The following is a 144,179-nucleotide window of genomic DNA, read 5'->3' on the forward strand; positions in this document are numbered from 1 at the left end:
TTATTGTTTTATATATGTATATCATACCAGCTATCAATCTTCAATGCAAACAGCCACAGTCTCAGAAATCTCTTCTTTCAAGCGGAGATCCTCATTCCAGGAACCATTCTTATAGGTGTAGAAAAAGATTATGTTTTCACATCTTTCCTGGATAGCACCAACCCAGCAACCGCAAACAACTATGCTACAATTAAAGCTAAATTGGTGACCGAGACTTGGAAATAGTGAGGACTGTTTGGAGGCGATAGTACAAAACTTCAGAAGGAACCAAGCAGGCTGGTAAAATGAAAGTGACACATATTTACGGTTTAGGTGAAAAACAAGGACACAACTTTGTCTCCTAAACTCCAATAAAAAATTGAAACAAAACAAAAATATATGTTCAAAGGTACTAGAACTTACTGCATATTTTAGAAATTTTTGCCTTCCAAATTGAAAAGTTGATCCATCTCGTGTGTGACATGTAACTCAATGAAACGTATCATCCTAGAAATTGCACTAAAATGGTTTCCTCCTCAATGTTAAATAAAACTTTCTTGTGTTATGCAAAGTACAGGAAGAAATTGAGGAACTTATTCCTGCTTACTCACTTTTGACACTGCTTGAAGGATGTCAGAAAGAATCCAGTAAAACTGTTAACTGTCAGAGCAAGAATAATCACTTAAGAGCCTGAAACACTAAAAGTAACTTATTGAGTGAATGATCAATGTTGTGATCAATACATCCCTTATTGAACTCTCCCAGGTGGTCTTTGACAACTCTTTCACATGCTGTAAGTGTTAATGTGGTTGAAGTCCCCTGTTAGGAAATTGTTCCAGCATGTTAAACCCGCTTCTCTAAAGTTAACAACACTGTTTAAAAAGTTTGAGAAGTCTAAGGCTTAGATAATGTAGTTCTTAGTGAAATTCGATAGATGGCAACTGATGAAATGAATCATGTGGACACACCGGGGACAGCAAAGTTATTCTGCCACACTGTATTAGCAGCGAGGATTTGATCTTGACCTTGACCATTTGTCTCTATGGTGTTTTCATGTTCTGCCTGTGACCATATTGATTTCCCCCGGGTGCAGGTGTTGACTCCCACATGCCAAAGATGTGTTGACAGATTAATTGGTTCCTGTATATTACCCATAATGTATGTAGGTGGCAGGAGAGTTGATGGGCATATGAGAGAGATTAGATGACAGGAACGTAAATGGAGAATGAGCTTGATGGGGATGGTCTGAGAGCTGCCATAGACCTAAAGGGCTGAATGTCATAAGAAAATCAGAAAACAAAATCGCTGCAATTTCAGTTACAATTTTCAGATATTGGGTGGCACAGTAGTGTAGTGGTTAGCACAGCACATTTCCCCCACTGTCTGTAAGGAGTTTGTATGTTCTCCCCGTGGCTGCATGGTTTCCTCCCACAGTTCAAAGACGTACCGGTTAGTAGGCTAACTGGTCATTATAAATTTTCCTGTGATTAGGTTAGAGATAAATAAGTGGTTTGCTGGGCAGTACGGCTCAAAGGGCCTATTATGTGCTGCATCTCAACAAATAAATAAATAAACATTTACACTGGTAACGGTAAGTGTATTATGAAACAGACCACTTAATGATTAGATTAAAAAGACTTATTCAACAGCGTTATCTGTTTAATCTTCATGGGTGTGATGGGAGCCTGAATTACCCCTATGAACTGTGCTCGTTTACCCCTATTAACTGGGCTTTTGAAAAATGAGAGAGAGAGTTATTTAACATCGATATCTTGTTTTGAAGAGAGAGAGAGAGAGATGAAGACTAACTGTTGGACTATCACTTTAAGGCACGAGGAAGAACTGGCTAACTTTTGGATTTCTGCTGAGTTGGAGAGAGAGATGGCACCGAGCAGCTCGTAAGTAGCTGCGGTGACCGAAGGCGGTGCTATTTGAGGGACACTCGATGTTATGATTTTCAGCAGCGTGTTGATACTTCCCAAGGACATGGCATGCTTGTACATTTCTTACACAGACAAAGGAAGGAGGAGTTATTTGAGTGTCAGTTGGTGCTCAGCACGGGAAGATAAAATAGTAGGTCAGATGATATAGACCTCAGACACATGTTTTGGACACTGAATGAGCGTTGTTGTGCCCGCAGAAAAAGTGGGTTTTGGAGGATCGATCAGGTGGATCGATCAGTCGCTCTTGCAGTGAAAAGGAGAGGGGTTGACTGGTGGGGAGTTGTCCATGTGTCCACCCTCGCCTGGGTGATAGATCCACCACAGAAAACCGGTCCCCTTTGTTAAAGTCACAGCTGGTGACTTTTAAAGAATTTTGACAACGAGAAGATCGACGGCATCAGCTCACCTGAAAACTCAAATCTCTCTCTCTGTCTCTGTCTCTGTCTCTGTCTCTCTCTCTCTCTCTCTCTCTCTCTCCAGCACTACTCAACTCAATACCACGAACTGAACTGAACTGAACTTTTCTCATCATCGTAAGACTGTATCTTTTTACCCCTAGACTTGAAGAAACTTGGTTTTCATATATATTTCCACACTTACTGATATACTCACTTATATATATATATATATAATCATTGCTAACCTGTTTGATTTATCTACATTTATATTACTGTATTGTGTAGTTACTAATAAATATTATTAGTTAATAACAATACTGGACTCCAAAGTTTTTTCTATTTCTGCTGGTTCTTTAACCCATCACGGGGTATGTGACAATCGGATACTTGAAGTTTACTGGTAATTATAAAATGTTCTCCTATAAAATTACATTATTGGACATTTAATCTGATGCAAAACTGTTGGGTCTCATGAACATTTCTTGCGCTTGGACATGTCTAATTCAGAAGTAAAACCTCAAAACTAGAAATTGGAGCAACACACGCACAATGCTGGAGGAAATCAGCAGGCCAGGCAGCATCTGTGGAAAAGAGTACAGTCAACTTTTCGCGCCAAAATCCTTCACCAGGACTGGAGAAAATTGGATTTTACATTGTTGTATAAAATGGGCAATAAGCTTTATTATAAATAGGCAATAGGCAATAAATGGAGAAGTGAAAGGTGAAATTGAGAGAAAAGTAGGAAATCCAAAAGAATAAAGGGCTAAATAGGACATTGTTGGGAAATGGGGCCTTTTATACGTAGGGGGGTTTCATCTCTTATGTTACTGCATTGGCTAATTAAAATGGCTTCTTTGTTATGTTATACTTGGGAATGCTTCTTTGTTATGTTAAACACTGAGAAAGTTTTTGCGCTAGCAGCTTGTTCTGGGTTAGGCGGTGATAAGAAGATGTTACGAACCAATTGGGATAGTTGTTATGATTTTGGTGTATCTGGAAGATTTGTATGTGTGGGGTTTTGGAGGGAGAAGGTGGGAGAGAGAGACAGAGGATGGACCAGGTGCTGTGATGTCCGCTAACTGGGTCGGACCCCGAGGAGGGCGTTCTGCGAGGAGATGGAGCATCGTGTGGAGCGTCTGGTCGACCACCGTTGTTGGTCCCAGGCGGCCGGTCGAGGTGGTCCGAGGGGTCGCAGGGTGAAGAAGAAGGGTCCTGAGCTCCAACTGTTTGTGCACGAAGAGATTGAACTTTGATAAGTGTGGCGCCTTTTAATTTCCTTTTATATTTTATTCTCTATTAATTATATAATTCCAGTAATATCTATAAACTGTGAATCATTTAATTGTATCTGGTGTATTGTCTGTTACATCACACAGCATCCACACAAACTAATTACTCAGTTTGGCGGGGCCGAGGGCTGTTTCCCTAGAAGACAGCAAGCCGAGCGACCCTGTGGTTGGCCAGGGGGGCTACATTGATTATGGGATGGCAGAATCAGACACTCAGCCATAATTAGACCACTGCCAGAAGACATCATTGGAATATTGAGTCATGTGTGTTTAGGGAGTTCTTCCTTCTTTCTTTCTGGCCTCATTGAACAAACTTTGCCTTCTTCAGCTTATCATATAAGATATCAATTGGGAGTTCCTCATCTGACATCCTAGCGACATGGCCTTTCTATAGAATCTGTGATCTCGTCAACCCACATGACAGCCTCGGTGTCTGAGACATTACAATTCCTTCTTATTCTCATCATTTTCCAGAGTGGTTTGGATTTGGAGTACAAGGTCTCTACGATGTCTTGGCTTTGCAAGCAGTTGCCAGTGCTAATAATGTAATGGGTTTATAAGCTTTCAGTTTTTTTGTTGCCTGATGTCTCTATTTTCTTTATGTTTGCAAAGGTTTGTTGAAGATGCTCTAAGGCAATTTGGCATTGATTTTATCATAGAGTGCCATATTTTTCCATGTAGATGTACAGTACATATACTGCCTTAGGGGTTTAGCCATTACTGCTGATGACAAGAATTGCACAAGGTTTTGCTGGTGCCTAACATTTGCATGCTCAATGTTGATTCACTCTTAAGCACACAGTTAAATGCTCTCTCTACAAGTTACTCCATGTTTCAGTAGCCACATTAAGCTGATGATACACAAGAGTGTCATGAATGGAGAGTGGATCTTGGACATGAAAACAAGCACCAAGTCTTTTCTTCACCCATAATGCAAATTAGACTTTTACAATGGTGGATTCTTATGCTTTTAATCCAAGGTTTTTTTTTGGTTAGGAACGAGGCACAAACTCGTTGCTTCATGATTGTTTTATTGAGCGCTAATAGAACAAAGAAAATTGAAAATGGACTAACAGAAGCAGAGACTGGTGAGTGAAGGGATGGAGAATCAAAAAGATGGCCTCATGGTCGGCTCCTTTTGTATCCCATAGATAGGAACATTCCATTCAGATAACCCCTATTTAAATAATGCAGCACAGGTGAGGGGTGTATGGAGTGTCTAGGGAGGGGCAGCACCTCTGATGGGGGGGCCTGCCATGCCCATTTTCAAGGCAGCTCATCTCCCTTTGGTCCCCACCTGGCGCTCAGCTCTCACCTGTGGCTCCAAGTAGCTGTAACACGCGCAGTGGCCACACTCCGGTAAACCGTCTCGGCAGACAGGCCAAACCAGGTGAGGGTAGCCGATGAATCTTCGACCCTCAGTGAGGTAGGGAATCTGCCTGTCCCAGCGTGTGAAATCTGGCCATGGCGGATTGAGCAGAGGAGACTGGTTAATGGTCAACTGTCAAGAAGGCAGGCCAGCAGCCATTTGTGGAACGTTAAGAGCACGACTAGGCACTTGGACATCCTGGTCATCCACTGGAAGAGGTGCTGATCTCTTTAAACTCACCTGGCAGAAGGTAATGGCAAACCACTGCTGTAACCTGCCACGAACATGATTTCCCAATACTCTATGTCAGAGCGGCGTGGAGGGAAATCGTCCACCAACTGGAAATTCCAGATGCGACCTAACGATGAGCACAGGTGAAGCTTCTTGAGCTTTCCAGAACGATACAAAGAACTGTAGCCACTAGGGGTCACACAGGCCAACCGCATATACATAATGTGGTCAGAAGGAAACATAGTTAACAGTTACTTATATATAAGTACTGTAGTTATAAAAGTCACTAGCAGATATAAATTGTTAAACTATAAAGAAAATAATTATTAAATGGTCTTGTTCAAAAATCCCCCCTTTGATCCTAAATCACGCACTTAGAATCATTACATCTGAAAATTCAGAGACAGAAAAACTTGTGATATCTATGTTAAATATAAAATAATCAAAAACTACCTATGTTGGGAAATATTAAAAGCTATGTTCATTAAAGTAATCATAGAATTATGTCATTATTAGGCAGATTAGAAGGCACACTTATGTTAGTTTCAACTGTATGTAAACTATGATAAAGCATATTGGTACAAATGTTAGTATTCATTGCAAGTACGGGAAATTGGCAAAAATATAACAATTAATATCAGAATAAACTTCATAATGTCCAGTAGTTATCAACTTTGTTCAAAGTCTTCTGGCTGGTTATTGATGTAGTTATAAAGAAGGTAAGATAGTAGCTATACTTTACTAGGAGTTTGAAGAGATCTGGCATGTCAACAAATCCACTCAAAAACTTCTATAGTTGTACTGTGGAGAGCATTCTGACAGGCTGCATCACTGTCTGGTATGGAGGGGCTACTGCACAGGACTGAAAGAAGCTGCAGGTGGTTGTAAATCTAGTCAGCTCCATCTTGGGAACTAGCCTACAAAGTACCCAGGACATCTTCAGGGAGCAGTGTCTCAGAAAGGCAGCGTCCATTATTAAGGACTTCCAGCACCCAGGTCATGCCCTTTTCTCACTGTTACCATCAGGTAGCAGGTACAGAAGCCTGAAGGCACACACTCAGCGATTTATGAACAGCTTCTTCCTCCCTGCCATCCAATTCCTTAGTGGACATTGAATCTTTGGACACTACCTCACTTTTTATTTAATATACATTATTTCTGTTTTTGCATGTTTTAAAAAATCTATTCAATATACGTATACCGTAATTGATTTACTTATTTATTATTATTATTATTTTAATTTTATTTATTATTTTTTTCTCTGCTAGATTATGTACTGCATTGAACTGCTGCAGCTAAGTTAACAAATTTCACGTCACATGCTGGTAATAGTAAACCTGATTCTGATTCTGATTTGCTCAGTGTAGGGACTGGATCAGAGGATACTAATACGTTAATCACAGAGCTTGATGTCCTTGTCGGGTATCACTTCAGCTCACTTGCTGAGGCTGGCATGTATCCAGTTACTTTTTCCATTTTCACTACCAGGTAAGTAGTTAACAGCACTTGATAAGGATCTTTCTGTTGAGCTTCCAGTGGTTCCTTATGTGGTTTCTTAATCAGGAGCCACTCACTAGGAATCAGGCTGTGTCCCTCCTTCTGTTGGGTCACTCCAAGTGGCAGAAACTTGTTGAGAAGCAGACTTGGGTTAATTTAACCAAACAGTTAATTAACTATCTGCTATAATGTGTATATCAGTCTCTCTGAGTTTGAGGGCTACTGGCAGGGACAAAAGAAACCCTGTTACCTCCTCACATGGACTTAAGTTAGTTTTCTTGTCTGGTGTTGCTCTGATGCTGTACAAGACCACAGGAAGAGCTGCAGGCATTGAAACTTAATCAGTTATTTGATGGTTCCATTTATTTGTTCGACTACTCCCAAGTGAAATGTGTTCTTTGGTCAGAGACGATGTGACATGGCAGTCCCCATCTAGGAATATAATCCTTGCTCACAGCTTTTGCTTCACCCATCTCAAAAACTTCTCCATTATCACCAGTATGTCTGAATATCCTGGACACTTTGCCAAAGAGATGTAAGTGTAAAAACGAGCCAGATGGGGTCAGAACATTTAATTGTGGTAGCTTTTCTGCTGCTCTAGGGTTTGTTTTCTGGCATACCATGCATCTTTCAAGCATTTGTTGAGCTTGTGCTCTTAATTTTGGATTCCACCTCCATTGGGAGAATCTGTCAATCATCTTTAGCACTCTAAAGTGTCCTAGAAATTGTATGTGCTGTGCCAGATAAGGAAGTAACGTCTTTGGAGCTACTAATCTATAACTAATTCCATATCTCCATACTCCATTGCAGTTTACCTTCGCACCATTCTCCATCCAGAACCACTTTTTCCAGTTAGAGCATCTCGAGTATCTTATACTGTATGTTTGTCTCTGATACAGAGTTTGACTTTGTTTCCATAATTCCACTTGGTAGGTTCACTACACATGTTCTTGATAATTTTATTTATTTTACTTCTCTTACCCCTTCCCATGCTGTCCTTTGTACAATTTCATTCACAAATGCATTTCCACAGCTTTCCATTGCAGTCATTTTGAAGTGGCTTTTAGATTTTAATACAGTAACTTCTGACTGCAGTTGTACTCTATTCATGAGTTCTTGTACTAGTTGGCCATTCTTTAATGGGGTTTCTGGTGTTACGTACCCCGTAACTGGGTTGCCAAACCAGCAGAAATGGATCACTCAGTTGGAGTCTGGAGTACTAGAACTAAGAAAGTTTTATTAAAGAAACAAGCAACACAGTAATCGAAAGGATAATAAATGCAACAGTTCAGCGATGATAAACACAAATGTGCACAGAATTAAGATAACAGCATCAATCAAGCTCTATCGTTGTCTAGGGGTAAATGACCAAATTTCAAAGTGACTCAAAGTTCAGTCCACTTAGTAGTTCAGTTTGCAGTAATCGTTGCCATGGCGATGGACAACGTGGGGGAAGAGAGAGATAGAACAGGAACAACTGATCATTCAGAACGGCTTCACTCACAGACCGGCGAGATTGCTCACAAGCAACTTTTGGGCGGGTCCTTGGTGATGTCACCTGAGGTCACCGACTGTGACCCCTCCTCCAGATGCAGTCGATCCTCTGCAGTGAACCCGGCACCCAGGCAAGGGCGGACACACACCGGGTTCCCGCTGATCGTACCTTTCCACCCTGGCCGTTGTCTGGTACTTCTCACCCACTCGTGAGAGGCGCACTGCTTCCAGGGTCTCATTACCTCGGGTGGCGTGTGTGTCTGTCTTAGCGAACTGGTCCCTTTTTATCCCCCTGCTGGGGTATCGCCTGTCCATCACTTCAAACAGTTCAAGGTTCAAAGGGGGGAGCCACCCCAGACAGCTCTCTCTCCCCCGTCCCTTCATTACACATCTCCAGACGCTGCTCCATTGTTCCTTATCTCTCCTTCCCCTGAGGGCAGGTGGCAGACCAACTGCTGATGCCACTGATGCTAACCCAGGCCAGCAAACATCTTAATTTTATGTGTATTCTCGTCACACTGGACTGATAAAAAAATTCCCTTTGTCTCTGCAACTTTTCTAAATCATAATCAACTCCAGAAGTGTGTGAAGAATCAGTGTAAATATTGGCTGATCTTCCTTCTGCCAACTTACAGGGCTCAATCAGAACTTTCAGTTATGCCTGCTGTGCCGAGCTACCAGGAGCCAATCAAATCTGTCTCTCAGTCATCACTGTAAAGACCTTTGGCAGAGTAATAACCAATAGGATGCTGTTGGTCTTCATGTTCTTGAATTAAAACAGAATAAATAGGGCGGGGGGGGAGTTACCTGTATCAAGGATTCTTAATTTTTAATGCAGAACACAATATCACCTAAAGTTTGAAATGCTTCCAGTTGTCCTTCAATAAAAGTCACAAGGTCATCTGAGCTCTTACTGCCTTTCAGCAGATTGTTGAGTGGTTTGGCACTAGTTGATGGATCATCACTGGAGGGGTTAGCTCATCAATAGCAATCTTTAGTCTTGCGTGCCTTCACTCCCTTGGTCTTTACTGGAGCAAGCTGTGACATAGCTATCAATCTTATTGTTTCATCGCTGTCATCCTTACTTGAGTCACTAGGGGCCGCTGTAGAGTCATGTCCTTGGAGTTCAGATCGTGACACTATCTCAGAGAACTGTCCGATGTAGGGGATTTTTTCCAAAGCAGAGCATCAGAAGCAGCTTCACTGGGACCATCACGGGAGGCGACTCTAGAAGCCTCACTAGCAGGACTGCCTTCTGGTCTGGCAGAACCACCTAACTGAGGTTTCTGCTCAGCTCTTTGAAATTGACTCAGTCCACTTTGAAATTCCATACATTGCACTTCAATTCGAATATCCTGTTTCTTTTCATTCATTCAGTTAATGCAGAGATTTTCTCTTTAGACATTTACTGTTTTTGTAGTTTATGAGTTTTACATTTCTTTCCCAATCAATTAGTAAAAGTCTTTACTTTCCCTGTCAGCACTTTCATTTGCTCATATATTCAACCAAGTTGCTCACATATTACATGGTTTTCCTTTCTCTCAGGCATTCTCCGGATCTAGTCACATGCCTCCTTAATAAACTCAACATTGTTGATATTTTACATACAGACATCTTCAATATTTTTTTCAAACTGAGATGTTTTATTCAGTTAAGAACTCATAGTAGGTTTCATGGCTTTGGACATTGTTTTAATTGTACGTATTTTTAATTACTTTGCATATAATCTCAAAGTACTAATAGACTGCAAATGAAATTTTAATAGGTTGTGCTACAGCCCAATGTTTTCTTACACACTCTAGCACATATAGTACCCCACCATTTGGACGTATTTAATTACTTTCATTCTCCACTGGCTTGCATTTGGCTCCACCACTTGCACATACTTAATTAATATGTCATTGACTTGCATATTTAATTAGTGCTCCACTGGCTTGCACATGGCTCCACAGGCTTGTGTACTTAATTTTTATAGAACAGTTGTTTCTAAATAGCAGCTTAGTAGTTCTCACTCCTACTTCTACCCAATGATGAATTGAAGCCAGAACTAGGTTTCTCTTAAACAATTTGAAATTAGAGAGGAAGCTCTTAACTCCCTTTTAGGTTAAGCAATGAGAATTTTCCACTTTAACTGTGCTTCTTTAAAGTCCTTGAATCTTTGTAACCATCCTGCTGACTATGCCAAATTGTTGGGCTCTGAAGTTTATAATTCAAAGTTCTGAAAGAACTTTGAGGGGCAAAACGAAGCCATGATAGCACTAAACAGCGACCCCTTTGCCTGCATCTTCGGAAACAGCTCTGTTTTTATCTTTGATATCTCTTTTTTTCCCTTTTCAAGATTCTTTTGAAGACCCTGACTGGAGTTGAACTCTGACTTCGGTTCTTTGTGGGAATGGGACCCATTCTCAGGGCCTCAAGCCCAGCCGCTTTTTGATGTCCCAAGAATGCGGCCTGGAAGACTGGCTGACTTCAGGGTTCTGGATTTTCATGGCTTTGGAGGTGTGCTGATTCTAGGCTGGCGCCCCTGACTGAAGCACCGTGGGAGAACACAGAAGTTTGGGAGCAGCGGGTTAGTGGCTGTGGGTTGTGTGTCCAAAGAGTTGCGCCTTTCTGGGGCTGACTCTCTGGACGCAGAGCTCAGAAAAAGCAACGCAACAGACTTCCAACATCGTAAATCATCGAGTTGTTTGTTATGCCTCCCCTCTCGCTGTGAAACGGGGATATTTCTTTTTCCTTTATTAGAGAGAGAGAGAGCCTGTGGTATGTTGAATTACCGGGTGAACGAGTAGTTTTTTGGATACTGCAAGTCTGTGTCTTTATTGATGCTTGAGTGCTCGGTGGGGGGAAGGGGGCGCTGATGCTTTTTGCTGGGGGGTGCTTTGGGGTTCTAATGTTTAACTGTCATTCATTCTTTGGGGCACTCCTCTGTTTTCGAGGATGTTTGTGAAGAAGAAGGATTTCAGGATATATATCGTATACATTTCTCTGACATTAAATATACCGATTGAAACCTACTGAGCATTCATGAGAGGCACAAAACTTGTTGCTGCATGACAGTAACAGGAGCAGAGACTAATGAGAGAAGGAAAGAGAATCTAAAAGTTGGTAGAGTCTTGTGGTCAAACCTTTTTATACCCCATAGAAAAAGCACATTCTATTCACATTCGTGGATAAGAGTTAACCAATCAGGTTGTCTCTATTCATGTGTTGCAGCACCAGAGCCTTCCAGAATGAAATTGGAGGTGTGTGTATTCAGGATAGATTTGGCTCCACTTTTAAGTCTTCTTTCAAATTTTAACCTGTGCTCTGACACAAACCCCCTTGTCTTTGAGATTTGAGTTTCAGTCTTACAGGCCCCACTCCACTCCATTTAGAGAAAATGCTCATTGCAAATTAGACATCTACCTGGACTGAGGTGTTAGTGAGCATAAAGCAGTGAAGATGTTGGGGAAGAAGAGACAGGAGACTTGAACCTTACACTTGATAACGCTTCATCATTCATCTTTGAAAGAGGAAAGTATTTTATAATTAATCATGTAGAAGAAATATCACTGGTAGGTATTCATCAGCAACACCCATTTTACACACAGTGAATGGATAAATTATCAGGCTGCATGTTCTGGAAGGAGGAATATTAACTGGGAACTTGCCTGACTTTCCTTGGTCTTTGTATTTATAAATCATTGTGAACTTCTAGTCTGGCCAATAGGACCTAATTTGAGGAAAACACCTCCAGTAGTGCTGTCCCTGGGACTGCTAAAAAGGATTGGTTGAATACTTGGTGCAGGTTTCAGTTTCTGGTGTTGCATGATGCTGGAATATGAATTAATTGCAAAGGAAACTTGCAAATACTACGCCACACAGAATCCGGGAATTATTCATTACTTCTTATTCCTAAGGGTCAGCTGCATCATGGCCTTTAACAATTTAAGTGTATCAAATTATATCTTTGTGTATCCAGAACTATTTCTGGAAGCACATTTACATTTATAAGTTATACATTTATAAGACAGCTAAGTTAAAAAGCGAAGTATTGAAGAAAAATATTTGAAGTTATTTTGGGCCTTTTTATCATTTAGCCAAGGTTAAAGTGATTTGTGATTGTGTAAGGTCATGCATGCTGCAAACATAAGTTGCATTGCTTTTAAAATGACGAATAGCAGCAATTGGTTTGGTAGTAGCTATCGATCAATGTCACTGAGCAAGCAGAATTGAACACAATCATTCTTCAGAATTGTTCAGCATAAAAATTGCATGGACTTTTTCTTTAATGACAGGCTATATTGCCAAAATATACTACTTTAAGATGAACTTTATATGTTCAAGAATCAGTAGGCTAGATTTTTACCGCAAGGTCAAGAATGTGGATTTGTGTTGCGCAGAATCTGAACCAAGTATGCAAAACAACGCAAAGGCTCAAAACCTTGATGGAGAAGTTACATTTTCAACTAATCCTTGAAACAAGGCTTCATGAGCCTATTTAAGAAAAAACTCAAAGCAATACAATTCCTCAAATTAATATTAGAGAACCCTCTCACACATTCAACTTCTAGCCAAATAAAGAATGTATCAACTCATATTTTTGCTGTCTGTTGCTTTCTACTGGGTTGTCACTTCCACCTCACGATTTATTGCACAAAATAGGTTGGGATAATTTGGAATGTAAACATATAATGTCCCTGCAACTACATCTCTTGTACAAAGTTTTATTTGTTCTAATGCAAGTACGTATTATTTTCCTTTCCAAATAATTAGCAAGATAATTTGAGAGAGAAAGAAATTAACATGGATATGACAGGTAATTATGGTTATCACTTGATAATAATGCCTCATTCATGAATGGACAATTGAAGCTTGGCATCACATCAATATCATTTTGTTACAATTTAATACCTAAATAAATTTAGTTTATACTATTTGATAAACCCCTAATGCTTTTTCATTTACTATAATTATGCTTTTTGTCACAAGATCAAACAATTTAAAGTTTGATGGTTTTAATGACTTTTAGTAAAGCTTTTAAATATTGACTGGAAGCAATTTCCACTGTCTGCCACATCAATGCAAACTCACACAGTTTTCAGATAAATAAATAGAGGCAGATATTATACTAATAATATTAAGTATTGCCTGTCTGTAGCAATGTGTTAACCAAATTTGTTTCTGCTAACTCTCCTTTCCTTCCTTTAAGTTCAAGCTACTCTTCCTCTCGTGGTTCTTCCTCCTGTTCCTGCTGACAAGCACATCTCAGAATCACAATCAGGCTTAATATCGCTGGCCTATGTCATGAAATTTGCTGCTTTGCCATAATACATAAAAGTGCAATTCATTAAAAAAAACTATAAATTACGATGAGAAATAAATATAGTATATATACATATATATCACAGTTACAGATCTCACAACCCACCTGGGTCAAAGCAACACTCACAACACGCTGGAGGAACTCAGCGGGTCGGGCAGCATCCGTGGAAACGATCAGTCAACGCTTTGGGCCAGAACCCTTCGTCAGGACTGTAGAGGGAAGGGGCAGAAGCCCTATAAAGAAGGTGGGGGGAGGGTGGGAAGGAGAAGGCTGGTAGGTTCCAGGTGGAAAAACCAGTAAGAGGAAAGATAAAGGGGTGGGGGAGGGGAAGCGGGGAGGCGATAGGCAGGAAAGGTGAAGAAGGAATGGGGAAAACACAATGGGTAGTAGAAGGAGGCGGAACCATGAGGGAGGTGATAGGCAGCTGGGGGAGGAGGCAGAGTGAAATAGGGATAGGGGAAGGGAGTTTGTGAGAATTACCGGAAGTTGGAGAATTCTATGTTCATACCAAGGGGCTGGAGACTACTGAGACGGAATATGAGGTGTTGCTCCTCCAACCTGAGTTTAGCCTCATCATGGCAGTAGAGGAGGCCATGCATGGACATATCGGAATGGGAATGTGAAGCAGAGTTGAAGTGGGTGGCAACCGTGAGATCCTGTCTGTTGTGGCAGACGGAGCGGAGGTGCTCGACGAGGCCGTCCCCCAGTCTGTGTCGGGTCTCACCGATGTAGAGGAGGGAGCACCGGATGCAATAGATGACCCCAACAGACTCACAAGTGAAGTATTCTCTCACCTGGAAGGACTGTTTGGGGCCCTGAATGGTGGCAAGAGAGGAGGTGTAGGGACAGGTGTAGCACTTACGATTACAGGGATAAGTGCCGGGTTGGAGATCCGTGGGGAGGGACATGTGGATCAGGGAGTAGCGGAGGAACCGATCCCTGCGGAAAGCAGAGAGGGGTGGAGAGGGAAAGAAGTGCTTAGTGGTGGGGTCCTGTTGAAGGTGGCGGAAGTTGCAGAGGATAATGTGCTGGATCTGGAGGCTGGTGGGGTGTTAGGTGAGGACAAAGGGAACTCTGTCCCTGTTGTGGTGACGGGAGGATGGGGTGAGGGCCGAAGTGCGGGAAATGGAGGAGATGCGGGTGAGGGCATCATGGATGATGGCAGAAGGGAAACCACGATCCTTAAAGAAAGCGGACTTTTGAGATGTCCTGGAACAGAAAGCCTCATCCTGGGAGCAGATGTGGTGGAGACGGAGGAACTGGGAATAGGGAATGGCATTTTTGCATGTGGCAAGGTGGGAAGAGGTATAGTCGAGGTAGTTATGAGAGTCGATGGGCTTATAGAAGATGTCAGTGGACAGTCTGTCTCCAGATATGGAGACCGAGAGATCGAGAAAGGGGAGAGAAGTGTCCGAGAGAGACCAAGTGAATTTGAGGGCTGGGTGAAAGTTTGAAATAAAGTCGATGAAATTGATGAGCTCAGCATGGATGCAGGAAGCAGCACCAATGTAGTCGTCAATGTAGCGAAGGAAAAGTTGGGGAGCAGTACCAGAATAGATTTGGAGCACAGACTGTTCCACATAACCAACGAAGAGGCAGGCATAGCTGGAGCCCATACACCCTTGGTTTGAAGAAAGTGGGAAGAGCCAAAAGAGAAGTTATTAAGTGTAAGAACCAGTTCCGCCAACTAGAGGAGGGTAGTGGTGGTGGGGAACTGGTGAGGTCTGGTGTCCATAAAGTAGCAGAGGACTTTGAGGCCTTCTTGATGGGGAATGGAGGTGTATAAGGATTGGACATCCATAGTGAACATGAAGCAGTCGGGACCGGGGAGCTGGAATTTATTGAAGAGGTGGAGAGCATGGGATGTAGTTCACAACAGAGGGATGGGAACCAGTGCAGAGAGACAGAGGGGTGTAAAGTGAGGGTAGAAGCAAAAAGTACAAAGGAGAAAAGTAAAAGTGGCAGGCCGACAAATCCAGGGCAAGCATTAAAAAGGGCCACTTTTCAACATAATTGTATAAGGGCTAAGAGAGTTGTAAAAGAGCGCCTGAAGGCTTTATGTGTCAATGCAAGGAGCATTCGTAATAAGGTGGATGAATTGAAAGTGCAGATTGTTATTAATGATTATGATATAGTTGGGATCACAGAGACATGGCTCCAGGGTGACCAGGGATGGGAGCTCAACGTTCAGGGATATTCAATATTCAGGAGGGATAGACATGAAGGAAGGGCAGGTGGGGTGGCGTTGCTGGTTAAAGAAGAGATTAACGCAATAGAAAGGAAAGACATAAGCCGGGAAGATGTGGAATCGATATGGGTAGAGCTGCGTAACACTAAGGGGCAGAAGACGCTGGTGGGAGTTGTGTACAGGCCACCTAACAGTAGTAGTGAGGTCGGAGATGGTATTAAACAGGAAATTAGAAATGTGTGCAATAAAGGAACAGCAGTTATAATGGATGACTTCAATCTACATGTAGACTGGGTGAACCAAATTGGTAAAGATGCTGAGGAAGAGGATTTCTTGGAATGTATGCGGGATGGTTTTTCAAACCAACGTGTCGAGGAACCAACTAGAGAGCAGGCTATTCTGGACTGGGTTTTGAGCAATGAGGAAGGGTTAATTAGCGATCTTGTCGTGAGAGGCCCCTTGGGTAAGAGTGACCATAATATGGTGGAATTCTTCATTAAGATGGAGAGTGACATAGTTAATTCAGAAACAAAGGTTCTGAACTTAAAGAGGGGTAACCTTGAAGGTATGAGACGTGAATTAGCTAAGATAGACTGGCAAATGACACTTAAAGGATTGACGGTGGATATGCAATGGCAAGCATTTAAAGGTTGCATGGATGAACTACAACAATTGTTCATCCCAGTTTGGCAAAAGAATAAATCAAGGAAGGTAGTGCACCCGTGGCTGACAAGAGAAATTAGGGATAGTATCAATTCCAAAGAAGTAGCATACAAATTAGCCAGAGAAAGTGGCTCACCTGAGGACTGGGAGAAATTCAGAATTCAGCAGAGGAGGACAAAGGGCTTAATTAGGAAGGGGAAAAAAGATTATGAGAGAAAACTGGCAGGGAACATAAAAACGGACTGTAAAAGCTTTTATAGATATGTAAAAAGGAAAAGACTGGTAAAGACAAATGTAGGTCCCCTGCAGACAGAAACAGGTGAATTGATTATGGGGAGCAAGGACATGGCAGACCAATTGAATAATTACTTTGGTTCTGTCTTCACTAAGGAGGACATAAATAATCTTCCAGAAATAGTAGGGGACAGAGGGTCCAGTGAGATGGAGGAACTGAGCGAAATACATGTTAGTAGGGAAGTGGTGTTAGGTAAATTGAAGGGATTGAAGGCAGATAAATCCCCAGGGCCAGATGGTCTGCATCCTAGAGTGCTTAAGGAAGCAGCCCAAGAAATAGTGGATGCATTAGTGATAATTCTTCAAAACTCGTTAGATTCTGGACTAGTTCCTGAGGATTGGAGGGTGGCTAATGTAACCCCACTTTTTAAAAAAGGAGGGAGAGAGAAACCGGGGAATTATAGACCGGTTAGCCTAACGTCAGTGGTGGGGAAACTGCTGGAGTCAGTTATCAAGGATGTGATAACAGCACATTTGGAAAGCGGTGAAATGATCGGACAAAGTCAGCATGGATTTGTGAAAGGAAAATCATGTCTGACGAATCTCATAGAATTTTTTGAGGATGTAACTAGTAGAGTGGATAGGGGAGAACCAGTGGATGTGGTATATTTGGATTTTCAAAAGGCTTTTGACAAGGTCCCACACAGGAGATTAGTGTGCAAACTTAAAGCACACGGTATTGAGGGTAAGGTATTGGTGTGGGTGGAGAATTGGTTAGCAGACAGGAAGCAAAGAGTGGGAATAAACGGGACCTTTTCAGAATGGCAGGCGGTGACTAGCGGGGTACCGCAAGGCTCAGTGCTGGGACCCCAGTTGTTTACAATATATATTAATGACTTGGATGAGGGAATTAAATGCAGCATCTCCAAGTTTGCGGATGACACGAAGCTGGGTGGCAGTGTTAGCAGTGAGGAGGATGCTAAGAGGATGCAGGGTGACTTGGATAGGTTGGGTGAGTGGGTAAATTCATGGCAGATGCAATTTAATATGGATAAATGTGAAGTTATCCACTTTGGTGGCAAAAATAGGAAAACAGATTATTATCTGAATGGTGGCCGATTAGGAAAAGGGGAGGTGCAACGAGACCTGGGTGTCATTATACACCAGTCATTGAAAGTGGGCATACAGGTACAGCAGGCGGTGAAAAAGGCGAATGGTATGCTGGCATTTATAGCGAGAGAATTCGAGTACAGGAGCAGGGAGGTACTACTGCAGTTGTACAAGGCCTTGGTGAGACCACACCTGGAGTATTGTGTGCAGTTTTGGTCCCCTAATCTGAGGAAAGACATCTTTGCCAGAGAGGGAGTACAAAGAAGGTTCACCAGATTGATTCCTGGGATGGCAGGACTTTCATATGAAGAAAGACTGGATGAACTGGGCTTGTACTCGTTGGAATTTAGAAGATTGAGGGGGGATCTGATTGAAACGTATAAGATCCTAAAGGGATTGGACAGGCTAGATGCAGGAAGATTGTTCCCGATGTTGGGGAAGTCCAGAACGAGAGGTCACAGTTTGAGGATAGAGGGTAAGCCTTTTAGGACCGAGATTAGGAAAAACTGCTTCACACAGAGAGTGGTGAATCTGTGGAATTCTCTGCCACAGGAAACTGTTGAGGCCAGTTCATTGGCTATATTTAAGAGGGAGTTAGATATGGCCCTTGTGGCTACGGGGGTCAGGGGGTATGGAGGGAAGGCTGGGGCGGGGTTCTGAGTTGGATGATCAGCCATGATCATAATAAATGGCGGTGCAGGCTCGAAGGGCCGAATGGCCTACTCCTGCACCTGTTTTCTATGTAATGTTGATGTCGGTGGGGAGGGACTGAACTATGGGTGACAAAATGGAGTCCAGGTAGGCAGATACAAGTTCGGTTGGACAGGAGCAGGCAGAAACTATGGGTCTACCGGGACAGTCAGGCTTGTGGATCTTGGAGAGGAGGTAAAACCGAGTGGTACTGGGTGTGGGAATTATGAGTTTAGCAGCTGAGGATGGAAGGTCTCCGGAGTTTTTAAGGGCAGTGATGGTACAGGAGACAATGGTTTGATGTTTTTTGGTGGGGTCCTGTTCCAGGAGTAAGTAAGAGGAGTTGTCAGAGAGCTGCCGTTTGGCCTCAGTGAGGTAGAGGTCCGTCTGCCAGACTACTACGGCACCACCTTTTTCTGCCGTAGTTGGTGGGTCAAAGGGATGCTGTACAGATGAGCACTGCATCAGTTGCCTCTATCTCTCACGGTTTTATATATATATACACACACACACAGCACATAAAATAGAATACTTCCACAAATAAGTTAGTAATTCATTAGTCTCACAACATGAGCAAGAAGCTGTCACTCATTCTGTCAGTTCTAGTCCTAATACTCCTGTACTTCCTTCTTGACGATATTGGGTCAACAAGATTGTGGGATGGGTTGCAGGTATCCTCAACAACGCTTTGGGCCCTTTCGTATAGAATGCTCTCAATGACCATCACAGCGGAGGGAGGGAGACCCTGGTGATCCTCTTGGTGGCTCCGTAGGATCTTGTGGTCCAGTGTCTTGCAGTATCACACAATGATACAGCCAAACAGGACAGTTTTGATGGTGCTCCTGTAGAAAGCTATTAGAACGTGGGCAGGGTGTCTTGCATGTCTCAATCTCCTTCGAAAGTGTAGGCGCTGCTGTTCCTTCTTAACAAATAAGGAGGTGTTTGTGGGTCTGTTACGTGTACACCAAGGAACTTTATGCTCTTCACTCTTTCCACAGCAGAGCCACTGATGTGCAATGGGGAGTGGTTGATCTGCATCTTCCTGAAACACCGTCTCTCATTGATTCTACTGTGTTTCGTAGATTTACTGTGTCTGCCCGAAACAAAATCTCAGGTTTGTATATCGTGACATACATGTACTTAGACAATAAGTTAACTTTGAACTTTGAAGTCCACAATCTTCTCTTTTGTCTTGTCCACGTTGAGACTCAGTTGTTGTTCTCACACCATTTTACAAGCCTCTCTACCTCTCTGTACGCCGACTCATCATTTTTGCCAATGAGTCCAACCATTGTTGAATCATCAGCAAACTTGATGATGCAGTTTGAGCTGGAGTTGGCAGTGTAGTCATGAGTCAGCGTCGTGAGCAGTATTGTGACGCGAACAAATTCACTGGAGAAACACTGAAGCTAATGGATATGGTGGTTGTCTCTCGGGGTCCGAAGAATACTAAACATTGTGCAGTCATCTGTGGATATGCATGTGGCTTTGGAGGCTGAAGGCCGAAGCACACACGCGGTTGCAGGTTGGACATGGAATGGCGGTTGTTAGAACAGGTGCATACACAGTTTTGTGGTGTCGGTCTTGTGCTGCTGCAAGGCGCTGATTTCGGTCATCCTCAAAGTCAGATGCAGCTATTTTGCTCAGGGCACGCCACGCAACCCTGTCGGCTGCGAACTCCTCAAGTTGTCGAGGCTGGAGGTCTGCCCATTTGATGTACGATTTCAGATTGTCTTTGAATCTTTTTTTTGGGGCGGCCCTGGTTGCGACTGCTCACTGTAGAGCAGCTGCCTGGGGATTCTTGTTTCACCCATGTGGATTACATGGCCAGTCCAGTGTAGCTGGGCCTGGAGGATCCTTGCCTCAATGCTTGATGGAGTTGAGCAGCTTCGAGTTGTTGATGTTGGCGAAGCGTGGCACCTATCCCACCACAGGTCGCGCATCTTGTGAATTGCCCGTTGGGCATGGGCCTGAAGGGACCTGAACCGCTGTTTTTTGGGAATAGAGCTTGGGTCGTTTTGCCACTCCATGAATGCTTTGTTCTTCCTGGCCAGGAGATCTTTGACGGCACTGTCATTCTCGTTGAACCAATCTTGGTGGATCCGGTCCTTGGGGCCGAGGACTGATTTTGCTGTCTCTGTCACCATCTCTCTAAACTGATTCCACTTCTGGGTTGGCCCACCAGTTAGTGGTCTGTTGGCAGACAGCTTCTCATCAAGGGTGGTCTGGAACTTTTGAAGATACAGCAGCTCTTGGAGTCTGGCAGTGTTAAAAGCTGTTCTGATGAATTTAGGGCGCTTGGGTTGGTGGGGAGCAATACGTAGCCTCAATGTGGTGCGGACAAGCCTGTGGTCAGTCCAGCACCCTGCTCCTCGCATGACTCTGGTGATGAGGACTTCCCGGATGTCTCGGCGATGTACTATAATGTAGTCGATCATGTGCCAATGTTTGGATCTTGGGTGTATCCATGTTGTCTTGTACTTGTTTGCCCCCCTGAACACTGTGCTTGTGATGAGGAGATCATATTCTGCACATTTGCTAAGGAGCAAGAGGCCATTGCTGTTCATATTGCCAATACCATGTCTGCCTAGAACCCCTTCCCAGCGATTGTGATCGCAGCCTACACGGGCATTGAAGTCACCGAGCAGGATTAGTTTGTCGCTGGCAGGGATTGAGCACAGAACAGAGCTAAGGTCAGCGTGGGACTGTTCAATGGTCTCGTATTTGCTGGTCATGGTGGGGGCATAAGCGCTGATGACTGTTGCGTGACGTTTGTGGCCGATGGGCAGACGTAGCCACATAAGCCTTTTGTTGATTCCCACGGGCAGGTCGGAGAGTTGTTTCAGGAAGCTGGACTTGACTGCAAATCCAACTCCATGAATCCTCTCTCCATCTTGTGCATTTCCTTTTCAAAAGAAAGTGTAGCTGCTGGTGGTTTCAGTCAGCGATCCTTCCTCCACGAGCCTGGTTTCACTTAGGGCTGCGATGTTGATTTTGTAGCGTGGAAGTTCTTGGCAACAAGGGCTGTTCTTCTTTGGGGTCTTGCTGAGTTCTCTCTGTCCATGAGTGTGCGGACATTCCATGATCCTAACAGAAGTTTCTTTCTTCTCCTTTGAGTGTAACCGCATTGGCGGATGAACTACCAGCCGTGGCAAGCTGGCCAGTTGTCTGTCTGTAGGGTAGGCAATGTTTAGGCCACCCTTTCTAGGCCCCTCCCTATCAAAGGATGAGCAGTGCTGTCCTGAAAAGGGCTGCTCAGTCACCTTTGGTGCTGTCGGACTCCTCTGCTGCCCTGGGTACAGAGAAGAACGACCACTTGTCCAAAGGCCGCCTACGTGCGGGTTTGTGACTACAACTCCCAGTGATCACCTCCACCTGTTGCTTCGCCACTCCTCCATCGCCGTAGGACTTGTAGAAGACTAGCAGGAATTGAAAGTTGGGAGATGAATGTTGCAAAATGTAACCAGTGTGTGAAAGATATTAAAGTGGAAAAACCTTGCACAGAGATTATCCCACTCTCTCGGCCTCAGAAGTCAGGATCCAGTGGCACGAAGAATTGTTACATCTGGCAACTTCCTTGGCTGCGTTGGATGGCCGTGTCTTCTTAAGTGCTCTGTCATGCTCTACGCACTCCACAATGCGCTGCTGCTACACCTTCTCAGCCGTCGAACCCCCGGGGTTTCCTCCGCCCGTTCCACCGAAGCAGTCTTTGCATGTTGGAATGAGCAAATTCCTATCTCACCAAGGGTTTTGGACCTATTGGCTACCCTCACCTGGTTTAGCTGGCCTGTTGAAGCCATTGCCCGGGGTATGGCTGCTGTCGCATGCAAACAGCTACGAGGAGCCACAGGTGAGAGCTGGGCGTTGGTGGGGACCAATAGATGACGAGCCACTCCAAAGAGTGCGACAAGCCCCCCATCTAGAGGTGCTACCCCTCCCATGCACCCCATATACTGGATATACAAGTGTTTTATTCAGCAAAAACAAGCAACATGCATCATATTGAGACACTCGTGGAAGAAGAGGCCTGACTGACCCAATATTATATGAAATTTTTATATGTTAGAGATCGAAGGCAACAGCAGGACAATTCTATGGTTACAATGTATCTATAATGCTCCCTTTTAATACATACAGTTTTCAAACATCTCCTTCGCACGCACACTCCACACACCCAGGATTAATGTTAATTCCCACTGACTCCGGGCTGTATTCATGCATATGCAGGCTTCTTGTGTCAGATGGAAGGCCATTGTTCAGAGGTGCATTTTAAATTCAATCTACAATCCACATTCGGGTCTGAAGACTGGCTGCTGTTAAAATTGGTATTTGCTACATACCATAACTCTAGAATCTGCTCTAACAGTCACTCCTCTTGGCCTTCCTGGACAAAAACAAACTTGTTCCAGGAAAGGCCAAACTTTAAAGAAGATCTATTCAAATAGGACAGCAAAAATGCCTTATACTTTGGACCCCCTTCTCCAACGACCTATTGTATCCCTATGTGCATCTACCTCTATGCTATCATCCCCAATAGCTATCTATAGGACTCTAAGCAGAGGTTGTTCCAGATATTTGACAAACAGTCTTTCAAATGCAGTTTTTTCATCTGTATGCCTGTCGCCTCTTTCCCTGCTGGCTAATTGCAGTTTAGTCACACTCTTTATCTTTACCTCTTCATTCTCATAGCTAAAACACAGCAGTGGTTCTCTGGTCAGGGGCACCAGCAAGATAAATGTACTAGTCTCACAGGCAACAGGTCACACCCCATGATTTTCAGAATCTTGACGACGAGTCTCTCAGACCCACTCATCGATGTACAGGAGGGGTTGGGATCATCTCTACTTGAATGACTGCAAGCACCTCACCCCAGTGGCACCCCTTCTGGACTGTCCATTCGATTGCCGGTTTGACAACTGAAAGGGCTGGAGTGATTGCTGTTACGTACCCTGTAACTGGGTTGCCAAACCAGCAGAAATGGATCACTCAGTTGGAGTCTGGATTACTAGAACTAAGAAAGTTTTATTAAAGAAACAAGCAACACAGTACTCTAATCAAAAGGATAATGAATGCAACAGTTCAGTAATGATAAACATACATGTACACAGAATTAAGATAACAGGATCAATCAAGCTCTATCGTTGTCTAGGGGTAAATGACCAGTTTCAAAGTGACGCAAAGTTCAGTTCAATTTAGTTCAGTTCAGAGTACTCGCTGCCGTGGGAGATGGACAGTGGGGGGAAGGAGAGAGAGAGCAAAAACGAATGAATATTCAAGGCTTCCACACAGACCTTCGCAGTCAGCTTTCGGGCGAGTCCTTTGTGATGTCATCTGAGGTCACCGACCGTGACCCCTCCGTTTCCAGATGCGATCGTTTCTCTATGGTGAACCCAGCACCCAGGCTAGGGTGGTCACACACCAGGTTCCCGCCGATCGTGCCTTTCCACCCTGTGCATCTATGGCCCGGCACTTCCCACCGACTTGTGAGAGGCGCCCTGCTTCCAGGGTCTTGTTACCTCGGGTGTCGTGTGTGTGTCCTGCCTTAGCGAGCCTGTCCCTTTTTATCCCCCTGCTGGGGTATCGCCTGTCCATCACTTCAAACAGTTCAGGGTTCAAATGGGGAGCCGATCTTGACAGCTCTCCTTCCCCTTCATTAACATCTCCAAGTGCTGCTCCGTTGTTTTCCTTATCTCTCTCTCTCCTGAAGACAGGTGGCAGACCAACTGCTGATTCCACTGGTGTCAGCACAGGACAGCTACATCATAATCTATGTGTATTCTTCTCACACTGCCTTCAGATGATGTGTGTATTTTCTTTTTTCTCGGTCTGCCACAACATTGTACCTAATGTTTCTACTGTAACTTGGATCCCTTCCCATCTATATAATTCCCAATAATTTTCCTACTCTGGGCTATATAACTAATCATCTACCTTCAGCAACCAGCCTTCGTTACAAAGTTCAGTCACCGTTATACTTTACCATGCTATTCACGGCTTGCTGTCACACTCTGTTGGCGTCCTCTCCCTTTGTGTTTGCTCCGTCTCTGCTTCCATCAGGTGGGGTCAGGCCTAATACAGCCGGCTGATGTTCATCACTTGGGATCTCTGCAGTGACACTGTTACTGGGTACACTTGATCTCCCACTCTGTTTGTGGAGGCAACAAGAAGGGCACGTTGTCCCCTTTAACCTGAGTCCAATGTTTCCACTGGCTACTTAGCCCAGTCTGCTCACACACGCAAGTGTCATTTATCTGGAGCTCCACCTATGGTTCTATCCGCCTGGGAGTGAAACCTGCCTTTTCACCCAGCTCAGTTACCATGACCTGGTCACCTGGCCGTGGTCGCTATGGCTATATTCTCTCTCTGTGATCCACAATATGTTACTGCAGCTTAGCTCAATCCTTCAGTGTGTTACTCTGGTTACAGTGGTCCTTCACATCTCCATGTAAACTTATTAAATTGGCAGTTATAATTTATCCTTGTACGCTTGTTTCTGTTTCCTTTTCTTTGGCCACGCTCCTCACACTGATATCTGCCCACTCGTTCCCTCTCTGCTCCTTACAATTCCCTTTCTGGTGAACCTTTACTTTAATCCCTGCTTCCTCCTCAGGCAGCTGCACTATTTCCAACAGCTCCCGACTGTGCTTGGCTCCAACCCTTGGGACGTCCTGACATGATTCCCCCATATCACCCCGTCTCTCCTCCCTGCTTGGGGCTGCTGTCTCTCTGTGGGCCATGTTAGCTACACTGTGGGTCACACATGTTCGCTGTTCCTGTCTTGTCCATGTTATTTCTCCTTTTCCTGAGTCTATGATAGCACCTGCTTTACTCAGCATGTCTATCCCCAGTACCTTCATTGCTTGGGCACACTCAAAAACCTACAGATGCTGCACTCCCTCAAACTCAAGTATCTGGGGCTGACATGTCTCTGACCTCATTGTTTCACCTCCTGCACTGGTAACGTAAATCACCTCTCCCTGTAATGGGCAAGCGTAGATTAGTTATTGATACTGACAACCCGTGTCCACATTACCGGCCCCCTAGTAAACTTCTTGTGTAAATCCCTGGATGACCTCCACTAGCCATCAGCCGTTTGTTTGACCTCATCAGCTCTATAATATGGTCAGCAGTCAAATCAGGAAGAGAGAGCAATGCTGTGGATTCTGCCTGCTTTGGTGAATGATTCTCACACCCTCCTCTCTTTTCAGGACACTGTCTCCAACCTACTGCTGCCAGGCCAACCACTGAAGGTGCCTAGCTAGACTACTCTGGCCTTAGGACCATATCTGGCTGTCCACCCAAGACCTGCCCTTGTGCTTCCTGCAAGCTCTAGCGTCATTTCATTGGTCCCTTCAAGATTACATATTACATCAGTCCAGTCTCCAGTGGCCATCGTCCCTCAGGATCATACCTACCTTCCACGTGCCCTACCTCAAGCCCATTGTTCATGGTCCACTCAACTCACCTGAGCCTGCATCCCCGCAACCAAAGATGGTGGAAGGGTGTCCAGTGTACATGGTTCTCCAGCTGATGAATTCAGGTCACTGTGCATGGGGTGTGCAGCACCTGGTTGCTTGGCAGGGATACGGCCCAGAGGAGAGGTCTTGGGAACGATCAAGTTTCATCTCAGATCCATCACTCATCAAAGAGTTCCACCAGATTAATCTGGTACGTTCTGGGCTGCGCGGTGCCGGCTGTAGGAGGGGGGTTTCTGTCAGGCCTGTAAGGACAGGTACCCTCCAGACTCCACCCAGTTTTCAGGAATTACCTGCCACTCATTTCCAACACATCATCTGAAGCCTATTTAAACCCAGGCTTCATCCACAGTTCTTGTTCACCCATTGAACCAGTCAGCCTCATCCAGTTGCTTCCAGGCTTCAGTTACCATATTGCCTGTTGCGATAAGTATCTGTTCCCTCTTGTTTTGTGGCTCCTCATGGCTAGTTATTTTGTAGTCTATTACTAAATTTATCATTCATTGTTGAATTGTCTCCACTTGTCTCTGCTTTTGGATCAAGCCTCCTCTACATTTCCTGGCAGAAGTAACTCTGATGTCCTGTCCTAAACATATTTTTCTATCAACATTGAAAATTGATTTGTGATGGAAAATAGACAGTCAATACTTCCATCTGAGACCCTACATTTCCTTCCATAGATACTGCTTGACCCTTTATGTTCTTTCAGCAGTTTGTTGTTTTACTCCAGATTTTAGCATTCACAGTCTAAAATCTGTGCCTCTAGAAAATCAATTTAGCTGATCACTATTAAATTTCTGTTTAAAAGGATTTGCTTTGTGCAAATTTGCTACTTCTCCTACATTGCAAAAGCGATTCAGTTTAAAAGCATTTATTGGCCACAGTGCATCATGACAACGTTAAATAATAGAAGTTACTACACAAATAAGTCTTTCATTGCCATACTTTGTTTTTTTTACAATACTGAAGCAAGAAAAGATGCTCGAAAAGGTTTTTACAGTTTTTTTCCCCCTCAGGTAATATTTTACAAGAAATAAAGGAGTACGTACATTAGAGACATTATTTTATCCCAGTAAAGTAGAATATTACAAAAGCAGACAGCAAAATATGACAAATTTCATATCTCAGAATAATAGATGCTGTGAAAATGCAATTTGATTCTCAGAATGAGTATTTAATTTTCGTCCAATCTTTCTGCAGAGTAAACAAAAAGTAATTTGAAGTCAGCCATACTGCAAGCATGCAAAGTCTAAAATAAAAAGTCATATTGATTATTAAATGTTACTCACTGCAATTAATGTAAAACAAAGTCACAAATATTAAACTGCATTGTTTGGTTACATTTATTACTAATCTATTTTGATAATCATTGTTGCTCTTTTGGTCCGGGATGAACTTATATGGAATCAATGCACCAGATGAATAACTAAAATTCAATAACACCTCTGTTCCTATCAATAATAAAATTGGGAAAGGTGCTAGACAGCTTTCATTAAATTTGTCAGCCTCCCTTCTTTTTGTGAACTGATCAGTGACTTAAATGTTATATGCATGAAGTGTAGTGCTGAATTTGTACTTCAAACTAATGCAAGTTCCTCTTTTTAGCCACTGATTCTATTCCTCCTCTGGCCAATGTTTGTGGTTGAATCACCTACTCACTTCTTAATGCTCTATTTCACATGAGCTCTCTTGTTCATATCCTGAAAAGAAAAACTACCATGAACATTTTTTGTTTCTGTCTTTCCCCATCCATACCTTAACCTTGTGCTAATATCCAAGTTCATGCTGATCAAGTGCTAAGGCTTCGTTCTTTATATCTGGAGTTGGTCAGGGTATGGCTGATCCCTATTCAGAGGATTTACATTGATTTACTCGCATAAATATCAGCATAAATTGCAGGGAATATTGATTAATATTGTGAGCGATTAACTTAGAGTGGACCTACCTGAGATACTTTCTCAGAACTAAACTGGACCTACTTGGGCAAGTTTCCATTAATTTATACATAACTAGACTGAGAAGGCACAATAGATGCTCACTTCTACAGGATGACCTGTGGACAGTGTGAACCGTTCCAACAAGAATGGAAATCCCAGAGGTCACTTTTGGACATTGCTCCAAGGACAGGGCAAGTCGCACATTGGAACATATGGAGGCAAACAAGAACAAAAACTGTCGTCTCCATAAAGCAATCTCTGAATTTTTACACAGATTTTATATTTTATAGAAATTGAATCACATGCACACGCGAGGGGTGATTGATAAGTTTGTGGCCTAAGGTAGATGGAGTCAATTTTAGAAAACCTAGCACATTTATTTTTCAACATAGTCCCCTTCTACATGTACACACTTAGTCCAGTGGTCATGGAGCATACAGATCTCTTCTTTGTAGAAGAGGTCCACAGCAGGGGTGATTGATAAGTTTGTGGCCTAAAGTAGAAGGAAATGAGTTATTAACTTCAAACTTTCTGCATTATCACTCAGAGTTGAACTGCACGTGCATGTAACGAGAGCGTCTTGGACCTCCAGGTGGTCCACAGCAGGGGTGATTGATAAGTTCGTGGCCTAAGGTAGAAGGAGATGAGTTATACAGCTCTCATTACATGCACATGCAGTTCAACTCTGAGTGAAAGTGCAGAAAGTTTGAAGTTAATAACTCATCTTCTTCCATCTTAGGCCATAAACTTATCAATCACCCCTGCTGTGGACCACTTTCTGGAGGTCCAAGACGCCGATTCCTACAAAGAAGGGATCCGTATGCTCCACGACTGCTGGACTAAGTGTATAAATGTGCTAGGTTTTCTAAAATTAGCTCCTTCTGCCTTGGGCCACAAACTTATCAATCACCCCTCGTATATACCAATGTGATACTGAACATTTTAATTGCTTTCCAGTGATGCATTGAAACAATAAAATAGGTATAGATCCTGCTTTGTGAATGGGATGAAGTAGGAGGGAAATAAGACAGTCAATATGTTACACGGATGGACTCACAGGAGTTAGTAACATCTGTTTGGAGCAGCTTCAGAATGTAATTGAATAGATCCCATTTTGGCGAGAGCTCATCTATTGGGTGATCAAGAGGTGACAGTTGACTGACTTCCAGAAAAAACTAACATACTTTTGCAGAATGAATGGTTAAATTTGAAGTGAATACTTAACTGGATGAGTTTTGAAAATGAGTGGAAAATGAAAATAAAATAATAAAGTCATCTTTTATTTTCTGAAGAACAGGCAATTTCAGTGATACCGTGATTCAGGTATTAATTATAGATATGGATTCGCTAACACTAATTCTGATCAATACTTCAGGTTTATTAGCACGTACCATTTCGTCCTGGAATTGACAATCTTAAACATCATTGCGCAGTTTCTATTTTATAACCATAGTCTGTTATTTTTAAAAAATATACATTTTAAAAATAAATTGAAAGAAAACTTGGCTTTGCAACAAATACAAAGAAAAAAAATGAAATTGTTTTGCAATTCTTTAGCAATGTCATAGTGGCATAACACAAGGTCTTTCCCATTCGCTATTACAAGTGAAGTAATAAAGGTATTTCAAAACAGTGTTACCATATCAATGGAAATAGTATTTTTCCCACAATATTCCTAATATATCATCAGAACAGTTATGTTCTTTTGCACAGTGATTACTTAGAATAAAATAACTGTTGCCGGATAATTTTGTCTTTAATATTTATTGGTATTTTATTTCATATTTATAATTTAGTTAGGGTTTTATTTCTTTTATTTATGAGATTTTGTCATTGTGACCTCTTCAAAAAGTTTATGCAATATTTTTAAGGACTGCAAGTCTTAAATAGATGCATATGATATTTTGCACCAGTAAAATTCTATAAGCAGCCAGGCCTTCTATTTTGTAAGTATTGAGTGGAAATGTTGGCGAAGTTCTCTGCTCTTTAAATGCACCATGCTACTGCAAATTCTTACAATCACTTATTGATTGCATTTCTATTCGGAAGAGTTAGATTGATTGTGAGTAGGTTAAAAGGTTAGCACAACATCTGGGCTGAGGGTCCGTAGTGTGCTGTACTGTTCTATATTCTATGTTCTTGTCAACTTCTCTTCGGCCAGAATTGCATTCTTAACTTTGATGGACTAGATAGATTTTTTACTAGAATCAGGGCGTGTTCCAGCTATTTAAAACTCATTCTTCAAATGGCAGATTCTTGTGATGAGTTTGTTCTAAATGCCATCCATACATAATATGTGCATGCTTTAATGGAATTGTCAGCAAGTATACAAAGGAGAAATACAGCAACAAACTGAATTGTTCTATGTTATTGCAAATGGAATTAAAATTGACCACAGTAACAATTATCATCCATGTATGACCCTCTGAGTGAAGGAGCTTCCCCTCATGTTCCCCTTAAACTTTTCACCTTTTACCCTTAGCCCAAGACCTCTGGTTACTGTCTCACCCAACCTCAGTGGAAAAAGTCTGCTTGCATTACCATACTTATACTGCTCATAATTTTGTTTACCTCTCTCAAATCTTCCCTCAAATTTCAATGTTCTAAGGAATAAAGTCCTAATCTATTCAACCTTTCCCTATAAAGTTCACAGTTTAAAGTACAAATATATATCTTTTACAGCCTTGAGATTTGCCCCCTTACAGGCAGACACATAACAAAGAAACCCAACAGAACCCATTTAAAAAAGACTGCAAACACGTAATATGCAGAGAAAAAAAACAAATCATACAATAAAAGTAAGTAAATAACATTCAGAACTGAAGTTCACTAAAGTGAGTCCATAGACATGAAGCCAGGCATCACTGCAGCCGATTCAGAAGCCCATTAGTTGCAAGCCACAGCCTCAGTTCAGCATAGAGATGAGAAAATTTCATGAAGCAGTGAGCTGACCTACCCAGTTCCTCTCTGCTGAATCCAACAGCTTCAGGTTGTTCCTTGCCCTTGGGACCTGGGCCTGGATACTTCGAAATGCTCTCGGGCCCGATTTGGTCCATACCTGACCTTTCAATTCGGTCCAGTGCTTAAATCGATCAAACCTCGGGTCCTTCCTTGCTCTCGGGCCTGAGCACCTCCTCGACCCTGTTTTACCTCTGCACACCTTACTCGGTTCTGTCACATGAAATCACCTACGTCTGCTCTAGCAATGGCTCGTTTCCCACTCCTGGTCCTGGACCCCACTGCCTCGATTCAGCCTGTGCACGCCATACTGCAACTGCCCTGCACCTTTGAGACTTCAGTTCACACCACAAAAAAAAATGCCAGGTCGTACAGGCAGTTCAAAAGATCAACTCCGAAAGGGAAGATAAAGGTTATTGTTTGCACTGATCAGTGTAATTAATAAAGTAGTTAGCAATTTTCTTTGGTTTTTCTTTGCCTCCGGCAAGAAGTCACTGAGCTTCACCAGTCCCATCTTAAACCAGAACTCAGGTCTTCAAGTCCTGCCAACATCCTTGTAAATTTTCTCTGCTCTTTTGCAATTTTATTGGTATCTTTCCTGTAGTTAGGTGACCAGAACTGGACACAATACTCTAGGCCTCACTGACATCTTATTCAACTTCAACATAACACGCCAGCTGCTGTAGTCAATACTTTGATTTATGAAGCCCAATGTGCCAAAAGCTTTCTTTAAGGCCCTATCTACCTGTGACACCACTTTCAAGAACTTATGGATCTGTATTCCCAGATCCCACTCTTCTGACGCACTCATCAGTGCCCTACCACTCACTGTATAAGACTTACCAATGTTTGTCCCCCCAAAGTAAAATACCTCACACTTGTCTGCATTAAATTCCATCTGAGAAACGTTCTGCCTTCAGCATGGGCCTTGTCTTTGTTCGGCTTCATGGACACACCATCGAGTTCCACGCCTGCTGTTTTCCCATTGTCTCAGTCTCCAAGCCCACGAGAAATACAGCACTAAACTGAATTGTTCTGTGTAATTGCAAATGGCATTAAAGTTAACTAAAGCATCAAATATCACCCATGTATGAAGCTTAAGCTGTTGTCTATTATAACTTTTGACTGATGGAGTCATAGAGTACTGCAGCACAGAAATATGCCCTTCGGCCCATCTAGGTCATGCCAAACTATTAATCTGCCTCATCCCATCAAACTTCACCTGGGCCATAGCCCCTTAAAATCCCTCCCATCCATGAGCCTATCCGAATTTCTGCTAAATGTTAAATCAAATCTGGATTCAACACTTCTGCTGGCATCTTTTCCACACACTCACCACTCCCACACCAATGACAGTTTTCCCATCTCCTACCTTCTCCTCTCTGACACCTGCTCTACTTTTCTGCCTGCTCTGGATCTTTTTATTTCTAGTTACCAATGAGACATCAACTGTCCTGACTTCAGCACTCCTCACTCGTCTTTGAACCTTAATTCTTCTGAACACACTGCCCTCCTTTCTCTCTGCACCAATCCCAAATCAAAGCCGTAGACAAAGAGGGTGCTTTTGTAGTCTGGCAGACTGACCTTTACTTTGCTGATGTCTGGTGGCAACTTTGACATCTCCTCTTACTTACCCCTTGAAGAGGACTCCACTCAGGAACATCAAGAAATTTTTCTGGAGATCTCCCATCCACGCCACCAACCTCAGAGTTCCCTTACCTCACATTACTCTTTTCCACCCTTTATCCAAAATCCACAAACCTAATTGTCTGGGAAGGTCCATTGTTCCTGCCTGTTCCTGCCCCACTGAGCTCGTGTCCACATACCTTGACTCTAGTTTATTCCCCTTGGTTCAGTTCCTTAACAATTTTCAATTCCCTGGCTCTGATCATCTCATTTTGACCATGGATGTCTAGTTCCTATACTTTTCTATAACCCATCAAGAAGGCCTTAAAGCTCTCTTTTACTTTCTTGGCAACAGACTTGACTGTTTCCCATTACCATCACTCTCTTCCTTCTGGTGGAACTGGTCCTCAAACTCAACAATTTTTCTTTCAGTTCTTCCCACTTTCTCCAAACTCAAGGTGTACCCCTTCTCAAGAGCCTGCCAGGACTTCAGCTTGACCATCAGCCTGAAGAAAACCAATATGTTGGGCCAAGGCGTTGAGCACCCTCCTGCCATTACCATTAACAACTACGAGCTGGAGGTAGTTCACGAGTTTACATACCTTGGCTCCACCATCACGGACAGCATCTCCCTAGACCCCGAGATCAACAGATGGATTGGACGAACAGCCTCAACATTGGCCAGGCTGACAAAGGGAGTCTGGGAGAACAGAAAACTGACGACACACACCAAAGTTGCAGTCTACAGGGCCTGCGTCCTCAGCACACTGCTTTACGGCAGCGAGACCTGGAGCCTCTACTACAGACAAGAGCGGCGTCTCAACGCCTTCCACCTTCACAGCCTGAGACGCATCCTAGACATCATGTGGACTGACCGAGTCACCAACAATGAGGTCCTGGCCCATGCCCAGATACCCAGCCTCTTCACCCTGCTCCAACAATGCTGTCTCTGCCGGCTGGGCCACGTACACCGCATGTCAGGTGGGAGGATCCCGAAAGACCTGCTGTATGGGGAACTGGCCTCCGGCAAGAGAGCACAATGGGCGTCCCCATCTTCTTTTCAAAGACGTTTGCAAGAGAGTCATGAAGTGGAGGCTTTAAACTAGATTTTCAGGGGGAGGGGAACCAAAGTGCCAGAGCTGACAGTGTGGCTGGGGTGAAAATAAATGATGTTAAAAGTTCAAGCAAAGCCGCTAATAGAAAGGTTGTGAGTGGTGGTCACAATCTTCTCAGGTGTATATATTTCAATGCTAGGAATATTGTGGGGAAGGCAGACGAGTTGAGGGAGTGGATTGACACGTGGAATTATGACGTTATAGCAATTAGTGAAACTTAGCTACAGGAGGGGCAGGACTGGCAGCTTAATATTCCAGGGTTCCGATGTTTCGGATGTGATCGAGGCAGAGGAATGAAAGGTGGGGGAGTAGCATTGCTTGTTAGAGAAAATATTACAGCAGTGCTCAGGCAGGACAAATTAGAGGCCTTGTCTACTGAGTCCTTATGGGTGGAGCTGAGAAACAGGAAAGGTATGGCCCCATTAGTGGGATTGTATTACAGACCACCCAATAGTCAACGAGACTTGGAAGAGCAAATCTGCAGAGAGATAGCAGGCAACTGCAGGAAACATAAAGTTGTGGTGGTAGGGGATTTTAATTTTCCATATATTGATTGGGACTCCCATACTGTTAGGGGTCTAGATGGTTTAGAGTTTGTAAAATGTGTTCAGGAAAGTTTTCTATGTTTGTAAATCAATATATAGAGTTACCAACTAGAGGGGATGCAATATTGGATCTCCTGTTAGGAAATGAGTTAGGACAAGTGATGGAAGTGTGTGTAGGGGAGCACTTTGGTTCCAGTGATCATAACACCATTAGTTTCAACTTGATCATGGACAAGGATAGATCTGGTCCTAGGGTTGAGGTTCTGAACTGGAAGAAGGCCAAATTTGAAGAAATGAGAAAGGATCTAAAAAGCGTGGATTGGGACAGGTTGTTCTCTGGCAAGGATGTGATCGGTAAGTGGGAAGCCTTCAAAAGAGAAATATTGAGAGTGCAGAGCATGTATGTTCCTGTCAGGATTAAAGGCAAAGTGAATAGGAATAAGGAACCTTGGTTCTCAAGGGATATTGCAACTCTGATAAAGAAGGAGAGGGAGTTGTATGACATGTGTAGTAAACAGGGAGTAAATAAGGTGCTTGAGGAGTATAAAAAGTGCAAGAAAATATTTAAGAAGGATATCAGGAGGGCTAAAAGAAGACATGAGGTTGCCTTGGCAGTCAAAGTGAAGGATAATCCAAAGAGCTTTTACAGGTATATTAAGAGTAAAAGGATTGTAAGGGATAAAATTGGTCCTCTTGAAGATCAGAGTGGTCGGCTATGTGCGGAACCGAGAGAAATGGGGGAAATCTTAAATGGGTTTTTTCCATCTGTATTTACTAGGGAAACTGGCATGAAATCTATGGAATTAAGGGAAACAAGTAGTGAGATCATGGAAACTGTACAGATTGAAAAGGAGGAGGTGCTTGCTATCTTGAGGCAAATTAAAGTGGATAAATCCCCAGGACCTGACAGGGTATTCCCTCGGACCTTGAAGGAGACTATGTTGAAATTGCAGGGGCCCTGGCAGGTATATTTGAAATGTTGGTGTCTACGGGTGAGGTGCTGAAGGATTGGAGAATGGCTCATATTGTTCCGTTGTTTAAAAAAGGATCGAAAAGTAATCCGGGAAATTATGGGCCGGTAAGTTATTGGAGGGAGTACTAAGAGACAGAATCTACAAGCATTTGGATAGACAGGGTCTTATTAGGGAGAGTCAACATGGCTTTGTGCGTGGTAGGTCATGTTTGACCAATCTATTGGAGTTTTTCGAGGAGGTTACCAGGAAAGTGAATGAAGGGAAGGCAGTGGATGTTGTTTACATGGGCTTCAGTAAGGCCTTTGACAAGGTCCTGCATGGGAAGTTAGTTAGGAAAATTCAGTTGCTAGGTATACAAGGAGAGGTGGTAAATTGGATTAGACATTGGCTCAATGGAAGAAGCCAAAGAGTGGTAGTAAAGAATTGTTTCTCAGAGTGGAGGCCTGTGACTAGTGGTGTGCCACAGGGATCAGTGCTGGGTCCATTGTTATTTGTCATCTATATCAATGATCTGGATGATAATGTGGTAAATTGGATCAGCAAATTTGCTGATGATACAAAGATTGGAGGTGTAGTGGACAATGAGGAAGGTTTTCAAAGCTTGCAGAGGGACTTGGATCAGCTGGAAAAATGGGCTGAAAAATGGCAAATGGAGTTTAATACAGACAAGTGTGAGGTATTGCACTTTGGAAGGACATACCGAGGTAGAACATACAGGGTAAATGATAAGGCACTGAGGAGTGCAGTAGAACAGAGGGATCTGGGAATACAGATACAAAATTCCCTAAAAGTGGCATCACAGGTAGATAGGGTCGTAAAGAGAGCTTTTGGTACATTGGTCTTTATTAATCAAAGTATTGAGTATAAGAGCTGGAATGTTATGATGAGGTTGTATAAGGCATTGGTGAGGCCGAATCTTGAGAATTGTGTTCAGTTTTGGTCACCAAATTACAGGAAGGATATTAATAAGGTTGAGAGTGCAGAGAAGGTTTACAAGGATGTTGCCGGGACTTGAGAAACTCAGTTACAGAGAAAGGTTGAATAAGTTAGGACTTTATTCTCTGGAGCATAGAAGAATGAAGGGAGATTTGATAGAGGTATATAAAATTATGATGGGTATAGATAGAGTGAATGCAAGCAGGCTTTTTCCACTGAGGCAAGGGGAGAAAAAAAACCAGAGGACATGGGTTAAGGGTGAGGGGGGAAAAGTTTAAAGGGAACATTAGGCGGGGGCTTCTTCACACAGAGAATGGTGGGAGTATGGAATGAGCTGCCAGATGAGGTGGTAAATGCGGGTTCTTTATTAACATTTAAGAATAAATTGGACAGAGACATGGATGGGAGGTGTATGGAGTGAAATGGTCCGTGTGCAGTCAGTGGGACTAGGCAGAAAATGGTTCGGCACAGCCAAGAAGGGCCAAAAGGCCTGATTCTGTGCTGTAGTTTTTCTATGGTTTTCTAAGTCACTGAAAATGAACGTTGAGAGGTGGGAGGACATCGCAAGCGATCGCTCTCACTGGAGGCTGGAACTACGCAGTGGTCTAAAAAGAGAAGAAGAGAAGCTGAGGCTTGCTGCTGAAGAAGAGCGCATTCGTCAGAAAAACAGCACCAAGACAACACTGGAGGACAGCGCCTTCATGTGCAGTCGCTGCAGCCGAGACCATCACTCCCGTGTGGGCCTCTACAGCCACAACAGATGCTGCTCTACCAACACAGACTGAAGCAAGACTTTCCAGGCGCAGATCCATGGTCTCACAAGACTAATGGATGCCATCACCACCACGCCTGGGCATCCACATAGACCCCAGAGAGCTGCATGGAACAGTCCATGTTCTGAGCATTCACTAGAGGGCATTACCAGTGAAGGCTTGGGACAAGGACTGCATGTTCTACATTGATGACTACATTGGTGCTTCTTCATCAACTTTGCCTCCAACTTCCATTCTGTCCTAAAGTTCACTTGGTCCATTTCTGACACCTCTCTCCCCTTTCTTCATCTCTCAGTCTCTATCTCTGGCGATAAATTGTCTACCAATATCTTTTATAAATCTACCAACTCCCTCAGCTATCTTGACTATACCTCTTTCCAACCCGTCTCCTTTAAAAATACTGTTCCCTCATCTCAGTTCCTTTTCCTCCTCTCCATCGGTTCCCAAATGAGGCTTTCCTTTCCTGGACATTAGAGATGTCCTCCTTCTTAAAAGAATGAGTTTTCCCCTTCCTCCACAATTGTTGCTACCCTCACCTGCATCTCCTCCATTCCCCAGACATCTTCCCACCATCTTAACAGGGATAGAGTTACTCTTGTCCTCAGCAACCAAACCATGAGCCTCGACATCCAGCCCATCATTCTCCGCAATCTCCACCATCTTCAACAGGACCCTACCACCAAACACATCCTTACCTCACTCCAACTCTGCTTTTCACAGGGACCACTCCCTCTGTAATTCCCTTGTCCATTCCACTTGTTCATAGTGCCTCTGCACTAATCTCCCTTCTGGCACTTATCCCTGCAAGCAGAAAAAGTGCCACACCTACCCATTCACCTCTTTCCTCACCTATATCCAAGACCCTAAATTAGTCCTTTCAGGTGAGGCAACACTTCAACTCTATCTGGTGCTCACGGTGTGGCCTCCTCTACACTGGTGAGACCTGTCGTAGATTAGGGACCGTTTTATCAAGCTCCATCTGCAAAAAGCAGATTTCCCGGGGGCTAGCTGTTTTAATTCCTATCTGCATTCCCATTCCAACATGTCAGTCCATAGCCTCCTCTACTGCCACAATGAGGCCACTCTCTGGTTGGTGGGGCAACAACTCACATTCTGTCTGGGTGGCCTCCAACCTGATGGCCAATTTAAGACCAGAAGAACACAAGACATAGGAACCAAATTAGGCCATTTGGCCCATCAAGTCTGCCCCACCTTCTGGTAATTAACACTGTAATTTTTCCTCCCCCTCTTCTTCTTCAATTCCCCACTTACCACTTCTATTCTCCTCAGCTGCCCATCACCTCCCCCAGTGACCTTGCACCTTCCCCCCAACTTAGTCCACTCTCCTCTCCCATCAGATTCCTTCTTCTCCAGCCCTTTAACTTTTCACCTATCATCTTACTGCTTCTCACTTCATCCCCCTCCACCACCCACCTGGCTTCACCTGTCACCTTCTATCCTGTACTCTTTCCCTTTACATCACCTTCTTATTCTGGCTTCTTCTCCAATCCTTTCCAGTCCTGATGAATGGTTTCGGCCTGAAACATCAACCGTTTTTTCATTCCCATAGATCTGCCTGACCTGCTGAGTTCTTCCGATGTTTGCTGTGTGTGTTGCACAAGTTACTCATGACACTGAAAAAGTGAGTTCAGACAACGTATTACTTTTTATTTGCAACTGCCAGTAAAAATGAGTTGCTCATTTATAATTAAAGCTAATGAATATATTAAAAGCAAGTTGCTGCAAGGCAAATAGACAATGGAAATCATGTGCCATGCTTTCAGCTAAGTTAATTGGCTTTCAAATGCGACATTAAGCATTGGCATCTCTATTGTTCATAAACTTTGCCTTCTTAATTTGTGCACTGATACACAATAGGGAAGCTGTAAAAGGAGAGGGATTGTATGGCTATATTGCTGTTTTACTAAAAAACAAATCAAGTGGCTTAGAATTAGTAGTTTATAACACTGCATTTAAAACTAATCACAGTTCTTTTATTGCCTCTTACAGCTTAACACAATAAAGCTAATTAATGGCAATACACAAGACACAGTCTAGCCTATCCAATTGAATTCTGCAGGACAAAAGGAGTGAACTTCAGACTCACTTCTCTTATTCAAAACCAGGAAGGCCTTATTGGATAATCAATACAGAATGTTAGAATGAAAAATGGCTGTACTTACAAGTAAGAAGGGATTTTCTTTAAAAACTAACTTTTTGTGCTAATTGAATCTACCTAATGGAAAATCCATATTGTCCTTACCTTCCTGAAACGAAATGGATCCAAAAGTACCTGAACAAGCTGTAATACTGTAGTTTGATTCTGTTCAAACAGCAAGGTTCATTCACCTTGATTAGTCAGAAAGGTAAAGGAACCATCTGTTTATGTTCTGAAAATAATCCACATTACTGACTTTCAACGTGTCCCTTCCAGGTACTTGCATTTATCACCCTCATTATGACAACAGTATCTATGTCATTTAGTTCAACTCAAATAATATTTAATGTCTGAAAACTACTAGGGTGTTTCAAGGTTGTATGTATAGTAGTCAGCTCAAAGTAAACAAAAATAAATCAAATTCACTTTTGTGACTTCTTCAAACTACCTATGTTGTTTTACCAAAATCAGGTGTAGGTACTGATGTAAGCCCGTAACATCAACTCTTAATTCCTCTCCATTGATGCTACCTGACCTGCTAAGTTCCTCCAGCATTTTGTGTGTTAGTCAGGTATAAATAGAATATGACTAGTCACTGGCAGCCACCCAAAAGAAGGCTTCCTTTATTACCACACTTGGCCTCCTGTCAACCAGCTAATGCTTTATCCAAGCCGGTATCTTTCCTGTAATATCATGGGATCTGATCTTGTTAAGCAGCCTCATTTGCAGTGCATTGTCAAAGGCCTTCTGAAAATCCAAGTAGCCAACATTTCACCATTTCTACTTTGTCTATTCTGCTTGTTAATTCCTCATAAAATTCTAACAGATCTGTCAGGCAAGATTTTCCTTTAAGGAAACCAAGTTGACTTTGGCCTATTTTATCATGTGACTCCAAGTACCCTGAAACTACATCCTTAACAATTTGACTCCATCATCTTCCCAACTGCTGAGGTCAGGCTAACTGGCTTATAATTCCCTTTCTTTTGCCTCCCTCCCTTCTTGAAGAGTGGAGTGATATTTGCAATTTTCCAGACCTCCGGAATCATTCCAGAATCTAGATTCTTGAAAGATCAATGCTAATGCTTCAGCTATATCTTTAAGAACCCTGGAGTGTAGTCCATCTGGTTTTGATGGCTTATCTACCTTCAGACTTTTCATTTTTCCAAGTACTGTCACCCAAGTAATGGTAACTGCACTCACCTCTGCCCCCTGACATTCTTGAACTTCCAGAATACTGCTAATGTCTTCCACAGTGAAATCTGATGCAGAATACTTATTCAGTTTGTTACCTGTCCCATGAGTATCTCGTGAATATGATGTAATTGTCTTATGCTACTGGAATGATGTAATGGTCTCGTGCCATTGGAATGATGTAATTGTCTTGTGATAGTGGGATGATGTGATGTCACGTGATGGCATGTTCCAACTGGTATATAAGGGGAAACCGCAGTTGTTGCATAGTTCATTTTGTTGGGAGTCCACCATTGGTAGTTACGCCATCGGAGAAGAAGAAAGAGTGAGAGTGAAGAATCCCCAGCTCCGAACGAACCCCTAAAGGATTGGGGTTAACCAGCAGCATTCGATGCTTTATGGGTGTGACTGACATCTGGAACCGTCCGTACGTGGAACGCACGTTTTGTTAACCCTGACATGGTTTGGGTTGAGCAATCATCACTTTGTTGAAAGGTCAGTTACTTTGAGAAATTGTATTCTGCGTCATAACTTCGGAAAAGGCATTTCGGCTGGGAGCTGCATCGGCAGTAACGGCTTTACTTCGGGGACTGTTCCAAAACTGGTTTGAGAGGTCTCTCCTCTCGAATATTTCAGGAATCATCTGAACTTATTAAATACCACCTTAAGACTGTGCTTTAACAAGATCTGTTAAGAATTGTCCTTAAGTTCGACTGTTTGATAACTATAGAAGCACACCACTGTTAAAAACCATTTAAGTTAATCGTTCGTTTATTGTTCCATGATTATTTGAGTAGAGGTTAATAAATGTCATTGTTTATTTTATAAAAACTCGACTCAAATTCATCCCTGTTGTGCAACACACACAAAATGCTGGTGGAACGCAGCAGGCCAGACAGCATCCATTGGAAGAAGCACAGTCGACGTTTCAGGCCGAGATCCTTCGTCAGGACCTGCTGATAAGGGGGGCACTGTTGTTGTCTGGCATATTGACCTCTACCTATTTGCGGCACAGTGACACCTCACTGATACCTCCTCTTATTTACCCCTCGATCATGACCCCACCATTTAAATCATCTCTGTTGCTGCTGGTTTATAACAAGTTTATCTGCCATTTCCTTGTCCTGCATTATTACCTTTCCAGCATAATTTTACAGCGGTCCAATTCTCTTTTCTCTTTATATATCTGAAAAAATGTTTGATATCCTCTTTGATCTTGTTGGCTAGCTTACCTCCATATTTCATATTTTTGCCCTTTGTGACTTCTGTAGTTGCTTTCTGTTGGTTTTTAAATGTTTCTCAATCCTCCAGTTATCCACCTTGCTCCTTTATATGCCCTCTCTTTTGCTTTTATATTGGCTTTAACTTCCCTTGTCAGCCATGATTGTGTCATCCTGCCTTTAGAATACTTCTACTCCTTTGGGATGTTCCAACAATGGCCACTCCACTTGCCACTGTCTTATTTTTATTTGCCCGTTCTAATGTATGAGGCCTCCTGTGCTAATTCCACTGCAAGTGCACTGCCAAAAAAGGCAGAAATCCCATGAAAGCTCCTGTATTTAAATTTCTTGCTCTCTGACCTGCATGAGGCCCCCTGCACCGATTCAACTGTAATCGTGTCACCATAAAAAGCCCAGTAATTTCAACAGATATGTAAAATTGTATGAGTTGTATAATCTGCAGTCCATGAATATTATTATTAATGATAAAATTTGAATTTCTGAAAGCAAATTTCTCTTTTCAAGACGCTTGAAGTAGGCAGTGCCAGAACCACTTCTGTACTGGGTCCCGACACAGAATTTAACATATTGTTAATGCACTTCTTTTATTAAGTACAGCTGAAACCTTCAAAGCAGGATTACGCAGTGGCCTGTTACAAACAATATTTTGCTCTGTTTCCGAATTTACCATGGAAAATGAATTTCACAGCACCTAGATGATGGTAGCCTGCTTGCCAATCCTCAGACTGAGTTTTGTTAAGGACACCTGATTTCCAGCCTTATCAGAGCCTTGTTCCAAATATGTAACAAGGAGATGGATTCCAGCAGGGAACTGAAAGTAACTGTCCGTGTCATCAAGGCAACATTTAACCAACGATGATATTAAGGATCTAGTACAACTAATGTGAATCTGAATGAAAATAAAATATCCAGTGTTTAGAATTGTACCTCCATTAGAGAAGATGTTTGTGCTGCTGAAGGTCACATATCGCTGCCACAGGACATTAATGCAGATTTTCATGTCAGTGCCTGAGGCTCAACTATCTTCAGGTGATTGGCAACATGGTACTGTAGTAGATAGCACAATTGCTTTACAGCAACTGCAATCCAAGAATTGTGGTTCGATTCCCATCGGTGCCTGTAAGGAGTTTGTACGTTCTCACAGTGACTGTATGGGTTTCCTCTGGGTGCTCCGGTTTCCACCCATATTCCAAAGATGTATGGTGAGGATGAGCACAGTAAGGAGTTGGAATGCTACGTTGGCATCCGAAGCTTGACAACACTTGCAGGCTGCCCCCAGCATAATCTCTGCTGACAACACACACAAAACGCTGGAGGAACTCAGCAGGCCAGGCATCATCTATAGACAAGAGTACAGTCGATATTTCAGCCCGAAACCCTAGAGCAGGAAATGCCGAGTTCCTCCAGCATTTTGTGTGCATTGCTTGGAATTCCAGAATCTGCAGGTTTTCTCTTGTTTGTGACTGGATAATCTTTGCTGATCTGATTTGACGCAAATGACAAATGTGCGTTTCGTTGTTTAGGCATGCACACAAAACTAATCTATCTAGTTGTTTCATCAATGAGCTTCATTTAATGTCAGGCCACTTTCTGGTGATTGCACCATGTTCAATTCCATTAGCAACTGCTCAGTAAATACATGCAGCAAGGCTCACCTAGTACCTATGTAGATGTATTGGTAGGCACAGTGATAGGACAGGTAATGGTGCTGCCTTACTGTGCTGTGACCTGGGGCAATGTCAATCTCCAGTTCTGTCTGGGTGGAGTTTGCAAATTCTCTCTGTGACACTGTGGGTTTCGCCTGGAGCTCTTGTTTCCCTTCACATCCTTGAGATGTGCTGATTTGTCAGTTAACTGGTTGTTATAATCTACCCTTAGTGTAGTTGGGAGAATCAAAGTGATGGGTATGTGGCAGAAAATAGGTTAAATGGGAATATGAGGAAATCAGAGAAATGGGTCATAATGGGATCAATGGCCTCTTTCTATTGTATTAAAAGGCTATATTTCACTATATTTTAGTGGCAATATTTCATTAGGAGCTTGTGGAGACTTGGTATGTCACCAAAGACTCTGGCAAATTTCTACAGGTGTGCAGAGGAGAGCATTCTAACTGGTCACATAACTGTCTAATATAGAAGGGTTACTGCACAGGAATGGAAAAGCTGCAGAAAGTTGCAAACTTAGCTTCCCCAGCATTGAGGACATCTTCAAAAGCTGATTCCTCAAAAAGGTGGCATCCATTGTTAGGGGCCCCCATCAATGAAGACATTGCTAGCACCAAGGAGGAGGTACAGGAGCCTGAAGACACACACTGAATGTTTCAGAAACAACTTCTCACCCTCTGGCATCAGTTTCCTGAATGGACAATGAACACGTGTATACCACCTCACTTTTTTTCTTCTTTTTTTTGTTCTCTTTTTGCATGCTCATTTAATTTATTTATATGCAGTTCTTATTGTAACTTATAGGTTATTATTCATCTGTATTGCATTGTACTGCTGCCACAATATTCTGTTTCTGAGCTATGAAGAAAATAAAAACTGCTAAGTGGTAAGTGACAGACACTGAACAACTCCAACAAGTATCTAACCACTTGCCCTTGACATTCAATGGCATCACCATTCACATCCTAAATTATTATTAGCTAGAGACTCAACTTGACCAGCCACATTAGTACAGTGGCTCCACAGTAAATCAGAGATTAGGTAATCTAGCAGCATCTGATTTGCCTCCTAATATTGCACAGCTTTTGCACGATTTGAATGCCACATCAGATGTCCTGGGGAACAGTTCACTTGCCTGACAAGTGTACCTCCAACCAAGTGTAAGAGAATCTGCATCAATAAGGACAAAGGAGCCCTTCTGATTGATACCTTATCCACATTCTTAATGCTCATTCCCTCCACTAGAGTTGAACCAAGGCTTCAGTGAGATCAACAGAATATGCTCGAAGGGCCGAATGGCCTACTCCTGCACCTATTTTCTATGTTTCTATGTTTCTATGCTGCAGATACTTGCCTGTAGCATCACCCAAACCTGTGACTTCCAGAAGAAGGACAAGGGCAATGCTTTTGTGCATAATTAAATACGTCTGAATTTTGAAAAGTGTTTGCATTACTTATCGTACTTGTCTCTTCTTGCTATTCTTCAAGTTATGTAGAATTAAATTAAGGAAAATATTATACATTTTGTATGGACATTTAATTTGAATGTTGAAGCATATACTTCTAGTAATGGAATACAAACCTCACATTGATACAAACCTCATTGGACTCAATTCCATTAGTAGCAAGTACAAATATGTTTAGTTTGCACTAATTTAAAAGTGACTGACATGCTTTCACTCAGCCAGAAGTTTAAAAAGAAATAAATATGTGGCAGCGATATTCATATTGATTTTTAAATTACTAATTTTAAATTCTGATTTTGAAGACTGCCAAATGGTAGCAGACGAAGACATGCTGCAAATTTATTTTAAAGTTGCCCATATTCAGTCACCCCTTTCCAACCTCACAATTGTCTTAATTTGGCTCTTGTTTATAAAATTAGTTTTGGTTGATGAGCTAGATTGCAAATATTCAAACTCAATACATACTACTGAGAGGTTTGAAAAGGCTGGTCTTCAGCAGCAATGATTTCTGTTATGGAAGGGTTTGAAGTTCATAACCTTGAAAAGGAGAAGTGGGTGGGGTGGTTGATGGTAGAAGATTCATGAGCAGACCGCGTAAAAGATGCAGCTAGTTAAAGTGAGTTTGAAAAAGCAGGTGCATATAATTCCCAGCCTTGTTGCCCAAGAGGTCGGCCATAATTTATTGACCCATTGGCATGTCAAGAACACCACAGTAATTCACTATCCAGCACCACTGTTGGACATCAATGTCTGTCGTAATTGGAGAAGCCCTATATATATACACACACAAATATCCGATATTACCCTTTATCTCCATCATTGCACATGTATTTTTACATCTCTTTAGATTAAAGTTGGCTCAAAGTTCATTCCTGGTAGTCAGCATTAAGCACGTTATATTGCAACACACACAAAATGCTGGAGGAGCTCAGCAGGTTAGGCAGCATCTATGGAAGAGAGTGAACAGTTGCCATTTCGACAAAATATCGATAGTCTACTCTTTTCCATAGATGCTGCTTGACCTGCTGTGTTCCTCCAGCATTTTGAGTGTATTGCTTTGAATTCCAGTATCTGCAGATTTTCTCCTGTTTGTGATTCAACAGTTTTTATGATTTTCTTCTGAAGTAGAACTATGCTATGGAAGCTGCAAAAATCAGCTTGGCTACTACATGTTTAAAAATAACACTCCTCAATAGGGCTGAATTTCTGCTTCAAGAATTGAAGGCACCTTCAGGGTTAGGGACCTTTAGCGCTCTTTCCTTCTTTCTCATTTTAAAAGGTCAAGTGTCTGGTATGATGGAGTTTGCAACATTTCTTAGCTGATGATAAACCAAAATATTGGAGTTGCTGGAAAAGTAAAATAATGTAAATATTTAATGAAACAGGTCGCATATCAACATATCAGTTGTGGAACCAGGGGAGCCAACACACGTGACCACAGTTACACCACTGTCTAGGACTTTTACTGTGCCATCCCACACCTGCACTTTGGAAAGTCCGATCACCTGGCTGTACTTCTACTCCTGCAGCAGAAGTGGTGAGGATCAGAAGGTGTGGTCAAGGCAGGCGGAGGAGCGCCTATAGGACTTCTTTGAGCCAGTGGACGAACAATATTCAGGGATTTGTCTTTGGTTCTGAATGAACATGCTGCAGTTGTCACCGACTTTATTAAGAACTCAATGGAAGAGTGTTTGCCTTTGAGAACATACCGGACATACCCAAATCAAAAGCCATGGATGAACCAAGAGATTTGTAGTCTGCTGCGAGTTAAGTTTGTGGCATTCAAGGCCAGTGATCCAAAATGATGCAAGGAATCAAGGTATGAGCTATGGAGGGCGAGTTTAAGAAAAAAAAAATGTTTTTGACTGAAATCGGATACATGTCAACTCTAGCAGGGTCTGCAGGCCATCACTTTCTACAAGGTGAAATCTAGCGTCATGAATGTCTGTGATGTTTCACTCCCAGATGAGTTCAACACCTATTATGCACGCTTTGAAAGTGAGTATAAAGCTACACCTGTGCAAATCCCTGCAACATCTGTTGACCCTGTGATCTCTGTCTTGGAGGCTGACGTCAGTAAATCTTTGAAGAGGGTGAACACTCACAAGGTGTCAGGACCTGATGGTGTACCTGGCAGGGCATTGAAAACCTGTGCCAACCAACTGATGGGAGTGTTCAAGGACATCTTCAACCTCTCACTGCTGCAGTTAGAGATTTCCACCTGCTTCAAAAGGATGGCAATTATACTACAAGAACACAGTGAACTGATTAACAACTGTCTCAGAGTCATAGAAAAATGCAGCACAGGAAAAGACTATTCAACCCACCTAGGCCATGCTGAACCATTTAAACTGCCCACTCCCATTGACCTGATCCCGGACCATAGCCCTCCATACCACTATTATCCATGCACCTATCCAAACTTTTCTTAAACGTTGAAATCAAGCTCACATGCATCACTTGTTCAGGCAGTTCATTCCACACTCTCACTATCCTCTGAAAGAAGAAATTTCCTCTCATGTTCCCCTTAAATTTTCACTTTTCGCCCTTAATCCATGACCTCTGGTTGTAGTCCCACCCAACCTCAGTGGAAAAAGTCTACTTGTACTTGCCCTGTCTATAACCCTCATAATTTTGTATACTGCTATCAAATTTCATATCAGTCTTCTACGTTCCAAGGAATAAAGTCTTAACCTATTCAGTCGTTTCTTATAACTTAGGTCCTCCTGTCTCAGCAACATCTTTGTAAATTTTCTCTGTACTCTTTCAAACTTATTCACATCTTTCCAGTAGGTAGGTGGCCAAAACTGCACACAATATTTCAAATTAGGCCTCACTAATACAACTTCAACATAACATCCCACCTACTGTACTCAATACTTTGATTTAAGAAAGTGAATGTGCCGAGAACTTTCTTTACAACTTTGTCTACCTGTGTTATCACTTTCAATTAACTATGGACCTGTATTCCTAGATCGCTTTGTTCAACCACACTCCTCAGTGCTTTGTCTAAGACCTACCTCGTACTTATCTTTGTTAAATTCCACCTGCCACTTTTCCATCTGGTTCGAGATCCCGCTGCAATCTCTGACAGTCTTCCTTGCTCTCCACAACACCCCCAATCTTGTTGTTGTCTGCAAATTTATAATCCAGTTAACTACATTTTCAACCAGATCATTGATATAGATGGCAAACAGCAACACTGATTACTGTGGCAATCCATTAGTCACAGGCCTCCAGAGAGGTAACCATTTACTCTCTGGCTTCTCCCACAAAGCCAATATCTACTCTAATTTACTACCGCATCTTGAGAGCTGAGCGACTGAATATTCTTGATCATTCTCCCATGTAGGACTTGTCAAATGCCTTGCTGTCATCAAATTTCCAGGTAACTTCCCTGAGGAAAGCTCCATAAGCTTGGTTGAACGTGAGCTACCAGGCACAAAGCCATGCTGAGTATCCCTAATCAGACCCTGTCCATCCAAATACTCATATATCTGGCGTCTTAGACTGCCTTCCAATACTTTTCCTACCACTGATGTCAGACTCAATGGCCTGTAATTTCCTGGTTTAGTCTTAGAGCCTTTCTTAAACAGTGGAACAACATTAGCTAACCTCCAATCCTCACCTCCAATCACACCTCTTGCTAAGGATGATTTAAATGTCTCTGCTAGGGCAACTGCTATTTCTGCACTTGCCTCCCAGATGTCTGAGGAAACACCTTGTCGGGGCCTTGGGATTTATCCACCCTAATCTGTCTCAAGACAGGAAAAACCTCCTCCTCTGTAATTATTTTAGGTCTATCACCTTGCCGCAGCTTTGCCTCACTTCTATAGACTCTGTCTGTCTCCTGAATATATATAGATGCAAAAATTCCATTTAGGATCTCTCCCATCTGTTTTGGGTCCATGCATTTGTATCCATTCTGATCTTCCGGAGGACCAATTTGGTCCTTTTCAGTCCTTTTGTTCTTAACGTATCTATAGAGGCTGTTAGGATCCTTCAACTTGTGCTAGTGCAATTTCATACCTTCTTTTAGCCTTTGTTATTTCTTTCTTAAATGTTCTCTTGTTTTTCTTATGCTACATAATTACCTCATTTATTCCTATCTCCTATACCAGCTATGCACCTCTTTTAGTTTCCTTAACTAGGACTTCAATACCTCATGAAAATCAAGGTTTCCTAAGCCTGTTATCTTTACCTTTTATTCTGACAGGCATTAACAAACTTTGTACTCTCAAAATTTCACTTTTGAAGACTCCCACCTAGCAGGTATAACTTTGCCAGAAGACAGCCTGTTTCAATCCCCACTGACCAAATCCTTTCTGATACCATCAAAATTGGCCTTTCTCCAATTTAGGATATCAACTTGCAGACCAGACCTAACTTTTTATATATTTACTTTGAAACAAATGGCATTATGATGACTAGCTGCAAAGTGTTCCCCTACACAAACTTGTCATCAGCCCTGTCTCATTTCCTAACAGTAGATCAAGTATCTCACACTCTCTCATTGAGGCTTCTATGTACTGATTAAGGAAACTTTCCTGAACATATTTGATGAACTCTGTCCCAACTAGTTCTTTTACAGCATGGGAATCCCTGTCAATATGTGGAAGGTTGAAATCACCTCATATTTCTGGCAAAAGTCTGTGATCTCTACAAATTTGTTCCTCTAAATTCCACGGATGCTTGAGTGGTCCATAAAATAGCCGTATTAACATTATCATACCTTTCTCATTCCTCAGTTGCACCTATAAAGCCTCATTGGACAAGTTCTCCAATCTGTCCTGACTAAGCAGTGCCGTGACATTTTCCCTACTAGTATTGCCATCCCTTCCTCCTTTAATCCCTCCTATTCGGACAGTTCTAAAACTGTGAAACCCCGGAATATTGATCTGCCAGCCATGCCTTTCCTGTCATCTCACTAATGGCTACAGTATCACAATTTTAAGTGTGTTTATCCATGCCCTGAGCGCAAACACCTTTCCTACAATACTTCTTGCATTGAAATATAAGCAGCTCAGGATGTTAGTTGCACAATGCTCAGTTTTTGATTCCTGATTTTGACTGAGGTCTTAATAACATCTGCCTCCATAACATTTCCACTTTCTGTTCTGGCACTCTGATTCCCATCTTCCTGTAACTCTAGTTTAAACCCCCCCCCCCCCCCCGTGCACCATTAGCAATTTTCCCACTAGGATATTCATCCCCTCAGGTTCAGGCACAAACTATCTCTTCTGTACAGGCCCTATCTTCCCTGGAAGAGAGCCCAATGATCCAAAAATCTTATGTCCTCCCTTCTACACCAACTCCTAAGCCATGTGTTAAACTATATGTCCTTCTTATTTCAGGCCTCATTAGCACATGGAATGTGTCACAATCCTGAGATCACAACCCTAGAGGTCCTGTCCTTTAGTTTAGCACCTAACTCCTTGACAAGAGAAAATCTGCAGATGCTGGAAATCAAGGTAATTCACACAAAATGCTGGAGAAACTCAGCAGGCCAGACAAGATATATGGAAAAGAGTAAACTGTCATCAGGACAGGAAAAAAAGAGGTTAGAGGTCAGATTAAGAGGGTGGGGGAAGGGAAGGAAGAAGTACAAGGTAGTCGGATAGGAAGGGGGTGAGTGGTGAAGTAAAGACATGGGAGGTCGATTCGTGAAAGGGTTAAAGGGCTGGAGAAGGGGCAATCTGATAGGAGAGAACAGAAGTCTATGAAAGAAAGGGAAGTGGGGTGAGTACCAAAGAGAGGTGATGGGCAGGTAAGGAGATATGGTGACAGGGGGAAATGGGAATGGGGAATGGAGTGGTCAATTACTGGAAGTTTGAGGAATCGATGTTCATATCATCAGGTTGAAGGCCATCCAGACGGAATATAAGGTGTTGCTCCTACAACTTGAGTGTGGCTTCATCACCGCAGTAGAGGAGGCCAGAGCCTGTCATGTTGGAGTGGGAATGGGAAATAGAATAGTGACCATGGGGAGATCTCGCTTTTTTGGCAGATGGAGCATAGGTGCTCGATGAAGCGATCTCCCCTCTCTGTCGGGACTCATCGATATACAGGAGGCTACAGCAGGAGCACTAGATATAATAGATGACCCCAAAAGACTCACAGCTGAAGAGATGGGGGTGAAGGCAGCGTTGACTGGTCTACTTTTAACACCTCACGTGGCCACCCACTTCAATTTTACTTCCTATTCCCATTCCGACACATCAGACCATGGCCTCCTCTTCTGCCGCAATGAGGCCACACACAGGTTGGAGGAGCAACACCTTATACTCCGTCTGGATAGCCTCCAACCTGAAGACATGAACACTGATTTCTTGAATTTCCAGTAATTGATCCCGTCTATCTCCTTTCTCCTTTGCCATTCCCCATTCTATTTCCCTCTCTCACCATAATCTCTCTCCTTAGCTGCTCATCACCTCTCTCTAGTGCTTCTACCCTTTCCCTTTCTTCCATGGCCCTCTGTCCTCTCCTATCAAACTCCCCCTTCTCTAGCCTATCATCTCTTTCACCAATCGACTTGCCACCTCTTTACTTCACCGCTCCTCCTCTCCCAGTTTCACCTATCACCTAGCACATCTTACTTCTTCCCTCTCTCTCCCCACCCTCTTACTCTGACTTCTCATCTCTTTTTTCCCAGTGCTGATGAAGGTTCTCAGCCCGAAATGTCACTGCTGTTTACTCTTTTCCATATATGCTGCCTGGTCTGCTGAGTTCCTTTAGCATTTTGTATGTGTTACCTAACTCCCTGAAGTCCCTTTGCAGAACCTCATCACTGTTCCTACCTATCATTGGTATGTACATGAAATATATCTTCTGGCTGCTTACCCTCCCACTTAAGAATGCTGAGGACTCGATCAGAGATGTCCTGGACCCTGTCACCCGGGAGTCTCGCTTTGATCCTTTCTGCTTCCCTAATGAATGAATCCCTGATCACCACAGCTCTTCTCTTCTCCCCCTTTCCCTTCTAAATCACAGAGTCAGATTCAGTTCCAGAGACCTGACCGCTGTGACTTTCCTCTGTTAGATCAACATCCCCCCCACAACAATATTCAAAGTGGTATACCTGTTGTTGGGGGTGGATGGCCACAGGGCTACGCTCACTGGCTGTTTAATCCCTTTTCCCTTCCTGATTGTCATGCAGTCTCCCGTGTCCTACAACCTGGGTGCACTACCTCTATATATGTCCTATCTATCATCCCCTCAGCCTCCTTAATGATCTGCATTTCATCCAGTTCCAGCTCCAACTCCTTAATGCTGAGTGTTAGAATCTGCAGCTGGATGCACTTCTTGTAGGTGAAATCATCAGGGACACTGGAGTTCTTCCTGTATTCCCACATCCTGCAAGAGGAGCATTCAACTATCCTATTTGGCATTCCTACTGCTCTAACTGTGCAAATATAAAGAAAGAAAGCAATAAATAAACTGGGGTAAGAAATCTACCTGCAGTTTTTTTGCCTTCCCTCACTCAAGCCTCAAAATCCCCACTCTAACACTACCCACTCCAACAATGGCCGCTTAGTTTGCCCTGGCCTTATTTTAATTCACACTTAACAATAAATCTTGATCACTGATTGGCCAGTGTATGTCTTCAAAACACCAAACAGCCAGGAATCAATGTCTCATGTACTCAGTCATTGTACCTGAAAGAGCTATGACCTCTCTAACTTCAGATCATTAAATGGCTGCTTCTCAAAACTATTGCCCATTCAAACTCACATCTACCGTGATGAAGTGTTTTGAGAGGGTGGTCATGGCCAGCCTCAACTGCTGCCTAAGCAAGCACCTGGAAAACTGCAATTTGCCTATCACCACGATAGGCCTATAATGAATACTCACTGGCTCTCCACTTGGCTTTGAATCACCTGGACAATAGTAATACCTATGTCAGGCTGCTGGTTATTGATTAGAGCTCAGCGTTAGACTCCATCATAGCCTCAGTATTAATCAATAAGCTTCAAAGCCTTTGTTCCTCTCTCTGTAACTGGATCCTTGACTTTCTCACCAGGAAACCACAGTCAATGTGGAATGGACAGAATCAGGATGAATATCACTGGCATTTGTAGTGAAATTTGTTGTTAGGTGGCAGCAGTACATGGCAATGCATAATAATAAAAACTATGAATTACTATATATATATAAAATCAAGTTACATTAAGTAAGTAGTGCAAAAAAAAGCATTGAGTTTGTGTTCATAGGTTCAATGTCCATTCAGAAATCTATTGGCAAAGGTGAAGAAGCTGTGCCTGAATCAATGAATGTGTGCCTTCAGGCTTCTGTATCTCCTCCTGATGGTAGCAATGAGAAGAGGGCATACGCTGGGTGATGGGGGTTCTTAATGATGGATGCTGCCTTTTTGAGGCATTGCTCCTTGAAGATGTCCTAGATGCTGGGACAACCAATACTGGTGCACCTCAAGGATGTGTGCTTCACACATTGCTCTTGTCTCTCTGCACCCAGGACTGTGTGACTAGGCACAGCCCAAATGGCATTTCTAAATTCGCTAATGGCACAACTATTATTGGTAGAATTTCAGATGATGAAGAGGAGTGTCTAGTGTCTAGGAGATGTACAGGACTGAGATATATCAGCTGATTGAATGATATTTCAAGAACAATCTTGAACTCAACATCAGTAAGTTCATTGAATTGACTGTGGACTTCAGAATTGGAAGCTGAGGGAACACACCACCAGTTCTCACTGAGTGATCAGCAGTGGTAAGGATGAGCAGTTTCAAGTTCCTAAGTATCAACGTCTCTGAAGATCTATCCTTGGCACAACATATTGATGCAATTGCCAAAGAAAGCGTGAAAGCAGCTATATTTTATTTGGAGTTTAAGGAGATTTGGTACATCACCAAAGAGTGTTAGAGTGTTAGAGTCCTAGAGTAATAGAAAACTACAGCTCAGAAACAAGACCTTTGGCCCATCTAGTCCATGCCAACCCATTTAAACTGCCTACTCCTATCAACCTGCACCTGGACAGAATCCCCCTTACCCATTCCATCCATATACCTATCCAAACTTCCCTTAAATATTAAAATCAAAACCGCATCTTCCTCTTCCATTGGCACCTCATTCCACAATCTCATCACCCTTTGAGTGAAGAAGTTTCCCTTCATGTTTCATTTAAACTTTTCACCTTTCACTCTTAACCCATGACTTCTAGTTGTAGTCCCACTCAACCTCTGTGGAAACCCCTACTTGCATTTACCTATCTATACTCCTTATACTTTTGTATACCTCTATTAAATTTTCCTCAGTCTTGTACCTTCTAAGGAATAATGTCCAACCTAGTCAATCTTTCCCTACACTCAGGTCCTTCAGTCCCGGCAACATCTTTGTAAATTTTCTCAATACTCTTTCAATCTTGTTTCCATCATTTCTGAGCAAAACTGCGCACAATACTTCAGATTAGGCATCAGAAATGTCTTATACAACTTCAATATAACATCCCATCTCCTGTACTCAGTACTTTGATTTATGAAGGCCGATGTGACAAAAGCTTTCTTTACAGCCCTATTTAACTGTGACAACGGTTTCAATGAATTATGGACCTATATTTTGGAACCTGTTGTTCTACTGCAATCCTCAGCGCCCTGTCACTCACCGTGCAAGATCTACCCTGTCTTCCCAAAGTGTAACACTTCGCACTTGTCTGCATTAAATTCATTCTGCCATTTTCAGCCCATTTTCCAGCTGGTCCGGATCCTGTTGCAAGCTTTGATAGTCTTCTTCATTGTACCCCAATCTTGTGTCAGCAACAAATTTGCTGATCCAGTTAACCACATTATCATCCAGATCATTGATATCAATGACAAACAACAATGGACCCAGCACTGATCACTGCAGCACCACTAATCACAGGTCTCCAGTCAGAGACAACCATCTACTCCCACACACTGGCTTCTCCCACAAGGCCAATGTCTTAACTAATTTACTGCCTCATCTTGAATGCCCAGCAACCGAACCTTATTGATCAATCCTCCCATGTGCATGTGTGACCATTCTTAAGGCCTTGCTAAAATCCATGCAGACAACAACCACTACCTTGCCTTCATCAACTTTCCTGGTAACTTCCTCAAAAAACTCTATAAGATTGGTCAGATATGACCTACCACTCACAAAACCATGCTGAATATCCCTAATCAGTCCCTGTCTATCCAGATACTTTTGTATCTTGTCCCTTAGAATACCTTCCAACAGCATTCTCACTCCTGGTTTCAGGCTCATTGGCCTATAATTTCCTGGTTTATACTTGGAGGTTTTCTTAAACAATGGAACGACATTAACTATCCTCCATTCCTCCAATACCTCACCTATCAATTAGGATAATTTAGATAGGGCCCCTACAATTTCTACACTTGCCTCCTGAAGAGTCAAATGGAACACCTTGTCAGGCCCTGGGGATTTGTCCACCATAATTTACCTCAAGACAGCAAACATCTCCTGCTCTGTAATCTGTATAGGGTTCCTGATCTTGCTGCTGCATTGCCTCGCGTCTATAGACTCTGTGTCCATCTCCTGAGTAAATACAATGGCCAAAATCCATTTAAAATCTCCTCCATCTCTATTTGCTCCATGCATAGATTACCATTCTTATCTTCTAGAGGACCAATTTTGTCCCTTGTAATCATTTTGCTCTTAACATATCTGTAGAAGCCCTTGGGATTTTCCTTCACCTTGTCTGCTAGGGCAACCGTATGACATATTTTAGCCTTCTTGATTTCTTTCTAAAGTTTTCTCTTTAATTTCATGTACCCCATACGCACCTCCATCATTCCTACCTGCCTATACCTGCTTTTTTTTCTCTTAACCAGGGCCTCAATATCTCTGAAAAACCAAGGTTCCATAACCCTGTTATCCTTGCCTTTTATTCTGACAGGCACATGCAATCTTTGTACTCTCAAAATTTCACTTCTCCAAGAGGTCTGAAATATAGGTCCATAATTCATTTTAAGTGGCATCACTGGTGGATAGGGTAATTAAAACAGATTCTCACAAAATTCTGCAAATGTACTGCGGAGATCATTCTAACGGGTTGCATCATCATCTTGTATGGAATGAGTTATGTATTTAATATTTCAGTAATATTTAAGTAATCTTGTAAATATATTGTTTGTTTAAGCATTCTTGCTCATTTAAATAATTCATTACAGGTTAAAAATAAATGAATTGCATACGTCATGATACTACCACTTGATACTTGTGCACCTTACTTTAAGTAAACACAAAGTTAGACTCATATTTCAGACTCCCATCTTTTTAACATTTTGGAGTTACAAAACACAACAGTGGCACTGAAGTATTTTTAAAATGAATCTGAGTTGACTTCCTACCTGTTGAAATGCAATGAGATGTCCATGTTAAAAAAAAAAGTACAGTGAGAAATGTTCGAATAAATAAAGGACGCAGCACATGCTCCTTAAGAAAAGGAGTCAGGAAAGTTTGAATTAAAAGTAGGCAGAAAGCAGACACATTCATGGGTTCATAGTCAATGAGGACCAGGCAATAATAGTCATAAAAAAAAAGAGAAGAAATCCTGACTACATCGAGAAGATTGACACGTATGATTACACAGTGGATAACTGGCTCATGGATACCAGCGAATTGAGCAGTATTTTGAAGCAAACGAAATAGCAAATGAGAAGCAAGTGCTAGTTTTGCTTAGCGCATTAGGTTTAAAGGCATACAAGCTGGCTTCGAAGTCTGACTGCTCCAACCAAACCAGCAGAATTGAGCTTTGCTGATATTGCAAAAGTAATATAGGAACATTTAGAACCAAAATCATTGTTCTTTGCAGAATGCTTCAGGTTTCATAGGTGGAATTAAAAACGTAGGAGAGTCCATTTCAGTGTACGTGGCTGAATTGAAGAGATTGTCTGAGAATTGTCAGTTCAATAATGGACTTAATGATGCATTAAAAGATTGTTTAGTTTATGGAGTCTTACAAGAAAGCAGTCAAAGATGTCTCGTAACTGAAGCACAACTTACATTTAAAGGAACAGTTGAAATAACCGTATTGATGAGAACAGCAGACAGAGACACTATTGAGGCACAGTCCGGAATGAAAATGAATGTGAGCAAAACTGCAATGAGTAAACAAAAACCAGCATAGCCAAACAAATTGTGTACTGTTCTGGCAGGGGTTCACACACACCAGACCAATGCAAATTTAAAGGCATAGCTTGCAGAAAATGCAACAAAGTAGGACACATACAAAGAACATGTCAGGCAAACACAAATAAATGGTCTGTACAGGGAAGACAAAAAGATAAAAAGTCAAATTGCAGTTTCAAAGAAAGCACTAATCTGCATGCCATTGATGAAAAATCTGATAATGATGAGAGTGACACAGGACTAGGTAAACTTGAGATTTACAATGTGAAAACTCACAATAGACAACAATATGGCTTACACCTGAAGGGAATGGCAAATTATTTAAAATGGAATAGGACACTGGCTTAACTGTTACAATTATTCCACAAAATGAATTTAATGGCACCTCAAAGATACTGAACTGAAGTCTTACAGATAGCTAGCTAAGAACTTATGTGGAGAATTATTCCTGAAGGAATGATGTTTATATCAGTGAAATACAACAACCAACAACCATATTGAGGTTGTATGTGGTAAAAAAAAACAGTAAGACCAGCATTGTGGGGTCACGATTGGCTAAGAAAGCTACAACTTGATTGGCGATCCATCAAGTATTTGCATGTCAAATCCCTGTAAAGGAGTCAAAAGAAAGCAAACTAAGAAAGGTACCAGATAATGCCACAACAGGAAGGCACTGGAAAACTCAAACATATCAAGGGTAAAATAGTGTTAAATGAAAATGCCATACCAAGTTTTACACAGCTCATCCAGTTCCTTATACCATCTATGATAAAATAGCCAGTGAGGTAGATCACTTGAAGGCTGAAGGAATTCTTTTCAAGGTTGAGTGAAGCCCACTGACATCACCAGTGGTCTCAGTAGCCAAAAAGAATTGTTCTGTCAGAATCTGTGGTAATTTGAAGGTCACCATCAATCCAGTACTGAAAGTAGATCTAAGCCCTCTGCCCAAGATAGAGGAAGTCCTTGTAAACCTTTCTGGAGGGTAGCATTTCAGCAAAGTGGACTTAGCTGAGGCCTACCTACAGATAGAGATAGAAGAAGAGTCAAAAGTGTTTCTCACCATAAACACTCACAAAGGGCTTTATCTCAATCATAGGCTTATTTTTGGAGTAGCATCTCCACCTGTACTCTGGCAGAAAGTTGTGGACCACATGCTGTAAAGCTGCCCAGGCACTCTGTGTTACCCGGATGACATCATTGCTATTGGAAAGAATGATAAGAAACATCTCTAAAACCTCAAGATGGTATAAAAAATTTAGAAGATTATGGGCTCTGAGCACAATGCAGCAGGTGTGAATTCTTTAAGCCAAGCATCACTTACAGTCGTCACACCGTCAATGCAAAACGATTACATAAATGTGCCGAAAAATTTCAAGCAGTGGTGGATTCCTCAAGGGCAAAGGACATGTCAAAGTTATAGTTCTTTTTAGGATTTGTCAATTAGTCTAACAAGTTTCTGCTAAACCTGGCTCTCGTGCTTCACCCCTTAAACTCTACTACGGATCGTGAAGAAATGGCAATACACAAAGCAGTGTGAGCTGGCTTTGCAAAAGGTAAATGAAATGGTAATGTCAGACACTGTACTTACACAAGCAGGGAGCAGTGCTGTGTATTTAATATATAATATTTCAGTAATATTTGAGTAATCTTGTAAATACATTGTTTGAGTAAGCATTCTTGTTATTTTAAATAATTAATTATGAGGTATAAGTAAAATTAAGTAAATTCCATACGTGTAGGCTCTTCACTTAAAGTAAACACAAACCACCCCACCAGCCTCCGGGTCCAACATATTATTCTCCGTAACTTCCGCCACCTCCAACGGGATCCCACCACTAAGCATATCTTTCCCTCCCCGCCTCTCTCTGCATTCCGCAGGGATCGCTCCCTACACAACTCCCTTGTCCATTCGTCCCCCCCATCCCTCCCCACTGATCTCCCTCCTGGCACTTATCCGTGTAAGCGGAACAAGTGCTACACATGCCCTTACACTTCCTCCCTTACCACCATTCAGGGCCCCAAACAGTCCTTCCAGGTGAGGCATCACTTCACCTGTGAGTCGACTGGGGTGATATACTGCGTCCGGTGCTCCCGATGTGGCCTTTTATATATTGGTGAGACCCGACGCAGACTGGGAGACCGTTTTGCTGAACATCTACGCTCTGTCCGCCAGAGAAAGCAGGATCTCCCAGTGGCCACACATTTTAATTCCACATCCCATTCCCATTCTGACATGTCTATCCACGGCCTCCTCTACTGTAAAGATGAAGCCACACTCAGGTTGGAGGAACAACACCTTATATTCCGTCTGGGTAGCCTCCAACCTGATGGCATGAACATTGACTTCTCTAACTTCCGCTAGGCCCCACCTCCCCCTCGTACCCCATCTGTTACTCTTTTTAATGCACACATTCTTTCTCTCACTCTCCTTTTTCTCCCTCTGTCCCTCTGAATATACCTCTTGCCCATCCTCTGGGTCACCCCCCCCCGTCTTTCTTCCCGGACCTCCTGTCCCATGATCCTCTCGTATCCCCTTCTGCCTATCACCTGTCCAGCTCTCGGCTCCATCCCTCCCCCTCCTGCCTTCTCCTATCATTTTGCATCTCCCCCTCCCCCTCCAGCTTTCAAATCCCTTACTCACTCTTCCTTCAGTTAGTCCTGACGAAGGGTCTCGGCCTGAAACGTCGACTGCGCCTCTTCCTATAGATGCTGCCTGGCCTGCTGCGTTCACCAGCAACTTTGATGTATGTTGCACAAAATTAGACTCACACTTTGGACTTCTGTCTTTTCCTTTCATTAGTTTAATGTTTCGAAGTTGCAAAACATAACAGTGGGTCCACTGCATGGGATCAGAAAAACCTGCAGAAAGTTGTAAACTCAGCCAGCTCCATCACGGCCACTGGCCTCCCCTGCATTGAGGACAACTTGAAAAGGCAATGCCTCAAAAAGGTGGCATCCATCATGAAGGACCCTCACCCAGGACATGTCCCCTCCTCATTGCTACCATTAAGGAAGAGGTATGGGAGCCCGAAACACACAATCAATGTTTTAGGGACAGCTTCTCTCCTCCACTTTCAGATTTCTGAATGCGCAATGAACCCATGTACATTACCTCATTTTTTTTCTTTTTTGACTCTCTTTTTGAACTATTTAACCATATAACCATATAACAATTACAGCACGGAAATAGGTATTTATTTAATTTAATTATATACTGTACATATATTTATGATTACTTATTGCACTGTAATGCAAAATCAAAAATTCACAGCATATTAAACTTGATTCTGATTCATTTGTGGAGAGAGAAGTAGAGCAGATGGACCTGATCCAAGTCTTTTGGTTGTCCTTACTCTATCCCTGTGTAACACTTGCCTTCTGTGCTGCACTCCTCCTGCAGACAGTGGCGCAGCTGATTCAAAAAGCAGAATGCCCAAAGGCAAGTACAACTGAAGACATCTCCATTCAGTCACTTAAAACTTTAACTCAACATCCAATTCCCACTCTAATCTAGCTGTATTTGACCTCCTTTGTTGCTTGAAAAAAGCCCAGAATGTGCTTGAGGAAGCAGCAACTTATCCTCTTTCTAAGCATTTTGTTGCCTTCAGGACAACATTTGAACAGTTTCAAAGAGTCAGCCTTTCCCTTTTGTGCCTTTCTATAACTGCCTTCATTCATCTTCCTCTATTTACATTCCTCCAGAGAGATTAGTCTCTTATTAGTTAGCCTTGTATCCCTTTCTTAGAAGACATTGAAAGCTTTGCATCACTGGGACAATCATATTCTCCACATTATCACTGATATCTTCTTGGTTCTTTCCACCCCTCCTCTTCACTACCAACTCCAAAACACGTGTTTTCTCTATGTTCAATTGAAGGGCCATTACCCTGAAACATTAACTCTGTCTTTAATCAAGTACTGCCTGACATGCTCAGTATCACGAGCATTTTCTGTAACTTTTAAAATTTTTATCACCTTCTCTGGGAACACTACAGTGCTAGCAATCCAGGTTCCCATCATTACAGTATATAATTGAATTCCCATCTCCGTCTGTCAGGAGATTGTTCATTCTCGCTGCGACTCCTTCAGTTTCCCCTGGGTACTCTGGATTCTCACTACATTCCAAAGACGCATGGGCTAGTAGGTTAATTGTCCACGTGAGTGTAATTGAATGGCGCAGGCACATTGCGCCAGGGGTGCCTGTAACCAAGTTGTAGCTCTAAATAAATAAATAAATTAACCAATAAATCACCATACACTGACTGCTTTCTGCAAAATCCTGGGAGATGGGCTCCTCATTTTAAAGGCGTACTTTCCTATAATCTCCAGTGTGCATTCAGTTGACCCATTTCTTATTCGTCTTAAGATAGAGAATGGTGGATCTGTGCAACTCATTGTCACAGATATCTGCAGAGGCCAAGTCATTGGGTATATTTAAAGCAGGGGTTGATGGGTTTTTGATTGTTAAGGACATCAAGCGGTGTGAGTAGAATGCAAAAGAAATGGGGTTGTGGGGGAAAATAAATCAGCCATGATCAGATGGTTGGGCAGACTTGACAGTCAAATGGCCTAATTCTGCTCCTCTGTCAATAGTCTTATAACGGAGACTGCGTCGCATGATTTTATAATAATGAAAATGAGAGGTATCTCCAGTTTTGTTTGTATCCCATGGAAATATGGAATTGTTAATGTTTACCATTGCAGTTCTGCTGAGGTCCAGCATCATGACTCTGGGTGTACTATGTTCCACTGCTGCAGCCTGCACAAATTGATCTACTCTACTGCATTTACTTTATCTGGCTACACCTTAGAAGGTGTCCTTTCTTTTTTATCCATCCATATGAAAAACAGCCTCTGTAGTTAATTTTGCTCTTAAATAGAAACAGACTTTGTGTTAGTTAGATATTATCAATGTGAAATACTGTGTTTTGGAGTTTCTTTTTTTCACATGTGTCAAGAGGACAATATAGCAGTGTGGAATCAATGAAAATGTATCAGAGGACCATGTCCTTTGCTAGAAAGAAAAGTGTGATAAGTCAAGTTGTATTTGTTCAGACAATAAATTGTCCAACATACTGGACAAGTACATGAAAGAATGAGCTATAAAGACATATATACAAAAATCACAGCACAACGAATGAGTTAAGCAATGTGTGAACACACAGAGATCCTCATAATGAAGAAATAACATCCAAATATACAGTCCAATCTATGGCTCACATTCTTTAGAATAGTAAAATCAGGGAATATTCACTATTTTAATGACATTTATTTTTCAATTGTCTCTACTTACTATTTGTGAGCTAGCCTCCTTGCTCTTAAGTAATATTTATTTCCTTTTAGATCATTCTTCTAATTCAGAGAATAAGATGCTGTAAATGGCCAGAACTGTTAAGGGAGTTTGTCAATTTTGAAGAAACAAGCAAAGAAACTTGGTAAGACGGACAGAGACAAGTTCTATAAATATATTAAAGACAACATAATAACCAAGAAAATGTAGCACAGTGCTCATTAGAGACAATGGGTTTGAGGGCATTCGATGTAGCAGAATCTTTGAAAGGAGCCTAATGACATAGACAAGGCCCTAAATATATCTGTTTTTTGGTCTTCATAAAGGAAAAATATAAACTGGTTGGAGAATTCAATTAAAGTATAGGTGAAAGTCTACCGAAGCTCTCCATAAAGAAAAAAAATCATTGGTGCTATAAAGATGGATAAATCTTCAGGACCAGATAGGATTTATTCCAGGCTGTTAAGGAAGACAAGGGAAGAGATTGCTCAGGTTCTGGTTGAGAATTATAGATTTTTGCTGGACACAAGTGAGGAATGAGATGACCAGAGGACTGCAATCATGGGCCCCCTTTTCAAGATGGTCAGCAGGGAAACCTGGTAATTACAGACCTGCGAGCTTAACATCAGTTTAGCGAAGATATTGAAAAACAATCTGATGGACAGGATTATTGATCACCCAGGAAGGAAGGGACTTTGTCAAAGGCAGATCTTTTCCGACTGATTTGATTTAAAGACTGGTTCAAAAGGTTTGGGCCCATGGGATCAATGGAAAATAGGCAAACTGAATCAAAATAGGAGACAAAGATAGTTTTCAGGCTGAAACCTAGAATACTTTGCCTGATGAGGATATTGAATGCAAGTAGTCCCATAAAATTAAAAAAGTATTTAGATGAACACTTGAAGCATCATGGCATGGTAATGGCAATGAGCCAAAAGCTGCAAAATAGGATTTGTATAGATAGGTACTTGATGCCTGGCATGGATATGGTGGGCTGAAGAGATTGCTTCTGTGTTAGCATAGTACATGTTCTTTGGCCACAATATAGAGCCAAACCTTAATCTACTTGAAGATCAATCTAACACTTCCCTCCCACATAGAACTCAATTTTTCTCTCATCCATGTGCCTATCTAAAAGGCTCTTAAATATCCCCAATGTATCTGCCTCTGCTACCACCCCAGGCACTTCCCACTCTTGGTGTAAAACACCTACCTCTGACATCCATTCCATACTTCCCTCCGATCATCTTAAAATTATACCCTCTTGTATTAGTCATTGGCCCCCTGGGAAAAGGTGTTGGCTGTCCACTCTATTCATCCCTCTTTTCATTTTAATTATTTAGTTACCTATTTAGAGATGCAGCAGAGTAACAGAATCTTCTGACACAACAAGCCCAAGCCATCCAATTATACCCATGTGGCCATTTAATCTACTAACCCGTACAGTTTTGGAATTGGGAGGAAACCCAGTCGCTCATGGGGAGCATGTGCAAACTCCTTACGGACAGTGCTGGAATTGAACCTAGGTTGCTGCCACTGTAGTAGTGTTATGCTAGTTGCTATGATACCATGCTGCCATCTCATAAACTTCTTTCTTTTCAAATCTTTTCATTGTTATATTATGCAAAAGAAATAACACGAGTACATTGAAGTAACAACGCTTACAATGTCTCAAAAAAGACATTATCTTAAAGATTGAAAAAAAACGTGATATCAAAAAAAACCCACTAAGTAGAAAAAGTAAGGGACAAAAAAGGAACCCATTAGGTGTACAACCCCGGAGCCATGCTTCATACAAAAAGCTTCTGAAAATAAACATCAAACTGCCAGCAAGAAAAGAAAATATACCAAAAAATTTACAATTAGATCATGGAAAAAAATCTATCAATTAGCTCAAATGATAGTAACGAGCAAATGAGCCCCATCTTTTCTCAAAATCAAATAAAGGTTCAAAGGTTCAACTTCTAATTTTCTCCAAACTAAGGCATAGCATCACTTGAGAGAACCATTGTGACAAAGTGGGAGCTGATGTATCCTTCCACTTCAACAAGTTGTCCCTCCTAGCTATCAATGTAACAAATGCAATAACATGTTGGTCAGACACAGAAATACCATGAATATTTTGAGGAATTATTCCAAAACGCACAGTTAATTTATTAGGTTCTCTTTCATGCTCACACTTTCTGCAATACCTTCAAGTTAGGCATTTTTTACAAAAACATTTAAGTAATTTTCCTTGCATATTGGAGGCTGACCTGTTAGATACTATTATGAGTATGAATCCTTCGATCAAGGGTTCTATTGGAAGAATTTATAATTTATTATTACAATGGGATAAGCGTCCTTTATCTAAGATTAAGCAGGATTGGGAAAAGGAACTCAATTTGACTTTTATGACAGAGGATTGGATGCGGATTTTGAAGTTGGTTAACTCTTCTTCAATTTGTGCTAGCCATTCATTGATTCAATTTAAAATTATACATCATTGTCATTTGACGAAGGAGAGACATTCTAAAATCTTTTCTAATGTTGATAGTCATTGTGATAGATGTAAAACTGAGATAGCTACACTGACACATATGTTTTGGTCTTGTTCTATATTGGAACAGTTCTGGAAGTCGGTTTTTTCAACAATTTTAAAGCACTTAAAATTAATCTACATCTCATAAACTTCTATCAAGTCATCTTTCATCCTCGTTTACTCTAAAGAGAAAAGCTCTAGCTTGCTCAGCCTTTCCTCATAAAACATGCTCTCTAATCCAGGCATCCTGGTAAATCTCCTCTGCACCCTCTCTAAACCTTCCACATCCTTCTTACAATAAGGCATCCAGACCTGAACACAATATTCTAAGGATGATCTAACCAAGAGTTCTATAGCTGCAATATTATCTCATAGCTCTTGAACAAAATCTACCAACTGATGAAGGTCAACATGCAGTATGCCTTTGTAACCACCCTATCAATGAGCTTCTCATTGACCTTGTAAACCACCTTCAAATTCAACTTTCCAAACTTTATCACTTCACATGCCTCTGGACTGAACTCCATCTGTCACTTGTCAGCCCAACTCTGAACCTGTCTATATCCAGTAATATCCTATGACAACCTTATACATGATGCACAACACTACAACATTTGTGTCTTCAGCAAACTTACTAATCCACCCTTCCACCTCCTCATCTAAAATATTTATAGAAATCACAAACAGTAGGCCTTCCAGAACAGATCCCTGTGGAAAACCACAAGTCATCAACCTCCAGGCACAATACTGTCATCCTATTAGCACCCCCTGCCTTCTGTGGGCAAGCCAATTCCAAATCCATGTAGCTACGTTTCTCTGGATCCCATGCCTCTGACATTCTGAATAAGCCTATTATGAGGAACCTGTTCAACTGCCTTACTAAAATCCATAACCACCGCTCTACCTTTATCAGTTCATTCTGTCGCTTAGAAAAGCTTAGAAAAATAAAGGTATGGGTAACCCTAGATAACTTCTAAGGTAAGGACATGTTCGGCACAGCTTTGTGCCTGTACTACTGTAGGATTTCTATGTTTCTATATCCCTATGTTTCTTCGAAGAAATCAGTCATGCTCCTGAGGCACGACATGCCCCTTGCAAAGCTGTCCCTAATCAGACTATGCTTTTCCAAATGCTCGTATACCCTGTCTCTAAGAATCCTCTCTAATAAGACTCACTGGTCTATAATTTCCAGGAATATCTCTATTACCTTTCCTGAACAATGCCTTAACGTTTTTCCACCTTCCCATCAACTTTACATTCTCACCGGCCACAGGTACTAATCTTGTCGCCAGTCAGAATGTAAAGATTATTGCCAATGATGCAGTAATATTTTCCCTCACTTCCTATGGTAACCTAAGGAATATCCTGCATGTCCCCAGGAATTTATCTAGCCAAATGTTTTTCAAAAGATCCACCACATCTTTTTTAAACTTCACATGTTCCAGCATCTTAGTCTGTTTTTTGCTGACCTCACATTTATCAAGGTCATTCTCACTGGTGAATACTGAAACAAAACATTTATTAAGGACCTCCACTACCTCCTCTGACTCCAGACACATTAGTCCTACCCTTGTTCTAGTCACTATTATGTTCTTTACATTTGTGTAGAATGTCTTGGGGTTATCCTTGATCCTACTCCCCAAGGCCTGCTCTTGTCCCCTTCTAGCTTTCCTAAGAGCCTTCTTAAACTTTTTCCTGACTACGTTATAACTCTCAAGAGCCCTGTCTGATCCTAGTTTTTTGTCTTAAGTTTGCTTCCTTCAAAAATCTTAAATATTAAATCTTAAGTATGTGTATTCATTTCCATAGATGCTGTCTGACCTGCTGAGTTACTCCTGCATTTTGTGTGTGTTGTGTTTACGTTTCTTCCTTCCCCTTGACTAGATGTTCCACTTCTCTTGTCAACCACTCTTCTCTCACCTTACCATCCTTTCCTTGCCTCAATGATACAAACCTATCCAGAACCCCATGCTTCCTCAACAATCTCCAGATTTCTGATGTACATTTTCATTAGAACATCTATTCCCAATTTACCCTCCCAAATTCCTGTCTAATGCTCTCGCCCAATTCAATGCTTTCCCATACTCTTCCATGTTCAACGCTCTGCTAAAGTTGAGGGAATTGTGGTCACTGTCTCAGAAATGCTCACCCATTGAGAGATTTGTCATCTAACCAGCTTCTTTTGCCTAGTACTAGTCTGGTTTTTCCTCTATTCAGTCTGTCCACATATTGTGTAAGGAATATTTCCTGGATACAAATTCTGCCCCATCTAAACCTTTTGCACTATAGAGCAGCCATTCAATTTTAGGGAAGTTGAAGTCATCAATGGCAACAAAGTTATTATTTTTGTACCTTTCAAAATCTGCTAACCAATCTGCTCCTTAGTGTCTCTGTTGCAATGGGGGTGGGGAGGGGTTGCTATAGAATACTTCAATTTGTTTCTGACTTTCACCTACGGAAGACAATCCTTTCATGATATCCTCCCTCTTTGCAGCTATGACACTATCCCTGTTTTGCAATGCCTCTCTCCTTCCTCTTTTACCTACCTCCCTTTAGATGTTTTGAAACATCTAAACCCCAGAACATCCAACAGCTATTCCTGACTTTATGACAGCCTAGTCTCTGTAAAGGTCTCATTACAGAGACTAGGCTATGATAAAGTCAGGAATAGTGTTGTGGTTCTATATACTGATACTTCTCACATTAAAGTAGACATATTTCAACCCACCCAACTGACTGTATTTATGTCCTATCCACTGCCTATCCTTCCTTACAGTCTCTACACACATTGCTTCTATCTCTACACCAATTGTCCCATCATCTGACCTATCTCCTCTCTTTCCCATCTCCCTACCGACCCAGTTTAAACCCTCTCCAATGGGTCTAGCAAATCCGCCCTTAAAGTTCAGGAGTAACCCATCTCTTTGGTCCAGGTCATATCTTCCCCAGAGGAGATCCCAATGATCTGAAACCCTGTCTCCTGCATCAGTTCTTCAGCTGTCATATCATCCAATTTTTACCCTCAACGGCATGTGGCTCCAGGCAGCAATCCAGAGATTTCAACCCTTGAGGTTCTGCTTTCAGTTTTTACCTAACTCCCGATATTCTCTCTTCAGGACCTCATCCTTTTTCCTATCTACATTGATGGTACCAATATGTACCATGGCCTTCTGGCTGCTCATCCACCCCCTTATGAATACTGAGGCATCCTTGAAGCATCAGTGAAGCAATATACCACCTGGGAGTCTCTTTGATATCCATCCATGGAATCGCCTGTCTGCTCCCGTAACAACTGATTCCCCTATCAGCACTGCTCTCCCTTTTCTCCTCCTCCCTTCTGAGTCACAAAGTTAGACTCAATGCCTGAGACATGGTCACTGTGGTTCTCCCCTGATAGGACTCTCCCTCCCCAACAGCATCAAAAGTGGTGTACCTGTTAATAAGGGGAACAGCGACAAGGGTATCTGCACTTTCTGTCTATACCTTTCCCTCTCTTGACAGCCACTCAGCTACCTGCCTTTTGCCACTTAGGTGTGACTACCTTCCTGTAGCTCTTTTCCATCAATCTCTCATTCTCCTGAATGATGCATGGGTCATCCAGATCCAACACGGTCTGTAAGGAGCTGCAGCTGGATGCACTTTTTTTTCAGGTGTAATCATCAGGGACACTGGAGATCTTCCCACATTGTGCAAGAGGAGCACATCATTTGCCCCATGATCCATTCTCACTGCTCTACCCACGCAATACTTAAGAAAGAAAGAGAAACTTGACAGAAACCTCAACGTGGCTTCTGACTCTTCTCGCCGGTTTCTTGAACCAAAGCCTCAGCTTCCCACTCTAATGTTGTCCACTCACACTACGGCTGCTCTGCTTAAAGCTAACTTCTTTATTCTCGCCCTTGCCAATTGCCATTACAGAAAGCTCCTACAGACTCTGCTTTTTAAATCTTCAGCTTTTTGCAACAAGTAAAGGCTCCTGCTCCTGCTACTTAAAACTGAACAGAAAGAGCGAACAGGCTTTTTTAAAAATCCATGTTGTGTGAATCTGGTTGATACCTTCCTCAATGCCATTGACATGTTCCTTGCAGGAAATCAATGGGGACTGAAATTTAGGGCTAGGGTAAATGTGTACATAATGTAAATATGTGAATCTCCTTTTTAAAATAATGAGGCAGTGTGTGAAAATATTGTGGAAGAACAGATTAACAAATGAAGTAGTGTCAGGAGAAGCCAGAATAAGAAGAGAGCTGATATTATCAATCCGGAAATGGCAGCTGGAATTTCTGGGACATGTAGGACAGGAGAGAGAAGCACAAACAACTTGCAATGATGGAAAATTTGATGGAAGAAAAAGTTGCGGTTGACAGCACATGACATTCATGATTTACATCAAGGGATGGGCAGATAAAAGTTTTGAAGAGCTTATTAGAACTTCTCAAATTAAAGACAGACGGAAGACTATGATCACTCGCATCACACGATACGACGTATAATGAATGACTGTAAATGGAGGTGTTGTAGGATTTATGTAAATTGGCATGCCAGATTTGATCAAACTGTTTCCATGTTAAATGATTCCATGATACTATGATTCTTTTCTACGTGTAATTGTTCACAGTTGTTTCACGTAAATGAGGGTGAGGGTCAAATCTGAAGTCTGGAAGCTGAGGTCCATTGGTCAGAAGCTGGGTATCTCCAGGCCAAAGTCTATATCCACTGGAGGCTGGAGCCTGGCCTGGGGTTAAAGGATTGTGTATATGTATTGGTGGGAAGGAGGAACAAGGCTTCTTTTTATTGTATCTTCATCTGCATCTGCAGATTTCCTCGTGTTTTCTTTTTACTGCTGTTGTTTTGTTGCTTGCTGTGTTGTGGGTTGTTTTTGCCAAGCATTGTGAGCATGCTATGTTGGCACTGGAACGCATTGCGACACTTGTGAGCTGCCCCTAGGTGTGCTGGTTGTCAACACAAATGACATATTTTACTGTATGCTTTGATGTATATAGAATCATAAAGAAGTACATAGAAACGGCCCATCGGCCCATCTAGTCCATGCCAAAACCACTTAAGCTGCCTATTCCCATCGACCTACACCGGGGACATAGCCCTCCATACCCTACCGTCCACATACCTATCCAAACTTCTCTTAAACATTGAAATCGAGCTCATATGTACCACTTGTGCTGGCAGCACTTTCTACGTACATAAGAGTGAATAAGTACTCCCTATGTTCCCCTTAAACATTTCACCCTTAACCCATGGCCTCTAGTTTAGTCTCACACAAAATCAGTGGAAAAAGCCTGCTTGCATTTACCCTATCTATAACCCTCATAATTTTGCATACCTCTATCAAACCTCCCCTCAGTCCTCCACATTCCAAGTGATAAAGTTCTAACCTATTCAATCTTTCATTATAGCTCAGGTCTTCCAGACCCAGTCACATCCCTGTAAATTTTCTCTGTACTCTTTCAACATTATTTATATCATTCCTGTGGGTAGGTAACCAAAACTGCACATGATACTCGAAATTATGCTTCACCAACATGTTGCAAATAAACTAAAATCTTGAATCTTGAACACATCTGAAGTACAGAGATGCAGCAAGTGAGAGAATAAACTAGTTGCATTTGCTTTGTAGTTCTTGTATTCCTTGATGTTTCTCAGTTTCTACAGCAAGACGTTCATGAATCACAGCTTGGAGGTTTGAAATTGTCATTCAATATCTGTCCAAGTACCAGCAAGTCACCTTGCACTGGTTTTAGATGAAAGTTCTGGCCAAATGCAGGGAACTTTGTGCCCAAAGCATTGCCAGTTATCAGCAACAAAAACTCTTTGCACTCAAAGCCCTAGAAGGTCACTTCACTTCATAAGTGAAGTGGAATTAGTGGCCCTTTTCTAAAACAAGGTATTTTAGTTTGATGGTGAGCTGAGAAATGAAATTGAAGCGAAGATTGAGTTTGGCATTGAATTTATCACCTGAATTAAATTTGGCATTGAGTCTGCAGTGTAGTTTGACAGCAGCTTATGTTCTCAAATTGTTAGTGTGTGATTGATGTAGAAGTTGACTGAATGGTTTCAATGTTCTTTAATGTTAGATTATGGGACTGGTGAAGAAAGTAACCAGGTCAACCAATGCAGAATGACTTTATTTGGTTATCAAACCATTGAGTTAATTTAGTTACCAGAGTCATTTTGCAGTTAATTTCTCTTTGGCATTATCTGCCATCAGAGTGATCTTCATCCTCCTGCTTCATCAAGAATGTCATTGTACCTGTGACATTTATTGTCAGTAAAGCACCAGCAATTAAGACAAAGAAGCCAAAACTGGTAATTGGTAATGTCAATGTGGAAAGCTATGTTTAACCCTGACAAATAGGACATTGGATATCTACTTAATGTGCTGCAGATTTTATGTCTGAACATTTCAGTTTGGGCTGGAGATTGTTCTGAAGAAGAATCACCTAACGTCAGCTCTGCATGTGGTGGGTCTTTCACGCCTCTGGCTGTAGTTAGTACATGAGCTCTTGCTGCCGATGGGCAGTGGTGGGTGGTGGACTGTGGACTTGCTTAGGAACATTGGTTAGAGCTTGTGTCCCTGGACAGAAAGTTCTCAGAATCAGTTTACTGAGAAGAATCTGAGGTGTAAGAATGGAAGATTTGGCTGAGGATATCTGGGGCAAATTGGATGCAGGCAGTGACAAGGGATTTAGAAGTATAACCATGGTCCATTCATTCTGCCGGTAGCAGGCCATGTTGTAGAAGAGACGGGGCTTGTCAAAGAGATCCAAGAAACTGCCTTTTACTGTGCATTTACCTCCTGTTGAGAACAACTTTCTATTAGCAGCTCCTCTCCCATTGCCTGTTGTTCTCTAATTGTTTCCACTGCTTGTTGCAGTCCTACTCCTGTTGCTTTTCTTCAGGCTCCTGCTGTCACTCCATCCAAATGGAGTTGTTAGTAGCTGCACCACCATGAATTCCCTTTGGACTTACTGGAAGGCAACAGCAGGACATTAATTAGCTGGGAATTTGAGCAGAACAGTGGCGTGTTGGAAGACAATACATTTTTGGGAGGTCAAATTCTGGAAGGACATATTAGGTAAAAAAAGTGGGAACTTAGAAGTGCAGAAGGTTCATTGAAGATCTCATAGCCAGGGTAGCTATTGTTATAAGCTCATACTACCTATTTAATGCTCTTAATGGTGTGCATCTCAAATAGCCTTTGATGACCAAGTCCAAATCCTGGCCTTCACATGTGGCATAGCTACTAAGCCTGGTGGAATCATTTCAACTGGCAGAAGAAGGAGCAAAGGCCTTAAAAACCAGTCGCTTTGGGCAGATGGGGCCTATCAGCCCTAGTTGGCAGATTATCTAGGAGATCAAACCTCTGCTACCTTGCGGACATACCCACACATGGGGGAGGCTTCGGAAATAAACCCCAACGAAGAATCCAGAGCTGAAGTCCCTAAGGCAGTCCCATGTTGAGTTCAATGCTGACTGGCAATTCCTGTGACACTGCTGGAGCTGAATTGTGTTGGTTTCTGCTGTCCCTGTGGATTCATCAGCTGTGTACTGCCCCGGTTTGCTAGGACAGCTAGGATGCATGATCCATGTTCGACCTGGCCATGGAGGGCCTCAGAGCTGTTGATGCATTGAAAGACCTAGGGGGATAAATCCATGGCTCCCTGAAACTGGTAACAAAGGTAAATAGGGTAATGAAAAAAACCTTTTGAGTATGCTTGCCTTCTTAGGCTGAAGCATTGCATGTAAGAACTATAATTGGATAAAACAATGATTAGATTGCACTTAGAGTATTTTGTACAATTTAGCTACCATATTACAAGAACAATTTGGTAGCAAATAGAGTGTGTATAAGGGAATTTACCAGGTTATTACCTAGAATAGAAGCTGTATTTAATAGAAGAGATTGGATCGGCTGCAATTATTCCCAATGTAAGATAAAAGGCTGAGGGGTGACCTTGTAGAGGTTTATAAAATTATGAGGGACATAGATAGGGTAGATATTAGAATTTCTATTTTCCAGGGCTGGGAGCATAGAACATGTGTGCATAGGCTTAAGTTGAGGAAGAAAGGTTCTTACACAGACAATGGAGAATATTTGGAACAAGTTTCCAAAATTGGTGGAAGAGGCAGATACAATGGCAACATTTCAGAAGTATTTGGGCAGGCACTTGGGTCAGCATTATATCAGTACAGATGAGGTGGGCTGTAAGGGCTGTTTTCTGTGCTGTATGTTTCTATGATCCAAAACAAATCCAGAAAGAGGCAAGCTTGCAACTGGAACTTCGACTGTATTTTTGTACAATGAGGATCTCATTCTCCACTTACTACAGATGAGTGCTTCAGTGGTTCTGAGATTACTCTGGAAGGTTACTGTCAGGGCTGGGTTTTGCCTGATACTTTGATGGTTTCATATTAATATCATGGTAGAGCTCTGGCTACATCAGGTGGTCTATATCTGCAAGGATTTGTAAAGCCACCTTGAATCAGGCATCAGAAAATGGAACAGTGAATATTCTTGCAGTGATTTTAAAAGCTCACTTGCCTATGTACTGCCAGGTGTATGTTGTTTAAACCTGTCAACAGTCCTAGGAATGATTTATGATATGTTACCGAATTGAAGGACCTCATCCTTCGATATAGTTTATTCCACCCCTGCGCCACCTAGGTTTGTGATATGATGACAATATTCTAATAAACTATTTGTTTATTTGTTATGATATTTGGTTTACTGCTCAATTTTAACATTTTTGCGCATTAAATTGAATTATCTTACATTGCCTGCTGGGAGTAATAGAACATAGAACATAGAATAGTACAGCACATTACAGGCCCTTCGGCCCACAATGTTGTGCCGACCCTCAAACCCTGCCTCCCATATAACCCCCCACCTTAAATTCCTCCATGTACCTGCCTCGTAGTCTCTTAAACTTCTCTAGTGTATCTGCCTCCACCACTGACTCAGGCAGTGGATTCCACGCACCAACCGCTCATTGAGTAAAAAACCTTCCTCTAATATCCCCCTTGAACTTCCCACCCCTTACCTTAAAGCCACGTCCTCTCGTATTGAGCAGTGGTGCCCTGGGGAACGGGCGCTGGCTATCCACTCTATCCCTCTTAATATCTTGTACACCTCTATCATGTCTCCTCTCATCCTCCTTCTCTCCAAAGATTAAAGCCCTAGCTCCCATAATCTCTGATCATAATGCATACTCTCTCAACCAGGCAGCATCCTGGTAAATCTCCTCTGTACCCTTTCCAATGCTTCCACATCCTTCCTATAGTGTGGTGATCAGAACTGGGCACGGTACTCCAAGTGTGGCCTAACCAGAGTTTTATAGAGCTGCATCATTACATCGCGACTCTTAAACTCTATCCCTCGACTTATGAAAGCTAACACCCCATAAGCTTTCTTAACTACCCTATCCACCTGTGAGGCAACTTTCAGGGATATACTGATAATACTGATATATACTCTGTCAAAGCTATTATCATTCATCTGAAGATGAAGAAAACCACCATACTCTGGTCCAGACAGAAAGGAATATTCAAAATTAATGCTTCTCAACAAATAACTATCTGCTTTGCAATGATCTGAAAATTAGGCTCTGTGAATATTGCTGTACAATTATTAGTTTCAGATACACCTATTTTGATGGATATTTGATTAACTCATCAAAATTCTGCACATAAAGTTTGCAGAGAAATATTGGACACTTCGCATATTCGTGATTTCGTTAAATTCAACACAGGAAACCATGATCATAATAGTTTGCACTTTCATTGACTGGCAAGCTTGTCAAACTTATTGAATTCCTCTGTCGAAGCAGTTTTTCATTCTGGAACGTGTCCCCAGTTATTATCTTCTATTGAGAGGCATTTCCCAAATGGTTGTGCAGTGTAGGATAAATACCAATTTCAAATTTGATTACCAGCTAAAGTTACACTAGTTTAACTGAATATCAAGGAGACTGGATATCTCTGAATTTTGCAAAGATTCAAAAACTCTATTTAGTAGCCATTTCTTCTACTCAAAAAACATTGGAGCTTAAATAAGACCTTGATTGGCAACCAACTAATTGAATGTGCCAAAATGTTATCTTCACTTGTGAGTTCTGAATATCCACCAGTTATGTAGGTGAAAACCAGAAATTGTGATTGGAGCAGCAAATTTTTAATTGAAAGACTTGGGTGAGCATCAACATACTCTCAATTGGTCAAGCAAGTGTTTAATCAATACTTGTTTCTTGAAGAGTGATAGAGTGCTAGACCAATACAACAGAGAAACTGAATCACAAATAGGTTATCTCCAAGTCTTTAAAACAAAAAGATTTGAATAATTTGCTTAAAAACCTGCAGATGTTGGAAATCTGAAACAAAAACAGAAAATAAAGGAAATACCCAACAGGTCAGGCTGCTTCTGTTGAGAGAGTAATGGAGTTAATGATTCAGGTCAAGGACTCTTCATGTCAAGTGGGAAGGTGAGAGATGGAGTGTGTTTTAAGCTACAGAGAGAGAGAGGTAGAGTGAGTAGAGTGATCATGTAGGCAAAAGTTGTCAAGGTGTCAATTATTTTAATTATTATTTTAAAACTTGCAGCTGGTGACAGAAAAGGGGAAAAGTGAATGAAACAGGAAGATTTGGCCATGTCTGTGGACAGGACGAGGAGATTATCTGAAATGTTAAATACACTGTTATATCACAAGAAATGTGAAGCACTCAGACAGAAGACAAGCTATTCCTTAAACTTATAATAGGCATCACTGGAGCAATGTAGAAGGCTGAAGGTAGAGCGGTCAGAATAGGAATAGGACAGAGAATGAAAATAACAAGCGATTTAAAGCTCAGGGTCATTCTTGTGGGCCAGACAGACATATTCTTTAAAGTGGTTACCCAATCTGTGTTTATTTCTCAAATGTAGATGAGATCATCTTGTCAGCACTGACTGCAAGAAGCTAGATTGGAAGAAGTGCAAGTTAATTTATGCTTCATCTGGAAGGAGTGTTTGGGTTACTCAAAAGCCTGAAGAACTGAGGCAAAAGGGTGAGTTTTGTGCTTCCACAGGATAATGCTTTGAGAAATGGAGGTCATAGAAGAGAGGGATGAGAATGAATAAATAATACATACTGGATAAAGAAATCACTAAGTATAGCTTCCATCCAAAAGTCCAGACACCTTTGGGCTTGATTCCTGGCTCATTTAACTGATCTTACCTGTCAAATAGTTGAAAGCTTTCACATAAGGTTTGGTTCAAAGAAATGAAAGATAAAACAAAGGTTCAGCTCCAAGCTTGAAAATAGAATCCTATTTGCAAACAAAAATAGACACCTCAGGAGACATTTTTAAGGACGGTGCCTGAAAATATGTGGAAGGATAGGTTGGGATATTTTTCATGCCATGTGCATTTCGTATTAAATCTGGCTTTGACAACTCGGTTTCCCAAGAATAAAGAGTGAGTCATCAGTGGGATTGAAAGGGTAGGTTTTTAACCAGCTAAACCTCTTATGACCATAATCTTCGGAGGGCTTTCTGGCATTCATCCACCAAAGCATCTTGCTGTACTGTTGTTCTCCCCACAGAGCTCTGGGGTCAGTGGGAATTTTCAGATTGCTCTCTCTACCAGTGACCCATGCAGTGTCAACACCAAGTTAGCTCACCTAGTCTGCTGAAAGGTGGGAAATATTGTCATACTTTGTGAAGTACAAGCAAAGCTACTTGCTGCAGCCCTCCTGACTTCCAGCCTATTCTTAGCCATCTCCTCCAGGCCCAACAAATGGTGAGGACCCGCTTCCCCAGGTGATCTGATCTTAAAATCTTGGCAGGCTGGAATTAGTATAAGTCAATTTGGTAACATGAGCATGGAGAAGAAATTGACGTAGAGAGATAGAGCTTGGAAATGAGCCCTTCAGCCCATCATATGCATACTATCACTACCACATCTTTAAGGGTGCAGAGGATTAAAAGTACATTTACTATCAAAGTATGTATACATCATACAGCCCTTGAGATTCGTATTCCCCTCAGACAGCCTCAAAACAAAGTTGAAACATGGAGCCCGTTTGAAGAAAAACATCAAACTCTCTCTTCCCCGCATAAAATTTTTAAAAAATTCTGCAAACAGCAACAAAAAAGTGAAAACACAGAATTCAGAACACAGAATCAAAAGGCATATTTCACTTCAGCTCAGTGTTCATGATCTGCCCTAATTTAAAAATCGCTGCAAAATAGCAAACAAAAGGAGCAAACAGAAACAGAACACATCACAATGCGAATTGGAGTCCAATCCACAAACTATGGCAATTACACCTTACTCTGGCACCATCCTCCAATAGCAGTGAGGGAGAGAAAGAGATCTTTCAAACACAAGGACCATCTCTCAGGAGCAGTGAGCACGAGGGAGAGAGAGAATACTACATGAAGACACCCTTCTCCGGCAGCAGTGAATGAGAGGTTGGTAGACAGCACGGAACACTCACTTGCTTGCCAGACCCGCCTCAATAATTTCCATCTTCCTCGGTGCTTTAATCAATGAGATTGGTGAGAAATGGAGTTGATCATGGCGTGCGGCCCATCTCCAGGCTTCCTGGACTCCAGCCTCATGAAACTCTCTTGAAGACAGTGAAGCGCCAGTTTGCCCGACAGGCCCGAAAGCACACTGCCAAAATGTAGGTCACAGGCTCCAACAGTACCACAGCCACAACTGAAATAAAAAGAAGATGTAAAGGAAGTGAAAGGAGTTGCTTCATGAACTGTCATGAGGATGTCACCTTGGTAGCATTGTTCGCGGGTTACGTTGACACTTTCCTTGCCAAAGTTAGCCTCCTTTCGTTCCCATCAACACCTTCCATAATCTACCACTCATCTACACACTTGGAGTATTTTATAGTGTTCAGTTAATCTACCAACATGTAATTTTTGAGATGTGGGAGGAATTTGGAACACTCTGGGGAGTCACAAGTGGCCTCAGTGAGAATGTGCAAACACCACACAGATTGAAAGTCAGGGTTGAACCTGGATAGGTGTGGCTATGGGGTGGCAACTAGCCATTATCGCTAAATTCTGGTGCATGGTTCCTAACTTTACTGAAAAACTTTTGATTCCATCAACAGAAGGTCTTTTTATGGTACTTGGGGAGGTATTGGGATCCGAACACAAATCTCCAACATTGTGTTTACAGATACAAAAACATATAGAAATATTTTCCTCATTTTACTTTCAATATGGAAGTCAGCCATTTTGCCATCGAGCCTATAATGATTCTTAGTGCATTCTCATCATCCTCATACCCCACTTATTTCCAATAAAATTCAGACTCAGAATCAGGGAGGAGGTATAATGTACAAGAGGTAAAATATACAATTCGCGGGGCCAAAGCTGAAGAAATTTTAGAGAAGGGTCTGAAGGTGCAGGGGTATGAATTGAGGAAGAGTAACTTCTGTAACGCAGGGAACTTTGGCTTTGGGATCCAGGAGCACATTGATCTGGGCATCAAATATGATCCTAGCATCAGAATTTATGGTTCGGACTTCTATGTGGTCATGGGACGACCTGGCTATAGTATTTAAGATAAGAAGATCAAAAGAGGATGCTTTGGTTCAAATCATAAAATTACCAAAGAAGGATCAATGAGGTGGTTTCAGTAGAAGTACGATGGTATCTTCCTGCCTGGAAAATAATTTGAAGAGCGAGTGAAACGTGCAATAAAGACAAACTATCTGTAAAAAAAACCTATCTATACTAATCCTATTTTGCAGCATTTGGCTCATTGATTACCATGCCATGATGCTTCAAGTGTTCATCTAAATACTTTTTAAATTTTATGAGACTACTTGCATTCAACATTCTCATCAGACAAAGTATTCTAGGTTTCAGCCTGAAAACTATCTCTGTCTCCTATTTTGATTCAGTTTGCCTATTTTACATTGATCCCATGGGCTCAAATCTTTTGAAACAGTCTTTAAATCAAATTGGTCAGATAAGATCTGCCTTTAACAAAGTCCCAGTGATCAATAATCCCGTGCATCTGATTGTTTTTCAATACCTTCTCTAAACTGATGTTAAGCCCGCAGGTCTGTAGTTATCAGGTTTCCCTGCAGACCATCTTCAAAAGGGGGCCCATGATTGCTGTCCTCTAGGCATCTCATTTCTCACTTGTGTCCAGCAAAAATCTATAGTTCTCAACCGGACCCTGAGCAATCTCTTCCCTTGCCTTTCTTAACAGCCTGGAATAAATCCTATCTGGTCCTGAAAATTCATCCACCTTTAAGGCCACTAATGTATTTCTTTCTTAATGGAGAGCTTCAGTAGACTTTCTCCTATACATTCACTGAACTTGCCAACCAGTTTATCCTTTTCCTCTGTGAAGACCAAAGAAAATATATATTTAGGGCCTTGCCTATGTCATTTGGCTCTTTTCAAAGATTCTGCTACACACACTGCCCCCAACCCCATTGTCTCTAATGAGCACTGGTTATTATGTTGTCCTTAATATGCTTATAGAACTCATCTCTGTCCATCTTACCAAGTTTCTTTGCTTATTTCTTCAAAATTCCAAACTCCCTTAATAGATCTGGCCATTTATCTTATCTTCTGATTTAGAAGGATGACCTAAAAGGAAATAAATAATACTTCAGAACAAGAAAGCTCACAAATACAAGTAGAGACAATTGAAAAATAAATGTCATTAAAATAGTGGAAATCTCTGATTTTACAATTCCAAAGAATGTGAGTCATGGATTGGATGTTATTTCTTCATTTTGAGGATTTGTGTGTGTTCATGCATTACTTAACTCATTCGTGGTGCTGTGCCATTTGTATATTTGTTTCTATAGCTCACTTTTTCATGTAGTTGTTTAGTGCAGTATGTTGAACAGCATATTGCCTGAACAAATACAACTTAACTTATCACTCTTTTCTTTTCAGAGAAGGACATGGTCATCTGATAAGTCTTCATTGATCTCACACTGCCATATTGTCTTCTTGACACATGGAAAAGAACAAACAATTCCAAAACCCAATACAGTGCCTATAAAAAGTATTTCCCTCCTCCCCTGGAAGTTTCCATGTTTTATTGTTTGACAACATTGAAGCACAATGGATTTAATTTGGCTTTTTTGACACTGATCAACAGAAAACTACTCTTCTGTGTCAAAGTGAAAGCAGATCTCTACAAAGTGATCTAATTTAATTACAAACATAAAACACAAAATAATTGATTTCTTAAATATTCTAATGTCCCCTTTTAATGTGACACACCAAATCATCACTGGGGCAGCCAATTGTTTTGAGAAGTCAGATCTGTTTTTGGAGACCTGTGTGCATTCAAGGTCTTTCAATTGATTCTTGTGAAAATACAACCAGATCTGGAAAGTCCAACGGCAGGTGAGTCAGTATCCTGGCAAAAACGTCACCATGAAGACAAAAGAACAGTAAAAGCAACTCCTCGAAAAGGTTATTGAAGATCACAAATCAGGAGATGGATACAAGAACAATTCCGATTCAATAAATATCCTTTGGAGTACAGTTAGGTCCATTATCAAGAAATGGAAAGAATATGGCACAGCTGTAAATCTGCCTAGAGCAGACTGTGCTCAAAAACTGAGGGACCATGCAAGAAGGGGACCAGTGAGGAAGGCCACTAAGAGATCCATGACAACTCTGAAGGAGTTACAAGTTTCAGTGACTGAGATGGGAGAGACTGTGCACACAACAACTGTTGCCTTGATGCTTCACCAGTCACAGCTTTATGGGAGAGTGGCTGAAAGAATACTCACATGAAATCTTGGATAAATTTTGTCAGAAGGCATGTGAGAGAGTCTAAAGTCAGCTGGAAGAAGTTTCCATGGTCCGATGAAACCAAAATTGAGTATTTTGGCCATCAGTCTAAACATTATGTTTGGAGTAAGCCAAGCACCGCACAACATCAAAAACACACCATCTCTACCATGAAGTTTGGTGGTGGTTGCAGCTGGCCCTGGAAAGCTTGTGAAGGTAGAGGGTAAAATGAATGCAGTGAAATACAGGGAAATCCTGGAGGAAAACCTGATGCAGTCTGCAAGAGAACTGTGACTTGGGAGAAGTTTTATTTTCCAGCAAGACAATGACCCCAAGCATAAAGCCAAAGCTACACAGGAATGGCTTTAAAACGACAAAGTTAATCTTCTGGAGTGGCCAAGTCAGAGTCCAGACCTCAATCCTATTGAGAATTTGTGGCTGGACTTGAGGGGGATGTTCACTTATGATCCCCATGCAATCTGACAGAGCTTTAACAGTTTTGCAAAGCAGAATGGGGAAAAACTACAGTGGTCAAAAGTGCAACACATAGACTCAAGGGTGTAATTGCTGCCAAAAGTGCAACTACTAAATACTGACTTGAAAGGGGGTGAATGCCTATGCAATCAATTATTTTGTGTTTTGTATTTGTAATTAATTTTGATCACTTTGTAGAGATTTGTTTTCATTTTGACACAAGAGAGTCTTTTTCTGTTGATCAGTGTCAAAAAAACCAAATTACATCCACTGTGATTCAATGTTGTAAAACAATAAAACATGAAACCGTGCATGGGTGGGTGAATGCTTTTTACAGTCACTGTATCTGTGATGATAAATCCGATTCTGATTCTGAAAAATGGCACTTTACAGATCACAGTTGATCACCAGCACGCCTTTAGATTGTGGGTGGACACCAGAGCACCTGGTGGAAACCCATACAGTCAGAGGGCAGATGGACAAACTAAGCACACACAGCACTTGTGGGTAGAATCAAGCTTGTGTCATTGGAGTTGTGTGCCTCCAACTTTAATGCTAAAGGCACATTGACATATATTTCCTTTATGAAATGGAAAATTCCATAAAATAAGAACAACTGGCTGCTTTAATTAAATCCCTCATCTGCCTATCTGGGCACTTGCTGAGAAATTGGACAATGCTGAGTGGATTGTCAGACAAATTCCAAGAGGATTTGCTGGGTTGGATTTAGCCTAAGGAGGCTACCACTGAAATGAAATTATATTTTTCTGCCCTCCATTCTTCACCAATGTTCCTCAGCAGGGTAGAGTCCTGAGGCCAGTTCTGCAGAGAGCACATTACTGGGTTCTGAGTGAGAGCACAGTGCTGGATCCAATCGATATGAGAGTACATTCCTGGCACCATTCCCACTGAAGAAAATTTATTCCCATAAGGGCAACTTGACTTGTTAGTTTAGTTAAATGAGGCCTGAGGCTTAAATTCGAAGGTGCCTAAGGCCACTCTTTTGTATTGAGGTCATGCTTTATCATTATCCCCTGAAACTTGTGCAGTTAACTATTTAGCCATGTGATCTCTATTCACTAATTATTTGGAGATGAATTTTCACTTGCTACTCAGATGTGAGGTTAGCCTTGCAAATTGTCAGCCTCTTACACGGAAAAATGAAGAGTTTTTATTGATCAGAATAAGTAACGTGTAAACTTGATGGTTAGTGGGAAGTTGCAAAATTTATTGCTTTGAGTGGAAAGATATTGGCTGAGAGTATAATGAGGCCTGTTTATTACCTTTCACAGTCGTAGGATTCCTTAATCCTCAGTATTTTTTTTATTGCAGGGGAATTAAGGGTTATTGGGAAAGGGCAGGTAGGTGGAGATGAGTTCATGGCCAGATCAGACATGATCTTATTGAGTAATGAAGCAGGCTTGACAGGCCAGGTGGCCTACTCCTGCTCCTATTCCTTATATTCTTATTTCAGCTTCAGGTGAGGCATTGTCACTTTTGAGAGGTACCAACATTTTGTAGGTTCAAAGGTATTGGAACCAGTGAATATAAATGTTCCCAGTGAAGAAGTGATGCAGAAGGGTGGAAACTAGCAAAATAAAAGGCTGAGTCATAATTTATATAATTGTATAAAAATGGATAATTATATGTTGTTCCATTCTTATATCTAATTTTATGCAGCACTGCACATCCTATTGAAAACTATTTCCATAAAATTTGTACATAGCTGCACATATCTGAATAGGTAGTATTGTGTTTCCTCTTCCTGGTCTCCTGTCAAGTTAATGTCCTGCTCTTCTGGTCACAATATAGAACACTGTGATTATAATAAAAAGACTGAAAGACTTGGTGAGGGTTATCTTATTCAAGTTGCCTTGTGCAGAAAGTCCATAACACAAATCTATTGTTATAATGTTCTATTAGTCCAGATGGATTGCACTAGTGCGTGTATGACAATATTTTGTAGATTGCACGGTGAAAGAGTAGCTGGGCTGGTTGCAGTAATGACTACCTTTCAGACGTAATCATTGTGAAGGACAAAAATGACATAGCATTATGCTTTTGGCCAATTATTCCAAGGTGTCTATTTTAAGTGCAACCATGCAACAAAAATCAGAGCAGAAATATAATTATGCTTAATTGCAAATGGGAAAGAATCATTGTAACTGTGAATGTCATGACAATTACAGAGGATTCTGGTTAATTGGGACACACTGGGATCAGTACATTTTAGCCCAATTAGCTGAAGTTTCATGAAAATACTTAAAAACGGTATAAAAAGGACAAACTACAATTTAACAGAGCAACAAGTTATGTATCTAAGTGAAATATAGTACAAAGTAGAACATTGTCAGTACAACCACAGTACTATAAAACTGTGTTTTAGTTCCTGATAGTTATCAAAGGAGAATTAATACAGCGTTCACTGCCGTATTCTTTTGATTGGCTGTTAATGAAGAAAATCAGCGCAGACAACTACTGTAGATAATGAACTGCCTTTATACAATCCTTTCGTTGATTACATCTTCCAAATCTTCGTTAACATTGTAACATTCAAGATGATTGTCAATACCTTCAAATTATCTGTAGTTGCCAACTTGTTGAAGTAGCAAAATTGTTTCATTTTCTCTCCCAGCTGTTTCTGGCATCTCCTAGCCTGAATGCTTGAAACTGCAGTGGGCAAAACAGTTCTGAATTGCCTAACTTCTTATTTCTTGCCCAGTATCAGTGACAAAAATCACTGCTTTTTGAACACAAACACACAACTGACACTCTTTTTTTCCTCTAAGCAGTGTACAGTGTCTAACGGTCACACAAGTGCACGCGACTGACGCTAGTTAGAAACTGTTTGGCAAATCCCCACCCCAATTAAGCAGCAGTGTCCCAAATAAGCGAAGGGAATCCTGACTATTTTCTCGATTAGTGTTTGTTCTTTAAGAGTTAGCCTAAATAAATGGCTGCCTCCATTTACCGATGGCCCAATTAACCAGAATCTTTTGTATGTAGGAACTCTATTTATTTGCTTTTCTCCTCCTTTGCTAGGAACGTACATTAAAATGAATATATGGTATATAGTTCTCTATACTTTATATCTTCATTTATTCTTAATTTTTCTTCCTTGATATAAATTGACATTAACTATCTCTCTTCATCCTGTATTTTAGATTACAGTCACATAGAAGGCACATAAGTATGGCAGATTTCTTTACCGGAAGAACATTGGTGAACCAAATGGGTCTTCATTACACACTTATCTTTCCTGATTGATTATTTTAATTTGAATTCTTCACCTACCATGGTGGGAATTAACAGGCATTTTTGATTTATTTGTGCTGTTCTGTAATGAGGGATGTGCAACATAAAAAGGTGCTGTAAAGCAATATTTTTGCATTTTGCTGCTTGTAATCTGTATATAGTGTTACGTGTCCACAGTTTCGTTTTCCTGGAAGTCCATAGTTTCATTTACAGTGGGCATCATGTGTCCCCAGTTTCATTTTACTTTGAATCCACGGTTTCGTTTCTGTGAGCGTTACTTAATGACGTATGCTTACAGTATGAAAGAAATGTGGACATTTTGCTGAGAAGGAGTCAAAGGAAAGAGAGAGAGGGAGTGAAGATCGCAGACATCGAGCTATCCGGGAACTGCTCATGAACGGGAGGGGTAAGGTCTAATGCTTACCCAGACCCAACGGATTGGGTTAATCAGTGGCACACTGTGCATTGTGGAGATGTGTCTGTCCTTCTTATGATCCATGGGTGTAGATTTCGTGACAGTGTCATGGTCCGGTCCGAAGTCCACATTCCGGTTCACAGTCCGGACTGTGGACTCCGGACTCTGGGTCTTCTGGCTGTTCCTTGTTTTGGTTGGACTTAATCATAAGCACCTGATTCTCATCTTGGGGCTGGAAATGTAAGTGGCCGTGGGATCGAGTGTGGTTGCTGGGTCATCTCGTCAGTCTCCCCTTGGAGCAACCCAACAGTGGAAGGCTAGTGCAGTCATCGAGATATGGATTTGGCTGTTCCATAGCCTGCCGAGGTTATCGGCCGCCTTGAGTCTTGGAGCCACCCCGAACCTAGCTCCCTTCCTGTCCCTTGCCTCCATCGTGTAAGCCAGGCTGTTTGCTGTTACCCTGCAGTTGGCTCCGTCCCTTCCTGTTCTTTGCCTCTGTCAAGTAAGCCAGGCCTTTTGCCGTTACCCTGCTGTTGGGTTTATTCCTCTCTGTCCTTGCCTCCGTGGGGTGGAATCCCGTGTCCTGTCCAGGAGTCCCGCATCCTGCCCAGGAGTTGCCTCGAAGTACCCTTGACCCGTCATGTCCTCATCTAGTCTCCAGGAACCCAAGCCTCGTCACGTCTTCGACTGGTCTCCAGGAACCCAAGCCTTGTCACGTCTTCACCTGGTCCCCAGGAAACCGAACCTCGTCACATCTTCGCCTGGTCTCCAGGAACCCAAGCCTCATCACGTCTTCGCCCAGTTTTGGGGTCCGAGCCCGAGTCAAGACCCAGGTTCTGGGTCCTTATCTAGTCTCTGGCTCCATGCCCAGGCTCCCTGTTTCCAGTCCCTCGTCCTGGTCTTGCTTCCCTAGCCTAGTCTGTGTTCCTGTCCCCACTCCTAGTCTGTGTCCTGTCCCATCATTTAGTTTTGTCCGTTCCTGTTCCCAGTACTTCAGTGTCTGTGTCTTGCATTTGGGTCCGTTCCTAGCGTGCCCCCCCCCACCCCCCTATGACAGAATGTCCCAGCCATTCAGCCATTTATCGACCCAGCAATGCAGACACTAACTCCAGTCATCCTGGGTTCCCTCCTGATTGAGTACCCACCCCCTCCCCACCCGCCCGAGTCGTCCTTAGTCCTGGAGAGCCTCTTTGGTCACCCGGAGGCTCCCATAGAAGGTGATGGTCCAGTCTGAAGTCCGCATTCCGGTACACGGTCCAGTCCGTGGACTCTGGTCTCCGGGTCTTCTGGCTGTCCCTTGTTTCGGTTGGACTTAATCATAAGCACCTGATGCTCACCTTGGGGCTGGGAATATAAATGTCCCTGGGATCGAGTGTGGTTGCTGGGTTGTTTCGTCAGTCTCCCCTTGGAGCAACCCACCGGTGGAAGGTGAGTGCAGTCATCGAGATATGGATTTGTCTGTTCCATAGCCCGATGAGGTTACTGGCCATTTCGAGTCTTGGAGCCACCCCGGAACTAGCTCCCTTCCTGTCCCCTGCCTCCGTTGGGTAAGCCAGGCTGTTTGCCATTACCCTGCGGTTGGGTATATCCCTCCCTGTCCTTGCCTCCGTGGGGTGGAGTCCCGTGTCCTGCCCAGGAGTTGCCTTGAAGTACCCTTGCCACATCATGTCCTCGTCTAGTCTCCTAGAACCCGAGCCTCCAAGAACCCAAGCCTCGACACGTCTTCGCCCGGTCCCCAGGATCCCAAGCCTCGTCACGTCTTTGCCTGGTTTTGGGGTCTGAGCCCGAGTCAAGACCCAGGTTCTAGGTCCTTGTCCAGTCTCTGGCTCAGAGTCCATGCCCAGGCTCCTTGTTCCCAGTCCCTAGTCCTGGTCCTGCTTCCCTAGCCTTGCCTGTGTTCCTGTCCCTACTAGTCTGCGTCCAGTCCATTCATTTAGTTTTGTCCATTCCTGTTCCTAGTACTTCAGTGTCTGTGTCTTGCATTTGGGTTTGTTCCCAGAGCCGCCCCCCACCCCCACCCCCTGTATGACAGACAGTTACTTTGTGAAAATGCTCTTCGTGGACTTCGGAACAGGATTCCTCGGCTGGGATCTTCAGTAACTGTTTCTTCATTCACTAGCCGTGGAATCTTTGGAATTCATTGTGATCGCCTTGTCGCTGCACTGTGAATCCACAAGTCTCTCTTCTCACCTATTTCGTGAATTGCTGAGACTCTGAACTGCCATGTTACAAATGTGCTTGAGTAAGATTTGTTAGGAACGGGTTCTAAGTTTGACTGTAAGGGAGCTATAGACGCATAACACTGTTAACTTCTGTTTAAGAAAATAGTTTATTTAATTTTCTATATTTTTGAGTAGATGTAAATAAATATAGTGGTTTTAATATTAAAACCTGACTCAATTTGTCAGCTCTTTCTTCTGGTATGTTATGAAATCATAACAAATTGGGGGCTCATCCGCGAAATGAACAAAATTGGAGCTTATTGATTGATTATCAATCTCATTGGCTACTACATGTTTGATTGACTTGTGTGGGGAAACCAGCAGCAATGGATATTGGGGAACTTCTGACATCGCCAACCCCTAAGGCATTGGGGGATGCCAGAAAGGACTACTTGTTAGATATTGCTAAGGAGCTGGGACTTACTGCAGTAAAACGGCATATGAAAAAGGTACAGATTCAGAGGTTAATAGCTGAGCACTATATTTCTTTGAGGAAGTTGAAGAGGGGGTGTTAGAAAGGTTTCCCAGAAGTAAACCAAGTGATCTTGAGCTCCAGTACAAGTTGGAAAAATTAAAGATGGAGGCTGAGGATAGGCGAAGACTGCAACAGCTCGAGTTTGAGTAATGACAAAAACAGCTTGATGCTGAGGAAGCAGAAAAACAGAGGCAGTATGCAGCTGAAGAAGCAGAGGAAAAAAAAGGAGGTTTGAGCTAGAGAAGGAAAAAGAAAGAGACAGACAAAGGCAGTTTGAGATAGAGGTAGTGAGGTTAAGGCTTGAGAGGCAAACTTCTGGCTCTAGGGAGCTGGTTGCACCATTTGTGGACAGTCAGGAAGTTAAACTGGTCAGTCCATTTGATGAGGCTGAGGTTGATAAATACTTCCAGCATTTTGAGAATGTTGCTCAGAGCCTAAAGTGGCTGAAAGAAAGTTGGCCTCTTTTGTTAGAGTGTATTTAATGGTAAGGCTCAGCAGGCTTAATCTGCCCTATCGATTGAAGATGCAGTGAAGTATGAGATTGTGAAACAGGCTGTGCTTAAAGCCTATGAACTGGTTCCAGAAGCCTATACGCAAATGTTTAGGAATTTGAAGAAATCTGTGAATCAGACTCATGTGGAATTTGCTAATGAGAAATCTGTGTGTTTTGAACGATGGTGCACATCTAAAAATGTGGGTGGTGATTTCGACAAATTGAAAGAGTTGGTTTTAATTAAAGAATTTAAGAGGTGCGTCCCTAATGACATAAAGGTATATTTAAATGAAAAAGTTGCTGCCACTTTACAAGAATCTGCTAAATTAGCAGATGAGTTTACCTTAACCCACAAGTTTAAGTTTACCCCGAGTAAGACCATCCAAAGAGTAGCATGGGTAGTCAGGGTAAACCAGAAATCAAATCTGGGTCTAGTGACAAAGCTAAGGATAAGGGGAAGCAAGTGAAGGAGAAATATTCTGGTCTTACTTGTCACTATTGTAGGAAATCTAGTCATGTTATGGCTAACTGTTTCCTTCTGAAAAAAAAGAAGGAAAAGGAGGCAGTTCCAGATACCTGTGTTCAAAATGTTGGAACACCTGTGAACCCACGCGGCACTGCACATTCTGATAAAGCTCTGTCAAAGGCTAAAACGTCTGGTCAGGTTAGGAAAGAATACGTCAGATGGGTTTGTTTCAGTAAAGGAAGGGTCAACCCTTGTACCGATGAAAATTCTTCGAAATACTGCGGCTTCTCAGTCACTTATGTTAGACAGTGTACTAATGTTTGGTCATGAGACTGCCACTGGTGAGGTAAATCTTATTTGAGGTATTGGGTGCGACATTGTTCCTGTACCTCTGCATAAGGCAATTTTGAAGTCAAAGTTAGTCTCAGGACTTGTTAAAATTGGAATAAGACCCAGTTTACCGGGTTAGGGAATGGCCTAGCAGGTGGTAAAGTTGTTCCTGCAGTGCAGCTGACAACTAAGCCAATCAATGATGATTCAAAGATAAACCCTAACATTTATCCCTCGTGTGCAGTAACTTGAGCTAGGGCCAAGGAACTTGCCAATGCAGATGGTCCTGTGCAGCATGATTCAGCTACTCATGATGGCCTAAATCGGGAATCAGATTTTGATGACTTATCAGGGACTTTTCTGCCTTCATTGGTTCACCAGGATCCAGGTATTAAATCTGATAATAAAAATTTATCTCTGTCTAGGAAGGAGTTTATAGCAGAACAGAGCAGAGACCCTGAGATTGAAGCTTTAAGAGAAAAAAGCCCTCTCAGGTGAGGAGATTGATAAAGTGCCAGTAGGGTTTTATTTCAAAGATGGAGTGTTACTAAGGAAGTGGAGATGACCTGATGTTCCTGCAAGTGAGGAATGGGCAATTGTTCACCAGGTTGTAGTTCCTAAAGCCTATAGGAATGAGATTTTAACTTTGGCCCATAGTAAACCCTTGGGTGGCCATCTAGGTGTGAAGAAAACTGTGAACAAAGTTTTAAAACAATTCTTCTGGCCTAGTTTGAAGAAAGATGTTGCAACATTTTGCAGGACTTGTCACACTTGTCAGGTTATGGGTAAACCTAATCAGGTCACCCCAGTGGCCCCACTGCAGTCTATTCCTGCATTTGGTGAACCCTTTTCTAAAGTTATTGTGGATTGTGTTGGCCCATGGCCAAAGACTAAAGCTGGTCATCAGTATTTGCTAACTATCATGTGTATAGCATCTAGATTTCCAGAGGCAATACCTCTCACAAATATAAAAGCCAAAATTATGTTGAAGTCGCTTGTAAATTTTTTTTTACTTTATTTGGTTTGCCTAAAGAAATTCGGTCTGATCAAGGGAGTAATTTTATGTCAGGATTATTCCAGCAGGTAGTTTACAAACTGGGAGCCAAACAGATTATGTCATCAGCATATCATCCAGAATCCCAAGGGGCTTTAAAGAGATTCCATTCTACCCTCAAAACCATGATGTGTCCACAGTTTCATTTTCCTGGGAGTCCATATTTTTGTTTACTGTGGGCGTCATGTGTCCCCAGTTTCGTTTTACTTTGAGTCCACAGTTTTGTTTCTGTGAGCGTTACCTTATAACATATGCCAACAGTATAAAAGAAATGTGGACATTTTGCTGTGAAGGAGTCGAAGGAAAGAGAGAGAGAGAGTGAAGATCTCAGACATTGAGCTATCCGGGAACAGCTCACGATCGAGAAGGGTAAAGTCTAATGCTTATCCAGACCCAAAGGATTGGGTTAATCAGCGGCACACTGAGCATTGTGGAGATATGTCTGTCCTTTGTATGATCCATGGGTGTGGATTTTGTGATAGTCACTTTGTGAAACATAAATCGCTCTTTGTGGACTTCCGAACAGGATTCCTCGGCTGGGATCTTCGGTAATTGTTTTTTCATTCGCTAGCCGTGGAATCTTTGGAATTCATCGTGATCACCTCGTCGCTGCACTGTGAATCCACAAGTCTCTCCTCTCACCTATTTTGTGAATTACTAGGACACTCTGAACTGCCACTTTATGACTGTGCTTGAGTAAGATTTGTTAAGAACGGGTTCTAAGTTTGACTGTAAGGGAGCTATAGACGCATAACACTGTTAACTTCTGTTTAAGAAAGTAGTTCATTTAATTTTCTATATTTTTGAGTAGATGGAAATAAATATAGTGGTTTTAATTTTAAAACATGACTCAATTTGTCATCGTCTTGCTGCTGGTATGTTACAAAATCATAACAATACCATCTTTGTATTATAAAGATGAACATATATAACCAGTATGACACATAGGCCCTGACAATTTTGTCAAAAAGCAGATGAGAAATTTCATGTCTCCATTTTCAATGATCAAAGAAAATGTAGCACGTCCAATCTACAGTGCTTGCTACCATGTAAGTAATAACTTGTGAAATCTACAAAGAAGCACCTTTAGTTCTCTCCCATGTATTCTTTATTTTCTTCTTCAATACAAGTGAGAGAACAGATCCATGAGTGATTGTGATTAGACTTCACTATAAACATATGTAGATCAGTACAATGCAGGAAGAAGCTGTTTGGCCCACAATGCTGTGCCAGACTAATGAAAATAGTAATTAGGTGCCTAAATAACCAATCAATCTTGCTGACACCATGTCCATATCCCCCATTTCCTGTACATTCATATGCTTATTAGAAAACCTCTTCAACATTTCTATTGTATTTGCCTCCATTACCACACCTGACAACAAATTCCATATACCCAACTTTCTGTGTAAAATAAAAACTTGTCTTCTACATCTCCTTTGAACTTACCTCCTTTTCCCCCTCACCTGCATGCACTCTCGAAGAAGGGAGGAAGACAAAAGAGAGGAAATTATAGGCCAGTTAGCTTAACCTCAGTGGTTGGGAAACAGTTGCTGTCGATTATTAAGTATGAGGTTTCGGGGTACTTGGAGACTAATGATAAGATAAGTCAAAGTCAACACGGTTTCTGTCAAGGGAAATCTTGCCTGACAAATCTTTTAGAATTCTTCAAGGAATTAACAAGCAGGGTGGACAAAGTAGAGGTAGTGGATGTCATTTACTTAGACTTTCAGAAGGCATTTGATAAGATGTTTCACATGAGGCTGCTTAACAAGATAAAAATCCTATGGTGTTACAGGAAGTATACTGACATGGATAGAGAAAAGGCTGACGGGCAGGAGGCAATGAGTAGTAATTAAAGGGGCTTTTGCTGGTTGGCTGTCAGTGACCAGTGGTGTTCCATAGGGTCAGTATTGGGACAACTACTTTTCACATTGTTTGTCAATAATTTAGATAGTGGAATTGATGGCTTTTGTGGCAAAGTTTGTGGATGATATGAGAATAGGTGGAGGGGTAGGTAGTGCTGAGGAAATAACGCAGGACTTAGACAAATTGAAAGAATGGGCAAAAAAGTGGTAGATGGAATACGGTGCTGGGAAATATATGATAATTCATTTTTGAAAAAGGAACAATAGTGCAAACCATTATCTAAATGGGGAGAAAATTCAAACATTAGAGCTACAAAGGGACTTAGAAGTCCTTGTACACGACTTCCAGAATGTTAATTTACGGGTTGAGTCTGTGGTAAAGAAGGCAAATGCAATGTTGCCATTTATTTTGAGGGGAACAGAATATAAAAGCAAGGAGATAATGCTGAAGCTTTATAAGATACTTGTCAGGCTGCACTTGGGTATTGTCAGCAGTTTTCGGCTCCTTATCTCAGAAAGGATGTATGGTGATTGGAGAGAGTTCAGAGGAGGTTAATAAGGATGATTCTGGGAATGAAGGGGTTAACATATGAAGAGCATTTGGCAGCTCTGGGCCTGTACTTAATGGAATTTAGAAAAATGCGTGGGGATCTTATTTAAATCCTACCGAACGATGAAAGGACAAGATAAGGTGGATATGGAGAGGATGTTTTCTCTGGTAGTGGTATCTAGAACTAGAGAGCACAGCTTCAAAACTGAGGGGTGATCTTTTAGAACAGAAGTAAGGTAAGAAGTAAGGTAACAGAAGTAGCTAAAGAGTGGTGAATCTGTGGAATGTTCTGCCACAGTCTGCAGTGAAAGTCAGGTCTATGGGTGTATTCAAAGTGGAAGTTGATAGATTCCTGATTGTTCGGGGCACTAAGGAGAGGGCAGGTGTATGGTGTTGAATGGGATCTGGGATCAGCCATGATGAAATGACGGAGTGGACTCAATGGGCTGAATGGCCTAATTCTGCTATGTCTTATGGTTTTTGATATTTCAACCCTGGAAAAAGATACTAGCTCTCTACACTATCTCTCTTATAAATCTTTTTCAGATCTCTCCTCAGCCTCTGTCACCTCGGAGAAGATGTAAGGAAGTGTAAGAAATGGATGAATCAGTGCTCTTGAAGGTGATTGGATCTGAGGAATTATACGATGGAATAGCTTGATCAAGACAGAGTTAAAGTTGAGGGTGGCATTGTGAACTATGCAATGTGGTGTTTGAGTCACAGTTCTGAACAGTCCTGACTTTGTTAGATCATCAAGGAACTGAACTCAGAGTGCTGCAACACTACATCAATAGTGCACTTTGGCCACCTCCTGTCTTCCATTGCAGTGTAGGGGATCTTTCCTTACTGAAATGAATATCATTTGATGAGACATTACATTGGGATGTAGCACTGGGCCATTCAAAATCTAGCTAGGTCACTCCCTGTCTTAACTTAAGCTTCAAGATCGACCAAATTCCATCCTCACCTTGGCCCATGAAGTACCTGAGCTGAGGCCAAGCTCGCTGTTCTGTATTCTGTGCCAAAAATAAAAGTTAATATCTGATAGAACACCTTGATTAAAATGCTAAATAATGGATGAACGAAACGTTCTCCTTGGTTTCATTCCTGTTATTGGACTCTCCTTCCATCCCCCTTTTGCTGTTCTGAAACATTGCTAAGGTACCATTGGCCTACAAGTCAGTGAATGCATGGTGACTTGCAATCATTTCAGACTGGTCTTTTAAGTCTGATGTTCAACCTCTGGGAAAATACCAACTGGATGAGATGGATTGGATTATTCACAGTCATTTCTCCCCAACTCATATGCATCTCAGGGAAAATAAAAATAATACCTCATTGCGAAGGAAATAAAAAAGCAATACGTTGTTCATGATATGGACTGGAACCATCTTGGGGACTTTAATTAGAGAAGGGAAGGCTACGAGTGGCAAGGGAGATCTTAAAAATTATGAAGCAGTTTTTAATCAAGTGGTGGAAAAAATGGATTTCTTTTCATGGGAATCCAAAAGTTAGATTATAAACATAAACTGGTTTCCAATTAATCCAGTAAGGAATTTAGAATGTGTTTTTTGTACAGTAAGAGGATCAGTTAAGGTAAATAGCATACAGTAGGTGCACTTATAAGAAAGTTATAGAAGTACCTGAGGGAGAAAAAGAATTGAATTGTTTGTTAGCTGAATTCAGTAAAGGAAGGTAGGAATCATGAACACTAGCAGTCTGATGAACTAGTGTTTATACTTCATACCAAATGACAGGTTGGGCTGAAGGGCTTGTTTCTTCGTTGTACGGTTTCGTGGCTCTATGACCTTTGTTCTGAATCTTTGTTATTTCTTGCAATATTTAATGAACTCTGCTTGTGACTAAGCCAGAATTGTTTATTTTTGCAGCAATATTTCCCTTTTATCTCTGCTGCAGCCCTGGAGGACTTGATTCATTGTTCAACAATAATTCTGTGGCTACTCTTCTACCATTTTCATTTCTTCACTTGTGAATGTTAATATTGAGAATTGGCAATCTTTTTGCATCCCCCCCCCCTTCCCCCAGGGAGGTGAGGAGAGTATTAAAGCTAAACATTAAGGAAGTTCATTTCCTAGATTGAAATATTCTCAAGAATGTATCTTAGACTTATCTATCCTTTCACCCATCATTTAAAACTCACAATGAGTTACTACTTCCTTCTGCAAGCCTCTTAGCTTGCATTAGTTTGAAATGCTGTTTCAAGTCCATATTACCTTTGAGCCCACTTCCTAGATCCCTCAGTCCTTCATTAGATGTAGAACAGGAGTTTAATCTTCTTTCCCAGGTATGATCAATCATTGCTATTTGTTTAAACCTTCATGTTAATTGCCACCACCTCTGTGGGTGGGTTGGTATTGTTGCCATAATTTAGTTTCTGCTCTGTGGTTAGAAATTGTTCAATGTTTCATTCTGCAGCAATGCAAGTCCATCCTGTCACTAGGAACAGTAGCAGGATTAATTCCATTCACAGATTGTGATTCTGAAAGTTGCGACAGTCCCTTTTAAAGATCTACTAAACCTTCCGTCACAACCCAGCAATGACTAACACCAAGTTTGTATTAGTACGAGGGATTCCTACAAATGGTTCATTGAAGTTGATTGGCTCAAACCAGGGACTTTCTCATTTCTATGCCCTGTTAGTGAAAGTTATTGTAAGGCTCCACAATGGGGTGGAAATCTAAAGATAAAAGCTTTCAGTGTTAACTCTCTTCAATAAAATCTGTGAATTGGTATGCATAAGTATGAGGGAGAAGAAAATTACATAGAAGACTCCTGACCTTCTTTGCAACACACACAAAATGCAGGAGGAACTCAGCAGGTCAGGCAGCATCCACGGAAAAGGCAAACTGCCAACATTTCAGGATGAGACCTTTCATCAGGACTGGAGAAAAAATATGAGAAGTCAGAGGAAGAAGGTGAAGGGGGGGGGGGAGGAGAGGAAGAAATACAAGGTAGTGGTGATATATGAAACTGGGAGAGGGGGTGGGGTGAAGTAAAGAGCTGGGAAGTTGATTGGTGAAAGAGATAAAGAGCTGGAGAAGGGGGGATCTGATAGATCTCCTGGCCTGCTGAGTTCCTCCAACATTTTGTGTGTGTTGCTTGCACTTCCAGTATCTGAAGGTTCTCTCTTTTTTGTCCTGACCTTCGATGACATCTGACACCAAATTTCAAACTACCTCTAAAACTATTTTCCCTGTTCCTGACATTGATTTGGTTCTAATACCAGCAGTAGTTCATTTCTGCGACCAGCAAGATTGATGTAATCAATTATAATTATCAACCAGTCATATTGAACAATTCTCAAAGACAGAAATGAGGAAAGGAAGAGCTATAATTTTTAACCAATGTTTTAGATATTTTATGGAGACTAAAATAAAGGTTGAATTATAGACTTATATTAGTTACATTGGACAGCATTTTTTATATGTTGTTTCCTCAGGGATTTTATGTGATTTTGTTAGTCTGCTTGAAGCTGAAAAGAAATCTAATTTCAGACTTCATGTATCAAGTAGGAACTTGGAGAAACAAGAACTTAACTGTTATTGAATATAATGCGTTTAATTGCATAATAGTGCTGAAGCTTTGCAATAGTTCAACTAAGCTAAAAATGTTCTGTTGATGATTTTCATTTGTACTCTTTCATGTCTGAGGTTTCTTGCTAAGTGCCCAACAATAATCAACCAGCTTTGATGGATTCCAGTTGCGCTGATACTGTTTTTCCATATGACAATGTCAGGGTGAAACCTTTCAGCATGCTTGTCACTGACGGCACCAAGATTTGCAGGGAATAGATCTAAATGACAATACAGGAAATGAATCCTTAATAACATGTTGCACTTCATTGTTTTGTATGCTGAAGCATCTTGTCTACCAAATGCATGTGATCGACAACAAAATTTTCAACAACATCATTGAATGCCTTCCCATCAATTTTCTCTGGTCCTACTAGAAGTTCTTCAAATTGCTTGTCATTGATAACCTGTTTGATTTGAGGACCACCAGAAGTGCCTTCCTTAGTCTTGGCATCAGTAATTCTGGGAAATATTTGTCTCAGGTATCATAATGCCTCACAGAAAATTTTGTGTCTGGTGTCAGCAGATTCTACCCTTGCAGTCTGGAACCCAGTAATTCTCCTTTTGCCTTTGACAAACTCAGGTCCCTGACCAAGTCATTTAACTCAGATTGAGTTATCAAATGAGGATCATTCAACATAAAGGGGTCAAAATCTGTATCAGTATCAGTGTCATTTGCTATTTCTGGCTTGTGCATTATGGTATCTTCGTCTGCCTCTTCTAGACTCCATGTCTCTGGTGGCTTTGGTACTGGAAGACTATTGTCATGTGGCACAGGTCTTATATATTAATAATAATAATAATAATGGCTTCGTATGTCTAAGTAGACAATGGATGTGCTCAGTTCCGTGGCGCAGACCTGGGTGATGAAAATGGAGATCCTGGGCTTCCCAGACATCAAGATCCCCCGTCTCGGCCTCGCAGATGTGGTCCAAAGGAATGTGAAGCAGTACATTTGGCATCAGCTTGGCTGCAGGAGCTGCCGGGAGGTAACGTGATATGTCATCCGACCGCCTTAGGGGCTCCACTCCGGATTTGTGTAGGGTTTACTCCTTAGCCTTCTCTTCTCCCGAAGATACCCACAAAGCAGTGGGATCCGTAACCCTGGATAGGGGCCCATACTGGGTACTATCAGCCGGAGCCAGCTGAGTCCGGGACTTGTGTAAGGCAGGGTCGTCACGCCCTGTAGTAGTGACATATGGAGCCACTACCCACTACCTATACCTATACAGGTCTTATAGCTGATAGAAGAATGGGATATTTAATGGATATCTTGTTTTTGGCAGAGAAATCAGGTACACTGGTCAGACTGTCACGTGATCCTTCTGCTCTTGCCATATCATCCGGACAGCGAACAGCATTGACCTCGAGCACCTCTGAGCCAAGCTCCAAGATTGACAGTGTATGTTGTGCAACCAATGTGAGGAACACAGACTGCCTTGGTTGCCAATTTTACACCCAAAGTAGATCTCATAGGCTTTCTTAATAAGAGCAGTCATACTCTGTATTTGAGATTTAAGCGTATACTCACCACAAATATAATAGAAAGTATTGCAGCTGTGGCAACATTGGTGAGACATTTTGCTATCACAAGTATACCTAAAAGTACAATTACTTTATTATAATAAGCACACACAATATGCTATGCACATAGAGAGTCACAAACTTATATACATGCACAGAATGGTGAGTACGTGATGCTTTTACAGCCTTTCTAAAACCTGTCTTGTCATGCAGTATCCGCCCTGCCCAAATATGCCCAGGCATGTCTGGACAAGATAGAAAACCTTTTAAGCTAACATTGTAGGCAACATTTTAATTGACTTGAATTATGAATTGAAATAACAAGTTAAGGCAATTTTTAAAAACTGGTGAGCAATAGGGAATTTTCATGTTGATTTTCATGATCAGCACCTCAAAATCCATAAGATATACCCAAAAGTCTTCAGGAAGCAAAATCTTCTTTGTCAAGTGTTATTAGCAAAATATCATAAATAATGACTGTTTATTCCCGTTTATAGATGCTGCCTGACTTGCTGAGTTCTAGCATTTTGTGAGTGTTGTCCACAAACTCAGTAAATATTATCAAAGTAACATGCATAGCTTTTCAGGGCCAAGAAGATGTTCAATACTAATTATATGTAGGAAATCTAGTTAAAACTCAGTAATGCCTCATTTATTATTACGTAATTTTTCAAAGGTCTTTTAAACAAATAATTGTGTGGAAAATGTTAAAGTTTTCATTGATACAATCATTTTGAAAAGTTTTCCATAGGCAATCCCTTGAAGAGTGTTACAGGTGGAGGAGCAACATATCACTCACAGTAGACTTTGGCTCACTCGGCCCGAAACGTCAACTGTACCTCTTCCTAGAGATGCTGCCTGGCCTGCTGCGTTCACTAGCAACTTTGATGTGTGTTGCTTGAATTTCCAGCATCTGCAGAATTCATCGTGTTTGAGACTTTGGATTTTGGTGCTTATCAGTATGTGCAGATTCCAGATATTGCTGATATTTTTGTCAAAAATTATTCGTGGTTTCATTGTCACACTCAAAATCCAAGACCTCGAATTTTGTTGCAAAGTTATTTTGTTTGTTTCCATCTTTATTAATGCATTATATCCCGGCTATCATTCAAAAAAATCTTGATTTCACCTTTTAGCTCTGACTTCCTAATTAGTAAGTTACATTCACGAGCTTTTTGTGGCCTTCACTGTAGTGGCTTTTTTGTGATATACTAAATGAATATAAGGATTGAAAAGGTTAGAGTGATTCACTTGCTACAAAACTGTTTGTTACCTCTTTCAATCTGCCACAATGACGTTCACTGATGTTTAGGGTGAAAAAACAGTTACAATGAAGTTTAATTGAATGGTGATGTTTGGGAAAGACTTGAAATTCTGATTTGAAGTAATTCTCTATTTCTCCTTCCAGCAGTAGCTTTGACTGCTTTTTTTTTGTTGATTCCCTTTGAATGATATGTCATTGAATGCACCTTCTAAGTGTTTTAGTTCAGCTTCAGCTGCTGGACTAAAACAAATCCAGAATCTGGAGTAACTCACATCAAAGTTGCTGGTGAACGCAGCAGGCCAGGCAGCATCTCTAGCAAGAGGTACAGTCGACGTTTCAGGTGAGACCCTTCTCAGGAATGTCGACTGTACCTCTTCTTTGAGATGATGCCTGGCCTGCTGCGTTCACCAGCAACTTTGATGTGTGTTGCTTGAATTTCCAGCATCCGCAGAATTCCTCATGTTTCCAGAATCTGGAGTGGTTACTTAGGCTGGGAAATCACACAAGTCACCATACATAATGATAGTATCTGGAAATGCAAAGCTGTGCAGTAATAGTCATCAAAGTTGCTGGTGAACGCAGCGGGCCAGGGAGCATCTCTAGGAAGAGGTACAGTCGATGTTTCAGGCCGAGACCCTTCGTAGGGTCTTGGCCTGAAACGTCGACTGTACCTCTTCCTAGAGATGCTGCCTGGCCTGCTGCGTTCACCAGCAACTTTGATGTGTGTTGCTTGAATTTCCAGCATCTGCAGAATTCCTGTTGCTTGCAGTAATAGTCATATCGGAATTGGTTTGCGCTTGAACTTCAAACTTTTTTCTAAAACCCCTTCAACTGAATATTGGAACAACATGTTGTTTCATATGCAGGTCTGAGCAAATGTCTGTTAGACAAACACATGGATTTATATTTGTCTTTATTAAGGTTCTGTCTTTATGATGAATGTGCTGTACCTGGTCTGGATCTCCCAGATGACAATAAATCATTTCTGCATTGATTTTCTAAGCATCTTTTTTTGTGTAGTGTCTTCCTGTCAGCAGTTAGATTCCTGATATCAAGGCAAATTTTATTCACCATTTTGCTGCAATCTGATTCTAAATATAATTTCCACGCACTATGTATATTAAATTTGCATTCTATCTTCTGTTTCCTGCAGTTACTGAAAAGTAATCTTTTTGGTAAGCTTCTTATGATTTTGCTGTTATTGTTTTAGCTAATTACAGGTACTATATAATGCAACCAACTAATAATCACAATAAATTATATGTTGAGACCTCACATATTGTATTGTCCCAGCTTCATTTATGAGATTTTAGATATTAAAGGCATTAGGGTAATACTCATACAAAAATATATACTTTTTATTAAACTGTCTGAGTGTTTAACTCTGTCTATCTCCTGGCTAAATATCTCATTATCATTAACCAATTAAACAAGAGAGAAAAATAATCCTATCTTTCTACGTTACAAACAGTCAATTTTCCAGTAAAACTAAAGGATATACATATAAAATGCCTGAGGATCTCAGCAGGCCAGGCAGCTTCTCTGGAAAAGAGTAATCAGTTGTCGTTTCGGGCTGAGGCTATTCACCAGGAGACAGTCCATTGCCTCTTCTACAGCTGTGATGAGGCCACATTCAGGTTGGAGGAGCAACACTTTATCTTCTGTCTGGATCGCCTCCAACCTAATGGTATGTACATCGATTTCACGAACTTCCCACCTTCCCACCCCCCCAACTTCACCATTCCCCATTCTTCATTCCCATTTCCCTCTCTCACCTTATCTTCTTGCCTGCCCATCACCTCCCTCTGGTGTTTCTCTTCCTTCCCTTTCTGCCATGGTCTTCTATCCTCCCTTATTGATTCCCCCTCCTCCAGCCCTTTATCTCTTTAACCAGTCAACTTCCCTGCTCTTTACTTCACCACCTCTCCCTCTCCTGGTTTCACCGATCACTTGCCACCTTGTACTCCTTCCTCCCCTCCTCCACCATCTTACTCTGATTTCTCATCTTCTTTTCCCATTCCTGATAAAAGGGCTCAGCCTGAAACATCGACTGTGTAATGCCCTGCTTCACATTTTTACTGTTATGCTGTAGGTATTTTATTTAGCAGTTCTGTAAGAGCAGTCTGTTCTGCTTTCAGCCTGTGTGGGTTATTGTTGAAGATAAGGGATGATGAAGAATGTGTGCCATCCAATTAGGATGGTGGAACTGGGAGGAGGTTTTTCTGGAGAGAGACACTAAGGTTGGTCTTGGGGGCTTTTGTTCGGCGGGAGCTGAAGAGAGAAGACGCTGGAAAGAACAGGATTCCACCTGGCGTTAGACTGTGATTTGATGAAGAGAGAAGACGGTGGTGGAAAGAACAGGATTTGACCTGACGTTAGACTGTGAATCGATGAAGCCAGGTGCCAAGATCAATTGAGAATCAGTGAACATCGGTGAAACGTTGAGCTCCAACTTGTGCACATTTGACCGTTTAACTAAAATGGGCCCTTTATTTTTGTTTTTCTTTACTTACCCCTTAGTTAAGATTCGTAAATAGAATTCCTTTAATCGTGTGCAGTGTGCTGTCTGTTATTTTGTGGTATTAATTTGTAACAGGGTAGCAAATTACACAGCATCCACACAAACCGGGGTTCGTGGTGGAAGAGCCGTCTCAATCTCACGGGTTTGGCAGGACCGGAGAGTCTTTTCCCTAGACTTATGCAACCAAGGAAACCAGGGGGTTTCAACTGTTTACTCTTTTCCATAGATTATGCCTGGCCTGCTGAGTTCTTTCAGCATCTTGTGTATGTTGCCTTGGATTTCCAGCATCTGCAGATTTTCTCATGTAAATGATGTACATATGATTTTAGCAAGATTGGGATATAAAAATCTGGAACAATAGTCTTTTACATGTCAATCAGAAAAAGAACAGAGATCGTGCACTATACCAACTCTTACCATTCTTTTGTCTTTGTTCCCACATTATATCTCTTCATTTCAGCATCTGCAGAATCTCTTCTGTCTTTATCAACCTTTTTCTTGAATTCACCACGCCATGCTCTGAACTGATTCTACGTATTCACCACTTAATCTAATCTCAATCATGCCACTACCACAGATGACTTCCAGATTTTCAGGCTAGCTGGTAGGGCTTTCTGTCATATCTGATTCTGTCATATTTTGGGAAATTTAAGAGTTTAAAAAAATGTCAAAGACGTGTAGATATATTTCACCTTTTATCCTGGCTAAAAGTTGAAGATTTGATGTCTGACATTACTGCCAGTTGATATTACTGTCATTCAAAATGGTTGTTATAATAACGAGATTGGACATCGTATGCTTTTGTCATGACATTGCCATCTCCCTTATTATTGCATCTTCTCCAGCCTGTTGTAGCATTTCATGGAAGAACTTTTCATCTCAGTTTTGGCCTTTGGGGATAATTATGTCATCATACAAAGATGCAAGTGTCATTGCAAACATTTACTTTATAGTAAGAGAAATACATGCCAAGAATTGGATAATTTTAAACCAGTGCTTTTTAGATTGGGGGACTTGGCCTTGTTCATCTGTTTGGCAGCTGCTTCTGTAGTTTTCTTCCCGAAGCTTATCTGAGTGTAGTGTAAACCTTTCAATATTGTGGTAGAAATAATCATGAATCTTTTGGCCCACAGCCTATGTAACTCACCCAGCAGCCCCATGTACACTGTTAAAATGTATATCAGTAGGTCAGGAAAAAAAAGACCAAATGGCTTGAGGAACACAATGGATCAAGTAAAACATGTGGAGGAAAAGGGATTGTGGATGTTTTGGGTTGAAATTCTGCATCACAACAGTGTGCAGAGTGAAGATAGAACAAAGCAGTAAGAGGGAGGGTTGAGATGGAGCCTGGTAGGCATTAGATAGAATCCGATACAGAGGATGATGGCAGGTGGAGCCAGGTGTGGTGGGGATTTAGCTAATAGACCCAGGCTCTTGGTGATATGTCAAACAAATAAGGAAAAAAAGGCTGATGGAACCAATTTCTATTACTGACTATAAGGCAAATGCTAACAGCATAAATGGCTGTGATGCTTTACTCCCCAGTGACATCTATGCCTTTTATGCCTGCTTTGAATGGGAGAATAACACTTTAACTATGCAAATTCTCACAGTATTTGGTAACTGTGCCATCTTTGTCTTAGAAGCTAATGTTAGATTACTTATTAGTCCTGATTAAGGGTTTTAGCCCAAAATGTCAACTGTTTATTCCCCTCCATAGATGCTGCCTGACCTGAGTTCCTCCAGCATTGTGTGTGTGTTGCTCAAAATTTCCAGCATCTGCAGAATTTTTTGTGTAATTTATTTACCAAATGTCATTTACCTTTTTTAAAATTTTGTTGCCTCTGTCAAAACATTATGATTTTCTAAGTGCCAAGTTCGGATTGGCAACAAACTCTCTTCCACAATTTCCATCAGCACAGGTGCACTACAAGGCTGTGTGTTTAGTCCCCTGCTCTACTCACTTTACACTAAGCACAGCTCCAAAGCCATATACGAGTTTGCTGATGACACCACCGTTTGTCGACTGAATCAAATGTGGTAATGAATCATCATATGGGAAGGATATTGAAAATGTGACTGAGTGATGCCATAACAACAATGTCTTACTCAACATTAGCAAGACCAAGGAGCTGATTTTTGATTTCAGGAGGTAGAAACCAAAGATCCATGAACCAGTCCTCACCCAGGGATCAGAGGTGGAGAGGGTCAGTAACTTTAAATTCATCGGTATTATTATTTTGGAGGATCTGTCTTGGGCCAAGCATGTAAGTGCAATTATGAAGAAAGCATGGCAGGGTCTCTACTTCCCTAGGAGTTAATGAAGATTCAACATGACATCTAAAGCTTTGACAAACCTCTATAACTGTGTAGTGGAGAGCATTACTTCCTTGCTTTTGTATTTGAATCCTCTCAAATGAATACTAACATTGCTTTTTACTTTCTTCCCACCAATTCAACCTGCAAGTTAACTTTTAGGGAATCCAGCATGAGAACTCCCATGTCCCTCTGCACCTTTGATTTTTGAACTTTCTCCCTACGTAGAAAATAGTCCACGTCTTTATTCCTTCTTCCAAAGTGCATGACCATGCACTTCCCTACACTACATTCCATCTGCCACTTCTTTGCACATTCTCCCAGTCTGACTAAGTTGTTCAGTAGATAACCTGCTTCCTCAACATTGCCTGGGCCTCCACCTATTTTTGTATCATTTGCAAACTTGGCCGCAAAGTCATTAATGCCTACATCAAAATCATTGATACCCTCCTCTGCGGAACACCACAAGTTACTGGCCGCCAACCAGAATGGGATCCCCTTTTTTCTGACTCCTTGCCTCCTGAGAGTCAGCCAATCTTCTTTCCATGCTAGTATCTTTTTGTAATACTATGGGTTCTTACTTTGTGTGACACCTTGTCAAAGGCCTTCTGAAAATCCAAATAAACACCATTCACTGACTCTCCTTTGTCTATCCTGTGTTATTTCCTCAAAGAATTCCAACAGATTTCTCAGGCATGATTCCTCCTTAAGCCTAAGGAAATTATGCTGATTTTGGCCTATTTTGTAATGTGCCTCCAAGTACCCCAAAACCTCATTCTTAAAAATAGACTCCAACGTCTTTCCAACCACTGAATTCAGGCTAATTGGCCTATAATTTCCTCTCTTTTGCCTCCCTCCTTTCTTAAAGAAAGGAGTGACATTTGCAATTTTCCAGTTCCCTGGAACCATTGCAGAATCTACCGATTCTTGAAAGGTCATTACTAATGCCTCCACAATCTCTTCGGCTACCTCTTTCAGAATCTTGGGGCTTAGTTCATCTGGTCTAGTTGACTCATCTACCCTCAGACTCTTCAGCTGCAAAGCGCCTTCTCCTTATTAATAGCAACTACACTCACTTCTACCCCCTGACACTATCACATTTTTGGCATTCTGCTAACGTTTTCCACAATGAAGGCTGACACTATTTACTTTTTAAGTTCGTCTGCCATTTCTTTGTCCCCTATTACTACCTCTCCAGCGTCATTTTCCAGCGATAAAATATCCACCCACATCTCTCCTTTTCTCTCTATATAATTCAATAAAATGTTTTTGTGTCCTCTTTTGTATTATTGGCTAGCTTTTCTTCATATTTCCTGTTTTTCTCTCCTTAAGACTTGTATAGGTTTTTAAAAGTTTCCTAATCCTCTAACTTCACACTAATTTTATTCTATTATATGCCATAATTTCTGCTTTTATGCTGTCTTTGACTTCCCTTGTCAGACACAGTTGTGTCATCCACCCTTTAGAGCACTTCTTTTCTGTGCTTTCCAAATGGCTCCTAGAAACTCCAGCCATTGCAGTTCTGCCGCCATCCCTGCTAGCCCTACCTTTCAAACAACATTGACCAGCTCCTCTCTCATGCTTCTGTAGTTCCCTTTACTCCACTGAACTATTGATATATCCAATTTTAGCTTCTCCTTCTCAAACTGCAGGGTGAATTCTATCTCATTTTGATCATTAGCTCCTAAAGGTTCCTTTACCTTGAGCCCCCAATCTATTCTGGTTCATTACATAACACCCAATCCAGAAATCCCATTCCCCTAGTTTGCTCAACCACAGGGTGCTCTAAAAAGCCATCTCATATGCATTCTACAAGTTCTGTCTCTTGGGATACAGCATTAACCTAATTTTCCCAATCTACCGGATCTACATAATATGATTTAACAGTGTAGAGTTGCACTACATTCAGTATGGACCTAATGTACTGTGCATAGAAGTTAGCTAGCTCAATGACATGACTCCAGATTAATGCTGTCCTTCAATATACATCCAAAATTCCAATGGATCAACTCAAAGCAGTAATACAACTGCATTTCTAATGTATGAATTACAGAAAACAGAACACTTGAGGTATCAGGAATGGTTAAGCAAGACTAATTATTTTCGGTCTTAAACCTGATTTGTTGTTCATGAATGACAGATATGAGTTCAGTATATTAAAGGCTGAATATAGAGTATAAGTAGTATGGTTTAAGGCAAAGAAATCTTCAGATTGAAATTGCTATTGCATAAATGAATGCTTGACGGTCACTTAGGTAGACTAAACCTTTGTTATGCTTAACAACCATACAAAATGGCACTGTCTTCCTTTGAATTGACTGCTGGATGCTTTTAAAATACTGTTTACTTAGCTGTTCAAAATTGGCTTTATTTTCTTCCTCTTAAGGTTTTATATATGCATAGATTGAATGAGTATATCTGATAAAATTTGAATGAAAAGACAAAAATTGGGTTGAACTAGTTCTATCAATGTCTTACAGAGCTATAGGCACCAAAAAGGCCGAGGTCTGACTCCAAATCTTTGTTGAAATGTGACCATACTAAGCCTGGTACATTGCGTCTCATTATTATCTGATTTACACTCAGTGGACACTTCATTAGGTAGATCCTGTGGCCACTGAGCATGCTTCTGTGGTCTTCCGTTGCTGTAGCCCATCCGCTGCAAGGTTCGGCCTGTTGTGCATTCAGAGATTCTCTGCAGCACACCGTTATTGTAATGCGTGGTTATTTGAGCTACTGGCAGCTTGCATCATTCTAGGTATTCTCCTCCAGCCTCTCTCATTCACAAAGCCTTTTTTGACTACAGAACTTCCACTCACTTGATTTTATTTTAACACGGTAACTGTACGGCCTCCTTCCATCTCATATTGAACCAATCTGGCCGTTCTCTTCTGAGCTCACAAATCTTCGGCTTTTTCACCCACAGACCTGCCACTCATTGGATTTTTGGTTTTTGTTTTTCCACACGATTCTCTGTAAACGCTAGAGACTGTTGTGCATGAAAATCCCAGGAGATCGGCACTTTCTGGGATACAAACCACTCTGTCTAGCACCAACAATCATACTCCAGTTGAAGTCACTTAGATCACATTTCTTCCCCATTTCGATGTTTGGTCTGAACATCAACTGAACCATTCAGCCATGTCTGCATGGTCTAATGCATTGAATTGTTGCCACATGGTGGACTGATTTAATATTTGCATTAATGAGCAGGTGTACCTAATAAAGTGGCCACTGAGTATATGTTTGGAAATATTAGTCATGATTCTTCCTAATTCCTAATCAATGATTCCTGCTGTTAAGAAAGTAATCCCCAGCCTCACTTTTGCCCTTTTTGTTTACTAAATTTACATCTTAAAACAGAATTAAGCTGAATACTGATGAAGCTGTTGTTGGGAAATATAGCGAAGGCTTGACCCAGAAGCAGAGGAGCAGCAACGATTTAGTGGTAAACAATTCTTTACTAATAAATTGCAAAATAACAAGCCATGAGAGGCCACAAGTAAGAGAGAACAATACTTCACACAACAGGCAAAATAGCAACTAAAGGCTAGGAGCAACTAGTTGAGGCTAACTAGTTTGAATGAGTGAACAAGAGCTGAAGATGAGAGCTGGGTTTAGATAGGCTGCTGGTGATGAATTGAAAACAAGTGGCATGTGATTCCTTTTAACTGGGTGGAGACTGGGAGAGGCCTGCCTGCGAAGGCCTGATAGGACAGCACCAAAGACCACTCCTCCAGGCTGAACCCTTCTCAGATGACCATGTACCGTACACCCCATACAGGATGACACGAATCCATTAACCAATGACTCAAGTACAGAGCCTATCAGCAGTGTCAACAGAGCTCTACAAAGAGGTGTTTCTTGCAGGTTGGTGGTGGTTATTTAAAAGGAGCGCTTGATGGGCATTTGTCCATTGTATGGGGCTTATCAGTTGCATCAACTGAGCTCTATGAACTAAATAAAAGTACAGAAGGGATAAGTGGAGTGGCCATTGTCGGGAGTAGGCCAGTGGCGAGAGTAGAAGTGACAGGCATTGCCTCAAAAGAGGCGTCTGCTTTCTGTAAAGTGTCTGTTAAGGTTTCCTTTTCGTTTTTTTTTCCCCTCTTACTGTACCATTTAAATGGCTGTGGTGTGCTCTTCATGCCAGATATTAGAGAACTGGGAGACCCAGAATCTCCCAGGGAACTGCCTCTGCGTGGTGCATCCAGCTGCAGCTCCTTGAATACTGTGTGAGGGATTGGATGACCTTCGGCTTGTACGGGGGAGTGAGGAGATAATTGATCAAAGTTACAGGGAAGTAGCCACCCTGAAGTTGCAGGAGGCAAGTAGCTGGGTGACCATCAGGAGAAATGGAAATAGGTTTAGAGCAGAGCACCCCTGTGGCCATTCCTCTCAAAAACAAGTATACCACTTTGGATACTTTTGTGGGGGATGACTTCCCAGGAGAACGCCACGGCAAATAGGTTACAGGCACTGACTATGGGTTCATGGTGCAGAAGGGAAAGAGAGAAGAAGGGAGCAGTAGTGACAGGGGACTCAGTAGTGAGGGGAACAGACAGGAAATTCTGTGGTTGTGAATGGGATACCCGGATGATATGCTGCCTCCCAGCTGCCAGAGTCAGAGATGTCTCAGATCGTATCTACAACATTTTGGAGAGGGAAGGGGAGCAGCCAGATGTCTTGGTACATATTGCTAACAATGACATAGGAAGGAAAAGCAATGAGGTCCTGAAAAGAGAATATGGTGAGCTAGGTAAAAAGCTGAGAATCAGGACCTCCAGGGTACTAATTTATGGATTTCTGCCTGTCCCATGCACCAGTGAGGGTAGAAACAGGATGATTTGGCAGATAAATGCCTGGCTGAGAAGCTGGTGCAGGGGGCAGGGCTTCAGGTTCTTGGATCATTGGGATACCTTCTGAGGGAGGTATGAACTGTTCAAAAGTGATGGGTTGCATCTGAGCCCGAGGGGGACCAACGTTCTTGTGGGCAGGTTTATTAGAGCTGTTGGGGAGGGTTTAAACTGATTTGGCAGGGGGATGGGAACCAGAGTGAAGGGACTCAGGATAGGACAGATGGTAAAAAAGTAAAGACAGTGTGCAGTCAGACTGTCAGGAAGGGCAGGTGATGGGACTTAGTTGCAGCCAACAGGCTGAGTAGCATTAGGGATGCAGAGTCAGAAAGGATAGCAAATACAGTACTCAAGATGTTGTATCTAAATGTGCATACTATATGAAATAAGGTGGATGATCTTCTGGCAATATTACAGATTGCCAGATATGATGTTGTGGCCATCACTGAATCGTGGCTGAAGGATGGTTATAGTTGGGAGTTGAATATCCAAGGTTACACGTTATATCGGAGGGATAGGATAGTAGGCAGAGGGGCTGGTGTGGCTCTACTGGTAAAGAATGGCGTCAAATCAGTAGAAAGATGTGACATAGGATTGGAAGATGTTGAATCCTTGTGGATTGAGTTAAGAAACTGTAAGGGTAAAAGGACATTGATGGCAGTTCTACACAGGCCTTCCAAAGTGGCTTGGAGGTGGACCACAGGTTACAACAGGAAATAGAAAAGGCAAGTCAAAAGGGCATTGTTATGGTAGTCATGGGAGATTTTAACATGCAAGTCGATTGGGAAAATCAGGTTGGTAATAGATCTCAAGAAAATGAGTTTGTTGAATGCCAAAGAGATAACTTTTTAGGGCAATTTATCATTAAGCCAACTAGGGGATCAGCTATACTGGACTGGTTGTTATGTAATGAACCAGAGGCAATTAAAGAGCTTAAAGTAAAAGAACCCTGAGGAACCAGTGATCACAATATGATTGAGTTCAACTTAGAATTTGATAGGGAGAAAGTAAAGTCTGATGTAGCAGCATTTCAGTGGAGTAAGGGAAATTACAGTGGTTTGAGAGAGGAGTTGGCCAGAGTAAATTGGAAGAAGCTGCTGGCAGGGATGTCGGCAGAGCAGCAGTGGTGTGTGTTGAAAAATGAGGAAGGTGCAGGACATACGTATTCCAAAAATGAAGAAATACTCAAATAGTAAAATAGCACAACCATGGCTGACAAGGGAATTCAAAGCTATTGTAAAAGCAAAAGAAAGGGCATACAACAAAGTTAAAAAGAGTGGGAAGATAGAGGATTGGGAAGTTTTTGAAAACCTACAGAGAGCAAATAAAAAATCATTAGAAGGGAAAAGATGAAATATGAAAGCAAGCTAGCAAATAATAACAAAGTGGATTGCAGAAGTTTTTTTCAAGTACTGTATGTGAAAAACAAAAGAGATATGAGAATGGATATAGGACCACTAGAAAATGAGGCATGAGAAATAATAGATACAAGGAGATGGCTGATGAACTAAATGAGTATTTTGCATCATTCTTCACTGTGGAGGACAATAGCAGTGTGCCTGATGTTGTAATGTGTGAAGGAAGAGAAGTGGTTGCAGTTACTATTACAAGAGAGAATGTGCTCAAAAAGCTAAAGGACCTAAAGGTAAGTCACCTGGACCAGATAATCTGCATCCTAGAGTTCTAAAAGAGGTAGCATTAGGGATTATGATGGCATTAGAAATGATCTTTCAAAAATCATTGGACTCTGGCATGGTGCCAGGGGACTGGAAAATTGCAAATGTCACTCCACTCTTTAAGAAAGGAGTAAGGCAGCAGAAAGGGAATTATAGACCAGTTAGCCTGACCTCAGTGGTTGGGAAGAAGTTAGATTGAATTGTTAAGGATGAGGTGATGGAGTACTCAGTGACACAGGACAAGATAGTACAAAGTCAGCATGGTTTCCTGCGCAGGCCAGGTCGTTGGGTGTATTTAAGGCAGAAATTGATAGGTTCTTGATTGGACATGGCATCAAAGGTTGCAGGAAGAAAAAAAAAGGATCAGCCATGATCGAATGGCAGAGCAGACTCGATGGGCCAGATGGCCTAATTCTGCTCCTGGGCCTTATGGTTTTATGGTCTTACACTGGGCCTACTTCCACCATCATTGATTGAGGACCTGCAGCATCATTTGGGTAGTGTGTTCCTTGGGTAATGGCCTTGAGGTAGGACATATAGGAGGTAGGTGTGATCCTAAGGAAGAGTGGCAGCTGGAGATGGTAAGTGACTGTGTTAATGTGATAGGTGATCTTAAAGGGACCAATGAATTGGAGCGAGAACTAGCAGGAGTCGATGTACTGGGGCAGATCTTCGTGGATAGTCAGACACTGTCCCAGGCTATAGTCTCGCTGGGCACCAATGACGATTAGTCTGGTAGCGGTAGCTGTGGTCCAGCATTGGCGAACCAGGGACCTGGTGGACAGGATCTCCACCATTGGCTCTTCTGCGGTGAACAATGGGGGTTGGTAGCCATAAAGCTCTTCAAAGGGTGACATAGCCGTGACAGAGGAGGCATTAGATTGTGGGACAGTTCAGCTCAGAGCAGATACTTCATCCATGTAGATGGGTTAGAGGCTGTGTAGCATTGCAGAAACTGCTCCACTTGCTGGTTGACTCTTTCTGACTGACCATTGGTCTGCAGATGATAGCCAGAGGACAAACTCACGAAGGTGCAGAAGAGAGAGTAGAAGGCTTGCCAGAATCAAGAGACGAATTGTAGACCCTAATCTGACACAATCTCCTGAGGGAAACCACCTGTTGGAGAACCAGGTCCGCCATCTCAGCAGTTGATGGACGTTTGGGGAAAAACAGTGAGGTGGGCCACCTTGGAGAACTAGTCCATCACTGATATAATCACTGTGGCCCCATTGGAATATGGCAAACCTGTGATGAAATCAATGGCATATGGGACCATGGGTATCGAGGGTCTATGAGAGCCCAGAGGACTGCTGGTTGTAGGAGTACGACTGGGCACAGTGACGTCAGGCAGTGATGAACTGATATACATCTGTGAAAGTCCAGAGTCCACCGTGTACCTAGATGGTCGGAGAGGGGAAGGAGTGGACCCACTCTAGCGCCTTGGAGTACACAGTTGCTGACACATATATGTGGCTGTCAGATATGTTGGTCCGAGCAAGCTTGTGCTGTAGGGGCTGCCTGATCTAGTTCTCAAGTTCCCAGGTCCTCAGAATCTCAGAGGATGGAATGATTGGCTGAGGGTTGATCTCCATTTCAGCTGCATCAAACTGTTGTGATAGGGCATCCACCTTTGTGTTATTGGAGTCTGGTCAGTTGGAGATGGTAAAGTTGAATTGCTCACAGAAGAGAGCCCAGCAAACCTGATATTCCTCATATTTAAGAAAATGGACATTCTATTGTCCCAGTTAGCGGCAGACCAGTTCAAAGTTTGTCCAGTCAGTTTAGAGATGACAAAGGCAATCTTGGCTCGACCCGTAGAAGATAGAGATGGTTTGAGCTCAAAATGTAAGATGCATGGGGGACAAAGTTGCAACATCGAGTTGGGGATCTATTGAAGCGATTGGGAACTGGAATCTGGGGCTCCAAGGGAGGAGGTTGACTGGTGCTGTATTGAGATGGAGAGTTGTTTGTGAGTGGTGAGCAGATGGTCAATGGTTCCCTATTGCTTCAGGATCTGCTGGGTCAATCGTGGGTTCAGTCAACCTGTTAAGAAATGTAGAGGAGGCCAGGTAGCTGGCTGGAGACTGGGAGGCTCCTGCCTGTGCAGGCCTGACAGCCTTCTTTTCTTTGCAATTGGTTCCTCATTTGCTTTTCAAAGTTCAAAACTTTTCAGAATGGACCATGTCTTGTTGGGCAAGTGCTGACGCAATTATCACTCACGATCACTCCACCTGTCTGTATAGAATTTTTATGGGGCTGTGTTATTATCAGATTACTTCTATCCTTTATGTGGGGTAGTTAACACAGCAGGGATCCATATGACTAGATCCCAACTCCAGCACTGAAGAGAAGAAACCAAAGATTGAATATCCAGGGTCCTGAAAAGGGAAGAAGAATTGTGGTGATTTTTTTTTGGTTGTTGCTGCTTGTTAGTGAATAGGAGGCCTTGAACTGATGGAGCCCGTGAAGGTAATGGGTGTGTGAAGAGGGGGGTACAGGACTGTGTGGTTGGAAGTGATGGAGTACATGCGTGGCAATTGGATGTTATACTTGCACTTGTCTAATGATATTATCATGATTCTTCTGAGGTCACTAACAGGACAGTACTGAACAGTACTGCTGGATCTTTCTTGGCAGCTAAGTTTAGCTCAGGCATGCTCATTGAAACAGATGCCTTTCATTGTTGTTAAGCTTTATTGTACTTCAAAGGTTGAAAGGTAAATTTATTATAAAAATATATATGCAGTATACAACTCTGAGATTCTTCTTCTTCAGATAGCCTTGGAACCAAGAAAAACATGGAAGTTAGTTCAAAGAGAAACAGCAAACCCATACCCACTACACAAAAAAGGAATGGCATTCTCTATAATCACTTTAATCAGCAAACAATGGAAGCTTTGGTCAGCGAAATGGAGCTGAACATTCTGCTTCATGGACCACCCAGAAGATCTCAGCCGAGCAAGTATTGTACACAGGTGCCATCTTGACTGAAAATTTGTTCCTATTGGGCCCAATCAGCCAACTTTGAATATGGTGTTCTTTTTGTTTTTGTCAGTCATCTATAAATCTATTTGCAAATCTTAAGAGGTTAGAGAGCTTGAACTAATGCAGTATAGAAGTATCATGGTAGTCCCTGGGAATCCAATAACCTCTTGTGGCTGTGTATCAATTCATTGATTGAATGAAAGCTACTTGGGTAGCCATAAACATGCAGTTGATGACATCCTGCACCTGTACAAATCAAGACAAAGGCACATGCCCAAACATATGTTCTTTTGACTAGAGTCATTCAGGTGAAGTTAACATGATGATAGATAGTCCAGTTGCATGCCTTATGCACTTCAGTACAGTTGAATGAAAAAATACTTGGCATCTGCCCAAGAGTTTCCCAAAAAGATCCTGAGGCAAAATAAATTCAAGATGCTATTACTTGTACAAATCCAGCAGGGAGCAAGTCTTTTCCAGGAAATTGCAGATGCTTGTCATTATCAGATGTGACGCCTTTAGCTTCTGGAAACTCCTCTCTTCTAGGAAGTCAAGTATGCAGAGTTTCAGCTTATAAATCTTGTAAATCCCTCAACCCAGAGAGTAGTGAATCTGTGGGATTCATTGCCACAGGCAGCTGTGGAGTCCAAGTAATTGGGTACAGTTAAAGTGAAGGTTGATAGGTTCCTGTTTAGTCAGGGTGTCAAAGGTTATAGGGAGAAAATAGGAGAATGACGTTGAGAGGGATAAAAAAAAATGGCCATAATGAAATGGCGGAACCGACTCAGTGGGTTGAATAAACTGAATTATACTCCTGTGTCTTATTCTGTTCCTCCTTCTGTATTCTTTGATAGTTTCCGATCCCTGCTGCTTCCCTCTTTGCCAGCCACTGACAGGAATCTTCACAAGAGAATAACGTCCCTCATCAAAAGTCCAATGTACTGATTCATGGTGCCACCCATTGTGATACATTAAGTCCAATACCTTCAAAGTTCACCAGATAAACCCCTTTTATTGAAATGTATCCCTGTTATTCATCTATCTATTCATCAAACTATTTATTTATTTATTCATTCATTCATTCATTTGTTTGTATATGAGTTACTGATAACATCATCATATGTTACTATATCTAACGGTATTCTAATTGAGCAGTGAGTTCCAGGATTTTGACCTAGAATTATGAAGAAACATGTCTAACTTGGGGGCAGCCAGCTGGATGTGATTTTCATGTGCCTGCTGCTTTTGTCACAGACGGTGTGGATTTGAGAGTTTCTGTCAGGGTGAGTAACTGCAGTGTATGGCTGGAGCGATGAATGCTTAGAATAGTTACACAGGGAACTGAGGAGTGCGGTAGAAGAAAATAATCTGAGAATACGGGGCCATAATTCATTGAAGGTGGCATCACAGGTAGATAGAGTTATGAAGAAAGCTTTTGGAGAGTTGGCCATAAATCAAAGCATTGATTTCAGGAGATGGGATGTTATGTTGATGTTAGATGAGACATTGACGAGGCCTAATTTGGAGTATTGTGTGCAGTTTTGGTCACCTACCTACAGAAAAGATATAAATAAGATTGAAAGAATATGGAAAAATATTTATTTACAAGGATGTTTCCGGGACAGGAGAACCTGAGTTATAATGAACAATTGAATAGGTTAAGACCTTATGCCTTAGAACAGGGGTGGCCAACCTCTTACATTCCATGCGTCAATTTTTTCATGCACGAGTTCAGGTGTGCCATGCAACTCTTGTACCCCCATTCAATTCTTGTAAAAATATGTTAATATAGACATATTTAGGGCATTTTTACATGATATATTGATTTAATATAAAACAAGATAAACATTATTTACCTTAATGAGACTTTTGAGTCTGTTTTGATTTCGCCAAGCTTTTAATGTTTGGAGTTAAATTAGTTACTGAGAGCAGCAGAGAATTCTTCAAATTTGAATCAGTCAGTCGTAACCTTATTTTGTTTTTAATCAATTTCATGGCTGAAAATGCCTGTTCACATCTGTATGTCGATCCAAAACAACAGATATAACTCTGGGCAAATTTTCTTAGTTCTGGAAAATGTTCACAGGGTAATGATCGCCAAAAATTAATCTTGTCAGAGGCATTTGGGACTGAGGGAAGCTCATCAAATTTCATGTTCAATAATGAATTTGTTTTCAAGTCAACAAGTTCCATTTGTATGTTACTAGGCATCTTCATGATTTTTCGTTCACTAAGTGAAAATGGGTTTATAAATGCAAGTATGCAATCTTCTTTAGCAAAATCATGAAAACGACTTCCAAGTGACTCTTGCAATAACCTGATTTTTTCAATATATTTTGTAAAATTGCCATTATCTTCAGCACATTTAGTCTGCTCTTTTAAATGCGGAAACTGGCTCAAATCCTCATTTTCTAACTGAGAGGTGAACAGTTTTAACTTCATCTTGAATGCATTGATATCATTTATTAAGCTAGGAAACAATTTGTTCTTGCCCTGGAGTTTCAAATTTAGATCATTGAGATGGGTGGTAACATCAACTAAAAATGCTAAATCAAATAACCAATTGTCATCACATAAAAGGGCTCTTTCCTCAGGCAGCTCATTTTTCTCTTCTAGAAAATTATGAACAGTACTTTTCAGTTTCCAAAACCTACTCAGAACCTGTCCTGAGTAGATGAGGGAGCAAAAGATGGCGGCGCGACACAGCGTGCGCGGCCTCTCTGGTGAAATGATATTGTATTTGTTAAATAGGGACCATGCACAATCCTTACTTGATGGCGACAGATGTGAGAAGCACGGAGGAACATCTGGAGAAACTTCTGAAATGCCCGGTTCGCTGCCGCTGCTACTGTGTGATTGAGAATCTCCGGAGGGAAGGCCCCAAATCCTCGGCTTTGCCTGTTGCTGGCGGCCGGGGCTTGGGTCGAAGCGCTCGGCAGAGATGGTGCTCGGTGTCGGAGGGCTGGTCAGAGGGTCGAAGTTTTCGGACGGACTGAGAGTCGGACTGTGGTCGGGTGCTTCCAGGATACTGCATCGGCAAGTTTGCAGCACTGGAAGCTCATGGCAGGGAGAGTTTTCTTCCTTCTACCGTCTGCGTGAGATGTTGGGACTTTCAAGAGACTTTGAGACTTTTTTTTAACCTTGCCCATGGTCTGTTCTTCTATCAAATTACAGTATTGCTTGCACTATTGTAACTATATGTTATAATTATGTGGTTTTTGTCAGTTTTTCAGTCTTGGTCTGTACTGTGTTTCTGTGATATCACACTGGAGGAACATTGTATCATTTCTCAATGCATGCATTACTAAATGACAATAAATGAGGACTGCATGTCCTCATAATCTAATCTAGAAAGCCAGAGCACCTCACAATGAAGGACAAGATCACCATTTTCCAAATCTAACATTTCACAATATTCTCTGAATTCTCATCTGTTTAATCCTCTTGCTCTAATTTTATTCACGCATTTCACAACCAGTAACATAACATGTTGCAAATTTAAAGTTTTTCCACACAGTGACTCTTGTTGTATAATGCAGTGATATTTTAGTAGAGGATGACCTAAAAAATTTTCAAGCAAAGTTGTAGTCCCAGCGGTACTCCATTGACGGCACTCCATCTGTACAAATATCGATGAGTTTACTAGAATCTAGTTGTAGATTTTCTAGGCATGATTTTACTTTGTCAAATATGTCTGATCCTCTTGTTTTTCCATGAAGCAACTCAAGACCGATAAGTTCTTCAAAGACACTAAAATGATCATCAATTCCTGTTATAAAAATGCTTAACTGGGCTACATCACATATGTCAGCATATTCGTCCAAAGCTAAAGAGAAGAAATTACAAGCACGGATAAGGCCTTTCAGTTGCTCAGATACATCATGACAGAGTTCTTCAGTGCGTCTCGCAACTGTTTGCTTTGACAGAGCAATTTCGTCTGCTTTCCTTTCAATATTTTTATCACCAATATATCTTGCAAATATTTGGAGACAAGGCTTAGCAATTTCTTCTCCATCAGAGAAAGACTTCCGCTTTTTGGCCAACGCTAAAGCTATTTCGTAGGGCGCTTCTGTCATCGCCAAATTTTCATAACCTCTTTTAACAAATATATTTTGTCTTCTTTTGATTTCTTCCTTTTTCTTAATCACATATTCCTTCTGTAACTCAGACCTAAGCACTAGCTCCAGTTTTCCTTCTATTTCAGTCTGATGTTGTGTTTTATAGTGTCCGTTAAGATCATGTCTTCTATTATGTGAGAAAGTGTTTTCACAAACAGTGCACAACAGTTTTCCTGACGGACCGGCTATAAATAAGAACTCATTTGCCCTCTGTTCATTGAATTCACGCTTACTATCACTTTCTGCTTTTCTTTTGCACTGTGATGGAGGCGGGAGGAGAAGATGGCAGCGCACCGCGTGTGCACAGCTCTCCGGTGAAAAATGATGTCGTATCTGTTAAATAGGTGCCGTGGACAATTTCTGATTTGATGGAGATGGATGTGAAAGCACAGAGGAACATCTGGAGAAATTTCTGAAACGCCCGTCTGCTGCTGTCGTTACTGTGTGGTCGGGAATCTTTCAGAGGGTAGGCCTCAAAATCCTCGGCCTTGCCTGCTCTTGGCGACCGAGAAAGAGGTCGAATTGCTCAGACAGACATGGCGATCAGTACTCAGTGTCAGAGAGCTGATGAGAGCTCGAAGTCTTCGGATAACTCAGAGTCGGATTGTGGTTGGCATGGCAGGGAGAGTCTTTCTTCCCTCTCCCGTCTGCGTGAGATGTGGGACATTTGAGAAACTTTGAACTTTACTGTGCTCATGGACCTTCTTCATCCAGTTATGCTATTGTGCACTGTTGTAACTATATGTATAATTATGTGGTTTTGTCAGTTTTTTCGGTCTTGGTTTGTCCTGTATTTTTGTGATATCACACCGGAGGAAGTAATGTATAATTTCTAAATGACAATAAAAGGGGACTATGTGTCTTCATAATCTAAAAAACTGAATGTAAAAGCAAGGCTTAATTTTTGAAAAAGTACAAAACTGGAAATGTTCACAAAGGACAAACAAAACACAACTCTGTAGCGCACGAGTGTCAATTGTAAACTGACTGGCAAAAACCTGCGACGCACCGCTGGTGCAGATGCCTGGCGCCTCAGGATCAAACAAGTATCAAATGTGTATTGAACAGTTATGGAACGACTGCAGAACAAAAGTCCTTCTTTCCTAGTTTGACTCATTGAACATTTTTTAAAAATTTAAAACAGATTAATGTGAAAGAAGATAACATTCGTCAAAGATGTGCACAAAATAATAAAATCACTAAAAATAATTACTAAGTTTTAGATTTATTCTCGGTAAGACCCATTTCTAGCTCTAAGCTACTTGAATTCCTATTATAGATTTTTTTCTCTACAAATCGATTTTTAGTTAATACTTTCTGCATGAGTAGGCTTACTTTTTTATTATTATCACTGGGGTGAATGCGCCATAGTTTGGCCATCCCTGCCTTAGAACGTAGAAGACTGATGTGAGATTTGATAGCAGGTATACAAAATGATGTGGGGTCTGGATAGGTTAAATGCAAGCCGGCTTTTTTCCACTGAGGTTGAGTGGGACTTCAACTAGAAGTCATGGGTTAATGGTGAAAGGTGACATCTTTAAGGGGAACGTGAGGGGAAACTTCTTCACTGGGAGGTGGAGCAAGTGTAGAATGAACTGCCAGTGCAAGTGGTGCATGTCAGCTCAATTTCAATATTTAAGTGAAGTTTGGATAGGTACGTGGATGGGAGGGGTATGGAGGACTATGGTCCCGGTGTAGATCAATGGGACTAGGCAGTATTGTGGCATGGACGAGAAGGGGCAAAGGGAGTGCTTCTGTGTTTTATTTTTCTATAACCCCATAATTCTATGGTTGACTTGGTTCAAAGCTTGTACACGATGGAAGGTCTTTGAGTGTCAGGAGATGACTCTCTCACTACAGCACTGTGCCAAATATGTTATGTGCTATCAATAACATGATGCATTCTTTCTTACCGCAGTTAATAGTACTGAATTTTTGGATTGAGTGGAATATGACATTACTACTATTGAACACTCCAAGCACAATTTAACCAGCAATATCTTTCCACTGGTAGTGTTAATCCCTTCTCAGTTGAAATCAAGGTAACTATTATGAGCATTGAATTGTTAGATATTATGCATCCCTACTCTTTAACAACTTGAAGTACGGTCTTCCAACTCTTATTTGTGATTTTTACTATAACCAGAAAGTAATGGATTTAATATTAAATATAAATGTCTTTACATGAAAGTCATACTGGGCTATGCTGCACAATGCACTGCTTTGGAATTGTGTTCTGATCTCATTTGCATTGTAAACATATTTAAATTTTTTTCTGAACTAAAACTCACAAGTTCTTTGATATTAAAATTGCACTCTCCTTTGTTTTCAGTGTCTTTCTGAACATCACTGATTCAATGTTTTAGGATTTGGATCTACTGATTTTCTGCAGAACTGATCCTGAAGCATTCACAGGTTCAGCTTATTTAACACCAGTCTTTCAAAGGTCTCCCTTGAAAGAATCGCATATCGAATGGGAGTTCTAAACTGAGGGATTTTGGGGGAAAAAGACCAGCATTTCTAAGAAAACAAATCAATCTTTAGATTTTATCAAGAGGCTGCAGCAGCAGCTGTTGTCAATAGCTTGGATCACCACCTGTGTTGTCAGCTTGCTGCCCTGAATAGTTTTCAAGAAAATTTTTAAAGGATGAAGACTGTATGAAACATCTAGCATGAAATTTCTTCACTTGCTGTGCAGCAGACATTGCATGTTGCCACATATCATTTGTAATTTAAAGAATGGAATCTCTGCGCATGGTGTTGATAATAAGAGCCAACAGACCAACTTTAGTCGCATTGCTTGCAGTGTGGACCTTGGAAATGGTGTAAAACCTCCAAACCTGAATAATTTTATCTTGTTTCCCTCTTGTCAAAGTTAATAAATTCTCCAGCTCAGTCCCTACCAAGCAGATGGGTTTCCTGTACCCTAACTGACATCCAACTTTTAATGGAGACTGAGAAGAGTTGGGGTAGATGAGTGGCTACAGAAACTTAACCAGTAGGTGGCAGATCTCTCCTTTTGCCTCATTTGTGAACAGTACTTATCCCATAAACATTCTTGTGTTACCTTTTTTTATTCTGAAGTACAACTGATGTCATCTTCAATGCAGCCCCAGTCTCCTTTTCTCTGCATTTTCTTCTGTTTATGATCATGATACATAAGAGTGTGCTTACTGTCCCTGTAAAATTATCAGTGTAACTATAGCAGGCAAACATGTTGTTTTCCCATTGCCACAGGCAAGCTTAAGACTTCGTAGGCTTTGTCCTAACTACATTGTTCCAAGATTTCATTCCCTTGCTGAAGCTTTCAGCAATCAGCAGATTGACTAACTTTGAAAAATGGATGTGGGGTACTGATTCCAATGTTAAAAACTAATTCTGGAGCTAAACCATCACTTTAGGTTTTAAAACTTCAGAACCATATCTATAGTTGATATCCAATTGTAATTTTTGCATGCAGTAATTGAACAATTGTACTGTCATTTTGACAGCAAATAAAATCATAAAAGCTAGTCTGCTTGGCAAAGTCCGCCACTGTTGGTACATGACCTGCATATGGTACGTTATTGGATATGAAGAGCTGAGGGTTTCAAACTGCTGTGTCTAAACCAAATTCAGGCAAGAGATGAAATGTAGAGTCACTATTATTTTAAGTGTTTCCAATGATGGTATGACAAATATCCTGATTAAGAGTCTTAGCTCGAAATGTCAACTCTTTATTCCTCTCCTTAGACGGCATCTAACTTGTTAAGATCTTTCAGCATTTAAAAACGCAAACACAAGGAGAGCTGTAGATGCTGGAAATTCAAGCAACATACACAAAAAGTGCTGGTGAATGCAGCAGACCAGGCAGCATCTATAGGAAGAGGTACAGTCGACGTTTCGGGCCAAGAGGGTCTCAGCCCGAAATGTCTTCCAGCATTTGTTTCGCAAACACGAGGAATTCTGCGGATGCTGGAAACTCAAGCAACACACATCAAAGTTGCTGCCAATTTTAATTCATGTGAGTTGGCTGGGGTGATATACTGCGTCTGGTCCTCCCGATGTGGCCTTCTATATATTGGCGAGACCCGACTCAGACTGGGAGATCGTTTTGCTGAACACCTACGCTCTGTCCGCCAGAGAAAGCAGGATCTCCCAGTGGTCACACATTTTAATTCCGCATCCCATTCCCATTCTGATATGTCTATCCATGGCCTCCTCTACTGTAAAGATGAAGCCACACTCAGGTTGGAGGAACAACACCTTATATTCCATCTGGGTAGCCTCCAACCTGATGGCATGAACATTGACTTCTCTAACTTCCGCTAATGCCCCACTTCCCCCTCATACCCCGTCCGTTATTTATTTATATACACATATTCTTTCTCTCTCTCTCCTTTTTCTCCCTCTCTCCCTCTGACTATACCCCTTGCCCATCCTCTGGGTTTTTCCCCCCCTCCCCCTTTTCCTTCTCCCTAGGCCTCCAGTCCCGTGATCCTCTCATATCCCTTTTGCCAATCAACTGTCCAACTCTTGGCTCCATCCCTCCCCCTCCTGTTTTCTCCTATCATTTCAGATCTCCCCCTCCCCCTCCTCCTCCCACTTTCAAATCTCTTACAGCTCTTCCTTCAGTTAGTCCTGACGAAGGGTCTCGGCCCAAAACGTCGACTGTACCTCTTCCTAGAGATGCTGCCTGGCCTGCTGCGTTCACCAGCAACTTTGATGTGTGTTCCAGCATTTGTTTGTTTTGCTCTGGATTTCCACATTTGCAGAATCTCTTGTATCTCTTGTGTTTATGGCAAGACAAATATTTCGTATACATTTGCTTTCCAAATGTGTCCTTATATACTGAACATTATCACTTGCAAACTAAGCAAGCATGAATACAAGGTATGAATAAAACTTATTTCTATTTGTAAAAATATTTTAATATATGTGATTTTGCAAAAGAAAATGTTTGAACTAATGTGGATATTACTCTGAAAGTCCCCAACTTTTCAAGGTCTATCAGGTGCTATGGATAAGGACAGAAAGCAGATGATGAAGCTGTGTCAATGTGTTAAGCTGTCACAGTGGATACATCTGCACAGCACCTTATTCATCAACAACCATAATGTTGAAAGGGTATTCTTCAGGCTGAAAGCCGTGACCTCGAATTAATAGTGGCTTAGTTGGTGATAAATGCCGTGTTCTCTTGGGCTTCAATATAGACATTAACCAGCAGTAACCTTTGCTATATTGAGGCACTTAGATGTTTAGTGTTGTGTGATTCATAAATCACAGAGTTCACCAGCACTGCTGTAATGTCTTGGCCCTCAGCTGTGTCAGCATGAATTGGACAGCAGAGGCCTCTTTTCCTTGGAGAAAGACCTTGCAAATCCACATTCAATGTACCTATTATAAAACAGCTAGACAATAACTTGATTAATCAGTTTGTGATTTAAAAGGATTGTTGCTCATTTAAAAGTGACAGAAGATTTTGATGTGTATTTCTTTTATTATGAATCCTGCAATTTGGAAATGGAGGGAGGAACTCACTGGAAAATGAGAGGAATATTATGGAAGGTCAAAGAATAACATTGCAGGAAATAAACTGTAAATCACACCAATTATTTGTCTCTCGGAGTTACACTTCTACTTTCAACTTGCTGCTCAATTTGCTTTTACTATCTGAATGCATGGTTTATTTTTGCAATCAATACATATTTTCAGAGGTAGAAAACTAAGCACTTGGTTGAATCAGAGCTTACACAAAATGATAGTAAATCATGGCTGTTTCTTGAGCCAAAGCTTATACAGTGTATGACAGCATACTAAGATTCAGAACATAAAAACATATAATCTAACAGAGAGAACTTTGTAAAAATGGTGCTCAGCCATATATAGAAAACTGTTATTGCAGCTCCCTAGACAAAGGGAACTTTGATTGTAACTGTCACTGATACATTACAATATGTTGTTGAAAACTAAGTGAAGAAAAGCAAGAGGAGACACAAAAATATATTTGGAAGCAAGAGTGGGATGAGCAGTGCAAGTAAACTCAGCATACAGGCGACTTTGGGTCTACCCAAAAAGTGCATCCGTCTATAAACATCCATTTAATACTGGCAATGAATTCAATGATATGTCAAATTAGGCTCCAGCAACAACTTAAGTTTCCTGGTTTATATAGAAGTAGTGAACATAATTCCATTTCAGATAATCTGGTGAGGAATTCATGTCGGGTTAGGGGTTACAAATATTAGTTTCATACCCATGACGTTTATCTCACATTGAGGCAGATCCATTAGTAATTGAAAGGAATTCTGTCCTTCCTCTTTGAAGGTGCTGATTTTATCCTTAGGTATGGTTTTATAGAGTTCAGCGAGTCTTTGCCAATAAGCATTTTTCTTGCATGAACCTAAGTAGTTCAGCAATCCATTTAACCCTGGTCTGCATCATAGTAAAGCAACACACATAAATGCTGGAGGAACTCAGTCGGCCAGGCAGCATCAATGGAAAAGAGTAAACTGTTGCCGCTTTGGGCCGAGAGTCTTCTTCAGGACTTGGTCTCAGTCTGAAATGTCAACAATTTACTCTTCTCCATATTTGCTGCCTGGCCTGCTGGGTTCCTCCAGCGTTTTGTGTGTGTTGCTCTGGGTTTCCAGCATCTGCAGATTTTCTCTTGCTTGTGTATCATAGTAAAGCCCAGTCTTGCTTTTTCCCTTATAATTGGAGAGTGTATTTTCTATTTGAACAGGATCGTGAAAGTAAGCCGATTATGTTCTCTCTTTCTAGAATCAGCGCGGACCAGGAATTAAACATTGGGTCCTCCTGATTTAGTGTAACCCCAAAACAGTGGTTTTTACAAAAGAACTTTGTTGAAGGACTTTAAAAGGCAAAGAAGCAGTATTCCAGTAATCCTTTTAGGAAGAGTGGTGGTGAGAATCTGAAACAGATGAACTGTGGCATGATAATTCAAGTGCTATTTGTAGCCTCTCTAGTTATTGCTGCACATTAGGTGGCCATTAGGGCAATCTTACTACATCTAACAAAATAGCCAGCTATCCTTGCAGACTGTCGAACTCTGCTTGCTATACAATAATTGTTAATTATATGCTTTGGAACCTTGTTCCTTTGCTAAATTTAATTATAGAAAATAATTTGTGCAATGGCTTTTGTCTTGGAGCTTTGATCTTCCTGGTGCTGCCTTTATTCTGTTCTTCAACCATAGTCAAGTTAATTTTCCTGTAAAAATTATGCAAAACTAACACTTTTGCTGGGTGTGTAAAAATTACTGAAAAAAAACATGAATAAAACAACGCACACAAAATGCTGGAGGAACTCACTAGGTCAGGCATCATCTATGAAAGTGAATTTACAGTCGACGTTTCGGGCTGAGACCCATCTTCAGGACTGAAAGGGATGGGGGTGATCCCAGAATAAAAAGGTGAGGGGAAGGGAAGCTGGAAGGTGAAAGGTGAAGCCAGGTGGGTGGGAAGGGTAAAGGACTGACGAAGACTGAGGGGAGGAGAGAGGACTGTAGGAGAAGGGGAAGGAGGACAGCACCCAGGAGGAAGTGATAGGCAGGTGAGAAGAATTAAAAAGCCAGAGTAGGAAATAGAAGAAGAGGGGAGGGGGAGGGAAAAATACCAGAAAGGGAAATTGATATTCATGCTATCAGGTTGGAGACTACCCAGACGTAATATAAGGTTTTGCTCCTCCACCCTGATGGTGGCCTCATTTTTGCACAATAGGAAACCAGGACTAATATGTTGGAATGGGAATCTGAATTAAGAGGTTTGACCACCAGAAAGTTCTGCTTTTGGCAGATGGAGCGGAGGACCTCGACAAAGCAGTCACCCAATTTACAATGGGTCCCACCAATGTCGAGGAGGCAGCATCAGGACCACTGGACACAATAGACAACCTCAGCGGGTTTGCAGATGAAGTCTTGCCTCACCTGGAAGCGTTGTTTGGGGCCCTGAACGGATGTGAGGGAGAAGGTGAATGGCCAGGTGTAGCATTTAAGCTGTTTGCAAGGATAAGTGCTGGAAGGGAAGGATGGACAAGGGAATTGCAGAGGCAGCAATTGGTGTAGAAAGGGGGGGGGTGGTTAAAAATCTGTGTAGTGGTAAGATCTCTTTGGAGATGGCAGAAATCGTGGAGGATGATGTGCTGGATGCGGTAGGTCAGAACAATAGGAATTCTTTTACTGTTAAGGAGGCAGAGAGAACCGGAGAGCTTTCAGGCCTTTTTGATGATGGATTGATGTGTACAGGGACTGGATATCCATGGTGAAAATGAGGATGTCAGGGCCAGGGAACTGAAAGTTACTGAGGAGATCGAGGGCAGGAGAAATGTCGCAGATGTGGTGGGAAGGGAGTGAACCAAGGGGGATAGAATGGTGTTGAGCTATAGGACACGAGTTCAGTGGGGCAGGAACAGACAGAAACAATAGGTCTACCTGGACATTCATGCTGGTGGATATTTGGTAGGAGGTATTTTTGGATGTTAATACAAAATATACACTTTCACTCTCCAATCACTTGCCAGCGTTCATGTGTAGGCATACTAATAATGAGGTGGTTATCTGTACAAAACTTAATTTTGTATGGATGTAACATTTTTAAAGAAGTTCAAATCCTGAATCAAAGACCTGAGTAAAAATATTCAATGTCAGTAAAAATGATTCAACACAATTTTTACAAACCCAAAGCAACCCCCTTTAACTGAAAACACAGTCTAAAATTGTCTATAGATTTTATCCCAACATCTGACAAATCTGTTGCCATTGCAACATGTATACCACTCTGTATGCTACAAGTAAGAGAATGAGATAATTGTCCTTTAAAGGGAATGAGTAAAGTAGTCTTCTCTCTTCGCAGGGCTAATATGTAAGAAGTTAAAATCACCTACTATCACAACCTTCTGCTCCTTGCAAAAGACTGCAATCTCTTTACAAAATTGTTCCTCTAAATCCCGCGGTCTGTTGAGGAGTCTGTAGCATAGCCCCTTAACATGGTCATACATTTCTTATTCCTCAGTTTCACCCACAAAGCCTCACTAAATGAGTTCTCCTGTCTGTCCTGACTGAGCACTGCCGTGGCATTTTCCCTGCCTAGTAACAACACCTCTTCCCTTTTAAGACCTCCAGCTCTGTCACATCTAAAACAACATAACCTTGGAATATTCAACTGGCCGTCATGCCCCTCATGCAACCAAATCTCAGTGATGGCTACAATATCATAATTCCATGTATTGATCCATGTCCTGAGCTCATATGCCTTTCCTACAATACTTCTTGCATTGAAACATATCAACTTGGAACAATAGTCCCACCATGTTCAACCTTTTGCTTCCTGACTTTGTCTGAGGTCTTAACAACATTTGTCTCCACAACCACTCTACTACCTATCCTAAAACTCTAGTTCCCACCCCCCAACTCGAGTTTGAACAACCCCCACCCCTGTGCAGTACTAGCAAATCTTCCCACTAGGATATGAGTTCCCCTCCAATTTATGTGAAATCTGTCTCTTTTGTAGAGGTCCCACTTTCCCTGGAAGAGAGCCTAATGACCCAAAACTCCGAAGCCCTCCCTCCTACACCAACTTCTTATCCACTTGTTAAACTGCATGATCTTCCTTTTTCTGGCCTCACTAGCATGTGGCATGGGTAGCAGTTCTGAGATTTCAATGCTGGAGGTCCTGTCAGTTAACTTAGTACTTAACTCCCTTCACTCACTTTGCAGAACCTGGTGTCTCTTCCTACCTATGTTATTGCTACCGACATGGACCGTGACCTCTGGCTGCTCACCCTCCAACTTAAGGACGCTGAGGACTCCATCCAAAATATCCCAGACCGTGGCACCCGGAAGGCAATTATGCCATCTGGGAATATCGTTCTCATTCACAGAACCTCCTTCTGTTTCCCTAATAAAGAATCCCCTATCACCACAGCTCACATGTTCTCCCCGCTTCCCTTCTGAGCCACAAAGCTAGACTCAGTGCCAGAGATCTGACCACTATTACTTTCCTCTGCTAGGCCATCTTCCCTCCACCCCCTCCAAACAATACCCAAAGTGGTATACCAGTTGTTGAGGAGGATGGCCACAGGGGTACTCTCACTGGCTCTTTAACCCATTTCACTCTCCTGACTGTCACCTAGCTTTTTGTGCCCTGCACCTTGGGTGTAACTACCTCTTGATATGTCCTGTCTATCATCCTCTCAGCCTCCTGTACAATCTGGAGTTCATCCAGTTCCAGCTCCAACTCCTTAACACAGATTGTTTGAAGCTGCAGCTGGATGCACTTCAGGAATCAGGAAATACTCTCCCATAAAAGCAAGGTTCAGAAAGCCAGCCTAAAAATTCCATGCTGATAATTATTACTGGTCAATGCTTTTCACATTTGCTATTCACTGATTTCAACCCCTCTCACAATCTGCAGCCCCATCACTGCACTTCATATCCATACCTCAGCAGGGAATGCTTTCCAATTGCTAAGAACAGCTGAAAGCTGTGTGACACTTTCATTTTTGAAGGCATTACACATCAGATCAATAAAGCAGAGCCTAGCTACATGATGTATAATCAGTTCATTGCATTGTATATCTGACATATTGGGGTATTCACTGACACATAGGTTAGTCTAATAGTATGGCTCATGTCAGTCATTGAACATGCACTCTTTCAACTTGTAATGTCTCAAAATTATTTTTCTTTATGCATCAGAAACTGACACAAAGTTCAAAGGACCAAAAAAAGAGCTTTATTATTGAAAAGGAATCTACCTGAGAAGATTCAATATATTAGAGAAGAGAGGAATAGGTTTGGAGAAAAAGTGGTTTTCTTCATGATCAGATTTAATCATATTCTGTTTTTATCTCTCTTTACTTACCCTCAGGTGGTCAAGTATGTAATTATCATTCAAATAATTAAATAAAACTGTGGAATTTAAGAAAATCTTTTTCCAATAACAGTGGTTATGAAACCACTGCATTTCAATAATATAACACCAGGTTCATTAAATTCCTTCAGGGAAGGATATCTGCCATTCTTATCTAGGCTGATTACACGTGACCCATAACTTATTTCTATGTTTCTTCAGTTCATTAAAATTAGGGTGGATGATACAGTAAATGCTATTGATTCAAGTGATATCTACATCTAGGAAACAAATAAATCAAAAAAAGTTGTAATAGTTTTTCATATACTTATGCGAATAAATGCTACTGCTGATTTTGATATCAAGAATCTATCTGTTAAGTGGTATATGGGGAAATCATTCCATCCAAATATTAGACTAAAAGAAACATTTAAAAATTAATTCTATTTTATAGTCTTACTTGAATGGAATCCTCAAGCTTCCAAATTAACAGAGAAGAAAATTTACTGACCATTCCAAAGAGCTAAGACAAGGTATAACCAAAAGTATGTGAAGGCAGTAGAGAGATGGGAAGAAACCAATTGATGTTTCCTGCTTATTCTGAAAATATCATACTTTAGTTCAGTGCTGTTTGTGACTCGTTGCTTGATAAAGATGCCCTCTTGGAATGAAGCTTGCTCTGGTGGACCATGTGAGGCATAATTAGAGCTCAGCCAGCACCTTTTTCCCTGGGCATCAATGGCATACATGTTGGCGCGTAGCCAAGTGGTTAAGGCGTCAGTCTAGTGATCTGAAGGTCACTAGTTTGAACCTCAGCTGAGGCAGCATGTTGTGTCCTTGAGCCAGGCACTTAACCACACATTGCTCTGCAACGACACCAGTGCCAAGCTGTATGGGTCCTAATGCCCTTCTCTTGGACAACATCGGTGTGCGTGGAGAGGGGAGACTTGCAGCATGGGCAACTGCCGGTCTTCCATACAACATTGCCCAGGCCTGCGCCCTGGAAACCTTCCAAAGTGCAAATGCATGGTCTCACGAGACTAACGGATGCCTATAAAACAATGGCATACATAAGACAGCATACTTTTAAGGTGATTGGAGGAAAATCTAGGAGGGAATTGGTAGGTTTATGAAAGACATCAGTTGACAGTTTGTCTCCAGAGATGGAGACAGAGAGATCAAGAAAGGGGAAGAAGGTGTCAGAAATGGACAAAGTGAATTTAAGGGCAGGGTGGAAGTTAGAGGCAAAGTTGATGAAATTGATGAGTTCAGCATGGGTGCATGAAGCAGCACCAATGCAGTAGTCAATGTAGTGGAGGAAGAGTTGGGGAGCATTACCAGGGAAGGTTTAGAACATGGACTGTTATACATAGACAACAAAGAGGCAGATATAGCTGTGGCCCATGCAGATGCTCATGGCTACCCCTTGAGTCTGGAAAGAGTGGGAGGAATCAAAGGCAAAATTGTTGAGGGTGAGGAATAGTTCGGCCAGGTGGAAGATGGTGGTGGTGGAGGGGACTGGTTGGTTCTTTTGTTAAGAAAGAACCGGAGAGCTTTCAGGCCTCCTTGATAGATGTGTATAGAGACTGGACATCCATGGTGAAAATGAGGATGTCAGTGCCAGGGAATTGAAAGTTATTAAGGAGATCGAGGTCAGGAGAAGTGTTGCTGATGTGGTGGGAAGATACTGAACCAAGGGGGATAGAATGGCATTGAGCTATAGGACATGAGTTCAGTGGGGCAGGAACAGACAGAAACAATAGGCCTATCTGGACATTCATGCTGGTGGATATTTGGTAGGAGGTATTTTTGGATGTTAATACAAAATATACACTTCCACTCTCCAATCACTCGCCAGCATTCATTTGAAGGCATACTAATAATGAGGCGGTTATCTGTACAAAACTTAATTTTTTATGGATGTAACATTTTTAAAGAAGTTCAAATCCTGAATCAAAGACCTGAGTAAAAACATTCAATGTCAGTAAAAATGATTCAAGACAATCTTTACAAACCCAAAGCAACCCCCTTTAACTGAAAACATAGTCTAAAATTGTCTACAGGTTTTATCCCAACATCTGACAGGGCTGTTGCCATTGCAACATGTATACTACTCTGTATGTTACAAGTAAGTGAATGAGATAATTGTCCTTTAAAGGGAATGAGTAGTCTTCTCTCTTCGCAGGGCTAATATGTAAGAAGTTAAAATCACCTACTATCACAACCTTATGTTTCTTGCAAGAGACTGCAATCTCTTTACAAAATTGTTCCTCTAAATCTAGGAGGGATAAGTTTTTCACTCAGAGAATGGTAAATGGACAGAATGTACTGCTCAAATGGTGGTAGAGGCAGATACATTAAGGACATTTAGGAGATCCTTAGAAAGGCATACAGTTGAAAGAAAAATAGAGGGCTGTGTAGGAAGATAGGGCTAGATTGATCTTGGAGTAGCTTGAAAGGTTGGCATAACATCATTGTCCACAGGGCCTGTATTGTTCTGTACTGTTCTATGCTCTATGTTTTGAGGCCTTCTATCTTCATTTGCTTTGAATATGGCTTAGGACTGATAGGCTTCACTGGACTATTGACTTTATACTTTGAACCATTCAGGAATAGTGCAATGCTTGGGTACATGATCAGAATATCAGAAAATATAGCTTACCTCGAAAAGTTGAAGAATGGATGAGGAAAGATCTGTCTACTTGCTGCACATGGAAAACGAGGCCAGAGCCCCATCTGTGACTGAAGCCATGTCAATCAGATTCATTATGAATACTTGACCTCGATGATAGTTTAGCTGCAGTACAGCATCTGTCCATATGACCTCACTGAGTTATTGATAAAATACATCACACTTTAACCGGCTGGTCAAGAATTAGAGAAAAATCACCGATTATACAACTGAGAATTAAATTACTTCTGTGGCATGGAAAAGCAGAATAATGCCTTTCAATGTGGCATTGATCCTTAGTCTGAATCCTAAGGTTCGTTCAGGTGGTCTAGATGGACATAACAGCAGCATGACCAGTCACGGTTGTTGGAGATACAGTGTATCGCTGAATTCCCACTGACTATCCAGAAAATAGAATTCTGGTCCCTACTCATGAGGGAAGTTTGCAGTGAAACAAGATGTATCCATTTTTGGCTGGTTAAATGTATTTCTCATTAACTACTCTAGGGTTGTGAAATAAAAAACAGAATATACTGAAGATTACATAGTAGGTAAGACAGTATTTGTAGTAAGAGAAACAGAGCACTTCAGCCCATGGCGTGTCTACTTACATAAACCTACTTCACGATCAATCTAACCCTTTCCTTTTACATTGTCCATAACCCTCCATTTTTCTTCCATTCAAGTGCCTATCCAAGAGTATCTTAAACGTCCCTAATGTATCTGTCTGTATAACTACCCCTGGTAGTGCAATCCAGCACTTATCACTCACCGTGTAAAAACCTATCTCTGACATCTCCCCTAAACTTTCCACATTTTCCAATATTGCTTCCTCCACTTACCTTGAAAGGATATCCTCTAATATTAGCCATTGCTACTCTGGGAAACAGCATCGATAGTCCACTCTATATAAGTCTCTTTTAATCTTATGCACCTCTATCAAGTCACCTCTTAACCCCTTTTACTAACGTTAATATTACATACCAACAGATTTTGATGAAAGCTCACCAAGTTGAAGCATAAATTCTGTTTCTCTGTTTCCTCTGATGCTACCTGACTTGCTAAGCTTTTCATAAACTTCTGTTTTCAATTCCGATTTCCAGCATCTGTAGTCTTTCTGTGTTCTATGGTCTTATCACAAATATATATTTTTCCTTTTTCTTGACATTCAAGTTTCTTTTAAATCAGGCTTCAAGCCAAAATTCAAATAACTTTCCTTGCATACCTTGTGAAATCTTCACAGAATATGCCCTATTCAGTCTGCTTGCATGGATGGAAGATAAAATACCATTGGAAATTACTTGAGGCCATCCACTGTGCAAAATAAATCCTTAATTCAGTGATCCTTTGAAAGTCAGATGTAAACAGAAAAGATCAAAAAGGCAAGGTAGATGCTGGATGATGTTTTGAGTGGTCTTAGGAGATAATTCAAAGGATATACTGCCTATAGCTAGATTCTTCTCTGTTTCACCTGAAAATCATTTCATGCCAGCAAAAAAGACCTATATAAAATTTGTCGGACAGATACAGCAGGCGGCAAACACTTGAAACACTGTTGGTGTTGCTGTGGGCTAGTGGTATTGCTGATATGATGCTATTCCTGATCAACATTGACTGGAGAGCGACCAATTTTAGAATCCCAAATATTTGATAAAACTACGTAACTATGAAATCAATTTCTTGAATTTAAATTCCACTACTGCCATTGTCTTTTTAGGACGCACTTCTCAAGATCATTGGTCCAGAGCATTGGCTGCAAGTCTACTATACTTAAGCAAAAAATACAAACTGTTTGGAAAACTCAAGGGGTAAAGCTGCATCTGTGGAGATTTTAGTGCCTATTTCATGCTAAAAATAAAGTGTGTCAGAAAGTCATGTACAAAACTTGCTAAGAGGACGTTGAAGATCAATCACATTAGAGCTAATAAAGGTAATAGATGAGGTGAACACTGATGGGCAGGATGTCTGGCTATGCCTAGAATGGATAATTTGTCTGGGCTGGAAATCTTGTTAATGTAAGAGTGGGCAGAGATAATGGAAGGGGCTGCTATAAGATTGGGAGTGAGGTGGAAAGATGCCTGAGGATGGAAAGTGGTAAATGTCATAAGTTTGTTAAAGGAAGAATATTTTGGAAAACTACAAGTCAGTGATTTAACAGCACAGGTGTTTAATATTTTTTGCAACAACCACAAAATACGTTTCTAGAAAAGTTTGAGTTAGTTATGGATCACCATCAGGGATTTATAAAGGACAGATTGTACTTGACTGACCTAATTGAACTTTTGTAGAGAGATCGATAATGAAGAGCATACAATGTGATCTGTATGGATTTTAAGAAAGTGTTTTAGAAATTACTAAATGGAAGAACTTGTGTCAGTTTGGATAAAGTCTTAGCTGGAGGTCAGTCAGCAGTAAGACTTAGCTTATCGGTTGTTATTCAGTGAGAAGGATGTAGACGGTGGTATTTCTCAAAGGGCAGTGTAGGAACTACTACTTTTTGGTATTATATAAATTTATTGAGTGGGTGGAGCTAAAGATGGTGCCAGAGGGTAACTTCTCCCAGCTCATCAGCGAAACAGTTAAATTCTTCCTATTCTAATGCATCTATTTTCCTTTTCAGGGTGGCTGGGGTCCTATTAGGTCCTTTGATCTACAGCGGCACTAAAAATTGTGGTTCTGCACGATGGTGTGCTACTGTTCTTTGAGCTTGCTGATCGGCCGCGTTTCAGTATGTCCAAGATCGGCCTGACATCAGGTGACTTCAGGGCCTGCAGGGCCCTGTGGATATGAATTCTTGCCGGTGTTGCATACCGAAGTGTAGTGGGAGCTGGAACATTGAAGACAGGGAGAGGGCTGTCGGAGGGGTCTGCACTCAGTAAACGATTTGTCGATTCTCGAGGCAGGGAATTCGAAATAAAAAAGCAACCCTTCAGACTGACTGTAACATTGAAATAGCGACTGTTTTCTCCCCTGTTGCTGTGGAAGGAGTGTTATCTGTCTCTTTTTAGTGAGAGAGAGAGAGAGAGAGAGAGAACCTGTAGGATGTTGAAATGTTGGAGTGAACAGTTAGTTTTTGATGGACTGTAGATCATGGTCTCTCTTTGGGGGCTTTGCTGGTGTTTTTTTGGTGGGTGGTGGGAATGCTGATGCTTTATGCTACATGGCGCTAAACGGCGACTCCTTTGCTTGCATCTTTGGAAACAGCTCTATTTCCATCTTTAATATCTCTATTTTACCCTTTCAGTGCTCTTTTGAATACCCTGACCTGGAGTTACACTTTGATTTCGGTTCTTTGTGGGATTGGAACCTGCTCTTAGGGTTTCACAACTGGTCGTTATCTGGCATGCCAAGGGTGCGGCCTAACAGTTCAGCTCGCCTTCAGAGGCCTAGGATCTCGGGGTTCTGAAAACGGGCAGATTGAAGGGTGGTATCCCAACAGACCAGTGTGTCATGGAACCCAAAAGATCTTTGGCTGTGTGCCCAGAGATCTGAAATCTTTGGGCACAGAGCTCGGAAAAAGCAACGCAATGGACTTTTAACATCATAAACCAGCGAGTTGTTTGTTATGTCTTCCCTCTCGCAGTGAAATGGAGACATCTCTTTCTCTCTTATTAGGGACAGAGAGAGCTTGTAGTATGTCGAAGATCAGGTGAACACCTAGTCTTTGGAGTACTGCAAGTCTGTGCCTTTGCCATTGCTTTGCTGCATGCTTGAGTGCTCGGTGATGGGTGCCGGTGGGGGGAGGGAGGATCATTGCTTGCTGCCGCTTACGTGCGGGAGGGACGACAGCTGAGGGGGACTTTGGGGTTCTAACATTTAACTGTCATTCGTTCTTTGGGGCACTCCTCTATTTTCGTGGATGGTTACGAAGAAAAAGCATTTCAGGATGTATATTGCATATATTTCTCTGACATTAAATGTACCTTTGAAACCTTTGAATAATTTGGGGGAGGAGAGGGGCAGGGTTGATACTGCTTGGATGTGGGAGGAGCAGGGGGCTTTGGGGTTCTTATAATTTTTTTCTGTCATTCATTCATTGGGGTTTTCTGTTTCAAGGATGTCTGAGGAGAGTACGAATTTCAGGTTGTATATTATATATATTCTCTGATGTTAAATGGAATTATTGAAATATTGAACTATTGAATTATATAGAAAACAATCAAAACACGCTGAACTTGGGGGTGTGTCAAATAAGGAGTTTGATATCAATCTACTATAACAGAACATAAATAGCCTAACAGAATGGGTGGATAAGCAACAGGTGAAACTTAACAGAGAATTAGGGGTGATGCATTTTGATGGAAGGGATAGGGATAGCCAATGTACAGTTAATGACATAGTTCTAAAAGCGTATAGAAGAGGTGGTCTGGGGTTATGTGCATGGATCTTTCAAGTGTTGGGAGATATGACAGTAATTAGCAAAAGATATGGGATCTTGGACTTCATATTATAAGAGTTCAAAGGGGATTGAGCACAAGCAGGAAACTAATGCTGGATTTTCATTTGGCTCTGTTTAGACCGTAACTATAATACTGCATCAGTTCTCATTACCAGAATTTGGGAAGGATGTGGAGATTCTTGTGAGAGTGCAGGTGACATTTATCAGAATGGTTCCATCGATGAAGGATTTTATAACAATGCTTTGTAGAAACTGGATTTTCTCTGCTTGGAGCTAAGGGGTTAGAAGATGATTTGAGAGAGGATGTAAATAGTATATTTTAGAATGAACTCCTGCCCCACTTTAGACTTTTTGCCTTCATATAAGAGGGTAGAATTGTTGTGTTCATCTAATATATATGTACTTCACGGCTGAGTCTCTCCATCTACCAGAAGCTGCACAAGAGCTGATTATACTCTTTATGTGGAGAAGCAACTCTTTTCCATTTCACTCTTTCTCCAGCTAAGATATAGCTAAAATGCGAGACTCACATATCAACTTTTCACTTTTAAGAGCATTTTCTTCTTTATCCTCGTGTTTGTAATGTGCAATCACATTCTGTGTTTGGCTTGGCTGTGGACTGTAACCTGTCAACTGTGCTTTAATTGGCTTTCATGGATATGTTTGAAGGAGGATAAACCTGCTGTGGTAGCTCTTTTCCTGCCACGATGATTAAATGACTTATAATTATTTACAATTTCGCATTGATATCCCAGCTATGAGCTGACAAGCTGACTGTCAGTCACAAGAAGTGATGATGAGCTTGGGACTAAGGCAGTCGATGGTTCATTAAAGTAGACTTTAAAGGTGAATGCATTTATTCTTTTTCATCTTTTTCTCAAATAAAGAGATGTGACTCTATGCACTCTGATGTGTATGCTGGAATCTGAAGAAAAATGTAAACACAGAAGGCATTATAGCCAGTGCTTATGCAATGTCCACATATTCTCAGGCTCATTACAATGGTCCAAGTTTGATTCAAAACCATGATCTAAACATTAGAATGAATTTTTGGATATCTTGTTACCACACACTGGCCAAATTAGCACTAATGGTATATATCAAATATTGAATACTGAATGAAACAGGACTGATACACTGAGTAAGCTGAGTAAATTGCATTGGTGATATTTCAAACATGTAGATTAGATCAGATTAGATTCAACTTATTGTTAATGTGCCGAGTACAGATACAAAGCCAAGGAAATGCATTTAGCATCTGACCAGAAATGCAAAGAATAGTGTTATCTACAAAATAACTGTGAATAAAAAGTAAGTGCTACAGCACACAAATATAAAAGTACTGAGACAGTACAATATGGGTGCAATACTGCTTAGCGCTGTGATGTGAGGTTCAGCAGGGTCACAGCCTCAGGGAAGAAGCTCTTCCTGTGCCTGCTGGTGCGGGAGCGGAGACTCCTGTAGTGCCTACCGGATGGGAGGAGAGTAAAAGGTCCATGGTTAGGGTGAGATGCATCCTTGATAATGCTTTTCATCCTGCCCAGGCAGCGTTTATGGCAGATGTTCTCAATGGTGGGCAATTGGGTGCCGTTAATCCGCCGGGCAGTTTTCATCACACGCTGGAGTGCTTTGTGGTCCGATATGGGACAATGGCCATACCACACTGAGGTGCAGTTGGTGAGTCTGCTCCTAGTGGTACAGCGGTAAAAGTCCGTCAGTGTCCTGGGACAGCGATGAGCTTTCTTGATGCTCGGCAGGAAATAAAGGCACTGTTGCACTTTTTTGATCAGGATGGAGGAGTTCAGGGACCAGCCTCAGAAATGTGGACACCAAAGAATTTGATGCTTGATATACGCTCCACTACAGCTCCGTTTATGTAGATGGGGATGTGAGTGCATCTCCTAGCAGGGTCAGGTTGTTTCTCGGCACACCATGCGTCCAGGTGCTGGACCTCGTCCCTGTAGGCCATCTTGTCATCCCCTCTGACCAGGCCAACCACTGTGGTGTCGTCTGCGAACTTGATTATGGAGTTAGAACCATGTACAGGAACGCAGTCATAGGTGAAAAGGGAGTACAGAAGAGGGCTCAGCACACAGCCTTGAGGCACGCCGGTGTTCAGGGTGAGAGTGGAGGAGGAGAGGTTGTCTAACTTAATTGATTGGGGTCTGTTAGTCAGAAAGTCCAAGGTCCAATTGCCGAGGGACGAGCTGATACCAAGCTGGCGAAGTCTGGCGATTAGCCTGGAGTGGATCACAGTATTGAATGCCAAACTAAAGTCAATGAACAGCATTCTGACGTAAGAGTTGGTGCTGTCCAGGTGGGTCAGGGTAGAGTGAAGTGCCGTGGAGATGGCGTCCTCTGTTGACCTGTTGGTGCGTTAGGCAAATTGATGGGGGTCCAGGGTAGTGGGCAGACAGGATTTCAGATGTGATAGAACCAGTCTCTCAAAGCACTTTGCAATGATGGGGGTGAGTGCAACTGGACAGAAGTCATTCAGGCCCGTGGCAGTGGAATGCTTCGGCACTGGCATGATGGTGGTGATCTTGAAGCTTGTGGGGACAACTGCCTGGGCCAGGGACAGATTTAAAAATGTCCGTGAAGACCCTGGCCAGCTGCCCTGCACAGACTCTGAACACACGGCCAAGTATTCCATCCGGACCAGCTACCTTCTGTATATTCACCCTGCTCAGGGTGGAGCAAACATCGGAGGTGGAAAGGGAGAGAGGCAGTTCACCAAGTGGGAGATCCGCTTTGAGGTTGACCTACCACTTCTAAACTAAAAATACAAAATGTGTTAAGTACAACTGAATGTGAGGCAATTACGAATGAAATGTGGTTTCTAAAAGTAATCACAGTCTCTTGCAAAGAATGTTTAGCATCAGTAGAACAAAATTAAAACAAGTTGTACAATGAATACCTCTGTGGTTTCTATGCACACAGAAGAGAAAATAAAAGAAGCCCACAGACCATGATGTAAAGATAAGTTAGAATTGCAAAGTGATAATTAACACATTGGACAATCAATTCTGGTTCCTACAGCCCTGGACACCTTCAAATTGCTAAATACGTGACCTCCAGCTCTCACTCCAACCTGGACCTTTACCAACAGCATCTCCAAGCTGAGACTTATCGCACTGCCTCTGGAACCCCAGTCTCCCCTTCCCCCACCACCACTCTGCAATCTTGTGACTCTCAGGTCCCACTGTCAGCCTCCATCTTCCTTCCACCCTACCTTTCCTGAACACCCAAACCCTCCTCTCTCCTCAGACAGTACCAACTCCCTACTCTCTTTTGATCCCAGCTTTCATCTATGCTGGGGCTTCACAATTCCCTGTGGCCTTTCCCCCCTCTGAGGCAGAGTGCTCTGTCCTCAGTAAGGACCTCGATTTTGTCCCAATGCACCCGCACCTCATCGAGTTCTGCACCTGCCAACTTGCTGAGTCTTCTCCCATCAGCTCTGTCTACGTGTCTACTTCTTTGGTAAGGACTCTCCAGATCACACCGATGATCCCTTCTCCCATCTTCAACCTTCTTCCTCTTCTTGAATACCCCACCCTAGTCTCCTGCCTGCTCTGGATTTTTTTTTATCGTAACTGCTGAGGAGACATCAGATGCCTTAACTTTAACACACCTCTCTCTAATTCGAACCTCGCTCCTCCTGAATGCACTGCTCTTCTCTCCATCTGCACTAATCCCAACCTCACTATTAAACCCGCAGAATGGTGGTGGGGGTGGGGGTGGGGTGCTGTAGTAGTCTAGCGGACTGATCTCTACCTTGCTGACGCCAGGGGACAACTTTCAGCCATCTCTTCTTACTTATGCCTTGAACTGGACCCACTAAGGAGCACCAGGCCATTGTCTCTTGCACCATCACCAACTGAATTGACTCTGGGAATCTCCCATCCAATGCCACCAACCTCATAGTTCCCTTAACCTGTACCTCCTGTTTCTACCTTCTACACGTCTTTCCCTTCCCCTCTACTTTCCGCTTTCTGCAGGGATCGCTCCCTTTGCCACTCCCTTGTCCACTCATCCCTCCCCACTGACTTCCCTCCTGGTACTTATCCTTGCAAGCATAACATGTGCCCACCTGCCCGTACACCTCCTCCCTCACTACCATTCAGGGCCCTGAACAGTCCTTACAGATGAGGCAACATTTCACTTGTGTGCCTGTTGGGGTCATTTACTGTATCTGGTGCTCCCAGTGTGGCCTCCTGTATATCGGTGAGATCCAGTGTAGATCGGAAGAACACTTCGTCTAGAACCTTTGTTCCATCCATCACTAAACGTGTGATTTCCTGGTGGCCACCCATTTCAATTCTACTTACTACTCCCATTCTGACATGTCAGTCTATGGCTTCCCCTACTGCCACAATGAGACCACACTCAGGTTGGAGGAGCAACACCTTATATTCCCTCTGTGTAGCCTCCAACCTAATGGCATGGACATCGATTTCTTGAACTTCCATTAATTACCCCGCCTCACCATTCCTATTTCCCACTTACACCTTCTCTCCTTACCTGCCCATCACCTCCCTCTAGTATCTTCTGTCCTCTCCTATTAGATTCCCCCTTCCGCAGCCCTTTATCTCTTTCACCAATCAACTTTCTATTCTTTACTTCACTTGCTCCCCCTCTCCCAGTTTCACCTATCACCTTGTACTTCTTTATCCCCACCCCTCACCTTCTTAGTCTGACTCCTTCCTTCCTGATCCTGATGAAGGGTCTCAGCTCAAAACATCAACTGTTTACTCTTTTCCATAGATGCTGCCTGACCTACTGAGTTCTTGCAGCATTTTGTGTGTGTCGCTGTGGATTTCCAGCATCTGAAGATTTTGTCATATTTGAAATAACATATTAGTGCTTTTAACAGACTAGTTTTAGCACAGTTTTTGCTGAGTTTTAGCACAGTTTTAGCTGAGTGCAGTGACCACGGTTTACAGACTAAGCTTTGCTGTCAGTTTTTCTTAACCTTGTCATTTTCATTTGGAGAAGTAAACAAGTAGTAGAAAGTGACTTAAGGCCTGACAGGGTCTCTGATAATTAGAAGGCAGCCAGAACTGTTTAATTAAAATAAGCTGACGTTGAGCCTGTGATATATGTCTGTGGGTTCTGCAAAGCCGCAGAGCATTTCAGTTCAGTCTGCAGTGCCTATACTGAGGAGAGGCTAAAGGTGTAGATTTATGTTTAAAGAAGCCATGTAGGAATTAATGAAAGAAGTTTAATAAATTGTCAGAAAATGTAAAATAGGCTTGACCCAAAAGTGGAGCAGAGCAGATTTAGCAGTAAATTATACTGAACAAATAAACTGCAAAATAACTAGCCACGAGGGGCCACAAAACAAGAGAGAACAGAAACTTAACACAACAAAGCAACAAGGTAACTGAAAACTAGGAGCTGGCTAGTCCAATGTGTGAACAAAGGACTGTGGATAACAGCTGGGTTTAAATAGGCTGCAGGTGATGAGTTAGAAATGAGTTGCAGGTGACTCCTGTCAGCTGGGTTGAGACTGGGGGGTACCTGCCTGTGCAGGCCTGACATAAATAGAGGGAGATCAAGGAATGTTCATTAAATTGACCTTGGGATTGAGGTTTGGGACTAATCAGATTAGCTGCACAAGCTCTTAGATCTGGAACATCAGGACAATAAGACACATAGGTCAGAATCTGCTTCATTGACTACAATTCAGTATTATCATCTGCTTGAAACTAATCATTAAGCTCCCAGATCTAGGCCTCGATACCTCCCTGTACAGCTGGTCCCCCAATTTCCTCACTTGCATACCCCACTCAGTGGGAATTGGCAGCACTATTGTGGTGCACCGCAAGGTTGTGTGCTCAGACCCCTGCTCTACTTGTTTTATATCTATGATTATGTGGCCAAGTACAACTCCAGTTCCATATTTAAGTTTGCTGATGACATTGCTGCTGTTGGCCAAGCCAAAGGTTGTGATGAATTGGCAGGCAGGAGGAAGAATGAAAATCTGTTTGAATAGTGTCATAATAACAACCTCTCACTCATAGTAAACAAAACCAAAGAGCTGATTATTGACGACAGGAGGAAGAAGGAAGAGGTCCATGCATCAGTCCTCAGTAGGGAATCAAAGTTGGAAAGAGTCCGTAGCTTTAATTTCCTTGGTGTTACCATATCAGAGGGTCTATCCAGGAACCATATACAAGTGCCACCACAAAGAAGGCACACAGCAGCACTTCTGCTTTCTTAAAGGTTTTTATACATTCGGCATGTCATTTAAAACCTTGGCAAACATCAGAGTCAAAGACCCTACAACTCATATTTCAGCATTATTTAATTACCATTTATCACTTGCATGATCAGTTCTTTCTCAGTCTGTCAACTGTACCTCTTCCTACAGATGCTGCCTGGCCTGCTGCGTTCACCAGCACCTTTTGTGTGTGTTGCTTGAATTTCCAGCATCTGCAGATTTCCTTGTGTTTGAGTCTTTGTAAACGATAGTTCTTCATAAATTCTATTGCATTTCTTAATTTTCCTGTGAGTGCCTGCAAGAAAATGAATCTCACTGTTAGATATGTTGATATAATCATACTACAATAATAAATTTACTTTGACTTTTGACTTTGATATTCATTGAAAGTAATCTTATTGCAAAATGCAATATTCATATAGGATAGGACATATTAAACATATAGCTGCAGATACTGGAAATCTAAAACCATAAACTAAAATGCTGGAAATATTCAAAAGGTCAGGCTACATCTGTGGAAAGAGAAACAAGAGTTAAAGTTTCAGATCTATTGCCACAGATGTGGCCTGACCTGCTCAGTATTTTCTGCTTTACTAGGATCTAGGGTTGACTTTTCCCCAACTTGGCATCTCCAAAAATAGGTGTTAGATGGTCAAAAGAAATTAGTCATTCTGAACTGAGAACTAAGTTCTTCACCCAGGGAGCAGTGAATCTTTGGAATTATCTTTCTATGACGGTTCTAGAGGTTTATTGCTGTGTATAGCCCTAGATCAGGGGATGTGTGATTTGTGTCAGAAAATGGTACTGATGTGAAATATTATTGTTCTTGGCTTATATAATTTAAACCTGTATGTATATGTATTCTCCTACAAATATATTAATACATAAAATAAGCCTTCATGTGGTCTTGAGGGATCGTTGTTTTGTCCACTTCTTTCAATTATGTATGGCTTTTGCAGCACCGGTGCTATTTGTTTGCTAATTTCCCATTCAAAGTATATGTTGTGCTTGATTGACAGATAGCAATTAGAATCGCATTTTTTTCTAAGAAGTGCCGAATTCAAGGATTTCATAGCTGAACTTTAGCAGCACCAAGGTGCTGGGGGTTTTTACTTGATTTTGGTATTGATAGCACAGAGAAACAAGGCAGTAAATTACCACATTGGCCATGGTGTGTACTAAGAAGGCACAAAGTACTATAGATGCTAGAAATCTGAAGCAACACCCAAAGGAGCTGGAGGAACTCACTGGGTCAGGCAGCGTCTATGGGGGGAAGTGGATAGTGAATGCTTTGGATCAAGATCCTTCATCAGGAAACCCCCCAGCTCCTTTTTTGTATTACCCCTGTAAGTACTATCACAGGTTCCGTCTACATCTGCCAATATTTATAGGAAGATCTGTAGAAAACTTCTTGTACATCAAATTCTGCCGTGTATCCCTAAGGAGACTCAAATACTAAACTGCAGATATGCAGCAGTGTTAGAGAAGCCGACTTTTGAAATTACAGCTTTTCTTGAAGAATAGGGTATTCTCTGAAATCTTGCCAATAGTCTGATTGTAATGTGGGTACATTTGCATTGAGTCCGTTTTGTAATCTGAAAGGTGCAAGGAAAAGCAGTGAGATAAAGTGAGCTGCTGGGACAAACAGAGCTGCTTTATTCAACTTACCATTTATATGCTGCATGTGCTTACAATTATTTACATAGAATTGCATCAACAAAATACTGAATCTTTACTCATCTCACTGAGGTTTGTAGAACTTTGGTAGAGATGTATGGGTTATTATGTAATCTGTGCTTGTGGTGTCTTCATGACTTTGGGAAAGGATGTACTGTAATAAACTGAATATTGTCTATATTAAATCCTTTTGCCAAAGTGCAGGCAAGTTTTTGTATCTGTCCATTTTCAATGATGCAACTCTACAGCTTTACTACAATTTGGTGCTCAAGCCTCAAAAATATTGTGAAGAAATTATTCTCTTCTGTCAGCATTTTAACACCAGCCATACATCTGATTGATCCATCTGCATTTTCATTACTGAAGTGTTGTAAAAAAATGTTATAAAAGTATTGGAAACAATGACAAATAGACAAATAATTTGTGAGGAAATGTAGATCATAAAATCCACTTAATGATGAATGCCACTTGGACCAAATTATTGCTTTAATGTTTAATCTTTTGAACTAACAGAGCTTGCAGCTGTCAATTCTGAAATGCAGTTCTTTGCACATATTCAATACGGAGCTGTCGTCCTGTATTGATCAGCAGAAATCTAACTTCTTTGAATTTTACATTGATCCGTCTGATGGACGCTTGGACAGGTATAATCTGTAAGAGATTGATTGACCGTAGACTGTTCCAAAAACATGTTTATTTAACAGCATCAAATCAACTTCTACTTTTGAATGGCATCACTGTTAGATTGAGATTAAAGATCAATAAAGCAGCTTGTAAAAGTGTGATGTGGAAGAAAGGTTCCTTGCTCGCTGGTTTCTGTAATTAACATATGGAAGAAAATTATTGTAGAAAATCCATTACACACAATTTTATGGGATCATGACTAGCTGTGGGTGGAGATTAAAGCTGAAAAAACCAGATGCAATACATCACAATAGTTGAAACTACAAATTCAATTCTGTGTCATCATGATCTTTATATTTGTCCAATGAACCGCTAAGATCTCCTATCCCTGACACCAAGCATGACCATTCTCTCCAAATGACAGAATTTGAGAAGGTAAGGCTTTGTTTCCTCCAAAGTTTGTAAATCCTACTCTGTCACACATGACACCTTGCATCTCCTGTGCAACAGAATTTGCCAGCCAGGGACTATTCTTACTGAAGGCATCTTTTCAGGTGGCAGTGATTTCATGTCTACTGAGTCTCTCTGACTTAAAATTGTGAAGCTTGCCAAATGAGACACACCGATATCAATGTCTTCAAAAGTCATATGTATGCTCCAACTGAACCATGCTGGAACCAAGGTCCCAGCAAATCTCTGAACAAGGGCTGTAAATAGGACTTTACGAAGGGTGATTGATAAGTTTGTGGCCTAAAGTAGGAGGAGTCAATTTTAGAAAACCTAGCATATTTATTTTTCAACAAAGTCCTCTCCTCCATTTACACACTTAGTCCGGCAGTCGTGGAGCATACGGATCCCTTCTTTGTAGAAGTCGGCATCTTGGACCTCCAGAGGTGCTCCACAGCAGGGGTGATTGATAAGTTTGTGGCCTAAGGTAGAAGGAGATGAGTTATACAGCTCTCGTTACATGCACGTGCAGTTCAACTCTTTGAGTGATTATGCAGAAGGTTTGAAGTTAATAACTCATCCCCTTCTACCTTAGGCCACAAACTTATCAATCACCCCTCGTAGGCAGAGGGGATGGGATGGCTCTGTTGGTAAGAAGA

The sequence above is a fragment of the Mobula hypostoma genome, chromosome 10 (genome assembly GCF_963921235.1).
Source record: "Mobula hypostoma chromosome 10, sMobHyp1.1, whole genome shotgun sequence".
Classification (NCBI taxonomy): Eukaryota; Metazoa; Chordata; class Chondrichthyes; order Myliobatiformes; family Myliobatidae; genus Mobula; species Mobula hypostoma.